The sequence below is a fragment of the Hypomesus nipponensis genome, chromosome 5, assembly GCF_054491055.1.
Source record: "Hypomesus nipponensis isolate SF chromosome 5, ASM5449105v1, whole genome shotgun sequence".
NCBI classification, from domain to species: Eukaryota; Metazoa; Chordata; class Actinopteri; order Osmeriformes; family Osmeridae; genus Hypomesus; species Hypomesus nipponensis.
Window position 1 is genome coordinate 13,985,935 of NC_140365.1, and position 121,896 is coordinate 14,107,830.

Consider the following 121,896-nt stretch of genomic DNA (forward strand, 5'->3'; position numbering starts at 1 on the left):
CCATTTTGAGATTATTGGTTAGAAATGTTGCCAGTCTGTTGCCAGCGGTTGCTACTTTTTTCCAGCAAGTTCCAGTCATTCCAGTGTTGTCCTCTTACCTTCAAATTCGTTCAACCCAGACTCAATTTTCAAATTTTCCTGCAGCTCATCTTTCTGAAATGTTCCCCTTTTTGTTTTGCATTTTTCTTCTTTGTTTCTTTTCTTCTTTGTTGTTCGTTTTCTGCCTTCATCTTGCTCCAGGTCCTTTCAAAAATACATTTCACAGCAGTATCTTCCAAGTGCCAGTACTTGCATTTTTTCCCTCTTTTCTGTACTTTTCTGCCTTCATCTTGCTGCAGGTCCTTTCTAACATACATTTCAGGCCTTTTGAAACTCACTTTCTTCAGCATTTTTCTTCTCTTTTCTGTAGTTTTATGCCTTCGTCCAGCTCCAGCCCCTATTTAAAATACTTTTTGGTCGCTTTGAAGCTTCAGCTTATAACTTTCTGAAAATTTTCACAATTTTCAGCTTTTTTAGCATGGTCAGCTATCCCCATTCCGGTTTTCAGCATTCTCACTGCTGTTTCGCAGGAACAGCCTTTTCTAGTTATTATTTATTTTTGCCCCCCTAAGGCTCAGTCAATATTTGGATTACATAGACAACGCCTGTGTCAAAATGTTCATCTTGGTCTCGATTGCGTTGCTTGTACTTGGATTTACGTTCCGTTGCACAGTTTAGGAGGTTACAACGTTTTTGTGGGGACAAAGGGCCTTTTGTCAATGAAGGGTAACCTGTGCTAGCTACGTCACCACGTCAACACAAGTTAGCAACGACGCATGGATACAACGTGATAGAGACTTTCTAGATCGCAAATTGGAGCTTGGATTACGAGTGAAAAATACCACCCCCCAAAAATCCCAACCATTTGGCTTTGTAGAGGAAGCAACTTCGAGTGGAACTGCAATCTCGCATTTTTGATTTAGGTTGTGACAGTCTTTGAAATTTGAGCGAGTGCAGGTCGCCCGTGAGACCGCCTCGTCTTTTAGGCGGCAGCCATGCTAGAAAGCGTGATAGTAGTATATGTATATATTTTGTAGCTAATTATAGTTCAATTTTACAGGAAAAAAACGAAGAGGGAAATGTTATGACGATATGACTATTGTGAAAACAGCCAGGTGGTGAGATTTTAATATAGATTGCTGTAAAAACGTTGATTTGTTTGCTATGTGAGAGCCTGTCAGCCTCCATTGACGATTGCGGCAGCAACAACAGTGTTGTCAACAGTGTTGACACTCAGTCAACTGTCGATCTGCGTCTGGTGAGTATTTTCTTAATTTTGTACCAATTCTACATCTAAATGGACAGCAGTGTTTTAAAGATATGGCAATTGCGAAGACAGCCAGCGGGTCAGCAGTTTGTTTTTTGTGTAAAACTTGGAATTTGAGTGAGACTGCGTCTTGTTTTGACGTTAGCCACAGAGTCACAGACTCAGCTCGCCCACTGGCAGTGTAGTAGGCTACAGTAGTGGTTCCCAAACTTTTCTGGCTCATGTCACCCCTAAACATATCTCTCTCCATCCCCTGCACCCCTATTTTTTACTTTTTATTGTCAACATCCTTTGTGTCATATTTGTACTTGTCAAATAGGCTATAACTGCTTTTATTATAGGCATTACATTGAGGAAGTGAGGTTGATCAAATTTTTGTTCAAATGAACCACTCTCTTCAATTCAACTAATTTAATATAAATTTTGAATGAATAGTGAACAGAATATTAACAGACAACGTCTGTCCCTGTCACAACTATATCACTGTCTCCCTGAATATCTCATCCCCGGTAACTTGTTCAATGCAACATGTCACTTGTTCAACTTGGCTACATGCTCTTATGGTTCTTCCCTTTGGGACTTTAGTTTTCACTATGTATGCTTCATGTTTTGGCAACCCGCAATGTTTGGGACCATCTCGTTGTTATGATCAGTGACCTATGCACTTTTGTAAAACTCTTTTGGAAGTCGCTTTGGATAAACGCGATTGCATAAATGTAATGTAATGGTAGCATATGGTTGTCCAGTTCTTTGCAAACTAAAAAGTTATCTGTAAATTTGTCCATTGTCCTCATCCACGTATCTCACGTTAGCGATCAGCTGGCAAACGCCACTAGCATCAGTGGAGTGTATTTGAAGCGCAAATTTCCTCCTTAGCCGTAGTTTCTCATACAGTAGGCTATTTCACGTCCTCCGACATCATCAATGCAACATTTGATCGTGTTATCAGAGAGGGGGATTTTTTATTTTGCAGCATTTGGCCCTAGCATTACCTCATCCATTTTTTGCAGGCTGTTAATATGAGCAACTCTGCTAAAGTGTGTGGCTTTTTAGATTTAACAAACAACTCGTCAACTAAAAAAACAAGCCTTTTGTGCCTGCACAATAAAAGCATACGTTCGCTCTGTGTGGTATTCTGTGTTTCAAGTCTTCTAAAATATTCAATGTCTTTGTTCTGGTGTGCGGGGTGCTTTGTCTAAAGGTACCTTGCCAATTTGCTAGGCACCATGGCTGCATTAGCCAACGTCTCCCTGCAGACCAGGCATACTGGTGTGGGGCACGTTACCTGCTGGAGAATCGTTATGTCTCTTTTTTCTCTTTGCTGATTTCGATTCCGATGTCTGTTCCTGTGGAGGTGGATGCATTCTCTTTAAAAACGTATCTATTGCCCCTACCTGCACTACTCCATCTGCTGTCAATACGGAATAACGAACAAAATCAACGAAAGAACTGTTGTTGACGTTAAGCCCTGAATCAACTGTGAACTGTAGCCAATTGTTTTTTGAGCCGCAAATAGCCTAAATTTTTTATTGATATAATATCTAAATGATATAATATAAAATGATTTTTTTTGTTGGTATAAGACATAATGAAGTTTAGCTATAGCTGTGGCATTGAAGACAGTACTGTAGCCCAGGGGTTTTCAAAGTGGGTGCCGCGGCACCCTGGGGTGCCGTGACGCATGCTCAGGGGTGCCGCAGTGACAACGTTGTTACAGTAGCTTGTTTCAAAGGGGGTTCCTTGTTTCAAAGGGTGTTCTTAATTAATTATGCAATATGAGTGGGCTAAATGCTTGAAAATATCACTAGAAGGGAAAACGAACCCACCTGCAACTGAAGCAAGCAAGCACACCCTACAATTTCCCCACAAATTGTACCCTCTCTAGTTATTATACCATCTTCTGCCATGGGAGTCTATGGCAGCCCCAAGAACCGTATTGTCACAAGTTGTGAAATTTGGCACACTTTTTGGGGCCAGTCCCCTCATCAATTTCATGTCTCCATTTCAAACCCTCTAGCGCCATCAATGGGTCAAAGTTGAAGGTGTATTTACACACTTTACTTTTGAACCACATGTCTCATTTTCGAAAATGAGGTATCGTTGTATTCCCTGGATCAAGACGAGTCCAACGCACTCTGACGTCATACCCAGTTATATAGATTCTCCGCCATTTTGAATGTTAAGGAAAAGCATTTTTTCGTATCTCCTCCTACACTTTTTGTCGAATCTTGCCACAGGTGATCTTCAGACCAAGCCTCACAAAAGTCATCGTATGGATTTTAGATTTTCGAAATAGTTTGTCAGTTACAGCCAAATCAAATTGATGTGGCCAAATTGACATGGCCGCTATTTTGATTGAATGAATATGACGTTTTTTCGCTACCCCTCCTATAAAGTTTGTCCAATCTTCACCAAATTTGGCACATATCCTATTCAGACCAAGCCTCACAAAAGAAATCATGTTTATTTGATTTTCTAAACCTTTTGACTGGAACAGCCAATCAAAGTTGTCAACCAGCCACCATAAAATAAGTGAGGTCATATCTCAGCACCTCTTTACTGCATTGACACCAAAGAGGTCCGATGACTCATGCCATTTCACCTCTAGGTGGCGCTGCAATAAGCAAAAATTAGTTTTCACATGGTTTTTGATTTTCAAAACTGTTTTTCCGGTAAAGCTGATCAAAGTCGGCGATGAAGCCGCCAAAACAGGAAGTGAGATCATATCTCAGAAAATATTTGCTGAATTGACGTCAAACTTGGTACAGGTGTTTGGGAGCCTGCTCCAAAGAGGACCACAAAAGGTTGTGTCATTTAACCGCTAGGGGGCAATCCTGTGTCTGACACATGTTAACTTGTGATACCAGATGAATTGATGCGGCTGCCATTTTACGTTTTATAAAAAGTTGTTTCCCTATTCCCATTCAAAATGTATCTAATATTCACCAAATTTGGCACAGATTATCTCCAGACCACAATCACCTTGACATGTCAATATAGGACTGAATTACAGCTGTTTAAACTTGGGCTAAATCTGACAACCGCTTGCCAGTTGAAAAACTGCTTATATTTTTACACAGTAACTGAATACAGTCATTTCCAGCACTGTGAATAGCTCACTAGGATAAATTGGTGTCCTGGCAAGGGCAGTAAGAGGTTCAAAGCCAACGAGCCTGCCTTGTCGTTTTAATGGAATCCGCTTCCGTGGAGTCCATTATCAGCTGATATTGGACACTTCGATGGACACTTCCCGCTTATACCATGGTCACTTGCCAATGATTTTTTTTTTTTACAAATTATGTTTTCAGGCGTTTCGCAAAAGAAATGTCATGTTTAACGTTAAAGGAAGCCAGGTACAACACAGTCACTACCTGTAGTCTAGCTGTATATAGTTATGGTAATCCTCACTTGGGATGGGTATCGAGTAGGGATGGGTATCGAGAACCGGTTCTGTAACGACCCGGTTCCAAATTTCTCAAAACCCGAATATCAATAAGGTCCAAGCTTATCGATACCGCTATCAAGACCAAGTAATATAATGTAACATTGATTTATGTCTCGAGAAACAATTAATGTTATTTAAATCAAATCACTGGTGCACAAACATACAATGTTTGACTAATAAAATGACTAATTCAATTGAAATGCCTGCCAACCGCCTTTAAACTAAACAAAGAAGAATTTAATTGCCTCACGCTCTACTTCGCTTCATTTAGCCTATCATTTTGTCGCTAGCTACGATGGCAGAACGCACGAAACGGTCAAAGGCTTGGCTACATTTTATTAAAGCCAAAGATAAAGACAAAGCAAAGTGCAATATATGTTCTAAAGTAATTTATTGTAAAGGGGGGAAAACAACTGCGATGAAAAAGCACCTGCATCAGATAAAGATAAAATGCAGTACTTCGACTGTGTCCAATTCGCAAAAGTGCAAACTCCAGCTGCCTTTGCAGGACAATCCTCTGGTGAGCGCACCACAACTTCGTAACGAGTCTCCGTTGTTGACAATAAGCCAATTCAGGGCTCAACAGTGCAACTATTTGACTCGTTAAGTTACTGGAACGTCATGTGTTCGATGCATGCAGTAGCAGCTCACGTTTGCGCTTCATCTCTTACTATCAAAGGTAGAGCTAAACTCCTCAAAAGTGATCACAACCACTTGTCACTGTGAAGCAATTTGCTTTTATTGTGTATCGTCGATCAAGTTATGTTCTGTCCCGTCGTTTGAAGCATACATTTTAGCCAATCAATGGTCCGTATTAAGAATCACTTTGCGTCAGGGGCGGGGGCGGGGTTGCCGTGACCAACAAGAGAACAGAATCCTTTGACCGCCATTGTTGTAAGTTTTTACAATTCATATTTCAGCTACAGTATATGTAAATCAGCATCTGAATTAAAATGTGACGAGAAATGGGCAGTGTAGTTGCTAAGAATGTGCTTATTTTATCGATGAAGCGGCTCATTTGTAAATTTGCTCCGACTTTTCGATAACCTAGCTAGCATTGCAGTGCAGCGCCATCTACTGTTCTGGCGGTGAATTGCTTTCAGTACGCAGGTCCGTCGGAGTAGTATAAATTCAACCAATCCGTCCAACTCCGTCTGACACTCCGTGCGTGCGTCTGTCCGTTAACGGAGACTTAAAAAATGTGTGAGTCACACAAAATAGGCAGTGTGGAAGCTGAACTGCATCCAAGAGCCGAAATACAATGCGGTAGAAGCTGAAAGCTGAACTGTTAAACTGTAGTAGTATAAGAAGTAGAATATTCGTTATGGTAGCTGAAATTATAGAAACAGAAATTCTCAGGGATGCAAACAGCGCGCTTTTCGGCGCCTCTTTTGTCATGTCAGTTTGGGTGACTTGCGTGAATCGTGCAGATCCGAAGAGTTTTTTTTTAAGGGGGGGGGGGGGGGTGTCTGATTGTAACAGAACAGTAATTCTGGATTGCCTCCAACAAGTAAATAGGAAATAAGCAAATCACCAGTAGCCTATGCGCGCAATTGTGAACCTCTAGTGTAGGAGCCATCTGTACCTTTGTTGGATTTTCTTTGGAATGAAGGTTAGCCTATGACCCTGTTGGTAGAACTGTGTATTGACACCTGCAAGGATTGATTGGTTTCACCTCACCTGTGTTAATCAGGAGGTGACTACTAGACAAAAGCATTGGGCATTGCGTTTGGTAGAGAGCATGTCATATGGAACGTTGGAACTAAAGAAACGCTAGCAGGCATATGGTTTTTCAATTGCGTCTGTTTGTTTTGTTTGCATCTATCCGTTTTATTTAATCATCAAGTTGTACCATTTACTTTATCATTTTATTTATAATTTGTGACAACACCTAAGTTTAATAAACAACTGAACTATTGGAAACTCCTACGGCGTCATATGGAAGTGACTTATTAGAGGACACTACAACTAGTGTTTCTTCTTTTACTGTCTGCGGTAGGTACTGTACTCAAACGGACTCCGGTCCGGATCTGGACTGCAATACCTAGACGCAATTCATTGGTGCGTGATTTTGTGCTATAGCCTATATTTCTTTCCTACTAGATGTGCTTTATATCTTCCCTGTCCAAACGAAAGCTCCAATCAGGAGCTATAATAACTGTAATCACCATGACAACTCACTCAGTCAACGTTGGCCGCAACCTCTGTGGGTAACGCAGGTTGTGTGTGTCATTCGCAACAACGTAGGCTAATCGATTTGCTAATGGTAGATAGCCTACCTGTGTCTTCCTTAGCAAAAATCATGGCTTGACAAAACCCAGTGAAAAGTTGATTCCGAAAATCACACATTTCAGACAGAATGGACTGAAAAGTACGCATTTGTGTTGCCGGTGGGGAGCACAAAACCGATGTGTTTAATCTGCAATGAGACGGTTGCCGTTGTCAAAAGTGGTAGAGCTAATGTGAAATGACACTATGACACAAAGCATAGACACTTGGACAACAAAATTACCCCCAGAACTCTGGTCTATGGGAGAAAGATGCCCAGGGGCACGGGCACTGTGCCCTCCTAAACCTAAGTCAATTTTGAATGGGAGTCAATGGGAGAGGTAAGGGCCAGAAAAATAAACCATGGTCCGTTCCGGACCCTGGACTGAATGGAAATTTGGTGAGTGGACCTTCTGAGTTTCTAATTGAGTACCCCTGTTTTAGGGGAAACCGAGCTTCCCTTGCAGTCTTAAAGAAATCTCCTACTGTCATGGATTTTATTAGGAAGGTGACCAAGGCATACACAGCTTGTGGCAAGTAGAACAAACTACCTCTCAAAAGTAAGAATCTACAGGCCTTGTCCTCCATTGATCTTGTGGTGAGGGGCCGTTCCCAAGCTGTTACTCAGCTGAAGGAGTTGGGTAGGATCATCGACATTTAGTGCTCTTAGAGGTGGCCAGGAAGAAGAGGAAGAACGAGTAAAACCAGAAGAAGTGCTAGATAATTTACTAAGAGTTTATGTATCGGAATAAAAAATGAAATGTAATATTACAAATTAGTGTCAGTGTATTTTGATCTTCGGAATGTAATTTTACTCTATGTGCATATAGGGGTGGGCAAGGGATGTCAGGGGGTTAGTGGCAATGTAAGTATGGATATTTGCCAGGGGGCGAGGGCTTCAATTACCTCTCTTTTTTTGACCATACATGTGTTTGCATCCCTAAATACTACTCTACCGGCAGTTTCAAAAACGTTTCTTCTGCTTTCTCTGACGAGGTCACCAGATTTGCATTGGTCTCTATGGGGCAAGAGTTGGACTTTGTCTCGCTGGATTCCACAGACAACTGTCTACGACCAACACATAATTAGCTATCTATTGATCAAAAAATGAAGCATGAAGAGTGAAAATTGTTGCAATGCTTGCAAATTAGTAGAAATACTTTTTGAAACAGATTTTGAAGCTCTAAGCCTTTCAGTCAGCACTCTCGGCTCTCCACATACACACCCATGTAAATCTCAGAAACGATTTGATGGAACAGAATCAGTGATATTGAACAAAGTTGAATAGATATCAAAAAGCTGAATTTAAAAAAATAGTTTAGAGTTCTGTTAAAATGTTAAAGTTTAAATGGTGGCTGTAGCTAAAATATTGAGGAAGAAGAAGGATTTGAAAGTTGAAGTTTAAGAGGATTGACAGGATTTGAAAAAGAACTCCATTGGAAAGCTGTGTAAAAAATATATAATGAAAATTGATTTATATCAAACATAAGAGGTAGAAAGCTGAAAAGTCACAGCAATCATAGCCTGAAACTGCTGAATTTTTGATAGTTGAATGGTTTTAATAGCTAAAGATTTGAAGGTGCTGAAGGGTGTCACGAAAGAAATAGAAGAAGTTGAATGAAGATTCAAAGTACAATACATGGAATGCTGAAGCAGTATTCCAACAATAAACCCGTTTGTGCTCTCCCCCCCCCCCCCTGCCCACTAAGAATCGATAAGAGAATCAATAAGGAATCAAATTGATAAGCAGAAATTGACAAGGAATCGGTATTGTTAATATCTTATCTCATCCCTAATCCTCACACAAACTATCAAAATTATTTAAAATTTTCTAAACGGTTTGATCAGTACAGCCAATCAAAATCTGCGGCAAAGCCAGCAAACAGGAAGTTGGGTCGTATCTCAGCAAATCTTTGATGGATTCAAAGCTGCATTTACTCAGAACCCTGTTCTGAGGATGTCTAAAATGTTTTTCCTTCATTTTACCTGCTTAACCGGCTTGGACACCTCATTGCTGCTTGCAGCTATATTTGTTGTTTGTGTCTGCAATCAGAACATCTGAGACAGTTCTCACTGAGTCATACACTCAGCACACTCAATCCTGAAGTCAAGGACTTCAAGTCATAGTTTGTGAACAAAACACATGATAGTTTTTCCATGCATATGTAACAGATCTAAGTATTAGTACACTTTGTCGAATTGATACTGTAATGCTCTATCTATTATGAAGTCACACGCTGTATTGAAGGCTTCTTCAAGAATGAGTGATCTCAAAACTTTGAGCTGTGACACTTCACCTGTCATACATTTCAATGTGTGTTCAATTAGCAGATGCTTATATCCAAAGTGATAACTAGGATTCAAACCAGTTATTTCTTCCATTAAGGGTAGACGCATAATACCGAAATAGCAGAACCAATGCATAATGCTAAACTTGAGCTATACTTATCATTGACAATGATACAAATCTGTATAATTTGACCAACTTTTTCCTTGAGTGAAAAGTGATTTAATTTGACAGTAAACTGCATTTTCTTGGCTACTGCTCCCTCTGCTGGGCAGATCAAGAAGCCTAACCCTGCAACACATTTTTGCTGTCTAAATATTCATACCAAAAGCAATACTCAGAAAGCCATCCATAATAAAATGAAAATGGTTGTGTTATACATTTCTTGGCAAAGAGAGTGTGTACATACACATGTTTAACTACAATAAATGACAAAGTTTACTAATACCACCATAGAAAACCAATGACATTCACAAAAACAAAAGGTTTGCTGGACAGAAACACAGCCCAGTCGAAAAACTATTTTTCATGTGTAATTACGCAGTGAAATGTGATCCCTGACTGAGGAGAGAGAGAGAGAGAGAGAGAGAAAGAGAGAGAGAGAGAGAGAGAGAGAGAGAGAGAGAGACCCGAGTATTAAGTTGGAGTCAATGGCTTCCAGATCTTCCCTGTCTAGACTCGACGTTGCTCTTTCTCCACCCCACCCCCGTTTGCTTTCTTTTTCTAAAATCTCTTTCTCCAATCCACTACAACCACTCACACACAGACAGAAATCCCTTTCCCTCGTAAGTGGGAGGAAGGCAGGCCCAGATGTGGTGGTAATGTCTCTCAATCGCTCTCTCCCTTTCTCTCTTCAGACACCACACGTATCATCTGGGTGAGATGTATCCTTAGTATAGTCAGACCACATATTTAAATTTAAGATTCTTAAATGTTTATTGTATGCACCTTCCTGCCAAAGACAAATTTCTTGTCTGTGCAAACTTTCATGGCAAATAAATCCCTTTCTGATTCTGAGAGGGACGTGTCCCAGGGGCTATGACCAGGTCACCCACACACGCACAAACACACACTCACACCCAAGTACCCATCACTCAACCCAGAAAAGCACAGTAGTACATAAGGATCAGCAACTATCACAGTAATTATGGGTGACACAGCTACTGAGATATGAGTACTACTACTATAATGTCAGCAACATTTGAGCTTAGTTAAGTAAAGCTACAGTTGCAGATCTAAATCCCTGTGGTCTGTTGGGGTGTCCCAAGACTTGCATGACAGCATTCAATACAAAAAACTAAATACATACAACAACTAAGATCTTATTTAGCTCCAGTATCCTACTAAACTATTTGTTATCTTATGTATTTATAATTTTGGAGCTTCAGATTAACAGAGCTCTGCAGTAGTCAATTGACACAAAATTCAAATATTACGCCAGATGGACAAACCACCTCTACAAAAATCTTAATTAATGTGAATATCAGACTGCACTAAGTCATAAAAGCTTCTGGGTAATTTGTCTGTTTCAGGTGTCAATCATCTTATGTGGTTGTTGCTCTGCTGTCTGGAAGCCTCAAGCCACCTTTGGGAGGGTTTCAATCCCTTAACTATTACTCCTCTGTTTGTTTAGAGGGAAGAATATTCTTGCAAGAATGCATTCTTTATGTACATATGGTTGAAGTTATTTCTGTGATTTGACTAAAATGGAACATCCCCATGCTGCTTCATGTTGACGGTCAGAGTAAAGTCAATCCTAGTATAGCTCTGAGAAGGTGTGATGGAAGTTAGCCATTGGATGAGCTTGCTAATTTCATTTTTACACTTGAATACTTATCTCTTTTGTGAATTTTTGTTTTGGAGACTATTTGTAGCAATTTATGTATCCAATTAATAAAGCACTCCTTGAGGTTTATTGTCCCCCAAATGTGTGACATTTGAAATATTAAGGTTTTCTTTAGTCTAGTGTTGTGCAGTTGGTGCCTATGTCTTCTCATATTTAAAATACTGCATACAGTTCTAATCCTTTTGAAATCCAATGAAATTGACTTCTGATGCACATACATCTGGTGTGCAACCATTTACTGTGTTTGGGCCTACAGTAAGTAGGTAGAATAAGTATCCAAAGAGATGTTTGAGGGTGACAGAGTGAAGGAGGAGGAGAAGGCAGAGGCCATCCTTCCCCTTAACCTTCTCCCTTTACAGACTTGGGGGTATCTGTGTGTCTCTTTCATATTCTTCCTTTCTTCCTTCTCTCCCGTTTTCTGGCAGACTGATGGAATGTCTGGGAGGGGATTGGGCCTTAGCTCGTGGTGCAGCATTCTGAGAGAGGAAAAAAGAGGGAAAAAGGGAAAGTTAGAGACTAGACCACAGAAATGTAAACATGTCTGGAGCTAAAATAACTCAGCTTTCATTGAAAACACCCCTCTGTCACAAGCAGACTTATGTGTGCTACACCCTGTCCAAAACTGTCACCAAAAGGGGTCATTGGTCCTGCTGAAGGGGTATTGTTTTGCAAATAAAAACATTTTCTGTATTTTCATGACAGAACTTTAAACCTTAAAAACAGAATGTTCTGTGCTGAAGTGGATATCATTTCCTCATTTATCTGCTTGTGCATTATATTCGGTTATATTTATCCTTGGTCCAGATTTTAACTATTTGATCAACTAATCAATGATTTTCACAAATGTTCACTTTCAAAATCAAACATTCATGATTAGTATCAAATATAATGTAAAATGTAAATACTTATAGTTTAACAGACAATTTGGGGGCTAGTCTTTTGGAAGCAAGGCTATTATTTCAGTTTTGACACTTAAGATTATTTTTCAACATGAAAATGTATCAATTTACCAGAAATCTCCACTCTCCAGTTCAACTTGAGGTTTTTCAATTTCTCAACTTCTCTTTAGTTATTTTCCACACCATAATAATCAATTGTTTGGATCATGTTTTAAGTTAATGTTCACATCAAACGCCTAATCGTCATTTCAAAAGTGTATCGTAAAAACGATATTCCGGTTGTGAATCTGATATGTTCAGGTAGTAAATCTAAAAAACAAATGGCAATACCCAATCCTGAGCAATTTCCCCACCCTGAATGTTGTTGTTTTAATGTGGGGCAGGCAAAACTGAAATAACGTATACTGTTGGGTCATTATTCTTCATGTAGTCATTGTGACATTTCTACTGGTATTGTGAGATCTCTAAACTACATCAATAAAGTGTTTGTATGAAAGCTTCCCAAAAGGATTCTGCAATAGACAAGCTGTCCTACTGTTCTTCTGATAGAATATACAATATGCACATTCAAAGTCACAGCTGCTATGGTAAAAAAAAAAAAAAAAACAGAAAAACAAAAAGAAGAAAAAAGGGACACAAATCACACAGCTATGACCAATGATTCATTATTATCTTCCTACATTTAATTGGGGATTAATCACGGTGTGGCAATATAGGAATAAAGCACTTTGCCGGAAAGGTGAGTGTTTGCTCTTAAATTATTGATGCTACCCCCAAGTTGACAGCTGACCTCAAATAGAACAGAATTTGAAGACATTCACAAGGACTTTAGGAAATCTCTCTCTCACTTTCTCACTTGCTCTCTCGTGTGCGCACATTTAATAGTGGCGTTTTGTATTAGGGGTCTGCGTTCTTGTGAGTTATAGTTTTTAGCAGATGCCACCTGGCGACCGGCGACGTAGGTTACCAAAGCAGTTCACCAGACAAGAAAACGAACGCCTATTTCTTTTTTCCTGCACCTTTCCGACAACTTCGTCCCCACCATTGACGACACAGTATAATACCGAACCGTAAGTCAAATTGTTGTTACAACTTAACTGAACAAAGTTGATGAATGTATATACCGTCGCTTTGTTCACTTAAACTGCATGCAAAAGTTCTTCAGAACTGATCGCTTTAATGTAGGCTATATCTAGTGACAGGATGGCTGGTATGAAGACAAATAACGAGGTAATGTGACGCTATTGCTGGTTCAATGGCTATTTGGAGGTTCTTCTGTGATGGACAGCTGACAGTAGCCTATACTGTATAGGCGCGCATGGATTCTTTGATAAGACACATTTCAAGTATGCCATGGGGGAAAAATAGTCGACGAATCATAAACACGTAGTGTAACAGTTAGTCTAATGTGTTAAAATTAAGATATTTACTTGTAACTATGCAACAGTGATACTATATTTGAGGGATGGAGGTAGGCTACTTGCACAACTTTAGAAGTAGACTACACGATATCAGTACAAGAAATAGTTATAAACATCGATTTGCAGTTACACTCTTTTGTTCATTTAGTTGAGTAATTGAGTTAGTCAGAGACGGACTGGGAGTAAAAATAGGCCCTGGACTTTGATCCAGACCAGCCTACCAGAACCGGTCCCGTATACGCTACCACAGCGAGCGCCCTGCTAATGCATGCAAATTTTGTGCCTGATGTGATGCTTTGGGACTTCCACGCTTAATGCGAGCGCGCAAAGCGCGCGAGCAAATTATTTTGGCTGATTCGAGCGAAAAATTGTTTTTGGAGCTTGATGTAAAACAAACAAACATACCGTTTGTCCAATTGGTAAAACATTGTCCCTTGAAGGTAATTACGTTTACGTTTCTTAACCTGGTTTTCCATCTTTATATTGTCTCTATAGCTACAGTATAACTTTCGATCTGTCAGTGTCACTGTTGTGTGTAAGCGACACTAAGGGCTGCATAGACGTTCATTTGGAATAGACCAACCGGCCTCGGGGAAAGTGGGGCCGGCAAACCGTATTGCTCAATCTTCTTCCCAAAAAATGTTTTGTAGTAAAAAATTATGGGTAAGAGGGCAAAGTGCTTCGGCCCATCTGGAATTCTTCCGATTCTCCCGATGGCCAGTCTGCTACTGGAGTTAGTTTACTTTAACATTTACTTGTTTTGGGCGCATATCCCCACCCATTTCCCACTCAGCCATACATTCCCTCAATGTTCATATAATTAGTTTGATACTACCAAACCTCACACCAGCTAGGTTGTTTTGCTGTAAGAGCCATTTATTGTTAATCAACACTTAACAATTATTTTAACGAAGCTACCATCTTCTCTCTGTTACATCATAGTTATTCTAAATTATAAGCAACATTTTGCTAAACCTTCTATAAGATAGTAGTTCTGTCACTGCAAGCATTGTGAGAATATGGCAACTTTGAGTACATTATACGCCATACCTGCAGTGTAATGGAATGTTTAAATTGATAACATAATAGTCTGAAGATCATAAACTTCAATCATTGTGGACAAAATTAAAACAGTATATTATTTACTGTAGCATGGCAGTGCCATTTTTAGCACTACTAATGTTGACATTTGAGTATCACATTATTCTTCTGGGCTACTATGAGTGTGGCAGTTAAGTGTCGCAGTAGACCTGTAATGTTTGGTAAATAAATAATCACATTGTTTGATTGTAAGTAAACGTTTTAGTTAGTATAAATTGTGGCCACTTTCTATGCCTAAATAAAAATATTTTGAGATTATTTTTGTTTTTACTTTTGACAAATTATGTATTAATTACTGTGCTGTGTCACAATACCTGTCCTTCAATATTTTGCCAATAAACAAGAATGTTTGTGTCATTGGTTTGACTTTGCAGACATAATTAAACAGTTTGCTTCTGTTTGGTAAGCTCATGTCCCTGTGATTTATGTGGCAGGATCATTTTTGTAACATCTGGTTTGCTCCTCTGTCATATCAAAATTTACATCACCATTCCAAAGGCAACATTTGCTGTTGGGTTGCCAGGTCTTTTCCGTATCGAGTGTCACGTTTTCTATATTACATTTTGGCTGAGAAGTTTCCCTGCAGCTCTTTTTCTTTTGTCTGAAAGAAGTGATCTTACAAAGTTCATATAGCATAATCTTTTTTCATTCACACCTACAGTACATTATTTCTAACTTGATACTTAAAGAGTGTGAGTGGTGTTATGTTAACCATATTTATTGTTAAAGGTGTGCATATATCTTTCTACATTCTTAGATAAATGTCTTTGTGCCTGGTAAGGACAGTGAACCACGTACATTTTCAACTTGCCTCCTCACATATAACCCCTAACCACCTGCTATACAATTGTTTTTTAGATACTGTGAACAGCTCTTAAGAAGATGCACTGCATTCCTTAAACATCCTTGTGTATAGAGTTGGATTGAGCCTTCCAGTGCTTATTACAGCAGTGCTCTCTGTTGGTCAGAATGAAGTGCACACACACCAGATTGTATCAGACTCAGCAGAGGAAGGGAACTCAGGAGTTTGATTTGTGAAATGTGGACTGAGTCTGATGGGGTTGAAGTGTTAACCAACCTAGATAACACCTAGACAACACCAGGATAACTTTTGAGAGCTGACTCAGCTGTAGTTTGTATTTGGGAGAGAGGGCGTGTCCTCAGTCAACAAGTCAACTGTGCTACGATCACTTACCAAGTTAGATGGACACACACGGTCAGCCAACATTGAATTTAAAAAGAAGAGCATACATACTTTAATATATGGTTTTATTTGTAATTTACTTAGTTTACGATGAGCCATTTGTTTGAATATAGAAACATGAAAACAGTATTCGTTACACATGTTGTGTTCTCATGCTTTTCACTGACTCTGCCAATGGGACGGACCTATGATACATTTAAAGAAAACATGACAAGTCAGTAGTGTGTGGCATCATGTGTGAATACTCATGGACTATTATGTTTGTGTGTGTGTGTGTGTGAGAGAGTGAGTGAGTGGGGAACACAGACATCACATTGTCACTGCTGTCAGTCCAAAGTGGATCCTCACAGCCAGAGATGCAGTCAAAGGACTGTACTGTGTTTTTTTTTTTTTTGTGAGAACACACACACACACTTGAATCTACAGTAGATGTTTGTGAAGTAAAGCAGCAGCGTCGCAGCCATTACTAAAGTCACTGTGACACATTAGAATGTGAGCGGCTTCCGTATAAAAGTGGAGAAATGTTGCTTTAGACGATCATAAAGACCAGGCCTGGCTGAACCAGCGGTATGGAATGGGCTGGTAAACCCCACACTTGGCCAGCACACATTCAACACTCAGGCCTGGCCGCCTAATTTAAAACATATGTGTGTGGGTAAGCATGAGCATGTGGAGTGTGTGTATATGCGTTTTTATCCGTAACACACATTCATGCCAGCTTTGCAACCCCCAGTAAGTTATATTAAACACACCTATGCCTTTTTAACAATCTTGCCCATCTAGCAAACATCCAGACGAACACGGAGTGACCCCAGCGCCCATCTCTGTTTTGTTTTTTCATAAGCTGCTGTTTCTTCGCCTAGAGACTGCAAATTAAACAATCCTGTAACTTTTCCATTATAGGTAGTAAAACCTAATTTTAGATTTCCTGCCCGGTACTGCGTTGTGGCTGATTGCGTGCATCCCAGAGGGGCCAGAGCTTTACTACAATTGCGGCTTGCTCGAGGAGTTAAGAGGTATCCTTTACAGGTCGCTCCTCGCCCATTAAATCTTTTAAATGGCAGGTAAAGCTGCTAACTGCTGGATCTATAACCGTGGGCTAACTACTCTACGGCCAGTTATCAGTGCTGTCTTTAGGGCAGCTACCAAACGATACTCACACTAAGGACACTAAAAAGTGAGTTTTTTGTTGCTATTGCATTTACATTTATTAATTTAGCAGACGCTTTTATCCAAAGCGACTTCCAAGAGAGAGCTTTACAAAGTGCATAGGTCACTGATAATAACAACAAGATAGCCCCAAAGCATTGCGGGTAGCCAAATCAAGAAGCACAAATTGTGAACAACCAAAAAATAAGTGCCAAAGGGAAGAACCATACGAGCATGTAGTTAAGCAAGTTACAATTAAACAACATGAATCTCTTAGTGCAAGTGCACCTGTAGAAAAGCAAGCAACAGTAAAATAAAAATAAGATGAACTAAGATAGAATATTTTGCAGCAAATACAACAGTTTAAATCAGTTACCACTAACCAACAAGAGCAACAAGTCTCTAAGCAAGAGTCATGAGAAAACTAGCATTGTGTTTAGCAAACCATTCCTAAGTACCGTTGAACTCCCGGAACAAGTGCATCTTGAGCCTTCTCTTGAAGGTGGAGAGACAGTCTGTGTTTCTGATGGAGGTGGGGAGTTGATTCCACCACTGGGGGGCCAGGCAGGAGAAGAGCTTGTGTTGGGACCGGGCAGTCTTGAGCGGTGGGACCACCAGGCGGTTGTCTGAAGAAGACGGTGGCGGGTGGGGGTGTAAATCTGCAGTAGAGACTTGATGTAGTTGGGTGCAGTCCCGTTCACTGCTCAGAAGGTCAGTACCAGAGTCTTGAATCTGATGCGGGCCGTGATGGGTAGCCAGTGGAGGGAGATGAGGAGCGCGGTAACGTGGGAGCATCTGGGTAGATTGTAGACCAGGCGGGCCACTGCGTTCTGAATCCTCTGAAGAGGGCGGATTGCGCATGCTGGGAGACCGGCGAGCAGCGAGTTGCAGTAGTCCAACTTGGAGAGGACCAGTGCTTGGAGCTGGGTGGAGTGCTCAGACAGGTATCTCCTGATCTTCCGGATGTTGTAGAGGGTGAATCCACACGACCGGGAGACTGCAGCAATATGGGCCCTGAGGGAGAGCTTGTCATCCATGGTAACCCCAAGGTTCCTTGCAGAGGATGAAGGGGTCACCGTCGCAGATCCCAGGGTGATTGAGAGGTTGTGGGAGATGGAGGGTTTGGTCGGGATGATGAGAAGTTCTGTTTTGGCGAGGTTCAGCTGGAGGTGGTGCTCGGTCATCCAGGCGGAGATGTCTGCGAGGAAGGCCTCAATCCTAGTTGAGATCCCCGGATCGGTCAGGGGGAACGACAGGTACAGCTGCGTGTCATCAGCGTAGCAGTGCTAGGAGAAGCCATGGGAGGTGATGATTGGTCCAAGTGAGGTGGTGTACAGAGAGAAGAGGAGGGGTCCAAGGACGTAGCCCTGTGGGACACTAGTGGAGAGCTGGCGAGGGTCTGACAGTTTGCCTCCCGAGGAGACTTGGTAGGATTTTCTTGACAGGTAAGATGAGATCCACTGGAGTGCAGTGCCAGTGATGCCCATCTCAGAAAGTCTGTAGAGCAGGATCTGGTGGTTAACCGTATCAAACGCTGCAGAAAGGTCCAGCAGAATGATGAAGGATGACTTCGAAGCCGCTCTGGCAGACTGGAGGGAAGTGGTGACTGAAAGGAGGGCAGTGTCTGTGGTGTGGCCAGTCTTTAAGCCTGATTGGTTGGGGTCAAGCAGGTTGTTCTAAGAGAGAAAGTTAGACAGTTGGTTAGATACAGCACGTTCAATTGTTTTAGAAAACAAGGGTAACAGTGGAGGACGGAGGGTTAAGGGAGGGTTTTTGGAGTAGAGGGGTAACTCTGCAGTAGGCAAAATGTACTCATACAGCTGCTAATAGATTGAAACCATCAGCATTATAAAAAATATGTATATGGCTGTCACTGAGACGATGGCAAGATTAAGAATTAATTAAAGATAAATTCTTAGTCTCCACAAGGGAAAAAAAAGAAAGAAAGGTCAACAAGTCCAGTCAAAGATGTGTCATGTACTTCGCATAAGTAAGTGAGTGCGTGAGCTAGTACATGAGGGAGAGCTACACCTGCAAGTAATCACAATTTCCCCGCCCACACCCTTTTGGACTCACCTCGTTGGCCGGCAGCATCAGTGCATTTACAGTTCAGGTTATCTTGATCCAGATGTGAGTGCTGAAAGGTGGACGTGTTCTATTAGATTCGTTTGGAAACAGAGATATGTGAGCTGCCAATGTATCCCTGCTATTTCATATACCACACAGTACCATGGTCTGGTTTATTCTGTAGGAGGGTTTCAATAGGTCTAAAGATCTAAAGTTGGAGCTTTTTGTGAACTGTTCTGAAGAAATCTACCAATGACTGAGTTATTGCCTAAATGATTGGAATTATCATTAGTTCAACACTCATACTTGATCAATCAGCTGTATATAAATAGTCTTTGGTGCCTGCCAAAGATATGCCCCCCTCCCCTCTCTCACTATTTTGGGGGTTAGAAATACCTTTTGTGTCACAGTCTACTGGTCAGCAATTGTCTTTGATCTATCAAGCATCTAGTATTGTACACACAGGCTATATTACACATACAAATTATATACACCCAACATTAAAATATATATATTTTTTATGTCTTTGCACTGCTTTCTTGACTCTTCATAGGTATGTGTGTCACCCTGTATTATTTCATATAAGGCTTATAAATTATAATAATTAGAGACATGGACAGACTGAGACTATTCGGCTCCATGAGTCCTTTATTTGGCCGGTGTTGTAAGGAAAATCTTGCTTGTGGAGTTTGCTATAATAATAATAATATACTTTATTTATATAGCACATTTCGTACAAGAATTGCAGCTCAAGGTGCTTTACATTAAATCATTAAAAACAATATTATAAGTATTGCTGTCAGTTTAACGGCGTTAACGCAAACCCAAATTAACGGCGTCAATTTTTTTATCGCGCGATTAACTCTTTTTGGCCTAGCAAACTTTGTAGTTTTTTTCACATGCTGTTGCAACAACTACCGACGTTAGAAAAACTACAACACCACACTGGATCTAGCTAGACCGGAAACAAAACAACAGGCACGCCACACACACTTGTTTGGCTTAACGTTACGTTTTGAGTGGATGGCGAGCGTGAGACGCCGAAATGGATGCCAATAAGATTCTGAATGGAAAGTTTACTTTAAAAAAGTTGCCAAATGGTTCCTTTGAAAAGACCAAAGTGATCTGTGTGTTTTGTCGTTGTAAACTGAGCTATCATCGCAGCACGTCCAGTCTGAAAAACCACTTGATGGCCAAGCACACAGCTGATGCGAATTCTCCGCCCCCTCGTCAAAGCCAGACGATTGCAATGTTGTTTAAAAAAAAATATATATTTGCACAAAGCAATCCGAACCACTTTTCCAAAAATAACAAAAAGAAAAAAGAAATCAAGGGACAAAAAGAAATCAAGGGACATTTAGAATAGAAAAAAAATTGCGATTAATCGCGAGTTAACTATGACAGTAATGCGAATAATCACGATTAAATATTTTAATCGTTTGACAGCACTAATTATAAGTACTAAAAGTAATAAAACCCTTCTGAACACAGGCCACACAGTGTTTGCGGTAATCCAGAACACACAAGCCACCGTCTTTGCGATATCTCGATAGTCTTTGTGGTATCTCAAGCCACAGTCTTTGTGGTTTCCCAATATTAAAAAAAAGACAAAATATAATGTAACTAAACAAAACCCAAGCTCAGTCCAGAACCTATGTTGCTCAAGCCTTTTGATTCACTTCATAATCAATTTAGCCCATGTTTCGCTGTTTTTACTGAATTAAAGAGTCCTTTAAGAAAAATGTGGTTGTGGTTTGTTATAGAAAAAAATTGTGGCGATACGTATAATGTGCACTTTTCTCAAGCTTATTTGTCTGAAAATAAATTTGTTTATACAAAGTATACGCCTTATTGCACCATATCTTCAATTGGAAAGTGCGTTAAGTTTATCATCTATTCTAGACAATATTCCTATTTATAGATGACTGTATATAAATACTGTTTTGGTGCCTGCAGAAGATCACCCCCCCACCACCACCCTATTTTGAGACTTTACAGTCTGTATCATTTTGGTAGCTCATGTTGACCAGTAGATAGTTTTTGTTTTTGTTTTTTTGGAATAGGCACATGAATCCTTACATTTATTGGGGTTGTGCTTACAACGTTTTTGTGGCGACAAAGTGCCTTTAGTCGACGAAGGGTAATCTGTGTTAGCTACGTCACCACGTCAACACACGTTAGAAACGACGCATGGATACAACGTGATAGAGACGTTCTAGCACACAAATTGGAGCTCGGATTACGAGTGAAAAATACCACCCCAAAAAATCCCAACCATTGGCTTTGTTGAAAAAGCGATTTCGAGTGGAATTGAAATCTCGGATGTTTGATTTAGGTGTCAAAGTCTTTGTAATTTGAGCGAGTGCGGGTCGCCCGTGAGACCGCCTAGTCTTTTAGTTGGCAGCCATGTTAGAAAGCGTCATAGTAGTATTTTCGTAGCTAATTTTATAGCTCAATTTTACACGAAAAAACAGAAAGAGGGACATTTTATGACGTTATGACTATTGTGAAGACAGCCAGGTGGTGAGATTTTTATGTAGGTTGCTGTAAAAACTTTTGATTTGTTTGATTCGGGAGAGACCGTTCAGCCTCCATTGACGATTGCGGCAGCAACAAGTGTTGACACTCGTCGACAACAGTGTTGTTGATCTGCATCTGATGAGTATTTTCTTAGTTTCGTACCAGGGTCAATTCTACATCCAAATGGAGAGCAGTGTTTTAAAGATATGGCGATTGTGAAGACAGCCAGCGGGTCAGCATATTTTTGTTATTTGTGTAAAACTTGGAATTTGAGTGACACCGCGTCTTGTTTTGACGTTATAGCCTCTGAGTCACAGACTTGGCTTGCCCACTGACAGTGTGTAGTAGTAGGCTACAGTACTGTCTTCAATGCCACAGCTATGGCTAAACTTTATTATGTCTTATTACACGGCGGTTCTTAATACTGTAGAATGCTTCATTCACTTGAATGGGGCTTCCCAACGTTCTGCGGTGAACAATTTTCTGCATATTTGACAGCTGTCAAGGGAAGTGGCCTTTTTGCCTCGGATTCACGTCTTTTGTAGCACTCCGCAAGTAGTCTTAACTTTTTATAGGTAACTTTTTAACGCCAGCGTACTCTGTTGCTTAGCGACGTCAGCTGATTTCAAGCCTAAAGAACGTTCAAAGTCTATGAAGTTCAACGTCTTTGGCGAACTATTTCTCAGCTGATCAACAATACGAATGGTAACAAATACATTGTAAAAAGACACACTGGGTTATTTTTGTTGGCAAGAAGCCGTGTAATAAGCGGGATAATGTATAGAACGCCAGTTATTATTGGGAAAATCAGCCCCACCAGGGCGAACAGCACCCCGACGCGAAGCGAAGGCGTTTTGTTTCGCCCTGAAGGAGCTTGTTTTCCCAATAATGACCGGCGTTCTATACATTATCCATTACAAAAGAAACGTTCTCATTTCCGGCGCTTTCTGTTGCTTTCACATCAGTGAAGTGTGGATAGCAACAGCAGCTAGGTTGCCTCTAGCAAACTGCTTTTTAATTAGCCATGTCCCCCTAAATTAATATCAAACTTATTTACGTTTTGGGGGGCTTTTTGTCAGTTAGCAGATGGTACTATTTGAATCGCGAAACCATCTGAAATACTGCCAGTGACAACGTTACAGAAGCTTATTTCAAAGGGTGTTTCTTGTTTCAAAGGGTGTTCTTAATGAATTATGCAATAGGCTCTGTGCACAATCGTACTGACGAATTTCCGCTGCAGCCAAAATACGGGAAATCAGTTTCCGGTTTACAGGAGACCATCACCTGAGTTTCCAAAATGCTCAGCTTTAGTAGATGTCTTCAAGACCTGCCTCAAATAAGCGTCAGTGATAGGGATGGGACTTAACAGGAGTTTTCATGTTCGATTATTAATTACATTATTGAACAATTAATCGATTATTTGCTAAGGCATGACGTCAACCCCCCCCCCCCCCCCCCCCTCACAGCGCATTATGCCATCAGACGGATTTCAACAGATAGCGATTGCAACGCATCACTGCCTGGCTACTGCATAGACTTTGAAAAATAACATTGGAACATAATTTTGAAAAGAAATATACACGGTTAAATCCATCCTTTCAAATGTCAGGCTTCTCGATACTGGCGGAAACCTAATTATTTGACAATTTAGTTTTAACCTTTAACTACGCTACTTAATGTAAAACTATGAGCGTAGTGACTGGTCATCAGACTGGACACAAATACACAAGAATAATAACAAAACATGTCTTAATGCCATATTAAATCATTGTTTTAAACTAACAGTCGTGGCAACTTATTAGCAAGATGTAGGCTATAGCTACCTTACAGGCTAGTCTACTTTCGTTAGCTCGCTTGTCATCACACGTCCTCCTAGCTAGTGTAGCCTGAATGGTTTGCTGCTGTAGACCTCCGCTGGAATTAATATTTGTTAAATTATATATTAGCGGAGACGTTGAACTATGGTAAGTAAATACAGCGTCACAGTAACTGCAGTATACTTCATCTTTCCTTGAGAAATGGTTCCACATTGCACTTCTCCTAGCCCGCTTCATCTTTGCTTGTCTGCTGTAGGAAGTTGCGCTCGCACAAAATACTGGAAGATGTTGTTTTCATAATGGGCGGCAATACGATAACGATTATTCATTAGGCTTGGATTTTCATTCTAATGAATTTTTAATGACAATTAATCGATCATCGATTATTCATTACCAACCGTAGTCAGTGACGTCCATCGCAACGTAAATGCTTTTTCCACCCTGCTCCAACAAGCAAGCGGGACAAGGGATTCAAACTGTACATATCCAGTTATCTGCACAACTATGAGCGTAAGTAGTGTAGTATAGAAGCTTGTTTTTCTTTATTTGAAACGTTAACTGTCCGTTTTTATGTATTATCATTTCTGTCCCTCTCTATCCCTAATCTTTTTTCTTTGAAACATGATAGCCTAATATAGCCCGATAGCCCGAATTTTGGCTACAGCGGAAGTTCGTCAGTACAATTGTGCACAGAGCCTATATGATTAGGCTAAATGCTTGAAAATATCACAAGATGGGAAAACGGACCCACCTGCAACTGACGCAAGCACACCCTACAATTTCAGAAATTGTACCCTCTCTAGTTGTTTGTGTACCTCGTCTGTCCCTTATGTTTCAGTTTTTTCCTTTCTAATAAAATTAATGTCATTATCTGGTGTAAATCTTGTGTAAAATAAACAGAATCAAGACAGATTTAGATTCCATTTGAGTGGCTTGTTGAATGTGCAACACGTAGGTCTCAGTATCGCTATCTATAAATATATTGGCTTGATGATAAACACGCTTTCAAATAAAAGATGTGGGGCGATAAGAGCGTAAAGGCCTACTTTGTATAAACAAACGTATTTATAGTAAGGCTGTGAAATAATTAACATGTTTAATCAAATTAATCACAGGTTTCTGTGGATTAATCATGACTAATTACATATTACTGATTTTCCGAATTTTTGTCATTAGTGTGCGTCTTCATTTTGCGGTACCTTGATGCTCGAGTCACCCGTTGCCCCTCGCAAAACTTTGGTGAACCCCTCGTCCTCAACAATATCAATCGGTCTATAGCTTTTTGCAATACATTTGGCAACTGTGCTAGTCACCTTTTCACAGACGGACTTAGTGAGGGCCCTACGCTGTTCAGTGAGGGTGGTTTGGCGCATTCTACTTGAACTCCCCTCACCGACCAATGCATGCTTCGCATTGAGGTGGTATAGGTTACTTTAGGCTGGTATTGCTTCAGTGAAACGATAACATTCAGTCATTTAGCATTCAGTCATTTAGCAGACGCTCTTATCCAGAGTGATAACGTCTTCCCGCAGTGTGCATATCACTTTGGTTTTATTGGATGTTGCATCTTAGTTTTTTTGGAACACGAACCTCTCATCCAGAAGCTGCAGATTGGGAGGAATTGTGGGTATATTACGTTAAATGCGTGAAACAAAAATAACAAATTAATCCTGTAATTTAATCATAGCGAGTTATTTTTCACAGCCCTAATATATAGACAAATAAGATTACACTACTACAACAAACAACAACAAAATGTTGTCTTAAGGGACACCAACAAATAATAATAATAATAAAAATTAAGAACAGTAAGAACAGTGAATAGCACAGTAACTCCACAAGCAAGCGAGTCGGCAGCGATGCAGAAACAGTGTGCGTACGTTCACAAGCAGGGGAGTTAGATTTAGTCAGGGAGTTGATTTTTGGCACAACCCGGCCATACTTTATTGTCTCCACTATGTTCGCTTCCTACTGACTTCCTCCTTCAAAATCAAAGTCCCTTTTTTATGCTATTGCCTAACATTACATAACAGCCAACTCAATGACTTAGCTTACTGTCCTTTAGCTCCGTGCAAGAAGCACCATCTTGCGATCATTACGTGTCAGTAACAATGTCTCTGTCTGCCTGTCTGAAGACTCAGGGGTCATTTGACCCCTAACGGTTCTAGTGCTAGATAGATTCCATATTTACCATATGTTTTAAGAACATTTGTAGTAAAGTAATTTAGTGTGTTTTTTATTTCCGGTTTGCGGCTCACCAGAGAGGCTGAATACTATTGTGCGCAACCACCAGAAATATCCAGTGTATATATGTTGGTGGAGTCAAGACAATTATGTTGTTCCAGCTTTTCACGAAACCAGTAGAACTGATAGTTTTCCTTTGTTTGAAACATTCAAACACATTATGAGCATATGTAGTTTAACAACTGTGGAACAGTGGCAATTTCTTTAAGACTGCAAGGGAAGCTCAGCTTCCCCTAACATAAAAAATTGTCAAATATATACGATTGTGTTAAAATTTTAAATGCGTTAGAACACATTCATATCGAAGACGAGTTAGTTTAGAATAAACTACATATATTAGCTGGTCGACTGACTGATTTCCTTCTCATACGTTCCCGTAGTGCCACAGTGCATTTCCCTTTTGAAGGTCAGCTTACATGGACTTCAATGGGGCTGCTTTGAACAGTTTTTTTCAGTGCTTCAAAACTATACGGTCATTGGATAAATGCTGCGATTATGTCCTGCCATGGACGCTCAGCGTCTCTGGAGGTGAATGGAGGACTGGGCTGGCCTGGACGCTGGGCTTCCGCATGATGATTGAAGGGTCTGTCAAAAGACTGCATCTCCTTTTGACCGACAATAATTGTACTATAATAATTGTATTATAAAAAGTAATCAAAGCTATTCAAGCTCAGTCCCATCATGGATTTTGCAACTGTAGTTGAAAAACAAACTGCAGCAACCTATTTCTTTATGGCGAAATGTCTTGCAAATTTTCATAATACATTTCATACAATTATGCACCACATTCCTTGTTTCAGTTTAACCTAATTTCCACATTTCCTCTTTCTAAATAAATATTGTTTTGTTAGATTGTTCGTTTGTTCATTAATTAATTCAGTAAGTTAGGCTAGTGTCGTAGGGGTGAACTAGCCAGTGAAGTAGCCAAGTAGGCTGCTGGTCTTTCAAAGAGGGGAAGCTAATTTTTGGCCTAAATTCTAAAAACGTTCCATTTGCAGCCGCCACTGCTGTGGAAGTATGGAGACAGGGATTCAGACAGAGAAATACAGTTAGACTGGCTGTCAGATATACCCCTGTAGAAAAGATGGAAAGTCTAAAAGATATGCTTAGGATGCTATGAGTGTGGGTAAGTAGGGTTATTGGTCACTTGGCAGCTGTGTAGGTAAAGTAAGAATAAATTATTAGACCATAAGCGGAAATCCCGGGGGGGACAGGGGGGAACACCCCCCCCCCCCATCCTGGGAAAAAGAGCATTTGTCCCCCCCAATAAATTACTGTAAACATAAGGACATTTAAATAATATTAATAATATATGTTAAACATATTAGAATTTAGGCGTGTGTTACAGCAGTAATTTTGGTGTCCCCCTCAGGAATTGCTCTTGAGAAAATGTCATATAATTGCCCCCCCCCCCCAAAAGAAAATTGATAGCAGATCTTTGCCACTGTATTATACATTTACATTACATTTAGTAGACGCTCTTATCCAAAACAACTTACAGTAAGTACAGGGACATTCCCCCAAGGCAAGTAGGGTGAAGTGCATTGCCCACGGACACAACGTCATTTGGCATGGCCAGAAATTGAACCGGCAACCTTCAGATTGTTAGCCCGATTCCCTAATCGCTCAGCCATCTGACCCCACAGAAATAATGATAGAAAATGGAGGTGGGTGTGTCAATAGTAGGGTAGGTCAGTTGGTATGTATAAAGGTTGCTATTGACAGTCAGCAATACAACAAGAAATTTGCCAAAAGATGGAAAGACATACTGTATAATTAACAGAAACACAAATGGCCTGTAAATTCATGTCTGGTATTGGTCACCTGACTGTCATCTCCACTAACACTATGACCATTAAAGCACACAAGTTAACCAATAAAAATTACATTTTGCATAACGCTCTATTTATTTAGCAGAATCTGTCATCTAAAGCAACATACAAACACTGTTGTACATGATAAGTACAGCAAACAATTATGAACCAATAAACACAGTTAACAGTGTTTCAGGGGTTAGTGACAAGGAATGGTCTATGTTTAAATCAGACTCAGTGTAACAATTACATTCTTTGTCACTTCTCCAATATTTGATAAAGAGATAGTGAAATTTGTTGCGGAGTTAGTGGTCCAGAGGGGACTGTGTAGCCTGGATTCCCTGTCTGTTTTTAGATTGTATGTGGATGTCACCACAGAAGCCATCAGGCCGCAGGCATGTGTGAGGATAGCAGTTTAGGCTTCAGAACGACACAATGTCCTCCTTCAGTATGGCTGGAAAGCCAGAGCAGCCAAAGTTATTGGTGCTCATTATACATTTGTTTCTTGTGTTCACTGCATCAGCATGTTCTATTCTAAAGGGGATGATGATTCTACAGCTTGAAAAGCAAACAAGAATAAGAGAAAACAATCTGTTGCAAGATTGCTTCAAGGACTTCCCACATACAAACAAAGTAGCAGAGGAAAATTATCCTAAATTATGTTTGTCGCTTCAGAGCACCATCAGGGCCTTACACTTGTGTTGTGTGGCAAAACACCTCAGGTCTACACAATTGAGGAGTGAGCCAACAACTGAGTGCCTGTGCATGTCTGTCTGCTGCGGGGTGTGTGTGTAAGCCAACCTTTCTTGACAACCATATGTGCCTAATTTGCTGAAAATATACAAAATAGTGTAATTCTTTAAGGACTATTAGAGTACTCTCTGATAAGACCACCCGTTCTATTGCTTTGGGTTGGTTTCTCCCGCTGAGCATGCTGAACTTGAAATTTTACTTTAATAAGGACTGTTAAACTCTTTTTTTCCCAGAAACACAGTTCTCCCAGAAAAAGCCAGGCAGGCAGGCATGCAGGCAGATCTGCAGACAGACAGACTGAATTCTCCAGTAAGTTTTGCTTTAAATCAACATAGGGACATGCTCCAAGATGCTGGTGCCATTTTTGAAAAGTAAGAAATAAATTATTAATTAGATACAGATGACTCCAAATACCAGAGATCTTTGCCACATGGGACAAAATGAATCCAGACCCTTTTCAAATCTTTCGAAGGACATATAAATTATAAATACGGTCGCAAATGGTGTTTTATGTGCATGTGGGTGGGTTAGCAAGACTTGCTAGAGGTCTTTAAATAGGGCTTTAAAATAGCCAAAGATAGTATGAGTGGGAGAAGGGATCAACCTCCTTCTGTTGTTTTCAAGCTAATGTAACATAAAAATGTAGAATTGTGGTCAATATTCTAATGATGGCATTGTTGGGAATATCTCAAGAGGGTGAAGTCATTGTGACCACTTGTTGTCCATGCCCTTTAGCTGAGGTAGTAAATCTAACAAGGTGGTTTGAGGTCATATTTATGGGACCAAAATTATTTGACAAACCAGAGATATGTTTATGCATTTAATTCCATTGTAGGTAGCATCTTGCATAAAATCAATTGAAAAATCCTCCGTTCAGTGAACTGTTTTTCTATCAGACAGACTCAGAGCAAAGCCCTGGGATGGACATGTGAAAGGGCAGCCATAGTGCTGGTGAAGACTGTATTAGAGTCAGAAGAAATAGAACCATTACAAAATAAGTCTGTTACATAACCCACAATTGGTCACTGTATTTTACACATTGATGTGATTTCTAGTGCTAATGTTTTGAATTGGGCTGGGATTTTTCCATTACCAGTTTTCAATGTAATTCTTAATCTTAATCTAAGACACTTAAAAATCCATTACCCTATGATGTCATTTACCACTCTACTCCTTGTCTTGGGATGTCTTTTGCTCTCTGTAAAGTTTTATTTTGGTAAAGTAAACAGTGCATAAAAGTGTCTCATGCTGAAATGGCATGCTGCTGTAGGAGCTGTAGTTCTCTTAAGGCCTGCCACTCACTTCACACCTAGTGTTACATGAGCAAGCGGGTAGGATTTTGGAACAACTAGAAATCCTCCATAAATCCTTCCAGAAACATATAAAAGTTGGCATTCCACTCAGTGAGAGTAGAATGTTTTTTAGGATTCCTCCGTCAGGAGGAACCCTATTGGAATTGTTGGTTTTATTAGGGTTCCTCCAGTAGGAGGGAACCTATTGTTTTTGTTAGTATTCTTCATATTATTATTAGGGTTCCTCCGGTAGGAGGGAACCTATTGTTTTTGTTAGTATTCTTCTTATAAGGGTTCCTCCGGTAGGACATATTGCCTCAATATGTTTGTGTCACTAAATCAAATGTATTTTTGAAGGATTGGTCAAACCTAATATGCTTTAAGGTGACACACCTCTGAAGTACCATGCAAAGTTTCACCTTGATATGTCAAAATATGACTGAATTACAGCTTTATGAACTTGGACCAAATCTGACAATGCATCACAACACTCCGATCATCTGTTTAGCGAGACTGTGTAAACCACTGCAAAACAAGCCAGGTTCACCACAGTAGCTAGCTACTTGTAGTCTCCGCATGGTAGAGATAACGCTAATGGTTATCTCTAATGAAGTAAATTGATTGTTCAGGTGGATCCCTTGTCTGTTGCACAACTTCATTTCAGTAACTTAAGCCAGGACACATCCCCACTGATACTAGGCATGATTTTAAATTCCCTTCCATGACAAGTTATGGCACTCCAAACAACCTTTTAAAAAAACTATAAGTAAGTTATTCTTTACGGCAGCAACCCAGTCATCCCGTTGTCCCATTTTAATAGGAAATATACAAGCAGTTTCTTCTCGATCTTCCACAGTGTACATTTTTATAATATTTTGCGGAGGAACCCGCATCGCTGCTTGCAGCTATATTTAGGGTTCCTCCGTCAGGAGGACCCTTTTGTAATTAGGGTTCCTCCGTAAGGAAGAAACCTATTGTTTTCGTTAGTTTTATTAGGATTAGGGGCCAAGCAGCAGTGAAGCTGCTGTGGCACCTATTGTAATTGTTAGTTTTATTATTATTATTAGGGGCCAAGCAGCAGTGAAGCTGCTGTGGCACCTATTGTAATTGTTAGTTTTATTATTATTATTAGGGGCCAAGCAGCAGCGAAGCTGCTGTGGCACCTATTGTAACTGTTAGTTTTATTATTAGGGGCCAAGCAGCAGCGAAGCTGCTGTGGCACCTATTGTAATTGTTAGTTTTATTATTATTATTAGGGGCCAAGCAGCAGCGAAGCTGCTGTGGCACCTATTGTAACTGTTAGTTTTATTATTATTATTGTTATTATTATTATACTTAGGACTAGGAGTCTATGGCAGCCCATAGAACCGATTGGTGCGAAGTTTTGAAATTTGGCACACTGATTTGGAACGGTCTCCTGATTATCGTCAACAAGTTTCATGTCGATCCCTGAAGCACTATAGCGCCACCAAGGCGTGAAAGTTGGAGGTGCGTTTACACCCACAACTTTTGAACCGTAAGACAGTTTTTCTTAATTGAGGTATCATTGGATTCCTTGGATGCAGACGATTCGATTGAACCCTGTGACGTCATTGTCGTCATGATGGTTTTTACGTCATTTGTATTTTAAGAAATGCCAACTTTTTCGAACTCGTCCTAGGCCGTTGCTCTGATTTTCATGAAAATTGCAACAGATCATCTTCAGACCATGCCGACAAAAAGTTATCAAAAGTTTATCGATAAGTCAAACCGTTCACGAGTAACGCGCCAACGATTTTGACAAGGAGCACGCCAAAGCAGACGTGAGGCCTTGTCTCTGCGACGGTTTACCGTATGGAGACGAAACTTTGATAATGTCATCACGAGCATGTCATCTAATCATCTTCCTACTACAATCACCTTGATATGTCAAAATATGACTGAATTACAGCTGTTTATTCTTGGGTCAAATCTGACAAAGCTCGCCACGGGAGAAACGGCTTCCTTTTTTTAATAAAGTAACCGAACACCGCATTTTCCATCAGTGAGTATAGCTCATTGGGATAAGACGTGCTCCTTTGAAACGCAATGTCATAGGATTGAATCCAGTGACAGTCATCAAGAATATCATGAGACTGGATTATCTGTTTAGCGAAACCAGGTATGCCACAGTAGCTGTCTAGCAGTATAATCATAATGGTAACGATAACGTTTCATTGTCAGGGGATTTATATTTATACTTAGGACTAGGAGTCTATTGCAGCCCATAGAACCGATTGGTGCAAAGTTTTGAAATTTGGCACACTGATTTGGAACGGTCTCCTGATTATCGTCACCAAGTTTCATGTCGATCCCTGAAGCACTATAGCGCCACCAAGGCGTGAAAGTTGGAGGTGCGTTTACGCCCACAACTTTTGAACTGTGAGACCGTTTTTCTTAATTGAGGTATCATTGGATTCCTTGGATGCAGACGATTCAATTGAACCCTGTGACGTCATTGTCGTCATGATGGTTTTTACGTCATTTGTATTTTAAGAAATGCCAACTTTTTCGAACTCCTCCTAGGCCGTTGCTCCGATTTTCATGAAAATCGCAACAGACCATCTTCAGACAATGCCGACAAAAAGTTATCAAATGTTATCGATGAGTCAAACCGTTCACGAGTAACGCGCAAACGATTTAGACAAAGAGCACGCCAAAGCGGACGTAAGGCCTTGTCTCTGACGGTTTACCGTATGGAGTCGAAACTTTGGAAATGTCATCACGAGCATGTCATGTAATCATCTTCCTACCACAATCACCTTGATATGTCAAAATATGACTGAATTACAGCTGTTTATTCTTGGGTCAAATCTGACAAAGCTCGCCATGGGAGAAACGGCTTCCTTTTTTTTATAAAGTAACCAAACACAGCATTTCCCAGCAGCCTGAATAGCTCATTGGGATAAGACGTAGGATCGAATCCAGCCACAGTCGTCTAGCATGTTGTGACACTTGATTATCTGTTTAGCGAAACCAGGTATGCCACAGTAGCTGTCTAGCAGTATAATCATAATGGTAACGATAATGTTTCATTGTCAGGGGATTTATAGTCAAGAAGAAGCTGAGTTATTGTGCTTTGTAGATATAACGCTGCTACATGTAGCCAGTGCATTTTGTCTCAAAATGACATGAATGTTTTATGAAAAGTTTTGCTTTGCAGCTTTAGCTTCTGAATTTCCATATCGAATGATGCTTGGCCCCTTTGATTGCTGCTTGCAGCTATTTTTATTATTATTCTTCTTCTCCTTGCGCCACAATAACTCAACATTGTATTGGTAACTAATTTTCTAATTTGGCACAGTGATACCACATCTGAGTGGGTACCCCCACGCCAACTATGGGCCACATCAAACCATAGGGGGCGCCACAGGAAACGCCCAAAAGTCCGATTTTCAAAGTGATAGCATTTCCACCCCATTGCTCCAATTCTTCTGAAACTTGGTGTATGACTTATTTCTCATGGCAAACAAAAAATCCTCAAGGACCCATAAGGTCCGCCCGATCTATTTTCCTCTACAGTGATAATTTGGGAAAACCTTCAAAATACCTCTTCTCTTGAACCAAATGTCTAATTAACTTGAGATTTTGTACTAATATGTATCATTGACGTATTTAAAAACTTTACGTATAGCAATTGAATAAAATACAAAATGGCTGAAAGGGGTGTATTTATATAAATGTCCACATTGCCTCAATATGTTTGTGTCACTAAATCAAATGTCATTTTGAATTATGGGTTTTCAAACCTATTAGACTTTAAGGTGACACGCCCCTGAAGTACCATAACAATTTCACCTTGATATGTCAAAATATGACTGAATTACAGCTGTTTGAACTTGGACCAAATCTGACAATGCTCACCTTTGGAGAAACAGCTTTTTTTGTACAGTAACTGAACATGCCTATACTCAACACTGAGAATAGCTCAACAAGCTGGAATGGTGACCTGCAAAGTATAAGGTCGTAGGTTCAAATCCAGCCACACTGAGTCTGTCTTAAATTTGAATATATGTTTAGTTAAACAGGATGACATTGTTCTGAAGTACCATTCGCAATTTCACCTTGATATGTCAAAAGATCATTGAATTACAGCTGTTTAACCTTTGTCCTAAAGCTGACCAAAAACGAATTCTTATATCACGCCGTCGGAGCACAGCTATATAATCAGCGTCAGCACCCTTGGGTACCCAGCATGCAGTGCGGCATGTCAAAAAACGCAAAGACTTGTGGAAAATAGTTTGGTTACAAAAGCCGTGCGATGGATTTTAGTTGTTGTGTTCATTCAGTTAGATGTTTGTAATTTTATTGTTGGTTAGTTAATATAATCTTGTTGGTCACCCTGATTGTGTATGTTGTGTAGTTTAATCGGACCAGAGAGTCGGCTGCTATACCCTCACAGGCTATTCTTGCAAGGAACTGAATATGAGCTCTACCCTAGCCCAGTTGCCCACATGACTAATGATCATTAGTTGTGCATTGACTGAGAGTCTGGAAAGAAATCAATTCAAGAAGAGTTTCAATATCCTATGAAAAGTTAATACTCAGCCCTTATTAATTATAATATCTCTGCAGTTGGTGTGTAGCAGAGAGGCTAGAGACTGACTTGTAACCTTATGCTCATGAGTTCAAATCCCCATTCAGCCTGTTGTTGGCCAAACATGAAGTCATTTTGCTCTTTTGTTGTCCAACTCTCGATCTTTTACAGTGTACATGTTATAATATTTTGCGGAGGAACCCGCATCGCTGCTTGCAGCTATATTTATTAGTATTATTGTAATTTATCTCATGAACACATTGGTAAAAAGTTTTGAAATTTGGCATATTGATACAACATGCCACAACTACGGCCCAAACACAGACCGGCCCACATCGGACCATAGGGGGCGCCATAGGCCACGCCCAAATGTCCACTTTTCAGTGATTGCATTTCCAACCCATTGCTCCAATTCTTCTGAAACCTGGTTTGCATGCCTCATTTTTCATGAGGAACAAAAAAGCCTCAAGGACCCATAAGGTCCACCATGATGGATTTTCCTGTACAGTGATAATTTGGGAAAACCTTCAAAATAGATCTCCTCCTACAAAAAAGGTCAAATTGACTTGAGATCTTGTACAGATATGTATCATTGACATATTTAAAAATGTTACTTAAGACAGTTGAATCAAATACAGAATGTCTGAAAGGGGTGTATTTATGTAAATGTACACATTGCCTCAATAAGTTTGTGTCACTAAATCGAATGTAATTTTGAATTATGTTTTTTCAAACCCAATAGGCACCTGTTTGAGCTTGGACCAAATCTGACAATGCTTTCCATTGGAGAACATCTTATTTTACTCTCCAGTTGATGACTGAACGTGGTTAGAGTCCAGATCTGGCAATGGGTCAATTGGCTGAGATGTTGTGCTGATAAACAGAGGGTTGTAGGTTCAAAAACAGTCAGAGGCAATTTTTTGGGACAGAACTGTTTCTAGTGTTCCAGTCAATCCTCCGGTTGTAAAACATAGCAATGAGTGTTTATTTGAGCCCATAACAACACTCAGATCATCTGTTAAGCAAGACTGTGTAAACCACTGCAAAACAAGCCAGGTTTACAACAGTATCTAGCTACTTGGAGTCTACGTATGGTAGTGTCAGATTTACAACCGAATTAGCTCGAATTAAGTAGGTTGATCACCAGACATCTCTCTAAAGTACCATAAACAATTTCACCTTGGTATGTCAAAATATGATTGAATTAGAGCTGTTTAAACATGAAACATGTTTAAAAAAACATGTTTAAACCTGAATCTAACAACGCTTAGCACAGGAGAAACAGCTTTCTTTTTTGTACAGTAACTCAACATGACAACATTCAACACTGAGAATAGCTCAACGAGCTGCAACGGTGACCTGCAAAGTATAACTTCGTAGGTTTGAATCCAGCCACACTGTTTGAGTCTGTCTTAAATTAGAATATTTGTTTAGTTAAACAGGATGACATCGTTCTGAAGTACCATGCGCAATTTCACCTTGATATGTCAAAAGATCATTGAATTACAGCTGTTTAAACTTGGGCCGAATCAAACAATCCGTGCTACAGGAGAAACAGCTTTCTCATGCATACAAAAACTGACCACATATTCTCATCCTTGCGGGTAGCTCAATGGGTTGAAACAGTATCCTACAAAGTGCAAGGTCACAGATTCGAATCCAGACAGTCTTTTGGCCTGTCATAATTTTGATTACATGTTTAGTTAAACAGGCAGACATCCTTCTGAGATACCATGCGCAATTTCATACAATTTCAACTTGAAATGTCAACCGTTTCTTAACCTTTGTCCCAAAGCTGACCAAAAACTAATACTCATATCACGCTGTCAAAGCACAGCTCGATAATCAGCGTCAGCATCCTTGGGAACCCAGCATGCAGTGCGACATGTCAAAAAACACAAAGATTTGTGGAAAATAGTTTGGTTACTAAAGCCGTGCAAGGGATTTCAGTTGTTGTGTTTGTTCAGTTAGATGTTTGTAATGTTATTGTTGGTTAGTTAATAAAATCTTGTTGGTCACCCTGATTTTGCATGTTGTGTACTTTAATGTGACCAGAGAGTCGGCTGCTGTCCTGTCACAGGCTATTCTCGCAAGGAGTTGAATATGAGCTCTGCCCTTGCTCAGTTGCCCACATGACTATTGAGATCAACTCAAGAGTTCCAATATCCTATGGAAAGTTAATTATCAGCCCTTACTAATCATAAAACCTCAGCGGTTGGTGTGTAGCAGAGCCTCTCTAGAGACACTGACTTGTAACCTTATGCTCATGAGTTCAAATCCCCATTCAGCCTATTGTTGTTGGCCAAACATGAAGTAGTTTTGCTCTCTTGTTGTCCAAGTCTCAATCTTCTACAGTGTACATGTTTATAATATTTTTGCCATTTTAGCGGAGGAACCCGCACCGCTGCTTGCAGCTATATTTATAATTTTTCTTCTTCTTGCGCCCCAATATCTCAAAAAGTCCCCAGTCATAAATGTTCTAATTTGGCACATTGATACTACATCCAAGCGGGTACCCCCACACCAAATATAGGCTACATCGGACCATAGGGGTCGCCACAGGCCACGCCCAAAAGTCTGATTTTCAAAGTGATGGCATTTCCACCCCATTGCTCCAATTCTTCTGAAACCTGGTGTGCATGTCTCATTTGTCATGAGGAACAAAAAATCCTCAAGGACCCATTAGGTCCGCCATGATGGATTTTCCTGTACCGTGATCATTTTTGAAAACATTCAAAATTCCTCTTCTCTTGAACCAAAGGTCCAATTGACTTGGAATTTTGTACAGATATGTATCATAGATGTATTTAAAAACGTTACTTAAGGCAATTGAATCAAGTACAAAATGGCTGAAAGGGGTGTATTTTTGTAAATGTCCACATTGCCTCAATATGTTTGTGTCACTAAATCAAATGTCATTTCGAATGATGGTTTTCAAACCTAATAGGCTTTAGGGTGACACCCCCCTGAAGTACCCCGCAAAGTTTCACCTTGTTATGTGAAAATATGACTGAATTACAGCAGTTTGAGCTTGGACCAAATCTGACAATGCCTTATTTTATCATCCAGTTACTGAACATGCCAAAGTCCAAATCTGGTAATGGCACAATTGGATGAGATGTTGTTCTGGTAAACGTAGGGTTGTATGTTCAAAACCAGTCAAAGGCAATATCATTTTTTTGGGGACAAAACGGTTTCTCGATTGCTAACACACCAAAATGGTATGCTTACACATACCATTTTGGTGTGTTAGCAATCGAGAAACTGTAACATACATACTTGACTGTTCTCAGGCATGAATTCCTGCTAGGTACAGTTTTTTACAATCGCTATGACGCCTTTTTCAATACCTTTAACAAGTTTCCTAAACTCTGAACACAGTTAGCACAACATCCGTCTGTGTAGGCTAAACAATTAACACATTTATTGTTGCTTTGACACAAAATGCATAGAGTAAACACAGATTTAAAATGCTTGAACTTCTTTTACACACAAGCTCAACCAAGACCAAAACAATCGATTTTTAGGGATTAATTTACCATTGCTTTCACACTATATGTCAGAACAGATAATATCATGTTCAGAACCTAACTTATTGGCTAAAGTCAAAGTGAACAGCTGTTCATATTGTGAATTGAAACACAGATATATCCCCTGTATTTTATTCTATTGCCACTGAGAAAAAGCTGGTTGAAGTAATGCAAATACTGTAAATCACAGCTGATTCCCAACTAGGAAACACTCAGATGATGAGGTTCTTTCAATCACATGACCATATGGTAGAGACAGTAAAGAGGACCTCTTTGGACTGATCTTGTGTGGAAAAAGAATAATAAAGAGCAACACAAAGAAAGTAAGAATACAGTTACTATGCCTGCACAAAGGAGAGGGAGACAATTACCAGGACAAGGGAGAGGAAGACAAGTACCAGGACAAGGGAGAGGAGTGGGACAAGGGCAAGGGAGAGGAAGACAAGTACCAGGACAAGGGAGAGGAGTGGGGCTAGGGAGAGGAGTTAGAATGTGTGATGGCGCTCAGAGAAGGGCCAGAGCTCGGGTAATACTGTAAATGGAAGCTATATTACATATTTCTTGCAGTAATTTCCTATTGCAAATGAAGCCTTTACTACAACAATTATGTTTCTGTCTTCTGTTTTTCAATACAGTAACCATACAATCTATAAAGCTACTCTGAGATGGGTCATTCATTTTTTGTTCTGAATTTCTGCAGCAAAATAAACAAAATGCATGCATTTACAAAACCCAAGAAAATGTAGAGAGAAACTGCATTGCAAACACAATCTATAATCCATATACTGTGAGACCTGACACATACCTGCATAAATGAATGCAGTTTCTGTAATTCCATCTGATGTTAGTGTTTTTTATGACATTGTGCTATGATTGACTAAGGCCCCGTTTACACGGAAGATAAACGCATATATTTTCATGCAGTTTGGCCTTTCATTTACACGAAAACTGAGGTTTTATCATGGAAAACGATCATTTCTAAAAACTCCGGCCAAAGTGGAGATTTCTGAAAACTCTTTGGATTTGCGTGTGCACTAGCTTAAACAGAGTTTTAGGTCCTCAAACGTCACAGTATGGGACTAAAAAAGCATCACGTCATGTAAGCGTCCTGTATATAGTAATACGTGCGTCCGACTTCATGCAGCGCCGGCGTCGCCTGCAGCCCGGCTGACTTGAAGGAGCCAATGGCTTTCTCAGGTTCAAAGCAACCGGCTATCGGCACTGCCGGTGCTGCATGAAGTCGAACACAACTAGCGTAATGGGGTAAACAACTAGCGTAATTCATCAAACAAATGAACCTCGCTCCTGAAAGGTGAAGGAAGTCGATCGTGTTATTCATAGTTGTTGATTTTGAAAATTCTGATTGGTTTGCATGGCTTTATCCTTCACATTACACTGCCGCATACAGGTTTGGCATAGTTATGATGGTGCTCGGGGGCGTATATGCGGGTTAATGTAAACAGAAACATTTTTGAAAACTTACTTGTGTGTACGACGTTATTTTTGAAAACGGAGGGGAAGAAATATTTGTTTCTGTAAATACCCTGCTATGTGTAAACGTGGCCTAAATGTTCCTGTGAAAAGAGAACGTGTGTTAGTGTTTGGTCGACATGGTGTCATGTTTAGTGTATTTTTGTGTTATGACAATTAGTGTTCTAAATTAGAGTTTGGTTTACAATGTGTGATTTTGAGCATGAAATTAACAGTTTTGCCAATTGTGTGTGGTAGGTGTGTTGGTGCGTTAAGAGTTTAGAAAACTTTTTAAAGGTTTTGAAAAAACTGTCATAGCGATTGTAAAATTGTAAGACATTTGTTAACACAAACACTACAGAAATATTGAAAAGGCTCCTTTGACTTCTTCTAACGATCCAAGCCCTCGAGTACAAAACAACATAGTCTGTGTCTGATGGCAGTCCAGTAACTCCTAAAAGAAGTCCAGACCTCCTCTGTTCCACAAACAGTTCTTCTTTGATACACACTGGTTTTATAGCTTGATTTGATTTTTCAGTGTGTTTTCTCTGATGGCTGCCCTGTCCTTTGTGGGTTTCCTGGAATGTTTTTTTTCTCATGTTTAACTGTAACTATTATGCACATACTGTTTTAATTTTAAAATTAAAATTGATGAATGAATGAAAATTAAGGTGTGTGTGATAATGTTGGTGCTCCTGGTTGGCGTCAGTACTCCACAGGCCATCGACACTACAGGTATAGGAAACAGTAAGTGAGCAGTCACCATGATGAGCCAAAATGATGATACAGTCTCACTGGGGTATGAGATCACCTGGGCTGTCAGTGGATTAAAACTCCCTCTGTGTCAAGAGAAACAATTATAAAACATACATCATTTAAGATAATATAATAATAATTTACTGTCATGTTTTGTAAAGATTGGAGGGTAGCCAGTGTGTTTGTGGCCTATGGTTTCTGTGTAGGCATAGACCATATACCTCCATCTCTTCTACACAGACACACACACAACTCTCCTCTGCCTGCCAGTGACAGCAGTAGTGAAGCAATGACCTGGGATAATCAGAGAGCCACACACAAGTCTAAATAATAAACAAATGTGTCGCTGGCATGTTCCAGCCCAGCCTATGATTAACACACTGGTGTTAATAATTACAGCCAACTTCCATTGGCCACAGGGCTGCTGTCTGTGCTACTGGATGGCTCCCAGATGTGACCAATAGGGACGGAGGAGACAAGATGGCCTATCAATCCTGTCAGTTTTTCTCAATTGCTAAAACACAGAGGGCCCTATCTTGCACCCAGCGCAATTGACTTACTTAACGACGCAAGTGTCATTCCTAGTTTGCACTCGACGTAAAGCTGACTTTTCCCTCCACAGAAGCACGTCAAAATGACTTTGCGCTCCCGTGGGCAGTTCAGCGAAAAAGGAGGCGTGTTCCGGCGCAAACGTTCCCTGGTGCTATTTTGCAGTTTCCGAAAAAAATTCTGCTACTGACCAGGAAAAACGTGGTCTAAAGTCAATGGCGTATTATTCAGATGCTATTTTAAGGGCGCAAGCTTGGTCCGTGCGCACTGCTGGTGAGGCCAGGGTCTTCTTTCATGTAGCTAATTGTGCAGTCTGTTGTCAATACCTTAAACCATGTCACATGGTATAACACAATTTGCAGATCTCACTTATACTTTTCAGCAAAACTCTAAACACATTCTCATTCTCAAAACATATTCTGCACTCTAATGCACATGTCATCCATACTGGTAAACACAAATGGCAACAATCTAATACAGAAAACATGTCATTGACAAAACACAACCACTCAAAATTGATTTCACTTGTTTCAAATGATGTGACACAACCAATATAAGCCAGTTCAGAGAGGAAACACGTTTTTGAAGGTGGGAAAATATTGCTTGTGATGTCGACGAAGTGCTCTGGTCTGACCCAGCCCAAAGACAAGAAGAAGCACATTGATCACATGTTTAGTCCTTTGATAGTGTATATCATTTTGATCACTTTGTTTATTTTTGAGAGCAGTGTTTGATTTTGAGCACAGGTAAATCTGTTTTGAGGCGAAAGTTTCATTTTGCAAGATGATTCAGAGGTTTTGTAAAAAGTGCTGGAAGATGAGGTTTTGTATTTACAGTAGTGCTGTCAGTTTAACGCGTTATTAACGGCGTTAACGCAAACCCAAATTAACGGCGTCAATTATTTTATCGCGCGATTAACGCTCTTTTTGGCCTAGCAAACTTTGTAGTTTTTTTCACATGCTGTTGCAACAACTACCGACGTTAGAAAAACTACAACACCACACCGGATCTAGCTAGACCGGAAACAAAACAACAGGCACGCCAAACACTCGTTTGGCTTGCGAGCTGGCTAAAGAGTAGTAGCAGAGCCCGTTTACGGATATTAGACATTCTCTGGTAGTAGGCTAACGTTACGTTTTGAGTGGATGACGAGCGCGAGATGCCGAAATGGATGCCAATAAGATTCTGAATGGAAAGTTTGCTTTTAAAAAGTTGCCAAATGGTTCTATTGACAAGACCAGTGATCTGTGTGTTTTGTCGTTGTAAACTGAGCTATCATCGCAGCACGTCCAGTCTGAAATACCACTTGATGGCCAAGCACACAGCTGATGCGAATTCTCTGCCCCCTCGTCAAAGCCAGGCGATTGCAATGTTGTTTTCAATAAAAAAAATATTTGCACAAAGCAATCCGAACCACTTTTCTATGTTGATAAGAGCATTAAAATTTGAAAAAAGATTGGGACAAAAAGAAATCAGGGACATTTAGAATAGATAAAAATGTGCGATTAATTGTGATTAATCGCGAGTTAACTATGACATTAATGCGATTGATCGCGATTAAATATTTTAATCGTTTGACAGCACTAATTTACAGTTTTGAGAAAATGGGTGACTGTTTAAATAAATGTATTTTGGCAATCGTAAAAAACTGTAAGCGTAATGTCTGAGTTTGTTTAGGCCCACTCTCATTGGGGCAATTAGCCATGATTTTTGATGTAATGAGAAGGGGGGACATATTCACAAAGGTGTGTGGATCAGGATGTGTTCAGCGTTGATCCTCAAAGGACCAATCGGCACCAGAGTAGGCAAATGTTATGGGGGAGATTGATGGGATAATACCCGTATGTCATGGGATGCCATATGTGTCAATGGCACCAAATTTGAACTCCACGCCACATGAGTGGACATTTTTGTGATTTAAGAGAATGATTATTGAACTGTGTCTAATGCCCCCCCACCTTTCTCCCTCTCTCCTTCACACTGTCTCTCTCCATCCCTCCCAGGGATGTGTAGTGTGTGGCTGTGTTGTCTAGGTGTCTGATGTCTACCGGGGGTCATGATTCAGACTGGAGCAGATCCTGCCGGACCAACCAAAGTAAGTTCCTCACTCTACTCACTTACATTGTCGAACTACACAACTCCAAACCTGCCGAATCTTAATTTATGGAATAATTTCTTGACTTTCAAGAATCATCAAGAATAAAAGATATAGTATAGAGCAGGGCTGCACAATTACAAATCAAAGCGGTCTATTGACTAACATTTTCTCCCCCCAAAAGATCCAAACAATTGGGGGGGGGGGGGGGGGGGGTGCTGGTGTTTCTGATTGGCTGGTAGGTGGCATTTAACTCTGACTGCATAAACTCAACAGAAAACCTGCCTCCATATGCCTGTGCCTCTTCCATAAATGTTATATAGCGGGACAAGTTACCCCTTCTCAGTGTGAGCAATACATGGTGTGGCGTTTGAGATATGAACTGGTTGAAATGCCTGAGTCTTTCCCCCTATTCATAGCCTACCGACAGGGCCGGTTTAAGGCAATGGGCTTCAGGGGCTGCAGCCCTGGGCCGCGCAATCAGGGGGGCCTCAGGTTTCCAGATGTTGTGTGGGTCAACGGCAACACGCATAACATTAGAAACATTGAGTGAAAAAAAAATGATGTGCGAAAATGTCCGGTCAAATGTCCGGTCTTTGGGGCCAAAATCCTGAGATAGGACTGAGCTCTAATAGCTTCGGAGTCCTAAATGGCTGTCAATCAAAAGGAGATGCAGTCTTTCGACAGACCCTCCAATCATCAAGCAGAACCTCAGCGTCCAGGCTAGCCCACTCCTCCATTCACCCCCAGAGATGCTGAGCGTCCGTGGGCAGGACATAATCGCAGCATTTATCCAATGACCGTATAGTTTCGAAGCACTGCAAAAAAACTGTTCAAAGCAGCCCATTGAAGCTGGGCTTCAACAGGAAAATGCATTGTGACGCTACTGGACTGTATGAGAAGGAAATCAGTCAGTGGACCTGCTACGTAGCTGATTCTGGACGAACTCGTCTTCGAGATGAACGTGTTCTTAACGCATTTAAAATGTTAACACAATAGTAAATATTCGACAACGGCGGCGTCACTATTTCAACCAGTGTAGCGCGTTAAGGGCAAGTGTAGGGTTTGGGTTAGGTGGAAAATAATCTAAGGTTCGGCCGAAATCGACTCCCTTTGTACTCCCGGAAAAGGAAAGCTCAGAGGAGGTGAAAGGCTTGGTGACCGGCGAGGAGAAATGCGAGTCCAGTGTGAACAGGCTCGCGCCATTCGTAGCCGATCGTGGTGCTTCGCGGAGCATCGCAGCCAGTGTGTCCCAGACATAAAGGCGCTGCAGAAGCGTTCGGTGTGAACAGGGGGTCACGGTGAATATGATTTGGGGCATCACTCTTGTATATTTAGGCCCTATAGCTAATAAACAGGGCTGCATTTCCCAAAAGCATCGTAAGCCCAAGTTGATCGTAGAATCCATTCCCAAAGACATCGTAGCTAAAGTGTCTCTTGAAAATTCGTAGCTCATAGATTATTAGCCTATTCCTTACGAGCATGTTTGGGAAACGCACGCAGACATCGCAACCTGCAGAGACTAATTCCCCCCCATTCGGAGGCATGATGTACCAGCACCAAACCAGCACCAATCCCCCCCCTTCCCCCCCGGGATGCAATCATGCGCGATATGCACCTGAAATGACCAAAGGACTGTCTCTCGCTCGCTCTAAATACTAAATCCCCGATTTCCGGGAGATTATAAAACATTTGCGGGCTTCAGGGAGCCGCTATTGAAATGCGGGAGACTACCGGAACTTCCGGGAGACTTGGGATATCTGCGCACATAATGAAAATCGATGGTTTCGTTTTTTTCTCGATTGTTGCTACGATCCATCGTTATCGGGGAACACAGCCCAGAGTACTTCCCAGGTGTGCTGAGCAAGCGCAATGTGTTCATTGCAGGGCGTTACTAGACCCTTTTTAACTGGTAAAAAAAAGTTAAACGTTTTTGTGTCAACATTTTACTTTATTCGTCACTGCATTCATTTATCAAGAGTCATCCCAATCAAGGCTTGTTAAATCAACCAGTTGAAAACACAAACTGATGCGTGCCCATGTCCACACGCTCTTCTGTGCTGGCCATAATAGCCATTGCACCGCGCACACAAGTCCAGGTGTCAGCAAGCAAGTCCAAATTGAGGTAGGTTAAGAAAACGTTTTGAAACTAAAGAACATTTGCAAATAATTAGCCAACCGATTTTCTTATTTTGACATAATAACAACTTGAGTCCAATGTATTATATTGCATGAAGCTCAAAAAACAGTATTAGCGCTCTAATTATGGCCAAAAAAATGTGGCTTTTGTGCTACCGCATGCTCGCATAAACAATTAATGTCCTTATCAAAGCTGACATCAAATTGATGTCCAGGAACTGTTGTATATATTGAGTAGGGGGCCTGTGCCCCAGTAAAGCTTGGTTTTACTGCCCCATGTCTAGCAACGCGCCTGGTTAATTGAAAGTAACGGTTGCTTCATCAGTATTTAATTCAACAATTATTTATGAGAAACAGGTCTAGGTCCAGATAGAACCTTCACACAGACCGAGGTGGATCGGTCTCTTGTTATGTCTTATTTATTTTTAATTTATTTCCATTTAAGAAAAACGTAAGTGTGTGAATCCCCCCTCCTAATTGTACACTTGTGTGATTTCATTTGAATCCACCTTGCGCCATTCTGCGTTGTCAAGGTTACCTAACACTTTTTCATCAGTCAGTTGATTGTGAAGAAAGTAACGTTAGTTAACTTGTTGGAGAGAAGGTAGAAGGAGAAATTATACTATTCCTTTAGATGTAAATTCAAATGGTCAATGTAGTTCTTAAAACAATGTTCTAAATGTGCAAATTTTCATGTATAAATATAGAATTGTAGGCAATGCACTTAACAAAAATTTTTTGGGAAAGGGTATTCATTTGGATACCCCTCAATATCTTACATTTACATTTAGCAGACTTACAGTACAAGTGCAGGGACATTCTCCCCAAGGAAAGTAGGTTGAAGTGCCCTGCCCAAGGACACAACGTCATTTTGCACAGCCGGGAATCAAACCAACAACCTTCTGATTAATAGCCTGACTCCCTAACCACTCAGCCATCTGACTCCATGTCTAAACCATGGTTACGCCCTTGCCTGGCATAGAGCCTTAAATAAGACAAACACATATTTCATGTTGGTCGTAGATGGTTGAGTTGAATTTAAACGTTTTTTGTTTGTGTGTGTGTGTGTGTGTGTGTGTGTTTGGCTACAAAAGAGAATGTCCACTACTGCCCCCTGTGTGTTACTGCCAGTGTTGGGGTAGTTATTCAAAAAAAGTAATGGATTACACATTTGAGTTACTTAAAAAAAAAGAAGTAATGCTTTACTTTACTAGATTACTCACTGCTGAAAGTAACTAGTTACACTACTAGTTACATTACTTTTTGATGACTCCATAACATTGCCTGAGATGCACTATAACTTACTTGCCAAATAACAATATATTAACCATAAGCCCAAATCAACTCAAATTCTTATTATAATGACGACATACACAATGTCTCCCTTTTATCCTTTATAATATCACAAAGCTGACAAAAAAGTTGTGAACATCAGCCTAAAAGTTATCAAGCATAACAAGGCTACAGTACTGGCAGTAAGCAAAATGTCTCAAAATAAAATAATGCTTAAAACTTTAAATGGAAACATTTATTTAGAGGGCGATTCCACTGTCGAAACAGGCAGCATTTCCTCTACTATGTATGCTGCTACAAGCCTGTTTGTCTCTGCCTTCAACCTTGGTTGAAAGTCAAGTCGTGGCTGCTTGGCAGGTGTTGGCAACAATGGCATATGGCAACCTTTTATGTGTCACTCAGGATCCGGGGATCTTTAGCTACTAGTCTTGAGTTAGCATGTTGCCATTGAAGATGCTTTGACAGATTAGAGGTTGTGTTCGCGGTGGTGGAGAGGTGTTTTTGGCCAGGGCACAATGTACATTGTACAGTTAAGTTTTTGTCCTTTTGTGCAACTAATACAAAGTAATGTGCATACCTCCATCCTTTAAAATACATCCTAAGTGGCTCTGCCATTCTTGTTTCGCCTCTTGAACACTGGCGCTAAGGTCAAAGTAACGAGTGCTACGCGAACACACACGTACTATAAAGGGAGGTTTGATTTGTTGCTTTTTCTCCTCCCGATATGCAGATCGCAGTAATGCACGTAACGCAATATATTTTTTCATTAGTAACTGTAATGCAATTACTGAAGTTATCAACAGTAATGTGTTACATTACTGCGTTTAAGACAAATTTTATCTGATTACAGTAACACGTTACTTTGTAACACCCCCAACACTGGTCACTGCGGTGAGATTTCTGATGATAAGGGAGTTCTTATTTCTTTCCCTCCCTCCTTCCATCTTCTCTCACACAGCACTGTATTTACTGCTCCTATCTACAGAGTTGGATAAATATTCATATTTCAGACTCTGGGGGTGTTTGTGTGGGTGTGTGTAAACCTCTGCTGTGTGTGTCCAATCCCTCCCTCCCTTTCTCTCTGATCAAAAAATAAATAACCCACAGGTGTATCAGACCAACAAGGGGTGTACTGCGGTCTACAGTAAATATTACCATACAGTGTGTGGGTGTGGGTGTGTGTGCAAGTGTCCACACTGTTGAACAGTGTATGTGTGTTTGGTCACTCTACTGTCTCCTTTTGGGGGTGACTATCTGGGCTGCAGTCCTGGGGACCAGGGCTTGAGAGGATATAGTTCATGTATTGTGTGGTGAATGGACCATGAGCCATAACCTTGGAAATGTCTGTAGTCATAGTTCCACTGGAATGAGGAATTTTGAAGGCGCAACTGCATGTTTTTAGCAATGAGAATGTGTATTTTCTGTCTCCATTCAAGTGGGTACTGCTACATTTCCATATACCTGCATTTTATCTCTAATTTCAACACAACTGTCATTCAATTGCATTTGGGCAGTTCAGTGCACCCTTTTTGCATACAATACCATCTCACCTGCTAATCAAAATAAAGCATCACCATCGCAATATTTGTGCTTACTCAAGTGCAAGCTAGCCGTTCCATACTTTAGGTCAATCATGAATGTAGGTGGATGTCTCATTGGGCGGAGAATGTGTCTGAAAGACTTTGTTTGGAAGAAGAGTTCTGTTATGTATATCTTACATAACGCATTTGACTGCAGATAGACTTTTCTCCCGTGCCTTAATGAGTGACTGGAATGAGACAAGTCGATTTGTTAAATCATCTCCAAGCTGTGTGGATAGACAGTAGTATTTCCGAATCTTTGTTTTTATGTGAATCCTTTTATGAAATTATGTTTGCAGGACTACTGTGATAAACCCTGTAGATTCAGTGTTTCCTCTAGGATTTTTTTTAGCAGTGGGGGCAAGTCTTCCACCCCCCCCCCCCCCGGCTAAAACAAAGTGCTAACCCTAACCCTACATTTCGGAGCAGATTAATGTAATAGTCTAATAGCTAATGTAATATTACACATTTTCGTCCTATTTCCCCTAAAGAAATTAAGTTAGTATACTTAAAGATACCTTACAGTATGTTCTAATTGGCATGAATGCTGCCAATTAATAATTGACGAAACAACTTATTGTAAATGGTCAGTGGCCTATAGGCTATAGCCTATCAATTAAGGTAGGCCACTCGGAAGCATGTACACTGTCTGCTTCATTTCATCTTGATAGGCTAAGCATTCTGTAGCGAATAATAACAATACACTATTAGTAAAACACTATTTATTCATTAAAACTACTTCAGCATAATAATGCACCTGAAATACAAACTTGAGCAAGGGCAGCAATTGCTATCGAATCAACAGACGTGCAATTTTGCTAGCAGTGGAAGAAAACAAACAACAAAAGTCACCAGTTAACTTAATTTAAATCTGCAAGAACTATAGACTATCACAATAACAGGCTTAAATAAACTGACAACATAAGTTATACGACTTACAGTTCTCAATATCTCAATATCTCAATCTCAACTGCGCTGTGAAGCGTGTTGCTATTCTCGACATGCGCTCTAACAATCACGGCTGATAGACGGCCTAAAATTTTGTACAGCCCTATTTCTGATACCATGGAGGCACAAATGTAACCGTAGCGGGCCGCCACTGAAAAATACAAATAGTGGAAACACTGAGATTATCACTTGCCTTTTGTGTAATTCCCCATCTACAAATGTATTACATTAAGACGAGGTTATGTGTTTTAGAGAATGTGTGTGATTTATTCACGGAGCTAAGTATGAGTGTGTGTGTCAATATGAGGATGTTAGTGTGGATGGGGCACTTACCAATTGTCTAAAGGTTTAGAGCAGGATCTCATCTGGGATTGCTCCTGTTTGGTTTGGCTCGAGGCCCAAAGCCATTGAGCAGAAACTGCTGATCCTTGTCTACAGTTCTACTGCACATACAGTACCTACACAAAACACTCTTGAGAACCCTGTCATACGTGACCTAGCCTTGGTTATAACAAGTAACTGCATGTCAATGGCAACTAAAAAGTAACATTTGTGTTACAAAAGCTATGGGGCATCATTTAATACTGGACTGCTATTTTATGTACAGGTCCATGTCTCTCATTTCCTTCTAGTGATTTGTGTTTTTGTTGGCTAGCGGTCATAAACATGTCACTTAAATTGATTCAGAGATTTGTGTTCAGAGACATTTACATTTAATCATTTAGCAGACGTTCTTATCCAGAGCGACTTACAGTAAGTACAAGGACACCCCGAGGCAAGTAGAGTGAAGTGCCTTGCCCAAGGACACAACATAATTGAACCAGCAACCTTCTGATTACTAGCCCAATTCCCCAACCACTCAGCCACGTGACTCCCTTCAGACTCTAGAGACACAGGGTCTCTAGGGTCTTTAATCTCAAGGACCTCAAACTGTCCGACTGAGAATGGCTGAAGATCTACGTACTCGCTGACTGTCAAAAAAAAAAAAATATATATATATATGAAATGTTGAGCGGTAGTAAATATGTAGTCCTGAAAGACTAGTGATCAGGCAACTTACATATGTGCGCTTGCACAACTTCACCGACAGGAGAGTTAGCTGTTGGTTAGCCTTCGAAAATGAAAAACGAAAGGTTGATACAGAATGTAGAGTTTTTAACAAGACATGGACTTCTAAGTATCTGTTTACTGAGGTAAAAGTAAAAGCTCAGTGCATAACATGATTTCAACATAACTTATTACTTTAGTTTTTACTGTTACTTCGATAGTCTTTTCCTAGTTGACCAACATGTAAAATATTTATACAAATATTTACAGAATATCCTTATTCTTCTGATAACCAGTATCAGCTAATCAAAATATACTTTATTGCTTTTTACAATGGGAGAAAATGAATAGTGAGCAGAATTAAGTTCAAGTTATTGTTGATGAAAACAACCCTTCAACACATTTCCAGTTTCTCATGTGGCACCTTGTCAAAATTAATTGTCCACCCCTGAGTTATGGAGCTGGGCCATGGAGCTAACCCATGGAGCTAGGATTTTGATGCTAGGGAGAGTGTGAAAAGCTGGTTTCGCCAAGGCCAAAGGGCAAGAAAGCCAAATTACAGGTGTTGGCCATCTGAAGGGCATGTGACAGCAAGGGGGGACCCGCAATAAGACTTTGAGCAATGAAATGTTAGGGTTCAGTTCAGGAAAGCGCTTTTAAACAGTAGCACTTTCTATTTTGAAATGTTTTATTTTGCTTGCAATGTTTTAGTTTGGCAGCTCAGTGAAGCACCTTAACTATTTTTATTTTTATATACAGTTTAATTGTGCTTCAAATAAAACCAATATTTACCTACACCTTATTCTTGTTTAAGATCATTTACATAATATATATGAATGTATATGGAGCGTGATAAAAAGGTGACCTTGAAATTGTGGCGACGCAAGGAAAATCTTTGGTGCACCTGCATTTTGTGCTGGTGCACCTAAATAAAAAAGTTAGGCGCACCAGTGCAACCAAGGGAAAAGTTAGTCTGGAGCCCTGAAATAGTTATTTAGCACTAGCATTGCTACCTGCATATGCAGAAATGATTTGTTTGTTGTTGTTGATTTTGTGAAGGTTTGAATCATTTTGGATTAATATTTAATATAATACAGTTCTGTGTAACAAATTATTAACAAAGGAATTATTCAAACCCGCCCCAGGGGCGTCATTAGACCCTTTTTACTGGGACACGTGCCCCAGTATAAATCTGCTGTGCCCCAGTAAAAAAAGTTTTGAGTTTTAACAATTTACTTTATTAGTCAGTGCATTCATTTAGATTGATAACCTTGAAAAAAATAAACCCAGTATCCCATTTAACGCTTGTAAAAGTGTTTAACAGAAAACACAAACCGATGCATGCAAAATTCCATGTCAGAGCGCTCTTCTGAGCTTGCCAAATAGCCACTGCAGCACGCACACAGAAGTCCAGGTGTCGGATTCGGCACATAAGTCAGAATTGAAGTAGGCTAAGAAAACATTTCAAAACTAAAGATAGTTTCTAAATGAAAGGCCTACCAATCATCTTATTTTAACTAAAACATAGAAACGATATCACACAAAGCGCTCAAATGAATGTGAAAATGTGAATAGGGCCTGTGCCCCAGTAGAGTTTTATGTCTCCATATAACCCCCCCACCCCCTAACCCTCCCCCCCTGCCACAAATAGCTTTCTAATCTGTGGGAAACACTGATGTGAAAGAAAATGTGATTTATCTGACCAGACCAACTTCTTCCATTGCTCCTTGGTCAAGTTCTGATGCTCACATGCCTGTTGTAGGCGCTTTCAGCAGTGGGCAGGGGTCAGCATGGGCACCCTGACTGGTCTGCGGCTACGCAGCCCCATACGCAACAAACTGTGATGCATTGTGTGTATTGACACCTTTCTATTCGAACCGGCATGGACCTTTTCAGCAATTTGAGCTAAAGTAGCTCTTCTGTTGGATCAGACCACACTGGCCAGCCTTTGCTCCCCACATGCATCAATTAGCCTTGGCCGCCTATGACTCTGTCACCCCTTTTTCTTCCTTGGACCACTTTTGATAGATACTGACTGCTACAGAACGGGAACACCCAAGAGCTGTAGTTTTGGAGATGCTCTGACCCAGTCATCTAGCCTTGTGTATTTTTCCAGCTTCAACTTTGAGGACAAAATGTTTACTTTCATGCCATGTATATCCCACCCCACTGACTGGTGCCATGATCATGAGATTATAAGTATTATTCACTTCACCCATCAGTGGTCACAATGCTATGGCTGATGGTGTATACTGTATAATGAACTCAGCTACATCAAACATCAATATTACTAATACAGCCTTCAATGATCTCTCCTCAATTACCCCTTTATTGAATGGTATCCTAACTCTGAAAGGTAGACTATTTACATTTCTGCATTTAGCAGACGCTTTTATCCAAAGCGACTTCCAAGAGAGAGCTTTACAAAAGAGCATAGGTCACTGATCATAACAACGAGGTAGTCCCAAACATTGCAAGCAGCCAAAACATGAAGCATACATTATGAAAAAAATAAACAAGTGCCAAAGGGAAGACCCATAAGAGCATGCAGTTATACAAGTTACAAATTAAAACAAAATGAACCACAAAAAGTGCAAGACTTTACCTGTAGAAGAACAATCAACAGTAACATTTCGTTATAACTAACCTACAAGAGCAACAAGTCACTCAATAAGAGTCATTGTGATCCTGGAGGAAACTAACATCAGGTCCATCCAAGCATTCCTAAGAGCCATTGTACTCCCGGAACAAGTGTGTCTTGAGCCTTTTCTTGAAGGTGGGGAGACAGTCAGTGTCCCTGATGGAGGTGGGGAGCTGGTTCCACCATTGGGGGTAAGGCAGGAGAAGAGCTTGTGTTGGGACCGGGCAGTCTTGAGCGGTGGGACCACCAGGTGGTTGTCTGAAGAAGACTGTAGGTGACGGGTGGGGGTGTAAATCTGCAGGAGTGACTTGATGTAGTCGGGTGCAGTCCCGTTCACGGCTGGGAAGGTCAGTACCAGGGTCTCGAATCTGATGCGGGCGTTGATGCGTAGCCATTGGAGAGAGATGAGGAGCGGGGTAACATGGGAGTGTCTGGGTAGATTGTAGACCAGGCGGGCCGCTGCGTTCTGGATCCTCTGAAGAGGGCGGGTTGTACATGCTGGGAGACCAGCGAGCAGCGAGTTGCAGTAGTCCAACTTGGAGAGGACCAGTGCTTGGACTAGCAGCTGGATGGAGTGCTCAGACAGGTATCTCCTGATCTTCCGGATGTTGTAGAGGGTGAATCTATACGACCGGGAGACTGCAGCAATATGGGCCCTGAGGGAGAGCTCGTCATCCCTGGTAACCCCAAGGTTCCTGGCAGAGGATGAAGGGGTCACCTTTGCAGATCCCAGGGTGATCGACAGATTGTGGGAGATGGAGGGTTTAGCTGGACTATGTATTTAGGAATGATGCATTTGGAGACCAAGAATATGGGGACCATGTGTTTGAGTGAGGGACCTCTGTCTGCGGTTGAGGTGTATTTTAGGGACTGTGTGTCTTTCTGTGCCTTCTCCACTCGTCCTCTCAGGCCAACAAGAGAAGAAATGGAGCAGGCCAGACGCCTCCTCCCCCGTCCTACTGTTCCAAGAAATCTGGCATCCAGGAATTGTATTTGCTCTGGGATCACACCATAGCAGGGCCGGCCCAAGGCATAAGCCAACTAAGCGGCTGCTTAGGGCCCCCATGGCTACCAAAGGGCCCCCAAGAGTACATGAAATTACAGTTTGATGTACCGTGATTCTTCAATCACACACTGCTCTTGATTAAGCGCTGCACCAAAATGTACATTGTGTAATAAACGCCGCCCCAGAAATACGGTAGGAGTAGCATGTCCTGAAAAACCCAGTAGCAGCATGTCATTTTTATGAACATTCTCTTGTGTTGCACTAGGGGTCCACTGTTTAGCTGCATTACAATGGAAGCTTACGAAAAAAAATAGCCAGAAAACGAATAGCAGTCTAGCCTATCTATTGAATTAACTGGAGAAGCAGGTGCTCTTGCGTTAGAAAGCTAAACTAGTTTAAAGGCTACAGAAGGTAATCTAGGTGTTTTCGCTATCTAGCTGTTCTTGCATTCCATGCAAATCAGCCTTAATAAAAAGCAGAGGAGATAGAGCTGGCTAGTCTAACTAACATTGACATTTGCTCGTTGCTTAATCTGTGATTTAGTAGACCGTACTGTACAAACTATTTAAGAATATTTAATGTAGCGAACTAACACGTTAGCATGCTAGCGCAGCTAGACTATAGAATACCGTATTTCTTCAAATAAACGCTGTCTCAAATAAACGGCGCAACAAAATTATGGGAAAAAATATGTGTAATAGATTTTATATAAGAAATACGGTAATTAAATGATTGGCGATGCCGAGGGGCCCCCAAATAAATTCTGCTTAAGGCCCCATAAAGGCTTGGGCCGGCCCTTTACCATAGCCCCTTTTTCATTCTTTGTTACTCCTTCTCTCCTCCTGTTTTTTTCTCCCTCTTTTTATTAAGTGTATTTTTTCTTCAGACCAAAGACCACCAAGGACAGAAGACGATAGGAGGGAGGGGGTGGGATGGGATGGGGGGGGGGGGGTTAATGTGTGTGAGGTGTGGGGTGGGTGGGCGGGAAACAAACCTAAACTTGCGGTTTGGTCACGTTCGTTCCTATTTCTCTGCACAGCCCTGACATGTGGAGCAAAGCTGGGTTAGATAGTTCAGTCGTTTGTTACCCAGCAGCCTCAGCAGGGCTGAGGCTGGGGCTAGGGCCGAGGCATATTGCCAAGTTGTGACCGTGGCTCTGACACACACTCACATGTGTGCACAGCCCCGGCAGCAGCCTGCCAGGCCAGATGTGCTACTCAGCGTTGCAGCCGGCAAAAGAGACGGGCTCCACGCAACAACACACAGAAGGTAAACTCTGCACCGCTTTAAGTCCATCTCCTCTGATCTGATCTGCCTTATACTCTTCTACAAGCTTGACTCTTCTTCTTTCTTTTATCCATCCCCCTGTTCGCACTCATGCTCTTTATATCTCACCTTCTCTTCTCCTCAGCATGTACGAAGACATTGTTTGTATTCGTCAGTAGTTTGTGTCTGTGCAATTTCTCTTCTGTAAGAACTGAATTTAAGCCCACAGTTGGTTTTATATGTTCCTGTGTCATTGAGAGACTTATCTGTGTCTGTAGGGAGATCACTTCCTGGGCTTTTTTAGGTAGTATGAAATAGCAGGTCTGGAAATAAAAACCACAGTTTAATGATAGATCAAACTCTTGTTTTGTATAATGAAATTACACTGTGAGTAATTTAATATGTGCATGAAACATAGAGTACAATCTCAGTATCTGAATGTGGGACATGTCCTGTATTGTGCTGAGGCAAATACAATACAAACAAAACCAATCCAGTTGTACCACTTCCAAATTATATTTTCTGGTTCTTAGCAACATAGGGAACCCCAAGCCTATGTTAAATGCAGTCCACAGCCAGACTAACAGAGTTATAAAATCAGTAATAAAAGACGTAGTCTAATTTTTTTTGTCAGCAGTAGCCACTACCTGGCTGGCTTGCTAGCAACAGCAGCAGATTCTGCAGCCAGTCAGCAGTGACTGTTTATTTCCACCATCAGGATGACTGATGCAGTCCCACTGAGGGGCTCCAAGTACTCAGCACACTGTGTGCAGTGTCTTAGAGTCCAGGCTTAGTCTCCGCTCAGCTTAAAACATTAAGTGCTCCATTGCTGGCATGGACAGCCAGGGACCAAAGCAGAGGCCCTGTCAGAGAGCCAGCCTGGTTGCAGGTTGCACTCAAAAGCACACTTGTTGCGGTGCACCAAATGACTCTGTTGGAGTGTCTGTATAAGGGACAGCCCTCTAGACTGAGGAGAGATGGGTACCATTGCTGGGAAATTCCACTGGTGAAGTTTGGCTTGGTTGGGGCTGTGTTGACTGGGGTTTTGTTGTGGTTGGAAGATGTTACCCCTTGGCGAGTGTGAGTTGTTTGTGCAGTGGCTGAAGTTAATTTGAGCTGTGGAGCTCTATTATCAATAAGGTGTTTTTATGTTTTTTGCTTAGAATTTTGAGCATACTTTGTAAACGTACTTGAAGCTGTATGTTTTACAGCACCGCTTTACCTAACTGTCACAAATTTGTGCTTCAGTAAAGGGCTTCAAAAATGATACATTTACATTTAGTCATTTAGCGGACGCTCTTATCCAGAGCGAATTACAGTCAGTACAGGGACATTCCCCCCGAGACAAGTAGGTGCCTTGCCCAAGGACACAACGTCATTTGGCACGGAGGGGATTCGATCCCGCAACCTTCAGATTACGAGCCCGATTCCCTCACCGTTGAGCCACCTGACTCCCCACTATACATTTGTACATACGTATTTGTCTAGGGTGTGAAATCCAAATTGTGGTAATGAATCCATTGTAGTTATCAAAAGTTCTGATGAAAATCTATATGCTTATAAGTCAATACTTTTACAGTTTTTCACTATTGTTCACACACAAAAAGCAAACATTTTGCATAATTTTTTAACTTCATGTACCAATTGCTCAACCCAATTTGGCACTACTACACACATCTGCATTAGACTCTGACTTTCCTTGTTTACACACTGATGTCGATTACACATCACCTTGTTGTCAAAACACTACACACAATGGTCAGTTGTTGCACTTGCACACAGTTCTCAAGTAAAGTCTCAAAGCATCAACCTACAACACACAAATATTCAAATCTCTAAACACCAGTGGCGATTTCTTTAAGACTGCAAGGGAAGCTCAGCTTCCCCTAACATTTCCAAATATTCATGGTCAAATATTTACTATTGTGTTAACATTTTAAATGCGTTAGGACACATTCATATCGAAGACGAGTTTGTTCTGAATCAGCTACATATATTATCAGGTCGACAGACTGATTTCCTTCTCATACATTACCATAGCGCCACAGTGTATTTCACTGTTGAAGCTCAGCTTCCATGGACTTCAATGGGGCTGCTTTGAACAGTTTTTTTTCAGTGCTTCGAAACTATACGGTCATTGGATAAATGCTGCGATTATGTCCCGCCCTGGACGCTCAGCGTCTCTGGGGGAGAATGGAGGAGTGGGCTGGCCTGGACACTGGGCTTCCGCATGATGATTGGAGGGTCTGTCGAAAGGCTGCATCTCCTTTTGATTGACAGCGATTTTGTACTATAAAAAGTTGCCGAAGCTATTCAAGCTCAGTCCCATCGCGGATTTCGCAACTGTAGTTGAAAGACAACTGCTGCAATCTATTTCTTTTTATTTTCTTGGCGAAATTACTAGCCAATTTTCATCATACATTTAATACAATTATACACCACGTTGTTTATTTCAGTTTAACCTAATTCCCACATTTCCTTTGAGTTTAATATTTATTTGTTAGATCGTTCATTAATTTATTCATACAGTAGGCTAGGCTAGTGTCGTAGGGAAAAACTAGCCAGTGAAATAGCTAAATAAATGGAAAATGATGTAGGCCGAAAATGAGCTTCCCCTATTTGCAAGACCAGCAGCCGCCACTGCTAAAGACTGAGGTCTGGTGAGCAATTTGCAATCATGACTGGAGCATAAAATGGGCCTTGTGCCTCTGTTTTGTTTGGTGAACAATGGAGAACTTAGAACATATCAACAACCAGAGAAGGAGAGGGGTAAGAGTGACAGGAGGAAGAGGAGGACGAGGAAGAGGATAAGGAAGAGGACAAGGAAGAGGACAAGGAAGAGGAGGGAGAGGATGACAAGGAGGAGGAGGAAGAGGACGACTAGGAGGAAGAGGAGAAGAAGAAGGTGGAGGAAAAAGAAAAAGGAGAACGGTCATTTCTATTGAGATTTGGGCCACCGTGGTTGACCATGTGCTCAACCATGGTTTCAGCATGAGGGAGTGCTGGCCAGAGGGTCCAACCAAATCTCAGCCGCTCCACAGTTGCTGCCATCATTAGAAACTTTAGAATGGAGAACAGGTATGAATTATATTTGCCTTGTGTACTGAAATACTACATATCAATAGAATACAATGTTCTCACTTTATTTGTATTTTGCAGGACTGAAAGAGAACCAGACTGTGGAGGAAGAACATGCACTTTCACAGCTGAACAGGAGACTGACATTGTGAAAATGGTTCGTGAAAACAACACTATCACACTCCCCACAGATACAAACCAGGATCCTTGCTGACCATGCCACATTCAGAAACATCCAGACCGTCAGCCTCTTTACACTGGACCGTGTTCTCCACAGGAATGCCATGCGGATGAAACAAGTGTACAGGGTCCTATTCGACCGGAACACAGACCACATCAAGGAGTTACGGCAAGAGTTTGTGCTTGTAAGTCCCATACATTCAGCACTGACACATGCATGTATTGTACCTGTAATCCAATATCGCTCATTTTCTACAGTGTCTCACTCACTACGTTTACATGATGGTATCAATTCGAATCTAGCTTTATTCGGATAATGCTAATTTTTGGGGCAACTGCTATAACCCTAATAGATATGGCAGTGAATAAACGGAATAATTGGCCGAAAGCATGTCATATCCCAGTACGATACGTGGCGCTGTTTTCATTAAAACTAGTGGTGATACAGCCCTTTCCGCTTGACCTCTTCACCACAACCAACAACAACAACAACATTTCGAGAAAGACGGCAAACGGAGAGAAAAGTGAAGCTACGTCCCTCTACATTTTGTGCATGATGACAATAGGAGTACTGCGAATGCAAACGGCGCTATTGGCGCTATTGGCTTGCGTTGTTTGTTTGTTTGTTTCTGCCGGGCCAGCGACAACTTATCGTCTTTTTCGACTTCCAGGTTACGACCTGGGAGGGAGGGCGATGGGATCTCAAGCATGCGCAAAGACGCAGAGTCCAGTTCATAGTCCAATTCACTGTTTACAAGCATGCAATGTCCGAATTATCAACCGACTCGGATCAAGTTATCTCGGGGTGTCGATCGGGTCGTAGTCAGACCGCAATTATTCGAACAAAGGTGTTTACAAGAAAGGGATGATTCTATTTCAGTCCAAATAAGCCAGTAATTCAAATCCATGTAACCACAGTGACTGTACCACACGTGACTGTACCACACGTGTTGACCCATCTGTGTCCATACTATAACTTACATTATCATGCTGTCTGTTTCAGCGGATCCAGGAGCATGACACAGCTAATGAGCCATATGAATCCAACTTCATTGATAAGGTTGGATTCAACCTGGTGAAGAGGAGGCGCCGGGGCAGAAATGTAATTGGCCAGCGCACCATTGTTGAGGTCCCTGCCGAGCGTGGTGGGAACATCACTTTGTGTGCTGCAATGGGTTGAGCAGGCCCGTTGACAGTTTTGTACTGTTCAGAAATAAAACTTTTTTTTCCGCATATGTGTGCTGTTTTATGTTTGACTATGAAAAAATTTGGCCTACACTGAGACATTTGACAAAAGTTGAAATGGCTCATTCTCCAGAGTCATTGTCATTCATATGGTGTGTTTCATTTCTAGAATTGTGTTTTCAATTTTGCAAATGCTTATTGTGTGTACTGTTATGAATGGTATGTGTGTGTCATTTGAAAATATGGCTGTGTTTACCAAATGAGAACACAAGTTGCATTTTGTGAACAGGTAAGAGATTTGATGGCAAAGAGTTATCTCGCAAAGGGAGTGTCAGGTTTAGCATTTTGTGTGTGAGGTTTTCAGTTTTGTGCATGCAGTTTTGAGAAAGCCTTTAATGTTTTGAGAAATGTGTGTTAACAATTGTGAAAAAACTGTAAAAAGAACATTAACATATTTCAAACACAACTTTATAGACTTCTAAAACATAATCAGCATCATCGTCCTCACAATGTAACCTCAGCCCCCATGTCAGCATTATATGACATAACTCATTTGAAATCAACACACGGACTAAAGTTGACTGCTGACTATGTGCCTGCTTTGTGCAGGCTTAGTATATTTATTTTCTGTGACGTGCAAAGGGAGGAATCCTGTCACTCGCTTTCTCTCTCTCTGTTTTCTCCTGGCCACGGACATTCTTTCTGCCGGTGATTTCCTGTGCCGTGGCTTCGCCCCGCCAGTCTTGTGGCGTGACTCACAGGGAGCTGGCGTGCCAGTGGTCTGGTCGCGGCCAAATCAAATCTATCACAGAGTGGCAAGAGTCTGGGTCCCTGCCCTTGATAATACAGGTAGACTAAATGGGATGGTTGACTGGTGTGTGATGTACTGCTCACATATCTGTAGAAAAGGATATGGAAAAAAAGCCAACTTTTTCAACATGCTGTGGACTCACCCTTAAGAATGCTGTTATCCTTCCTGAGCTTGAAGGTGTCTACATAGGGAAAAAACGGTTTACTGATGCAAGTGATATCCAATGAGTGAGTATCTACTTCCCATAAATTATCTTTTTATGTATTTTGCTCTGACAAATGTCATACCATTTTCTTTCAGGCACATGGAGAATCTAGATGATATAAATTATATAAATAAGAAGATGAACAACTCTAATTCAGGACAAACCTCTTTCAGGTTCACGTTTGGACAAACCCTCACTCCCCTCTCACCCCACCCAATTCCCAGTCCTTCAGCAGAGGAAGGTCATGTGGTTGACCACTTCCTGGCTTGTCCACACATCTAGAGTGAGATTATGCCTTCACTCTGCACATCATTGCTGCCGTGTGTGGCATATAGTTTCAAATCTGGAACCAGCTATTTATGGATGTTTACGTAGTGTGTGTATTTTGAGATTGGTTGTTTGAACAGCATATCAAACCATTATATGTGAGAAGTTTCACATGCCTGGCTGGATATTTTAGACATTCTATTTTGAATAAAAAATGTATGCATATGCATACATGTTGCTTCATAACATTTTTGATCGTGACTTTAGCTCTGTCCTGTTATTTCATCATGTTGATGTAGAGTACCAAGATAGGTCCTCCATCTTTGCAAATGCAAAACACATGAGTGTCCTCCTGGTTGCCAGATATGAGACCAAAAACCTTAACCATCAGCTACCGGCCAGTGTTTTGGCAAGCAACAGACAACCCTTATGACCAAAGGCAAAAAAGTATGTTATTTTTAATATAGCTGTCTAGCCAGGGTGAATCATATGGTGTTTTCTCCTCTCCTTCATTTTCTCCCTTTCTGACATACAGAGACAAGCAAACACACACCACACTGAAACTTTCTGAAACTTTCTCTCCTTTCCACTAACCATCCTCTTTTGTCTCTCTCTCCCTCTCTCTCCATCATCGAAGCCAATACTAGGAGAATGCTAAGTGAGCAGGCTATACAGGGCAGCAGGATACTTTCAGTCTGTTGGGATCTAAGTGATCTTTACAGTTTTTCACCATTGTTAACACACGAAAAGCTAAACTTTGGCACAATTTTCACAACCTTAACGTCATGTACCAATTGCTCGACCCAATTTATCACTACTTTACACTCCCTTATCTGCATTAGACTCTGACTTTCCTTGTTTACACACTGATGTCAAATACACATCACCTTGTTGTCAAAACACTACACACAATGTTCAGTTGTTGCACACACTTCTCAAGTAAAGTCTCAAAGCATCAACCTACAACACCCAACTATTCAAATCTCTAAACACTCAGGTCTGGTGAGCAATTTGCGATCAGGACTGCAGCATAAAAAGGGCCTTGAGCCTCTGTTTTGTTTGGTGAACAAAGGAGAACTTAGAACATATCAACAACCAGAGAAGGAGAGGGGTAACAGTGAGAGGAGGAAGAGGACAAGGAAGAGGATGACGAGGAGGAAGAGGAAGAGGAGAAGCAGCAGGAGGTGGAGGAGAAAGAAGGAGAATGGTGATCTCTAATGAGATTCGGGCCACTGTGGTTGACCATGTGCTCAACTATGGTTTGAGCATGAGGATGGGAGGGGTCCAACCAAATCTCAGCCGCTTCACAGTTGCTGCCATCATTAGAAACTTAATGGAGAATGGAGAACAGGTATGAATTAAATTTGCCTATCGTACTGAAATATTGCATATCAATAAAATACAGTGTGCTCACTGTATTTGTATTTTGCAGGACTGAAAGAGAACCACGACCATGCCACAATCAGAAACATCCAGACCGTTACCCTCTCTACACTGTACCGTGTTCTCCGCAGGAATGCCATGCGGATGAAACAAGTGTACAGGGTCCTATTCGACCGGAACACATCAAGGAGTTACGGCGAGAGTTTGTAAGTCCCATACATTCAGCACTGACACATGCATGTATTGCACCTGTAATGTGTCTCACTGTACCCCACTGTGTTGACACATCTATGTCCATACTATACAGTAACTTGCATTATCATGCTGTCTGTTCCAGCAGATCCAGGATCATGACACAGCTAGTGATCTATATGAATACATGAATACATATTCATTGATGAGGTTGGATTCAACCTGGTGAAGAGGAGGCGCCGAGGCAGAAATGTAATTGGCCAGCGCACCATTGTTGAGGTCCCCGCCGAGCGTGGTGGGAACATCACTTTGTGTGCTGCAATGGGTTGAGCAGGCCCGTTGACAGTACTGTACTGTTCAAAAAATAAAACTTTTTTTGCTGCATATGTGTGCTGTTTTATGTTTGACTATGAAAAGATTTGGCCTACACAGACATTTTACAAAAGTTGAAATGGCTCATTCTCCAGAGTCAGTCATTCATATGGTGTGTTCCATTTTGAGAATTGTTTTCATTTTTGCACTACTGTGTGCTGTGAATGCTTGGTAGTGTGCAGCAAATGCTTTTTGTGTGTACTGTTATGAATGGTATGTGTGTGTCATTTGAAAATATGGCTGTGTACCAAATGAGAACAAGAGTTCCATTTTGTGAACAGGTGAGATATTTGATGGCAAAGAGTCCTCTTGCAAAGGGAGTGTCAGGTTTAGCATTTTGTGTGTGAGGTTTTCAGTTGTGTGTGCAGTTTTGAGAAAGACATTATTGTTTTGAGAAACGTGTGTTAACAATTGTGAAAAACTGTAAATGTCCCCCTTTTACGAATCCAGGCTTCAAAGGCTCTCTGGGTCAGCTGGGGTTCAGTGCTCAGTCAGCTTTTTTCACACTTGTCCCCCTTGGATCCCAGAAGTCTCTGCTGGGCCAAGCTGACTGAGTCATAGCCATTTAGCTTAATGTTACAAGGCTACATTTTTGTTTATTGGAATATGATTAACATTTAGCAATACAGTTTTTCACAATTGCCTCAACACATTTCTTGAAATAATCATCCATTTTCACAAAACTGTAAACAAAAAACCCCATCTTCAAGCACTATTTACAAAACTTCTGAATCCTCTTGTAAAATGAAACTTTCGCCTCAAAACAGTTTTACCTGTGCTCAAAATCAAACATTCGCCTCAAAACAGATTACCTGTGCTCAAAATCAGACACTGCTCTCAAATCATAAACAAAGTGATCAAAATGATATACACTATCAAGCAGTCAGTAAACAATACACCAAAAAAATATTTATCTCAAAACAAATGTAATATTTATCTGTCATTGTCTTTTGTAAACAAAAACATGTTCTATCATAGTAGCTCAAAATTGATCAGAAATTACTACTCTGCTTAGCTCTTTTACTGGAAAGTACTGTAGCAGTACTGTAACCAACATCTCACTACTCGCAACTCACTCTTGTTCTTTGCTGATATGAACCTGGAACCAGTCAAAATCTATTGAGCAGTCAGTACTGTTACTGTAACAAAATGAAAAGCACAATGTTCAGGGCCAAACAATTTGTTTATTGTACAGTATACAGCCTACAATGCACTTTACTACAGAATAAAATACTACAAGGGACCAAAATCACAGGAGTAAACATGATCAATGTGCTTCTTCTTGTCTTTGGGCTGGGTCAGGCCAGAGCACTTCGTCGACATCACAAGTAATATTTTCCCACCTTCAAAAACGTGTTTCCTCTCTGAACTGGCTTATATTGGTTTTTAAACAATCATTTTAAACAAGTAAAATCAATTTTGAGTGGTTGTGTTTTGTCAATGACATGTTTTCTCTATTTGTATTTGATTATTGCCATTTGTGTTTACCAGTATGGATAACATGTGCATTAAAGTACAGAATGTGTTTTGAGAATGAGAATGTGTTTAGAGTTTTGCTTAAAAGTCTAAGTGAGATCTGCAAATTGTGTTTTACCATGTGAATCATCTGAATCAAATGTTCAGTGAACTAAACCAATTTGTCAAATCAGACACTTGGCAAAACTCTAAACACATTCTCATTCACAAAACACATTTTGCACTGTGATGCACTTGTGCTGCAAAATGGTAAACACAGGTGGCAAATAATAAACACAACTACAACACAGTTGTCATCTGTAAAACACAATGACTCTAAATTGTTCACACTTGTTTCTAATGGTGGTTTGGGACAATGTCAGCTTTCACCGTGGTGTCTATATACAATAATAGTTCAACATCAACCAGCATTTTTTACTGTAAATGTTTACCTTCCACCATACAGCCCTTTTCTCAACCCAATTGAAAAAAAATTCTGTCTGTGGCGGTGAAAGGTCTATGACCAAAACCCATATACCAGGGTAAATCTCCTACAGGCAATGGAATTGGCCTGTGGTGACATATGTGTGGAGTGTTTTCAAGGCTGGATCCAGCACACCAGAGGGTTTTTACCCCGTTTTTCTTTGTTCTTTGTTGACAGTACAAAGTTGTGATGGGTACTGTAATATTTTCAAACCAAATCAAATGCACAGTATTTGTATAGCCCTTTTTACAAGCAATGTCACAGAGGGCTTCACATACGCTGATAGAACTTCCACCCAGCCAACCTCAACCCTCAAGTAAGACAGGGAAAAACTAACTAGAGGAGAAAAAAAGAAACCTTGGGAGGAGCAATTCAGTGAGGGATCCCCTCCTCCAGAGTCGGTTGGCAAAACAGAGGTGCAGAACACAGGCTAAATATAGTCATACATCAGGAAAGTGTCAATGGATGTTGAAACACCAAAATCCAGTGTTTTCAAAACCCGAAATCAATTTTCTTTAATGCTACGTAAATGCATTTACTGTGTATACATAAACAAATTTGTCTTTACATGGAACTAGATGGCCTGGATGTTGTTCTCCATTTTTATGTGTTGTGTCTAATGATTGCTCCATGGTGTTTATATATTGATTTGCTGTGTTTATGATCTGAAAGCATTGTTTGATTTTGAGCACAGGTTACATGGTTTAGGGGTGAGTGTTTGATTTTGCCGGAAGAGTCAGAGGTTTTGGAAGTTGAGTTTGAATATTTGGTTTTGTGTTTACAGTTTTGAGAAAATGGTTAACTGTTTCAAGAAATGTGTTTTAGCAATCGTGAAAATCTGTAAGGTATTGACAACAGACTGCACAATTAGCTACATGACTTCAGGCAACTGAGAACTTTGTTCAGCCAATGGGTATGTTTTAGCAATTGAGAAAAACTGTAAGAGAAGTGAATTGCTCTGTTTTTTGATGGATAGAACTGAATTGATTGCCATGGAGACATTTTACATATTCAATGTTGTGTGTGCAAGAAACAAAAGAAGGTAGTTTTTTGTGTTTGTGTCTTTTTTAGCTGAATGATGGTAATTAATAAACGGCTGAACATACCAAAGTTGAAAAAAAGTAAAGACCGGATACAGGCTCTTGGGCTGTCTGGTACTGGAGGCATTAGTTGGTCAACATCAACCGTAATACAATCTTCAAGAATGATCCGTTACGCCACATAGAAGCCTTACTAATGTGAACAACAGCTCAAAAACATGCTTATAAAGCTCCACAATGGGAGTAGTCATGCTGTAGGTATCTTCATAAAAACCTGTGGCCCCTAGGCATCAGAGGAGAAGAATATTCATTTAACTCTCTATCACCATCTCTCCCCCTTATTTTCTCTCCTCTACCTCTTACTGCCTATTTTCTCAGATACACGTATACACACACTCCTGTTCTTGCTCAATCTCTTTCCCTCTCTTTCCCTCTTTCTCTTTGTCTTACTTGTGACCACCTAATCAACCCACAAGGCACCACAGCAAGACCACAGTACACCAAGTCAGATCTGTTCAGACAACAACCACACCCCCCACCAGGGGGTTAGTGGAGACTGCTGACTGCTGAGTTTATGAGCTTGTGCCACAGTAGGCCCACCTGATAATTAGACAATTTCAATAGTTTTGTGGTAGTTACGTCAGATCATCATATTTGTGTGGAGGGACTGCCTAGACTAGGCCTGTTTTGCATTGTATGAAACACGACTGCATCCACTGGTTTGATGACAAACACAAATAATGCTATGTGAATATAAACTCCTCAAAAAAAGTTCGGAAACTTTATCTCCATCGATTATTCCTCCCCTTCAATAATACAAATTGGTATTGTATTTGATATTGTTGGAAAGCCTGATTAGTCCCCTTTATAATGAGGTACAACTTGCAAGGATTGTGTATTCATGGAATGAGCGACACAGCTAACCGCGTGGGTAGCGGCCCAAAATCCCCTGCAATATTCCTCTGTTGGTATTCACTCTCGTTTTGAGTTGCTTGGTGGATTTGATGATTGCACTCTCCCACAGTAATAAGGAAAAAACAACACATATGGGCCCTCATGCTGGTCACCAGCCTGGTCACACACTGCTGTGGGATGGCATCCCATTCCTCAACCAGAATTTGTCACAAGTCAGCCAACATGTTTGCGTTGGTCACTCTGGCACATACAGCATGCCCAAGCTGATCCAGTGAGGAGGAGGTGCCAAGCTGTTGTGGCTGTGTATGGATCTTCCACACGCTACTGAGGTCCCTGACCGTTTAAAATGAATAAAGTGTAAAAATGGCCAGTATGTGTTGTTTTTTCCTTACTGTGGGGGAGTGCAATCATCCAATCCACCAAGCAACTCAAAACCAAGAGTAAATACCAACAGAAGAATATTGCAGGGGATTTTGGCGCAGGCTGGTGCAGTTTTCGCAGCCTGTAGGTGGGATTGTTTACAGTAGATCAGCAGCTAGCATCAGCATCCTTGTGGCCTGTTGCGTCTGTCAACAGACATCAGCATGTGACAACAATGCTACTCACGCTCTTCCTCCATTGTTCAACGGCCAACACACTAAACACAACAGACGACTGTCCATGTGCCTGACATCAAGTGTTAAGTCAAAGACTATCAATCTGGCTTTTGACGTACACAATTCAATAACATAGGTTCCAACAATTAAGGAAACTATCTATTTAAAGCTTAGCCAGACAAAAAAGATGTCAGTGTGTGTGAGTGTGTGTTTGCATGTGTATATCTGTGACAGGAAGTTCCCGGAGGAGGTCGCAGCCCAGCTTCCCAGCCCCCTGCGGACAGAGCACTTTTAGCATGTAGGTTGTGGGACAGGAGGAATGTGATGGGACTTTGGCAGTACATATGGAGGAATGAGTACAGTGGTGCTCTGACATGGTGTGTGTGTTTGTGTGTGTGAGTGTGGACCGCCAAAATCTGGTGTGAGAGGGGAACGGGTTGTATCTTTCTAACTTCCTGCAAGAGACCATAAAGCCGAAAGGCATTTGTGGAGAGCACAACGAAGAGCAAGAGAGAGAGATGGAGAGAGATGGACGACACAGTAAGAGAGGAAGAGCGAGAGAGATAGAGAGATGGAGAGAGATTGACACAGTGACAGAGGAAGAGACAAAATCAAGTACAAAAAAGTAAGAAAGGCTGACTGCTAGAAATTCATCGATACGAGCCAGCACAAGCAAAACGTTATTCCTCTATTTACATGCGGAACATGTAGCCTCTATATGCAATTTTTTTTTTTCCTCTCTCAATATTGTTATCACATCTTGAAACTGGTGTTTGTGTGTGGGAACATACTGGTTCTTGTGTCCAAAAATCTGATTTCAGACTATAAAAAGACATATAGGGGCCATATTTTTTGTTTGACCTAAATCAAATGACCTAGTCCTTACAAAATTAAACTGTTTGCAATTACTACTTCCTCTTTGTAATCTGATGCAACGCAGTTTGTAGTTGCATTTTGAAACCCAACTCAATCCCCTGTTGTTGTCTTCGATTGCAACATCTCAAGCAGTCAGAGGAACCAAATATGATCAACGGTGGGGTGTTCGGTTTTGAACCTGAAGGGGACCTGAAGGTCACGGTGCAGGTGGAGTCCGATCAAAGTGTGTGTGTGTGTGTGCATGTGTGTCCAGTGTTTGTAATCAACAATCTGGGTCCCGGGGTGGTCACAGGGTATGTTTTGACAGAGGGTTGGTGGCAGGATGTACTCTGATTTCCTTTCCTTGACTTTCTCCTTGACTTCACCTCCTTATCTGGGTCATTCAGCTTTGTGGAGCTCTCACCTCTGATCCTCTCTGGGAAGCCCAGCCAGGGTCCCGGACACCTTGGAGGGCTGCTGGCATTCCAGCTCCTCTCCTCTATTCAGGCATTGTTCATTCATTGTGATGGTCAGTGTGTGAGAAAATATTATGTAGGGCGTTTAAGCTTAACTTTCTTGAGCTGGAGGGTGTGTAACCTAGAAAAGGAGTATTGGATGACCACAGGCTATCAACTAAGCAAGTGTGGAAAAAAGTTAACAGTTTTGAAGTGTGAAGCTCTAATGTGTGTAATGTTTTTGTCTACAATACTTAACAATTGTTCAGTATTTTGTGTTCAGTGTTCAGTGCCAAGTCTTACCAGGCAGGCTGGGGCTCCCCTCACTGCTGCCGCCTGTAACTGGTAGCCCTCCTGGGGGCCCAAGGCAGGCAAGCGTGTCAAGTATGGACTGTACCATCACACATCTGCATCCTGTCACCGGTTTTAGTGTACAAGTGTGATACATACACACACACACACCTGCATTAAAATGCACCCTGGTGTGTATGCTTCAGCAAACACATGTTGTTGCACACTTTCATAGAGAAACCCACACACTCCAAAGGTTTTGCAAGTCTATGCTCACACAAAGATAAGATAAGATATACCTTTATTTGTCCCACAATGGGGAAATTTGGGATACACATGCACACACACACACACCCACACAAACACAATTTTGACATTTTGCACCTGTCTCCTGTCTCAATGGAGACCCTACTGTTAGAGTAGTCTTCTTGGTAACCCCCACCCCCACCTCCATCTAAAACTTACCCCCTCCTTAAAATCTTCTAACACACATCATCAAAAATAACAGCATTGTTATTAGCCTTTCTTATCTCCTTGCTCCCAAATATCCTGTTTCTTCGAGTTGCGGCGGCCAGAACCAATAGAAACCTCTTCCTGCTATTGGCTGACTTCACTTCCCAACGTTAGCACAATCTCATCCGCTCCAAACAACGCTTAGTGGAACCTCAACTAGCTTGCTGTTCAGAATTTTTTTTTACTTGAAATTAACTTCACATCAGTGAGTTTTTGCCAGGACTCAAACGTCCTGATCAAAAATGGCCAGCACCATCAAGGTGAGTCAATTTTATTGTGCTTTCACTGATTATTATTTATATTTTGTAAATTTTGAATACATGATTTTGTGCATCGTCTTTAGTTTACTCTGAAACTCAAATGAAGCAGGCTAAGGGAAACACCCTTCTGCCATAGCGGTGACACAAGATTTCCTTTTTCTCCTTTGCAAATTTCCTTTTTCGTATTCGAATTGGTCAGCATAGATTCCCCAAATTTCAGGGTATTGACCGTATCTGGGAGTGAGGTGATTTGAATGGGTTATCTCATCCACAAAACAACAATTGAAAGAGTGACATAAATCATTAATAACTGAAAACATACTTACAAATATAGAAGTTTATATCTAAAAAAAGATTAAAAAATAACACTATCCACTAACTGCAAGTAAGAATGGTTATAGGACAACATAGGTTTTTCCTTCATAGTTCAAATTCTCATACGATATGAAGAAATGCTATATTAATTGTGCATGTATTGTTTTTGTGTAATTATTAATACAAAAATCTAATATTCTCTACAATGCTCTATACTTTACAAGAGCTTTCAAACCAACTTGCAATGCAAATCTTGTGATGAAAGGAGTAGTGTTCCCAGAATAATGGATTGAAGTGGTTTTGCACATTTGTACTCTTAAACTGGTGCAGTAGGTCAGGGATAACCAGTCACCTGGCAACTTAACTGAACATCTCTCTTAAAAAAATTCTCACCATGCCAGTGAGAAACTCTTGTCAGGGTTAACACAGATGTTTTGCAGCCAGTCTGAACTCTTTGTGAACACAAAAGACTATGCCATAATGACAATCAGTTGTCCTACAAATCAATAGATGTAAATACAAAAGTTTGGGAGCAGAAACCAAATGTTTAGAGAGAGAAGCCCACTTCTTTGTGAACCGAGATATTTTGCGTTGAGATATCAGGGAGAAGAGGAGAGTAACCGCTGTTTATATACTTTACCCCTTGAATGTCTTTATATGAAAATGTGGAGACCCTAACTAACCCTCATCTTTAAAACTCTTCTTAGTAGAAATTCTAGCAAAAACAAGATTTGTGACTCTTCTATTCATCGGCATGCAATGCCAGTAAACCTTTGTACCTTTTGAAGAATCTAAGGCTTGCACTACCAAACTATAGGGAAAAAACAGCTTGTTGTCATCTTTTGGAAAGTGCAATAGTGAAGTTCATGTGGAAAGTACTGTCTTGTTCCTCTGTCAGTTGTTCCTCTGGTTAGTTGCACAATGGTTTCACTGGTCTTTAACATTGAGATTAAAACATGTCATAGTCGTCAACGGTCAATTATCAGAAAGTAAGGATTTGGTTTAGTAAGTACTGTCCTGGTTACTACGAAATGTTTGTAATGTGAAGAACATAGTCTGGCCTTTACAGAACTCATGGAAAGTCAGAGAAATGGGAAAGTTGTTCTCCAACAAATGTTTTGGAAAGGTTTTAACTTAGCATGGTCAGGATTTGCACTCTACAAAAGCATGCATAATTAAGTGTAATGGCTCGACTTGTATAAACACTAGGGTCATCCCATGGTATGTGGTTGTGGCTTTTTGTGTGTCAGCTTGTGGCCAGTATTTTTTTATTTCAGAACCTTAAAGCAGGTTGCCATATTTTTACATTAGCCGCTCCAAGTTTTACCCTGAACTAGTTTCACACATCATAGGTGTTCCGTACCACACATGACAGCATAACATACGCTACTGCCAAACCAAGACAATGATTCATTGCTTGCTTGCTGCAGAGACACCCACTTACTATTGTGTCCGATTTCAAAACATTGCATTTGTGTGTGCCGACATAACTGGTATAATGAGTGCTCGTGTAACACAGAGCACTACTTTTTGTTCTGTTTGATAATAATATGAAGCTTGAGGATTAAGGATTTTTTGCTATAGTGAAGAGACATACATCTCTGTCAGTTCCTAGTGTGACATCTATTCATCCTGTCGTCTAACCACCTGGAAAAGAATGAGTTGAATGATTGGTGGAATCAGGGAGGGGGCTGCTAAAACAACATGCAGAATGGATGCCCCCGATGAGCCACAGGCTGCGCCATTGACGTTACTGGGCGGTTTACTACCCAATGTCCTGTCCTTTTATAAATGGATGTGTACTTCCATAGCTCTTGCTTTTTCCTCCTGCCTTTCTTCCCTTTCCATTTTCCTTTCCTCGTACTTAACATCCATTTCTTTCTTTTTGCAATTCGCTCTTTCTCTCACTCTTTAGGACCCACCCCTATTCTCATTTACTCCCTCTCGTCTCTCTTTTTTTGTGCTCTCATCTTGTAGCTTTTCTCTCAACTTTCTTACTTTGTCTTTCTATTTTCTGTCTCTCTCTCCCTCCATTTCCCTTTTGCCTCGCTATTCCATTGGCTCTCTGCAGTTGCAATCCAGAGGCCGATGGACAAGCGCTTCCTTTTGACCTCCCCCTCCATCTCCGATATCCCTCATTATCTGGAACTTTCAATGCAGGAAATGCTGAGAGGGGCTGCTTCCTGTCTTCAGATCCACAGCTCATCAGCATCTCTCCAGTTTGGTAGCCTGCAAATGCTTTGTGTTAATAGCTACACTATCTTTCAATGGCATAGATTTGGAACTGCCAGAGTTGCTGATACTGGATTATGAGTTACACAGAGACACTGTTGCAATCCTGTGGTTTATTGGTGGCCAAGCCGCGAAGCAGCGAAGCCACCTAAATGTTTCTACCTTTTCTTAGTTTTCTTAGGGGTTTCTTAGGGCTTGCCTTCCGTGAGCACAAACCATTGTTATCTCACATATATATTATTATTCTTTTCCCACCCCTAAAAAAACTTGAATATTTGCACTACATAAACAACGTCGGTGTCAAAATGTTGAGTTGCTTGTATTGGGATTTACGTTCCGTTGCACAGTTTAGGAGGTTACAACGTTTTTGTGGCAAAAAGTGCCTTTAGTCAACGAAGGGTACTCTAGGTGCTAGCTACGTCTCCGCGTCAACACAAGTTAAGCAACGACGCATGGATACAACATGATAGAGACGTTCTAACCCTAACCCTATCTTTTGGCGGCAGCCATGCTAGAACGCGTCATAGTAGTATCTGATTTTATAGTTCAATTTTACACTAAAAAAACATGACGATATGACTATTGTGATAACAGCCAGGTGGTGAGATTTTAATATAGGTTGCTGTAAAAACGTTGATTTGTTTGCTACATGAGAGCCTGTCAGCCTCCATTGACGATAGCAGCAGCAACAAGTCAACAGTGTTGACACTCGTACCAGGGTCAATTCTACATCTAAATGGACGGCAGTGTTTTAAAGGTATGGCGATTGCGAAGACAGCCAGAGGGTCTGCATAATTTGTTATTTGTGTAAAACTTGGAATTTGAGTGATACTGCGTCTTGTTTTGACGTGAGCCACAGAGTCACAGACTCTGCTTTCCCACTGGCAGTGTAGTAGGCTACAGTAATGTCTTCAATGCCACAGCTATGGCTAAACTTTATTATGTTTTCTAAAACTGGTTGTTCCCATCCTTGATTGTGATTGGCTATATTGCATTCCATGCCGTTGTAAAATCCAGCATAACCTCACAGGTTGTCCTCATAACATTCTTTTACATTCCATATTACTGCGCATCGAATATTTCAAATTGAAAAAGCCGGTCATGATATCCATCTGGCTGTTGCGTGGCAACGATTTATGTTGGAACTATACTTTGTAGTAGCAGAAGAATTAAGGTTTATTATTAAACAATTTAGTTTCTAAGTAAGGGATAATGTATAGAACGCCGGGAAAATAAGCCCAGACAGGGCGAACAGCACCCTGATCCAAAGCAGAGGGGTGTAGTTTCGCTCTGAAGGGGCTTATTTTCCCGATAATGACTGGCGTTCTATACATTATCCCGCTTATTACACGGCTACTTGCCAATAAAATGACTTAACACAGTGTGTCTTTTTACAATTTATTTGTTACCATTCGTAGTGTTGATCAGCAGAGAAATAGTTCGCCAAAGACGTTGAACTTCATAGACGTTGAACATTCTTTAGGCTTCAAATCAGCTGACGTCGCTAAGCAACGGAGTACGCGGGGGTTGAAAAGTTACCGGACTACTTGCGGAGTGCTACGAAAGACGTGAATCAGAAGAAAAAAGCCACTTTCCTTGACAGCGGTCTGTTATTCATAGCAACGGTCTGTTATCAGAAGATATCAGACCGCAGAACGTCAGACCACCACCGTTGATACTTACCGGGAATATAGCTGAAAACTGGAGAAGATGGCAACAACGTTTCCAGCTGTATATAACCGCTTCAGGTGCCTTGGACAAGGAAGAGACGGTTAAAACAGCCATTCTGCTCCACACTGTCGATGAGGAGGCGCTAGAAGTGTATAACACACTCACCATCATTCCAGAAGGAGATGAAGAAACAATGGAGGAAGTTCTCCAAGCCTTCTTGGACTACTGCAGCCCTCGAAAGAACGTGGTTTTCAAACGCCATCAATTCTGGTCACACGCGATGTCAGCAGGAATATTGGTGGACAGATGCATCACAGAGCTACGCCAGAAGAGTAAAGACTGAGTTTGGCAGAAATGAAGATGACACGATAAGGGATAAATTAATGTTTAGCATAAACGATATTCGTCTGAAGGAGAGACTGTTGTGTGATAATGACCTCACTTTGCGCAGAGCCATGGACACATGCAGATCAGCAGAGCTCGCTAAGTCACAAATACAAGCGATGCAGACGTTACAGGTTGTCCAAGACACCTCAGTAGATGCTTTAAGGAAAGCAACAGGGAAAACGCGCATGGGCAGCTGGAACAAGAGCAAAACAAGCAGCAAGGGGCATGTAACAACAACTATCTGCCATAAATGTGGAAACAAGCATGAGCCCCGTCAATGCCCAGCTTATGGTGCAGTGTGCCACATGTGGTAAGAACAACCATTACTCCAAGGTATGTAGAGCTGGCACTGAGAAAAGAAGCAACTACAAGACAAAGACAATAAATAATTTGGAAAGTGAAGTTGACTCCTTATACATAGGAATGATTGGAAAATATGAAAAGAAAGCAGCTCACCAAGCCAAAGGCGCTACATGGTATGAAACAGCCACAGTCAGAGGCGTAGCAATTAATTTAAGCTGGACACAGGCGCCGATGCAAATGTGCTTCCCATACACGTGGACCGGAAGCTACCGGGTCCCATTCCGCTACGGCCCACACAGACTGTCCTAATTGCATTTGGTGGAACCCGCCTACCCACAGATGGTGTTGCATCTCTAGAATGCAGGACGACCAAACATAAAGCAATGCTGGACTTTCATGTGTCAAGCCGGGCCAACAAGCCGATTCTGGGTGGAGATGCATGTGAGGAGCTGCAGCTGGTGAGAAGAGTTGAGGCACTCACAGCAAGGTCCCCACAACCAGGAAAGGCTCCAGCTAGCAAAGAGGAGATGCTACAGAGGTATGCAGAGGTCTTCACAGGATTGGGGGAGTTCCCCGGTGTTCATCACATACACATTGACCCCAGCGTCACGCCTGTAATTCATGCCTTTAGAAATGTGCCCCTCCCCATCATGGATTCACTGAAAGAGACACTCAAAGACTTACAGAACAGAAAAGTGATAGTACCTGTCAATGAACCAACATAATGGGTGAACAGTCTTGTTGCCACAAAAAAAAGAACGGTGCGCTAAGGGTATGTTTGGATCCTTGCAACCTGAATGAGGCAGTTAAGCGTCAGCACTATTCCATTCCTACACCAGAAGACGTGCGCAGCAGGTTAGCAGGAAAATCCATCTTCTCCATTCTAGATGAGAAGGATGGATACTGGCAGATCAAACTGGATGAGCCATCGTCCAAGCTATGCACCTTCAATAGGCCGTGGGGCCGGTTCCGCTTCCTCAGACGCCCATTCGGGATCAGGTCTGCCAGCGAAGTGTTCCAACAAAAGAACTGTGAGACCTTCGGCGACATCCCAGGTGTGTATGTCATAGCAGATGACATGATCATCGCAGCGTCATCAGAACAGGAACATGATGACATCCTGCACAAAGTGTTAGAGAGAGCAAAAACTACACATGTGAAGTTTAACAAAGACAAAATCCAGTTCAAAATTGACACAGTAAAGTATATGGGACACATCATCACGACAGCTGGACAGAGGCCTGACGACACAAAGATCAAAGCAATCGTCGATATGCCAACCCCAGAAGACAAACAAAGTCTCCAACGTCTGCTGGGAATGACAAAATTCCTGGCACAGTACATACCGAATGAAGCCTCACTCACAGCACCCCTCAGACAGCTGCTTAAGAAGGATGTAGCGTGGCAGTGGTTCCCACATCACAGCTCAGCGCTACAGACACTGAAGTCCACCCTTACACAAGCCCCAGTGCTGAGGTACTACGATCACAAGCAGCCACTGACTCTACAAGCTGATTCCTCTAAAGACGGACTGGGAGCATGTCTGCTGCAGGATGGCCGCCCAGTGTGCTATGCCTCACGAGCGCTCACTGACACAGAAAAGAGGTACGCGCAGATAGAGAAAGAGTTGCTCGCCATAGTGTTTGCTGCTAAGAGATTCCATCAGTATGTCTACGGCAGACCAGTAATTGTGCAGTCTGATCATAAGCCTCTGGAGGTCATTGTGCATAAGCCGCTGAGCAAAGCACCTGCACGGCTGCAAGGAATGCTTCTACAACTGCAAAAGTATGATCTACAAGTAACATACACACCAGGCAAGCACATGTACATTGCCGACACACTCTCACGCGCCACTACATGCAGAGCAGGTGAAAACATTAACCAGAACCCCTGTGATGAGAGAGTTGTGTATGCCTTGGAGGCCACTGATTCCTTGAGCGGAGAAACACTCAGCCAATTGAAAAAGGCAACAGCAGCAGATAGCGTGTTACAAGCTGTATGTGAGAAACACAAGAATGGTTGGCCCACGAAAAAGAAAAGTCTAGACAGGAAACTACACAGCTACTGTTCAGTCAAGAACTATATAAGCATTGAGAATGACATTGTAATGGTCGGAGATAAAATCATCATACCCCAGAGCTTCAGGAGTACGATTTTGGAGAAGCTGCATCTTGCTCACCAAGGAGTGCAGCGCACAAAAGCCAAAAGCAAGAAAACTGGCCTGGCATGGCACAAGACATCGAGGCAATGGTGGAGAAGTGCATGCAGTGCCAGCAGCTACAGCCCAAACACCAGGCTGAGCCACTCATACCACATCCGCTTCCAGAACTGCCATGGATGAAAGTCGGAGCCGACATCTTCAAGTCATATCTTCGTCAACATCTTCGTCAGTCATATCTGTTGTTGGTTGATTACCTGACCAAATATCCTGAAGTGCTTAACCTGTCTGATAAAACAGCCTATACTGTGATCCAGAAGATAAAGTCTGTTTTTGCCAGGCACGGGATACCTAGGGAGATAGTGAGTGACCACGTCCCATTTGCCAGTTATGAGATGAAATCATTTGCAGCTTCGTGGGAATTCAAACTCACACACTCCAGCCCAGGTTTTCCCTCTTCAAATGGAATGGCTGAGAGAGCCATAAAGACTGTAAAACATGCACTGAAGAAGGCAACGCAGACCGGCACTGACCCACATCTAGTGCTGCTGTCACTGAGGAACACACCAGTGACAGGACTGAATGAGTCGCCGTGTTCCAGTGCCGTGCTGACACAGTCAGTCCCACAGCATCTTCACAGTGAAAGACAGAACCTACAGTTCCGCCAAAAGCAACACTATGATCAGCGTGCAAACCCTGCCAGTGTTGACCTCAGGAGACACCGTACACATGCACACGCGGCCTCTGGGAGCCTGCTGTTGTCATCCGACAGCGAGATGAACCACGCTCCTACACTGTACAGACACCGGCAGGTAGGACGCAAAGGAGGAACCGGCGACATCTGAGGAAGATACACCCGAGTTTGTTCATAGACACTGACCGTGATGAACAGTTGGACTCAGAGGTACTACCCTCTCAAGCGCCTGTCTCAGTGGACTCACCACCACAAGACCTGCCACCACACAACCCTCCTCCTGTGACTACGGGAAGTACACCCACATGCTACACAAGGAGCGGCAGAGCGGTTAGACGCCCTGCCAGATTCAATGACTGATTTCGGGAATGTTTTATGTACTCGTTCAAATGTGTTTAGAAAAAAATAGTAAAAAAAAAAAAAAAAAGAGAAAAAAGAATGATTGTTTAACCTGAAATGTTTCAAGAGTGTTGAATGTTCTGAATGCTTAAATGTTTCTACAGAATGCTTAGCAGGAAAGTGGTTTGTTATGTTTAATGAGAGCCATAAGTCTATTGAAAACATGCTTTATTAACCATAGAAGTATGCACGTAGAAAAGACAAGTTTAATGTTGATGCCATAGCGTTAATGGTAAGTAAAGAGTTAACTGTTGAGGTAACCGATACGTATGCCACTTATCAGTCGAAAAAGAGGGATGTGGTATATTGGATCGAGCACTCGGTGCTCTATTGTGTTTGACTGTCACTACTACAGAGTTCGGTGATAGTTGGTTGATGCCGAAGGGCGCGTGATTCGCCCGCCAGTAAAAGATGTCTAACTTGTGCTGCATCCTCGTCTCCGTGCATTTGTATCTAACAGTGATTTAGGTAGCCCACGAATAGTATATATCAATAACAGTAATTATACACAGCATACGCATAAAGTCACAACAGGAAACCCCATTCAAGTGAATGGAGCTTTCTACAGCGTTAAGAACAGCCGTGTAATAACGATCATTATTGATATAATGATGTTATAGGCGTCGACGCCCCGCTCGCCTTCCCACTATGCCCTACACCAGCGTCAACGCCCGGTTTCATTGAAAATGGATTGGAAGCTGACGCTCCGCACTGCTCCCGTCCGCTTTAGCGGACACGCACCGTAACCGTCGCTTGTTTCAAAGGGGGTTCCTTGTTTCAAAGGGTGTTCTTGTTGAATTATGCAATATGAGTAGGCTAAATGCTTGTAATATCACTGACCCACCTGCAACTGAAGCAAGCAAGCATTTCCCCAGAAATGGTACCCTCTCTAGTTACACTTCTTCTGCCATTGGAGTCTATGGCAGCCCCTAGAACCGTACGGTAAAAAGTTGTGAAATTTGGCACACTCATTAAGCATAGTCTCCTCTTTATAGTCACCAAGTTTCATGTCTCCCATTGGAGCACTCTAGCGCCACCAACTTGTCAAAGTTGGACTTGTGTTTAGACACGTAACTTTTGAACCGTATGACCGATTTTCAAAAATGAGGTACCATTGGATTCCCTGGGTCAAGACGTGTTCAACACACCATATGACGTCAATTTCCGGTTATATGGATTTTCTGCCATTTTTTATTTTAAGAAAAAACGTTTTTTCGCTTCTCCCCCTTCAATTTTTGTCAAATCTTCCCCATAATTGGCAGACATCCTTGTCAGAGCAACCCTCACTGAAGATGTCAAAGATTTTTGATTTTCCAAACCGTTTGTTCGGTACAGCCAATCAAAATTGGCAACAAAGCAACCAAACAGGAAGTTGGGTCATATCTCAGTAAATCTTTGAGATATCAACTCCAAACTTGGTGTGGTGACTCGAAACCCTGGTCTGAGGATGTCCACACATTTTGGTGTCATGTGATCACTGGGCGTGGCTGTAGGAAGCAAAAATGTGTTTTGGCCAATAACTATTGATTTGTTTGCTTTTTTTAAGTGATTCCTTTGTCTCATGATATCTTGGGACGTTCTGTGTGTGAATCATAATAATCTGAGATAATAGCTGAATTGATACGGCCGCCATTTTGAATTCATTGAAAAACGTTTTTTATTTACTTCTCCTACAAAGTGTGTCCAATCTGAACCAAATTTGCCAGAGATTATCTTCAGACCAAGCCTCACAAAGGCCATCACATGATTTTTAGATTTTCAGAACCGTTTGCCCAGTACAGCCAATCAAAATGTGCCATTAATCCAGCACACAGGAAGTTGGATCCTAGCTCAGCAAATCTTTGATGGATTCACACCAAACTTGCTGCATATACTCAGAACCCTCTTCTGAGGATTTCTAAAGTGTTTGGGTCATTTGACTGCTTGGCCACCTCATTGCTGATTGCAGCTATATTTCTCTTTAAATTTGCCCCAATTTTGCGTGGTAAACCTTTCTATTCTTAGAAGGCTAGAGCGCAGTGTGAAAGTATCTCCTTTGTGGAAAAATCTTCTAGGAAATGTAAATATGGTATGTATAATGTATATATCAGTATATATGGACATTTCCTTGAACTAAGATTTTGAAAGGATTGAAAATGCTATATTGAAGGATTTTGAAAAAAATAACCACAAACATGTTTGGCAGGATCGTCCAGAAGAATATAACTCTGGTTGTTGTTAAATGTGATTTACACAGCATTAAATTAGTTGAATTTAACAGTGCACCATATCACTTTTCCACTATAAAAGCTCAATATTTACAGTGGCAATTTCCAATAAGTGTCTCATGGTGGCCAAGGGTTTTTATTTGAGCCAGCTGCCCTCTGGTCAATAGTTCATTTTCCTTCCCAGAAGGCTATTGTGCTGTCTGCAGTGTCAGTTAGCTCTTCGCTAAAACACAGAGGGCCTCATGTACGTACATTTACCAATGTAACGTTATTAGCGCCATGGCCAACACGCAGAAAGCGCACTCGTGATACTTAATCTTATTTTTATTTTTACTGCTGTTGCTTTTTCTACAGGTACACTTGCACTTAGAGATTCATGTTGTTTAAATTGTAACTTGCTAAACTACATGCTGTTATGGTTCTTCCCTTTGGCACTTATTTTTTGGTTGTTCTGTTGGGAAAATTGAAGATGTAACACATTTATCCTGTATAAGAATGATTCTGTGTTCAGCATTCCTTGTGTGTAGAGAGAGGCCTACCCCCAAATCTGAACTTTGGGGAACACGAGGCATATATAAACAAGGTGACCTGAGCTGACCACTCTCTCTTACTGGAGAGGCCATAAAAGATGTCTGGCCTTATCTGTGTTGGGTGAATCATGTGGTCAAGCTTACAGGGGTCAAAAGGCACACACACTCAAACACGCACGCACACACGCCTGCGCCAGGTCTATACAAGGAGCCAATGAAGAAGAGCAATGGAACATTTGCATGCCTTTGTCTTAACCAATGACTGTTAAGAGCGGTTCTGCTTAAATAGCTAGCTAGCACAACATGCTAGCGGACAAACTTGTAGCACAATGGCGTGTGATGTTTTTGTCTCCTTGTGGGCCGGCCGCAAGCAATAAAGCTTTCTTAAACTTGTTCACCGACTGACTGTGCAATGCTTGATAGATCACAATGTGTGCTTCTTGTTTTGGCTACCCGCAATGCTTGGGGCTTTCTTGTTGTTATTATCAGTGATGTATGCACTTTGTAAAGCTCTATCTTGGAAGTCGCTTTGGATAAAAGCGTCTGCTAAATGAATAACTGTAAATGTAAACTTCAGTTTATGTTGTATTTATGAAACCTGCAGGTAATCGGGTAATCAGCGCCTTTCTCCGCCCACTATACCGTACATTGCAAGCATTTAAACGCACAATTGAATGGGCCTCCTTCTCTCTATCATGGATCAGCCACCAAAGTCAAAACAACGATGACTGTTTGAAATAATCCGGATACCAATATTTGTAATGTAGCGAGGAGTTTAACGCGTAATGATTTTGTGTTCATTCAACTCAAAAAGTGTGATCCTTGTGGCCAAAATCCTTTGGCCTATGTCTTCGTCTTGCTCGGGTTACGGCTGCCATTTCACCAGGAGGCATATGCGCATCTTGGTTTACGCCTGCTTTTAACAGGCGGAGAATTTTCACCGCAAAATAGAGGTGCGCTTTCACAGGCGGTTTTTGTACATACCGCGGAATACATAATTAGGCGCACTTTGCGCATCCCCTTCCATCTCTTTATGGGAAACTCCCACTTTCCCCTGACCCTCCCGTGAATGCATATGCATGACACAAAAAAGCGCAATTTGCCATTTTCAGTTCCCGCGACAGGCAGTCTGCGCTTTTACCTCAGTGCGGCATGTTTGTACATACCTCGCCATGCTTTTACGTGCAAATTGCTTAAGAAATACACCTGAAGTTGGCGTAAAAGCATTAGTACATGAGGCCCAGAGTGTTAACTTTGACTCAGGACCTCCCTTCATGTGTGTTCTTCACAGGGGCGGATTGGGGGGAAAAAGTGGCGAGGGACATTGCTGTCAGACCGGCCCACTCACTCAATACAAGGCCCACTCAGAACACGGCGTGTTGCCCACTCAATGCATCGCACGTATTGACCAGTCATTGGCCTACTTGGAAAAATACCCATACACTTAACATTATTTTGGATGATTGCAAAGAAATTACATCATATATGTTTCATTTCTTACGTGAACATCCGAAGTCTGTAAGAACACGTTTCAGAAGACAATTCACCTCGCGAGGAGGAGTATAAAACTCAGTCAGCAATTGTAGACTACTTAATGTCTTCGAGCAATTTATACGTGTTCTAGCTGTGTAATATGGAAAATAGATGGAGGTGATGGCGATGTCAGAGGGAAGCCCGGTTGGTGATGGATGTGGGCCAGTATTTTGGACCATCCCATCCTTATGCAAAGAAAATATATTCACTAATATATGACTTAAAATGTATTGTATATGTTAATTTCTATTACATATTCTATACATTATATATGGAAATACATGGGATAATATATTGATACAAAATATATTATACACTATAATATATATTAATGTAATATATTGCTATGTATTGCAATACATTGCAGAATATAAAAATTAATACCGCTTTGAATATATAATTTGAATGAATATATAACATGAATATATAATATGTGGTTATATATCCCACAATATATGCAATTATTTATTTCTAAATAACCACCATAATGTATGCCGCTGTATATGGGAAAATGTATGGATAATATATTTAAAGATATAGCATCACATGTATGCTTCATATATGGTAGAATATGTAAAATGATATGGAAAGATATACACTAAATATATGTACATATATATTGTACAATGTATGTGTACATATGAGAACATGCACATATAATCTATGCACATATATGGTGATATATACATTTAGTCATTTAGCAGACAATCTTATCCAGAGCGACTTACAGTAAGTTACAGTAAGTACAGGGACATTCCCTGAGGCAAGTAGGGTGAAGTGCCTTGACCAAGGACACAGCATCATCGAACCAGCAATTTTCTGATTAATAGCCTGATTCCCTAACCGCTCAGTCATCTAGAAGGTATCCTGATAATACACCGGCAGTATTTCAAATGGAATCGCGATTCAAACAGTACTATCTGCTAACTGAAAATATGCCCCCTAAAACATAAATAAGATTCACATTTATTTAGGTGGAGATGGCTAATTCAAAAGAAGTTTGCTGGAAGCGATCATTGTAAGTATATACTGTATTTCCAATATCTTTCCATATAATTTTAAGTATATTGTTATATACATTAAATATATTCCACAATATATTTTTCTTACGTATGGGAAACCCCGTCCGGAATTCTCCCGGTATTCCCGATGGCCAGTCCGCACCTGGTTCTCTATGTCTTATCCTCCCAAGGAATGGGTGTCAAGTTGAACTCTGCCTTGCTCCTCTCTCCATAATTCTGTTTGGTTTTTTTGGCAGGGACGCCAAAGGTTGTGAAACAATCTTTCACTTTTCCTCAGCAAAGAATAATGGGCCGTAGAGGAATTCTCAGTTCTGGGCAATGTTGTTGACTTGGCCAGACCTTTCTTGTTGTACCAACTAGTTTATTTAAAACCATACATTATTATTTTTGCTTCTTTTTTATCATGGTGTTGATGGAATATGTTAATCTCTTCACAAAAGGAACGTGGCATGTTGTCTCGAATCTAAGGTTTTGTTTTGGGCTTATTTTATATTCAATTCATGATTTTCCCCAACATTTTCCATAAAGATTATCACCTAGCCACAATAGGCTACATTGGATACACATAATAGATTCCAAGCAATTCCCAACAATGGTTTTAATCAACACCACTATCAATGATCTACATAGCGTTTTCTATAGGATCAAAGTTCAGGAAGTGTGAAGCTGTCTGGCCTTCCATTAGCCGTGAGTGGATATGTTTTTCTTTTGTTTGGGCTGGACAAACAAAAGCTGCATGTGCTCCTTGTTTCACTAGGATCATCAGGGATTTGATCTGGTCTCTTTTCTCCTCTGTCTTCATCCATCCCTCTTGAGCTTCCTCTTTGGTGTTTTTGGATCTAAACATATCAGTTTTTCTCGTATCGCGTTCCCTCCCTTTCATATTCCCTCTGTCAGGTGAGGGTAATGTGGTTTGCAGCTGAGACATGTAGCAGGGAGGACCAGGACCCCACCACATTAATCTGGTTTCCCACACCGTTTCCTTTTCCTCCTAACTGATTTGAGGTCAAGCTCTTGACCTGCCTCCAGATCAGGGCGGTTCACTACGCTTCAGAGGCACTCCTACTACTTAAAAATGTGTGTGTTTGTATGTGTGTGTTTGTGTCTGTCGCAGAGGGAAAGAGAGAGAGGAACAAGGAGAGAGTGGCTTTGAGAGACAACCATGGTGTGAGGTGCTTTAAAAAGGCAAGGCCACATCCTTTTTTCTAGAGAGACAGAAATAGAGAGACAGAGAGAGAGAGAGAGAGAGAGAGGGACATGAGAGGGATTTGAGAAGCGGCAGGGCAGTTGAAGAACTGTAAGATATCCAGTTTTAGCTTGGTTGTGTTTGACAAGTTTGTGACCTGAACTGTCTGCTTCACAACACTAAACAATACTGGGAACAAATCTGTTTGTTGTGAGGTTTGTGGGGAAAGGTGTGCATGCGTCATAGACAGTAGTGTTGTTCCTTCAGAGTTGAATTCCAGAAAGGACTTTCAACTCCTCCTGAGCTTAAAAAAAATGCAATTTCTTTCTAAGTATTCAGCCGCATGTTTTTACCATATGAGATGGTGATCTTTCTTAGAATCCGTGCAATCTCGCGCTGTGTGTATGAGAAGTCAGACCTTTAGAACAGTGTGGTTTTAAAGAGGATATCCACAGATGAGATAACCCCCTTATCAGCATGGTTGTGGTCTCTGCTGTGGTCTTCTTACATCAGACTTAACAACCTCTTGACCATATTTAAGTAAAAATATATGGTTGACTCCAAGCATTCAAATCTAAAGCAATACAATGCGTATTTACATAAAAATGTATTTACTGTAACTTTTTTTTACTAGTTATTCTTTATTCTACTATACATACACATAATGTTAAAAAACATAAAATTATTAAAACTATTGCAAAAACGATGTCAGTATGCATTTGGCAACAGAGTAAGAATAAGGGGACCCCTCAATGTCAGACCATGGATATATAAACCTGAAAAAGGTTCCTCCCTGACTGGTAGGCGGCAAAGTCAGCCTTGAGATGCCAGGATATATCTATTGTCTTGTGGGGAAGAAAGCCTGCAGGATTAACTGAATGCCTTTGCTTCTTAAAGTGGTTCCCCTGGGTTAGCATATGGTAGCTAATTTAGCAAGTTTTTGTTGTGTTTGCCAGTTGACATTTAGTGTTTGCTCAGAGTTGTGGCTTTCTGATGGATATTTACACCGATAATAACATACAGTACATGAATGGTAGAGGAAAGAAAAAAAGAGTTGTATGGCATTTCTCTAAAAGTAACAGTATTGGATGTCCCACAATGTACTACTAATCATGACATTCAGCAGCTATATTATGAAACGTGAGAACTGTTACTGCCAGACTACAGTTATCTGTCTATAATGAGTTTGTAGGTGAGCCTTCTAAGTAATTTTATATGCTCCCAAATAACAATAGCTGTTTTCAGAAAGCGCAAGCATCTCAAATCACATGTTTTTCTAAACCCCTACTTATTAATTCAACTTTTTAGATGTATGTTACTATTCAAAACTTGTATTCTTCCAGTTCTGTAGCAATATAATTAAATACATCCAGCTACAGAAAAACTCTACAGTCTCTTGAGATCGTATATTGAAAAATCGTATATTGCTGGGGACACATTTCACAACAAGCATTGTATCAAAGTATGTGACAGACTGGACTTTACACTCTTTTAGAAGAGATTTGTTTATATCTTCATATTTTGTTGTTTAAATGTACTGTATTAACCTTATCGCAGTTGATTGCAAGCATCTATAGGAGATTATCAGGGTGTCAGTAGATTTGCTAACCAGCATTTTCCCCCCACTTTGGACAGGAAGCATTGTCGGTGGTGAGTGAAGACCAGTCACTGTTTGAGTGTGCTTACGGAACTTCCCAGCATCCCAAGACGGAGATGACGGCGTCTTCGGTCAGCGATTATGGCCAGGCAGCCAAGATGAGCCCTCGGGTAAACCAGCAGGACTGGCTGTCCCAGCCCCCTGCTCGTGTCACCATCAAGATGGAATGCAACAGTGGCCAACTCAACGGAAATAGGTGAGGGGGTGGACAAACTAGTGCAATCGTCATTAGCAGTAACAGTTGTTTCTTGTCCTATGATCTTATTTGTTTTTGTGTCTTAACACATCTCTTGTTTTATTATCAGAGAATAGTAATGAGGCTTTTTGGTTACGACAACACTAAAGGCCGATATATGCTTCTGCGTGTTTCGAAAAACGGACACATGGAAACGTCCTCGTCTCCGTGGAACGCCCTCTACGAGCTCTCCGTCAGCCTTCGGAGAGCTTGACATGCACCTCCTGAAATTTCTAACTATCCGTCGTAGCTACGGAGACCCCTTGGTTGTGATTGGTCAGTATTAGGAACCGCTTGCGTCAGGGGCGGGGTTGCCGTGATAGCAGGACAAACAGAATCCTTTGACCGCCATTGCTTTTACAATTCTAATTTCAGCTAAACAGTACATGTAAATCAGCATCTGAATGAAAATGTGACGAGAAATGGGCAGTGTTGTTGCTGAAAATGTGTGTATTTTATTGATGAAACGGCTAATTTGTAAATTTGCTCTGACTTCTCGGTAACCTAGGTAAATAAACACTCGACGACGTCTAAACAAAAAACCATTGCGCCACTTACTCTTCTGCCGGTGAATTATTTCAGCACCCACAGCCTTTAGACAGCCTTTAGACAGGCTATGGCCAACATTACAGTAGCCGCAACTCTACACATGTCCGATTATTTTCTTCTTAAAAATCTTGATTTTATTTGGGGACAATGACATGGCTCGATAGCTGGCTAGCCTTGTGGTAAAAAATACTGTCAAATTATAATCACTGCTTGGTGAATGTCAACTTTGATGTGGCATGGCTGGTTAGCTTGCTAATCTTCTTGTCAAACATCCTGTAAAATTATATTTACCGTTTGTCAACCGTACACAATGTTATTGCCTCTGAATCCTGCTAGCATAACGTTAGCTTTCGGGCTAATAGCTCAGCCAAGGGAAAGCCGATGTTGGTTCTATGAGCTGAGCAGACTATAAAATATCAGAGTTCGCTAACGTTTAAAAACTTTAAATTTATTTTGCAAAACGCCTGAAAACATAAATTAATGTGGCGTAAACCGTCCACCGTCCGAGTCAGGGCCGGCGTTTGCTATAGGCGAACTAGGCTGCCGCCTAGGGCGCCTTGAATAGGGGGGCGCCAAATACTGAAGTGCATCCATTAATTAGTCGTCCCGCACCACCAGCAGAGGGCGCCGAGGCTGGGTGGAGGTGAGTCTATCCGATTTACGCTCCCGGGGGGGGGGGGGGGGACATTTTGCATAGGGTGGCGAAGGTACTTCCGCGAGCTATCCCGATCAAGTGATATTGGACACCTCGTCGGGCATTATCCCTTACTTACTGGAGAAGGCTTGCTAGTAAACGGAGGGTGTGTTCCAGGGAGGTCAGAGAGCAGCAGCCAGGGTGCTGCAGCCCAGGGTCTACTGCTGGGCTTGTGTGCTGCAGGCGGGCGGCATGCTGGCCACGGTTTCCTGTCCATTGTCTGGCATTTCTATGAATGCTCCTTCAAAACAGGTCTGTCCACTGCAGGCTGCGATGCAAAACCAACAGTGTAAACATTTTCTAAAAAACACTGCAGACAGGGTGGATGGGTTTAGCACAGTTAAGGGTGGGGGGGCATGTGGTTTTAGACCCCAAGGCCGCTCATCACTCGTCAGTGACACAGCCTGGGACAGCGGAGTGCCTACATTGCTAAATCAAGTCAGGGCCTGACTAGAGGAGAGGAGGGAGCAGAGGGGCCTGACTAGAGGAGAGGAGGGAGCAGAGGGGCCTGACTAGAGGAGAGAAGGGAGCAGAGGGGCCTGACTAGAGGAGAGGAGGGAGCAGAGGGGCCTGACTAGAGGAGAGAAGGGAGCAGAGGGGCCTGACTAGAGGAGAGGAGGGAGCAGAGGGGCCTGACTAGAGGCGAGGAGGGAGCAGAGGAGCCTGACTAGAGGAGGGAGCAGAGGGGCCTGACTAGAGGCGAGGAGGGAGCAGAGGGGCCTGACTAGAGGAGAGGAGGGAGCAGAGGGGCCTGACTAGAGGAGAGAAGGGAGCAGAGGGGCCTGACTAGAGGAGAGGAGGGAGCAGAGGGGCCTGACTAGAGGAGAGGAGGGAGCAGAGGGGCCTGACTAGAGGAGGGAGCAGAGGGGCCTGACTAGAGGAGAGGAGGGAGCAGAGGGGCCTGACTAGAGGAGAGAAGGGAGCAGAGGGGCCTGACTAGAGGAGAGGAGGGAGCAGAGGGGCCTGACTAGAGGAGAGGAGGGAGCAGAGGGGCCTGACTAGAGGAGGGAGCAGAGGGGCCTGACTAGAGGCGAGGAGGGAGCAGAGGGGCCTGACTAGAGGAGAGGAGGGAGCAGAGGGGCCTGACTAGAGGCGAGGAGGGAGCAGAGGGGCCTGACTAGAGGAGAGGAGGGAGCAGAGGGGCCTGACTAGAGGAGGGAGCAGAGGGGCCTGACTAGAGGAGAGGAGGGAGCAGAGGGGCCTGACTAGAGGAGAGGAGGGAGCAGAGGGGCCTGACTAGAGGAGAGGAGGGAGCAGAGGGGCCTGACTAGAGGAGGGAGCAGAGGGGCCTGACTAGAGGCGAGGAGGGAGCAGAGGGGCCTGACTAGAGGAGAGGAGGGAGCAGAGGGGCCTGACTAGAGGAGGGAGCAGAGGGGCCTGACTAGAGGAGAGGAGGGAGCAGAGGGGCCTGACTAGAGGAGAGGAGGGAGCAGAGGGGCCTGACTAGAGGAGAGGAGGGAGCAGAGGGGCCTGACTAGAGGAGAGGAGGAAGCAGAGGGGCCTGACTAGAGGAGAGGAGGGAGCAGAGGGGCCTGACTAGAGGAGAGGAGGGAGCAGAGGGGCCTGACTAGAGGAGGGAGCAGAGGGGCCTGACTAGAGGAGAGGAGGGAGCAGAGGGGCCTGACTAGAGGAGGGAGCAGAGGGGCCTGACTAGAGGCGAGGAGGGAGCAGAGGGGCTTGACTAGAGGAGGGAGCAGAGGGGCCTGACTAGAGGAGAGGAGGGAGCAGAGGGGCCTGACTAGAGGAGGGAGCAGAGGGGCCTGACTAGAGGCGAGGAGGGAGCAGAGGGGCCTGACTAGAGGAGAGGAGGGAGCAGAGGGGCCTGACTAGAGGAGGGAGCAGAGGGGCCTGACGAGAGGAGAGGAGGGAGCAGAGGGGCCTGACTAGAGGAGAGGAGGGAGCAGAGGGGCCTGACTAGAGGAGAGGAGGGAGCAGAGGGGCCTGACTAGAGGAGAGGAGGGAGCAGAGGGGCCTGACTAGAGGAGAGGAGGGAGCAGAGGGGCCTGACTAGAGGAGGGAGCAGAGGGGCCTGACTAGAGGAGAGGAGGGAGCAGAGGGGCCTGACTAGAGGCGAGGAGGGAAAAGAGGGGCCTGAATAGAGGAGAGAAGGGAGCAGAGGGGGGGAAACGATGGGAAAGTTTGTCTGACTGCTGACTGAGACCCCCGCCACCACATACAACACTCAGCCAATGGCTAGCTGCTGCTGTTGGAATCCCCTGACTCAAAACATCTGTACTTCTGCCACCCCCCCCCCCAGCCCCCAAGTCTCATCGCACAGGTCATATTAATGACACGTCTCGCACACTCTCCAAAGGCCCCACCACCACACCAGCCCTCCAGCACACCAGCAGCGTCCTCCACACACACACTCCCCTTCTTCTATCTTTGCAGCAGGCCTCTCTCGACAGTCACCCAGGGAGAGGGTCTAATTTATCTGGCAGTGAGACACTGGGAAAGATTGTTCCAATTAGTGACGAGTCAGGGAGCAAGAGAAAGATTTACAAGGGAGATCAACACTCAGACAGTACTGCTGCTCCTGCTTAGTCCCTCCCCCCTCAGCCCACCCCCTAGTTCTCCCCCTTTCTCTGGAGCTACTATAGGATGGCCATTGCACTGCCAAATAGAAATACAGTATGCGAGGTTCGAGGACAGAGAGTGATCTGAGGGCTGCAGGTGTTTTGATGCACAGGGCATATGTGTTTGTATGTACATGTGTGTACGTGTGTGTATGTGTACTATAGGGGGTTAAATATTAGCCAAACAACCAAAACTATTCCCCTACAGTTTAAAGGAAGAGGGAAACTTTACAGTACACTTGCATTAACCAAATGATGCCAATACCAATGGAAATACAGTTATTTGACTACGGGTTCAATCAGAACAAGAAAATGATCAAAGTAAAGTTAAATGAAATAGATATTTAATAACATTGCAAATGAATGAAATCAATTACAAGGCAAACAGTACTAAGTGAAGGTTTAAACGCTCACATACTCTACCTTGATTATTGTAAATCAGAGAGAAAGAGTAAGAGGTGAGCAAGGAGTAGAAGACAGAGCTGAGGAGAAGCCGTCAGGAGATTAAGAATCAGACCACATCTTGACCCTTACTTATTGTCATATGACTAGCAATGCTACAGTAAGTTACACAATGAGGTGTGAGACCCATCAAGCAGAGACTCCGTCCTGCAACTCCAGATTTTAGCATATGAGAGGTGGGGGCAGGGTGACACCCAGCCTTACAGTACAATGTATGGTGGATGTTCAGCCTGCATACAGTAGATCTGTCACTGTGTGGACTGTGTGTATAATATCTGGGGAACCCGAATTCAACCCAAATTTTTCTCTCGGAAATCAATCCGCCAACTTTCCAGAATAGATCTTCCTCCAGATCAGGTTAAATGCCCCAGCTTTCTTTCTCCTCTTGTGGAGTTATGGTTTAAGGTCTTGAAACAGGAGGTATATGAAGGGAAGGGGCGTGATGGAATGTATGCAGTATGTTGATGTGAGGGCAAGGTTGGGTCCTGGGGTGTTGAACTCTCATTATCTGGATATAATGGGCGAGCAGAGGGTGTGGATCCCTGCCCAGAAACCACAGTGTGATCCACTGCAGACCCAAACTCACAGCCAGACCTTACATGATTCACTGCGTTTCCATGATGGTATCAATTCGAATCTAGCTTTATTCGCTTTATGCAATTTTTTGGGCGAACTGCTATTATCCTAATATATATGGCAGTGAATGAACCAAATCATTGGCCGAAAGCATGTCATATCCCAGTAAGATACGTGGCGCTGTTTTCATTACAACTAGTGGTGATACAGCCCTTTCCGCTTGACCTCTTCACCACTACCAACAACAACAACATCAACATTTTGAGAAAGACGGCGAACGGAGAGCAAGGTGAAGCTACGTCCATCTACATTTCTTGCATGATGACAGTAGGAGTACTGCGAATGCAAACGGCGCGATTGGTGTATTGGCTCGCGTTGTTTGTTTGTTTCTACTGGGCAGGCTCCCGGCAGCGACAACTTATCGTCTCTTCCAACTTCCAGGTCACGACCTGGGAGGGAGGGGGGAGGGTGGTGGGATCTCAAGCATGCGCAAAGACGCATAGTCCAGTTAATAGCCCAATTCACCGTTTACAAGCATGCAATGTCCGAATTATCAACCGACTCGGACCGAGTTATCTCGGTGTCAATCGGATCGTAGTCGGACCTCAATCATTTGAACGAAGGTGTTTACAAGAAAGGGATAATTCTATTTCAGTCCAAATAAGCCAGTAATCGAATCCATGTAACCACGGTGAGTGGTAGGCAAGGTTGTAATAGGACGTGGGCCATAGAGCCTTGGTTTATGGCAGATTAATTATCCTCAGCCAAGGCTGGAGAACAATGAACAATGTTAGCTTGGAGTCACAGGCTGAGGCAACGTCTGCCTGCTCTCCCAAATTGTTTACTTTTTCTCTCTTTCTCTCTCTGTCCCTGTTCAATGGTCTGTCACACAAATTGTCTTTATGTCCTTTAATGCCTCCATTATTTCTTTGTCTCTTCGTTGGTTTCGTAGGCTGTTTTCTTCTTGGTCTCACTGAGACTTGTATGCTTCAGTTTGCAACAGCTTGACCACAGCACAGACACAGCTGTAAACAAACACACACACACACTACTTTTCTTCTCAGATGTTTCCACACAGTTATTGACATCCAAAGGAAAACACTTTAAAACACTCAAGTCAAATTTTTCCCGAACAAACAACATGAATCCTGTCAGTGTAACAGTTCAATATTTGTTTGCGGTTAGGTATTGGCCAAAATTAGCATCACATGCTCCTTTGAGTGTGAACTCAACACATTTCTCAATAATAGATAACATCCACAGATTTGTGATATGTTTTTAAAAAGGAACATATGGCGACATGGCTAGTTTCCAAACTCGAACGTATAACAGATACTTTGAAATGAGTGCTTGGATAGCTGCAACAGTATGATCTTCTGCCCAAACTGTTAACCTCAATCAAGCATAGATTGATCACAGAAAGGCATTCTGGTCCTTTCCCTCTCCATTTGGTAAATATATAAAACCAAACCCTTGAGAATAAACATTTCATTTAAAAATTGTTCAATAGTACTGGCATGTTAAGTTGTTTTATATCATTTTTGTATTCATTTTATCCTGAAAAAGGTTGGTTTTCAATATGGCCAAAAGATAAGTGAGGGGCTTACCTTAAAATTAGTAAAGAGTATAACCTTCTTCCTGTACATAATTTATGTTTTGGCCTAGTTTGGCATCAAGGCATCTTTTGCAATAACTTGAAACTTTACTCTCATGCACAATAGTTTGATTGCACTTCAATTCTAGCTCAAATTGGCAAAAGTTGGAGCATTCCGTGGGATTTTTAACATGTATGTAATCTCTGACCCTTAACTCAACCTTAACACCCTGTTCTAATACCCTAATTGATTACGGATGGAATCTTTAGTCACAAGTCTCATTTGATGAGAGAAAATGTCACTGCTTAACATTCAGCAAAAAGTCAATTTTGAACAACCAAACCTTTCCTCAGGTTGGCTTTCAGGTGATTAGGTTTATTTTGACAACTTGTGCCCCAGTGATGGGTGTCTGCTGTTTCTGAGGCCCAGTTGCTAACAGTTACAGACATGTGTAAGGGAGACACCCTTTGGGAGTTCCCATTTCAGCCAAGTTGAAAAAAACGTAGGTAAAAAGGTAGTCCATACTGAAGCAATGTTATCAGTTCTTTCCAACAAATAAGGTATCAAGGTTTCATTTTAAAATTCCAATCTGGAACCCATATCCTGCTGGTTTTCTAAATTCTGCTGTAGAAAACAAGGCGACCACAAAAAATGTGTTATTATAGCCCAGTTTGGGTCTTTGTTGTCCCTCATTACCTCAAATGTACTGTTCAAACACAACATTTTTAATAATCAAAATTGGCCAAAGAATAACATTTCTTTTAAGTATGTTTTTGAAGTCTGAAGCCTGTCCTCAAGTCACACGGCTGTCCTGCTTGTGACCATGGCAAGGCCTCTCTCTATCTAGGGCCGGTTGAGGCCAACAGTTGGTTGACACATGACAAACTTTGATCACATTAAACAGTCTCTAAATTGTTCTTATCATAGCTGTGGCAGGTTGATATGAATTCATGTGACATTCCAGCTGTAATCCATCCCATCTGGTGACTGCAACCCTCAGGGAAGTTCTAGCCATTCAAACAGGAGCCTGGGGCCTTACAGGTCCTCCTCCACTTCCTCCTTTTGATTTTGGCAAAAATATGCACTTTTTATGTGGCTTGAGGAAAGCTGCGGGGCAGTGGTTTCAGCTGCAGCTGGGATATACTAAATAATGAGAGGTCTGGATGATAAGAGAAGAACAATCCGAGACGACTTTGTTTCGGGTGTTTTGGCGAGACGGGTCTCAGAATTATGATTACATGGTCTAAGCAACTAGAAACTGGAGACACATGCTAGGATTATGAGAGATTATTGGGGTCAGCCTTTCTGGTGATAAGTCCATGTTGAAAGGTTTACCTTCCAACCATGGTGTAATGAAGCCTGTTTTTCTGAGAGGCCCCAGTGACCAGACCATGGTGCAAATTTTACAATGACAATGGGGGGGGGGGGGGGGGGGTTCAATTTTTTCTCCAGGGCGTAAAGGATACTTCGTACAGCGTAGGCACATGCTTCAGTGAACTGAAGTCTCCCAATCCCTAAAGTATTTTGCTGGTTTAACGTATTGTCTGCAGTCTGTGGATGATAATGAATCGAATCCATTCCACAAGCTAATGGGGCCCGTACCACACAACAACTGTTGTAGTCAGGGGTCACCAACAAAGTATCGTGAAGCAAAACTGGCAGCAAGTCAGACCCACACACACAATAGCAGATCATAATTTACGCTCAAACACAGACCCACACAATGCTGTACCAGAACAAAAGACACTATCAACATTACAGGTAACAATTTATAAATTTTCCAACCCCCCCCGACCTGTTGTTTTTACCTGTTTTTGTGGGGTCCAAGTCTTAATTAGTCATTCAAACCCGGCCCGTGGGTCAGCCTATCATTGAATTCTGCAAACCAAGTCAAAGTTTAAAATAATATTTTTGATTGTACTTGTGAGTGTGATAAAGAACATATACAGGTTATCTGTTGCAGAACCCTCCAAAGTAAAATTATTTTTGTGGTGTTTAATGAACTGATGATCTCATTGTGATCTATTGAACTTGTTTCGTTGCATCACTAAGCTATACAATTGATTCTAACACTGTTTGAATGTATGTTTGTGTATGTGTGTGACAGGACCTCTCCGGACAGCTGCGGAGGGGGGAAGGTGGCAAAGCTGGCCAGTGGAGGAGGTGGGGCAGAGAGCACAACCCCTGTGAGCTACGGCAGCTACATGGAGGACAAACACATTGCTCCTCCAAACATGACCACCAACGAGCGTAGGGTCATTGTTCCCGCAGGTAAAACAACACTTAAAGCAACCATGTCACATAGGGAAAGCATCGTTACAGAGTTTTGCAGTAATTTAGACGTGACAAGATGTGTAATACAAGTACAATACAAGTGTAATATACCCTCCCTCCCTAATAGGCAAGACATTTTGGTCTATTCTACTCTGTTGTAGCCTCGTCTAGTTCGGTCCAGTAAGTGAGTCGCATTCTGACAAGAAGAGTGTTTCTCCATTCTCATATGTCAAGAGGAGGGACGACTTCCTCTAATCTGCAGAACAGAAGCCCCCAGCGTTAGTTGCCGAGTGCACTGTTCCTAGTCTAGACCATTTCCTAGGAGGATAAAAGGAGCAGGGGGAGAAAGAATTTGTCTGCCAAAGGCAGAAAGGTATTCTTATCAGCTCCCATTTAGATGAACACACCTACATTCTGGCGCCTTTTTTGGGAAGAAAACAATGTTCGCCAAAGTTAGTCAGCCAATAAGAAAGCCTTGTACTCTCCTTGTTTTCAAAGTAAATAGATTTGAATATTTTTTACACAGTTTAATATATTGTCTTTATTATTACAAGACTAATATACTTACAGTATTATACATTACTATTGAGGTTGATATTTGAGTTTGAGTAGAATCATTTTGTCCCATCTTGATCCTTGACTCCACCGCAAGATGGAACAATAATGCTGAATAGAGTCACCTATATTTTTTTTGTTGAATTTTCCCACAGTGACTGTTAGCATCAACTATGTAGCATGTTCACAGTGTCCACTCTCAACGAAACTGGGCTTCAGCTGCTGTTTCTCTGGCGTAGCGCAACTTCCTATTCAACTGAAGCTGACAAGGACGATAACGAAGCATGTTAAGAACATCCTGTTTTTGCTGTTCACTTAGGGCAGGACAATAGACGCATGCTGCTCCACAGAATGGAATGGGAGGTCGCCGTCAAACTGTATCTTTGCTCAACGTACGGGAAATGCACAAGACATTCCTGATATGTTAGTTTTCAGGGGGAGTGGTATTTCACTTTAGTGATTTGGCATGTAATCTGCCCAGCTGCCCACCAAGGCTGGCTTTTCCATAACGTGCGGGGTCAATTCCCTGTCTCACTGATGAATTCCCTGCTTTTAAAGTCACTGTTATACAACCCACCCTACATACTGTCCCAAAGTTACAGTACCGTCCGGGACTCTTGTTTCACCAAATAAATAAAATCTCCCTGCCTCAAAATGAGAGAAAAAATTGGAAGGAGGGAAACATATTCAACATGGTCTACTTGCAGACCCCTCTCAGTTTTTTTCTTATCAAAATTAACTTCACCTTATCAAACTCTTATCAACAAGAGCCTTGTTGAAGCATATTTCTGGTCTGATCCTAGCCCTTTATTGTTTCTTTCCTTTCTAAATCCTGTCCGCATTAAGACACAATCACTACCTGAAGCAACATCTAGAACATTGTTTGGACGGTTAAGTCTTCTGATATTGCATCATGATCTGAGGACACATGGAACGGCAGTGGTCCTCCTTCTGCACTATCCCTGCTATCCCTCGCTCGTGCCCCCATGTAGCAAAACAACTCTCCCAGTTAGCGGTACCCTCGAGTCTCTGAGCCTGTGGAAGTGCTCCAGTTGAGCCTGGCCAGATGCCATCAGCCATGGGGAATCACCAGGGGCTTGTAGTCTCCTCTAGCCCCTGCACAAAACAGCTCAAGTTACAACAGTCACACACTGCTGCTGCTAAATATGGCAGGGAGGTTGGGGGAAGATGAGGGGAGGGGGCAAACGACTGTGGTTTGTTTTTGTGACCGTCAGCCATATTTGGATCCTGCTAAGGTTGTTACAGTAAGTGTGTGAGCGAGGTGAGGGGGGAGGGGCAATCTTGTGGGTTCTTATGTGTGGAAGACTAGGTGAGACAGCAATTGTCTGATCTTATGGAGATATTAAAGTAATGCACTCAGAACACCATTTCAGCCAAGTCAGAGAATCCTGCCCACATATTTCTGAAGGAGAGATAATGACCACCTTTGACAAGTTTCTGAGCGTGCCTCTTGAGTGCGACTATTAACCTTCCCTTTAGTCTTTACCATCATTCGCCTCCAATATAGCGAGATTGAGGGTGTTCCCGCTATATATATATATATTAGTGCTGTCAGTTTAACGCGTTATTAACGGCGTTAACGCAAACCCAAATTAACGGCGTCAATTTTCTTATCGCGCGATTAACGCTATTTTTGGCCTTGCAGACTTTGTAGTTTTTTTCACATGCTGTTGCAACAATTACCGACTTTAGAAAAACTACAACACCACACCGGATCTAGCTAGACCGGAAACAAAACAACAGGCGCGCCACAAACACAGCCGGCTAAAGAGAAACAAACACTTGTTTGGCTTGCGAGCCGGCTAAAGAGTAGTAGCAGAGCCCGTTTACGGATATTAGACATTCTCTTGCAGTAGGCTAACGTTACGTTTTGAGTGGATGGCGAGTGCGAGATGCCGAAATGGATGCCAATAAGATTCTGAATGGAGAGTTTACTTTTAAAAAGTTGCCAAATGGTTCCATTGACAAGACCAGTGATCTGTGTGTTTTGTCGTTGTAAACTGAGCTATCATCGCAGCACGTCCAGTCTGAAATACCACTTGATGGCCAAGCACACAGCTGATGCGAATTCTCCGCCCCCTCGTCAAAGCCAGGCGATTGCTATGTTGTTTTCAATAAAAAAAATATTGGCACGAAGCAATCCGAACCACTTTTCCATGTTGATAAGAGCATTAAAATTTGAAAAAAACAATGTGACAAAAAGAAATCAAGGGACATTGAGAATAGATTAAAATGTGCGATTAATTGTGATTAATCGCGAGTTAACTATGACATTAATGCGATTAATCGCGATTAAATATTTTAATCGTTTGACAGCACTAATATATATATATACTACCAGGGTCAGAGTGGGACACATTTTCAGCCCGGGAGTGTAATGGCCAAAACCAGCCCATCCCCACCAGGAACATATGAACCTAGGACCTAGTCAAGGTTTTGATGTGAGCTGAAATCGGAACTTCACATTAATGCGAGCGTGCATTAATTGTTATATTTTCCGTAAATTACAACCCAAATTTTTACCTGAAAGATTCGGGAGCTCTGAGAAAACATATTTTTCCCACCCTTGGAGGAACCTAGATTTATGAAGTGACAGATCTTTCTTTTTTTTAACATGGCTTTTTCAGTTCCTCCTGGCATCTTTTTCCCATCCATTTTATTATTTTTTAATCAGCTTATCCTTGCTAACTCCTTCCACAACAATAAATGATAGTTTAGGGTTGTCTCCGTGAAAACAACCTTGGTACACGCACTTGTGTTTGAGAAAGAGAGCAAGCGCAAAAACTGTACTTTTTAATGCACGGTCTGATCATGCGCTTATTTAAATTAAAACCTAGTTTTTATTAGCTTAGGCTACTTATCGGTCACACAGTAGGCTAACTTAACACAAATAGTCTTATTTGGTGTGTGAAAAACCAAAGAGAAAGCAGGCGATCTGCTGGCCCAATTTATGAGCGGGCAGAGGGCCCCCCGGGAATTGTTTAGTACTCCGGGCCTGATTACTAAAACAAAATGAGCAATATTTTAGGGGGTGCTATCGGGGTGCTTTAGTCTTTCTTGGGGGTGCGTTCCGGACATTCTTTGAAGACACACATTCACATTCACCCCCCCCCCCCGCCCCGCCTTCAGACCCTACTCTGTGGTCCACGGAGCATGTGCGCCAGTGGCTTGAGTGGGCAGTGAAGGAGTACGGCCTGCTGGATGTGGACACCGCTCTCTTCCACAACGTGGATGGCAAGGAGCTCTGCAAGATGAGCAAGGAGGACTTCCAGAGGCTCACGCTCAGCTACAACGCTGACATCCTGCTATCCCACCTGCACTACCTCAGAGAGAGTGAGTTCCTCCACTCCCGCCCCCCTCCCCACCTCCTGCCTCTCCTCTCCGTCCACTCTCTGTCCCCTCCCTGCTCTTCCTCTCCTTACCTGTGCCTCCATCTCAACCTCCACTGGCCTGTGGAATTATGGGCATTTGAGGAGGAAGGGACCACTAGGGCATACTAGAAGGCTGTGACAAGTTAATATTATAAAACATTTTATATTATTTTTAAATGAACAAAAAAGCTGGTGATATTCAAATATTTTACCTTCAATTGTGTGCTGAAGAATAGCATTTGAATTAGGTGCTGGGCTTTGACCAATGCCAATACACAGGGTTTCTTAACTGCATCGGAGTTGCCTCACCCTGCCTCAAGGTAACTTATTGTACTGTTTCTGTAGCTTGTGAAAATAAGAGTAAAGGTTAGATTTTACAGCCTTCCAGTAGCAAGCCTGTGCAGTCCTGTTCACAGTCTCTGCATCACATCAAGCTCTCCCTGACATTTTTTTTTTTTTGGGGGGGGGGGGGTTCTACAGCACACTGTTGTGCTGCAGAACGAAGGGTCCCTGACGTCACCTCCCACTGCCTGCTTGCTGCTTTGGCTGTACAACTCTATGCTTCTTACTTGCGCTCCTTGGCCAATCCTATGTAGCTCTTTGCACAAACACACACACACTCATGCTGCATAGAGGATCAGATCAGGCTCAAGTTTATGTCAATACACAGCTAATGGTGGACACCTAAGAAAAATCACAACACATATTGGCAGATGGGTATAGAACACTTCTCTGGTTATAATCAGAAAATGGCTGTCAGACCAGATTTTGGAGAGGATTTTGATCATCTCTGATATATTCTTTGTAATGTCTTCCAATACAGAGGAGTCCAAGATCCACTTGCTCTCACTGAGACGAGGCCTCCAACAAACCCTTCCTCCCCCCATAATGACTCCTCATGTTTGTTTTATATCAGTGTTGGTTTGGGTAGCGATCACGCCACTCCAGATGTGCTGGAGAGGTGACTGATGGGTATTGCTGGCAGGCAGACAAAGAAAGAGAAGCAGCAAGCAAGCATGCACACAGACAGACAGACAGGCAGGGAGGTAGGTCTTCAGGCAGGTCAACAGACATGCAGGGAGGCAGTTTGACAGGGAGACAGGCAAACTTAGAACCAGAAAACCAGACGGACAGACAGCCATTAACTGGGCTCTAGGCAGATGTATTGTGGAGTAAAATTGTCTTCTGAACTTCTTCTGTCACTATATTTACATCTGATATGATCAGTACTGTAGATTACAATAAAATGAATTGCCTGTATGTTTACTAGGACACTTATATGGTGACATTTTGTTGTTTAAAATACATATTAGAAACCATAAGTGATTTTACAGGAGTTAACAGAGATGTACAAAACATAAACATAAAACATAAAAACAAATCACAGCCTGAGAAGAAAAGGACTTTCTTTGGCTTTAAGCTCCTCTCAAATGAAAAAGACACCAGGGATGAGGGGTAAAGGGAAGAATGACCTTACAAGCTTTCCTTTCACCCCGTCCCTTCCTCTCTTCTCCTTTGTTCTTGGCAGAAGCTCCTGCTTCTTCTCCTGATATGTACACACGTTTGCCGAATTCATCCTGGAGGAGGAAAAATTGTGAAAAGCAATGGATTCTCACGGACGTATGTGGGCACAAGTGACTAACTATTTATTTGGGCAGGCCGTGCAATTGTCTGTTCCTCCCAGTCTGGCGACGTGTGCCGAACTCACACAAAAGTTTCTCCATCTCTCTCTCTAGCAACCCCCCTCTCTTCCCTTCACTACATATTTTAGCTTGAAAAATCTTTCATTCAGCTTTTGTCTCCGATGCCATATTCCTCTCCTTCTCTTATCTCACTCCTCATCCACTCGCTTTTCCAGTCAGTTTCCTTGTTGCTAGCCTGTTTGACATTGCTGCTTTCAGGACAGCTTCTCCATAGTGCATCCCTCTCCTGGGTTCTCACAGTAAGAGCCATTCCCGCTCATAATGCCCATCGCTCCTCTTTCCACACATCAAAGGATGGTTTTATTTATTTATTTGGGGGGAGTTGGTCTCTTCTTTTTTCAAAAAAAAGAATGTTTTATTTCTCAGCTCCACTTCCTCACTTGACTTCCGATGATGTTGACAAAGCCTTACAAAACTCGCCACGGTTAATGCATGCTCGCAACACAGGTAAGGAGACCCCCTTTCCTCCACCTTCTCTTCCTCTTCCACTCCTTCCCTACATCTGGCTTGGCCTCCGCCACTACACGTCTTACCGTGGCACCCACTGTAGGACATATACTGGCCATCTATTCAGTTCATTCTTCACATTGTATACAGTACATGCAGCATACTGCTTTTCTGTTCAAAACAACACGGTGATCAAAGTTGTTGCTATGCTACGTTATTAGTGTGAGCCTTTACGACTCTCTTCTCCCTGGGTCTTTTGTCTTTTGTGATGTGTATCCATGTGATGGGACCACAGAGTGGTCTTTTAGAGACAGAGATAAATGCACGTGCTTCAGTATAACATAATCCATAATGCTGTAATTACCTGTGCACCTCACACACTGGGATATTATGTAATATTAGCCCCAACCTCGCGGATATACTATTCGCCCATACAATTAAAATGTCAGCATTGGAGCAATGTATCATGAGATGTGTCATGAAGGTTTAATCATAATTGAAATTATTTATTAATAAACACTCTCGTTCACTCTCGGTAGGAGGGGCGAGTTTCATCTTCCCCAACGCTCCAGTTTATCCCACTGACTCCCCCAGAGTGCCTGTCAGGGCAGGTGGGTCTTTCAAACTAATGTTACACACAAAATACAGGACAAATATGGTGTTTTGTTACTTGTTTAGACATATCATATATTAACTGTACATATGGATATGTATCTAGGAATATACGTTTTGTGCATTTGTACATAATTGTCTATATCTGTCTACAAGTGTTCTAGAGATACCATCTCTTGTGTGTATCTCAACATGTCAGATTCTATATTAAAATAAAGCTACTGTTTTCTGTGTTGAGGTGTTGAGGTTGCGTGTATAGTGGGAGGTCTTTGGCAATCCAGCACCCTTGCCTCAGACCAATGTGGTGAACCACAGTCATGCTCTCCTCCCTCTGTGTGTTTTTATACCGCCCTCTAGGGGGCATGGTGGGTAACTGCAAGGCAGGCAACAGGTTGGAGAGCCAGCTATATCCCTCAGAGCGTCATGGACGTCCATATGGACATCCTCGCTAGGGGGAGTTTGGCTGCCTGATCTTTGCATGGATGGACGGACGAACGGCGATGCTGTTCAGAGTGCCGTCCCTGATTAGCAGGGACGTCCGTCGCTAGGGGGAGCATAGATCATGGATGGCGATGCTGTTTAGAGTGCTGTTCCTGATTAGCAGGGACGTCCGTTGCTAGGGGGAGCATAGATTATGGACGGCGATGCTGTTCAGAGTGCCGTCCCTGATTAGCAGGGACGGCGCTAGCACTTGAATGGTTGGACGGCCATGTCTAGCAGGCTGTTGAGCAAAACCAGAACTGTCGAAGGCTACCATAGCATGTAGCTAGCTACAGCAACATTGGATGACTCAATAACTTTTGTCACGTTAGTTTGTATGAATTGCATTTAAGTGTAGGCTATATATTTAAGCCTTTATTTTTTAAATACAAAAGTAGGCCAGTCAACAATAAAATCTCATGACAATACAGATTTGAAAAACAACCATCATATATTTAGGGTTAGCCTAGATAAAGGCTACATACAGGGGCGGACTGGCCATCGGGGACACCGAGAGAATCCCCGGTGGGCCGACGGGGTTGGGGTGGTCCAAAATACTGGCCTACTTCCATTTCACAGTCAGCATCTCATATTATTTCACATGTCACAGCTTGAATACGTATAAATTGCTCCAAGACCTTTTGTAGTCTGTAATCACTGACTGAGGTTTATACTGCTCCAAACGATCTGTATTCACACTCATGGTGCCGATTTTTCCAAAATGTTCTGACGTGTCTTCTGAAATCTGTTCTTACGGACTTCGGAAGTTTAACGTAAGAAATTAAACATATATGATGTAATTTCTTTGTAATCATCCAAAATATTGCTAAGTGTATGGGTATTTTTCCAAGTAGGCCAATGACTGGTTGATACGTGCGATGCATTGAGTGGGCCGCGCGCCGTTTACTGAGTGGGCCGGTCTGACAGTATAACTCCCGGGCCACTTTTTCCCCCCAGGCCGTCCTTGGCTACATAGATTTGAATTATTTAGTGAATTGTTAATAAAGACGTATTTAAAGATGTACATTGCCTTTTCAGTCTTTTCATCAGTTTAAAGTGTTTAATGGGTGGATTTGGAGCCTTCAATCAGTCACTCCAATTTTGCGCACGAACCACTTCGTAGCGGAGACAAATACAAAACACAAGACGATGCGATGCCAAGTGACAGTGGCAGTTTTATTTACTTAAGTAAAGTGAGGCCCTCAACATCTCTGCTGTCGGCCATCCGTCCATGCAAAAAAGGGCCTATAAAGTTTTGTTTCTGCTATTGTAGAGTTGAAATATACAGTGTTCGTTTGTTAGTTATAATCAGTGTTGTGCCTGAACGCATTAATTGAACAAAAGTTCATGAACTTGTTCATAATTTTGGTGAACGCAAACTGAACGTACTGTATTACTGCCTGATGTACGATACTGTGAACGCATTCATTCTGGTGTCTGTGAATGGCACGTTCACTTTTTTAAATTTAGTTCAATAAGGTGCCAGGTTTCTAGAGACTTCCAGGCAAAAAACACACCGTTAACTGTCCTGTATCCAGGGTTGCCCAAACACTCAATCGCTGCGTGTGCTTTCTTCTACTGTCTATGCCTGGCAATTGTGAGAGTGCCGAAGTTGCGTAGAGGCCGAGAGGGGTATTGCAGACAGAACCAATGAGGGAAGGCTGTCCCTTCAATACAAATGTTGGATAAGGATTAAAAATTGGATATGAAGATTAAATTTGACACAGTTTCAGCATTAAACTAATAAAATAATAGCTGTCTCTGATTCTATATGGGCTATTCAAAATTATAGCTCGCAACATATTGGAGCTGTGAACTTAGTTCAAAATTTTGAATTATGAACTATGAACTGAACTAGTTCATTTTAAAATTTGGAAACTATGAACTGAACTAGTTCAGAAAAGTGAACTTTCCCAACACTGGTTAAAGACCAATTTTTATTTGTAAACATTCGGGATTGTGCGCAAAGTGGTGGCAGAAAACCGGGAAAGGATAGCATTTATAACGGCAAAAGGACCACACGGATAATACAAACAGTTAGATTTTTTAAAATCCAAAACAGTTGAGGTGGACAGCCTTTAAGAGAGAAAGTGATTCCCCATTTATCTCTCGCATCAGAATTTTGATTTGGGTCACGAAAGTCTTGAAATTTGAGTGAGAATGTTGCCCGGTACAGGCAGCATACTGTAGTCGAGCGGCAACCATGTCACAAAGTTCATAATTTTACAGTTTACAGTCAATTCTACATCTAAAGTCGAGCAGGGCAGCTTCTAGAGATATGGGAATTCTGCTTTTGGCCAGCTGGTCCGATTTATTTTTCTGATTTAAACTGGAAATCTGAGTGAGACTGCATCCCCGTTACACTGTTTTGACGTTAGCCGCAGTCAGACTCGTTGCTCACTGGCAGTGTGCACAATGTTGTATTTCACTCCATTCTACACCAGAAATGTCAGGTAGGACTGACTTTGGTAGATACGAGCCTTCGGAAGATAGCCAGCATATTGGATTTTTTTTACCGAGCCTGTTTCATTCGTCATTTGCCTGAGAAAGCGAGCTCCGTTAGCCAGGCTAGTTTTGCCCGATCACTTGGTCAGGCTATTTAAAGGTATTGGCGTCAAAATACTTTTGTGCATTGACAACACATGTACTTGTCCAAAGGACAACTGCCTTAAAAAGTTAATGTCAAGCCCTGTAATCCAGTGGACAGAGATATATGATGACCTGATCGACACTCCAAGTGTATTATACCCAGGAGAAGTTCGTCTTTTACAACCAACACGTGCAGTTGAGCCAACTTGACAGTCGTGTGACGTATGGTGAAAATCGGTCTATAATCAGAGCCTGTTAAAGGAGAGCCTTGCCACTCCCTATTAAGCCCCATAGTACCGAATTGTGTTGCAGTTCCAGAGTTCCACTGGGAGTGATCGTGTCGAGTGCAAAATGAATGGGACTCTATGGAGATAATTTGCTAAATTGGTCTCTTTCGCCTGTCGTTGAAAAATCTCTGATTTGATTGTAGTTTTTGCATGTTCAACATGGATTACAGGTCAATAGTTGAATGGAATACTTATATCCTTTCGATTTCTTACAGGGTATGTCGTTGTTGCCCATAACACGCTAGCATTCTGCTAACAAATGCTGATTGGTTAGTGAAGGACTGACTACGACCAGAGATCCCGCTTGATGGCATCCGAAGCAGAACCAGAATGTCAGAGCATTAGCAACAACATTAGCAAGCCAAAACTCTTTCTAGCATGTGTATTGACTGGGAGAGCCTAACTTGTGACTTGTGTTGTCGATGCCTCGAGAGAAAAGTGGAAGTAACCAGAGCTTGCCGTCAAGCAGTAGCTCTGGTCATACGATGTGTATGACGTCAATGACATTTTCAAAGGCTTTTTAGAACAGAAAGGCAACTTTTTTTTAAATCTAACAACCAGCGGTGTGTATTTTTTTTGCCTCCCCTTTCGAATTCAGAATTCAAATTGCTAGACAGAAAATTATATCCTGAGGGAAGTGGATTTTTAGGGGTATAGCTCCATAGACCTCCATTCATTCTGCACTCGACCGTTGGTGCCCTCATATGGAACTTGAGTGGAACTGCAACCAGTTCAGAACACGGAAGTTTCTCAAGAGTGGCAGTTCTCCCCATAGATATATATATAATCACTAGATGTCTCGTCCGCGTTGCCGGACAACGGAATCGAACATCCCCACATGGCGGTCATCTTGCTACAGTCAACTCGCTCACCCATAACATTGTGTTGATGCTACATGTACTTTGTAAATGACCATAACTTGCTAAATTTTCAACCGATTTTTCAACGGTTGAAACTGCATACTTCTATTATATATTTTTTTTAATAACAAAATTATTAAGTAAGTATGCGGTGGCATAACGACATCTCTGACATTGATAACAAACCAAACCGTTTAAAAATCGGTTGACAATTGAGCAAGTTATGGTCATTTAAAAAGTACATGTAGCATCAACACAATGTTATGGGTGAGCGATTTGTCTGTAGCAAGATGGCCGCCACGTGCAGACGTTCTAGACACCGCCGTAAGACATCTACATTTTATATAACAATGTGCAGATGGTGCTACAAGACTAAATGCATATTTTCAAAACTATACTTGTCGCATAGCATGGTATTGCAATGTTTAGATTTGTCTCTGCTCTAGTGGTTTGTGCGCAAAATTGGAGCGACTGACTGGCGGCTCCAAATCCACCCATAAAATAGACAACATATATGTAGCCTATATCTAGGCAAACCTTAACAATAATATATAGTTTTTCAAGTCTATATTGTCATGAGATGTTATTGTTGATTGGCCTACTTTTGTAGCCTATGTAAAACAATAAATAAAGGCGTTAATATATAGCCTAAACTTTCCATACAAAATAACGTGACAGCAGTTATTGAGTCATCCAAAGTTGCTGTGTCTAGCTACATGCTATGGTAGCCTTCGACAGTTCTGGTTAAGCTCAACAGCCTGCTAAACATGGCCGCCCTTCTCAACCATTCACGTGCATGCGTCATCCATGCAATAGTACCCCCTACTCTGTCCATGCTAATCAGGGACGGCACTCTGAACAGCATCGCCGTCGATCGCCGTCCATAATTCTCAGCCAGTCAAGTGCTAGTGCCGTCCATGCTAATCAGGCACTCTGAACAGCATTGCCATCCATGATCTATGCTCCCCCTAGCAACGGACGTCTCTGCTAATCAGGGACGGCACTCTGATCAGGCAGCTAAACTCCCCCTAACGAGGGGGACGCTCTCATGACGCTCTGAGGGGTTTAACCCCTACTGGTTGCAAGTCATCATGAATGAACATTAAGGGCCCTATTTTAACGATCTGAAACGCAAGTATCAAATGTGAAGCGCAAGTAACTTTGTGGGCGGGACACCGGCGCTGTTGCTATTATACCGGCAGGATAAATGACTTTGCGCCTGGTGCAAATCTAAAATGGGTTGGTCTCACATATTGTCTTCAGTTGAATCCCGGTGTAAAGGGATTTCCAAATCATTTACAGTTTTTTACAGTCGCTAGGACACATTTTTCAATACTTAAGTTACTTATTCAAAACTCTTCACACAGTTCTCCAAACCAACTTTCAGCTCGGCACAGCAGTTAATTTCACATTCAAAATGCACTAAAACTACCAAATCACCTCATACATGTCTCAAATCAACTCATTCTTCCATAACTCTAGCAAAGGTTGACAGCCAACAAACATACTTTGTCACCCACAAAACAATGACCTAAAAATCACTAACAACAGGTAGCATTATACAAAGTTTTCTTATGTAAAACAAGGACACCTCTCTACCGTTTAGAATTAAAGCAATATATGTTACTGGAATGAATCAGACATGATGCAGTATGCTTCAATATGTTGTATATCTTTCTTTTTTTTCTCACTCATTCCATAATACAAGAATTTGTATACACACTGATACAGATACAATAGGAATGGTACTGTAATCATCTGCATTTAGCCATAGGTTCTCATCCACATCACATCTTATGTCATCTAGGGCAATACACCTAGGAAAGAATCTTCTGGCATGCCTGATCCATCCCTGGCAATGTCCAGGCATTCAGCATTCATTGCGTCCAGGAGGGAGATTTGATCATGTGGATGGTGGTCATACAGTAAACTTTCCACCTCCATGAGGAAAATAATTATTCTATGGGGTTGAGGAATGGTGAGTAAGGTGGGAAGAAAAGTGACACCATTCTGGGATGGGCTGCAAACCACTCGGTGACTGCACGGGAGTGATGAAATGCCACACTGTCCCATACAAATGTTGGCTGATTTCTTCTCTCTGCATCCCTTTCCTCACCTAGCACAACCCTTCCATAAAGATCATTTTATAGCATTTTGTTTTTTGATTTGAAATATATTTCATTACAATATTACTGTAGAAATTTAGCAAATTTCTGTCTCATTCAGTTTTGGATTATGTTATTGTTCTGAACTGAAGTTTAACAGTTTTGAAAACAGTATGTTAGCATGTGCAAATTGGCCTGTAGGTACATAGAGTTTTGGCAGTTGTTGTGTCAAAGTGAGAAAATAATTAATGTAATTTGAAAGATGTAGTCATTGAATGCATTTTGTGCCAAAACAATGATAAATGGTCCAAAGTTTAGCCCACATGTACTTCTGTTGTGCTCACTGTGTTAAGAGTTTTGAAAATGGGACTTAAGTATTGAGAAATGTGTCCTAGCGACTGTAAAAAACTGTAATTCCAAATGCATTTTGAGTTTAGTGTACACAATAGGGGTGGGCGATATGGCCGAAATCTTCTATCACGGTATGAGTAATTGTATATCACGGTTACGGTATATATCACGGTATAGTAATTGTTCTGTAAATTCTATTAAGAAATGGTACAAAATAACCATACCGTACTTCATCATCACACTCGATTATTTATTACAAACAAAATCAACTGCCTCATGAGACAACACTTTAGTTAAAAACAAATGACTCAAAAAAGTTACGAGTAGCGTTCCGATTGGCTGATGCGCAGTCATGCCATCCGCGTGGTTACCTACCGACAGCTCAATACGGATCCGTAATGCCCTCCGACGAAAAAAGCGAAAGCGAAGAAGAAGAGTTTTACTATCCATATAACTTTGGTTTTGGCGTATCAACCTCGTTAAAGCTCGGTCGATACGTTAAAGCCTCAGTTTGATGTTTCCCGGCATGACCTCACTCTCAGTTAGTAAGTAGTTAGCCTTCACCAGTCATCCTAGATCAAGAATGCTAGCAACGCCACCAGTGTAATTTTACAACAATAATTTTACAGCATGAGACATAAATCTTGAACAACAAATCGAATTGGTTACCTGCAGAATGGGTCATCAAATATATAATTAATTAGCATCGGCATGAATGTGGTCCGCTTAGACAAAGTACACTCCACATCGAAAATTCCGTCAGACCAACGCAAATGTGCTTCAGGTCAAACAAAAATAGCTAATCAAATAAAAGTTAAACTACAATTCTAAATATTGCAAGAATGTGATTTATATGATGGCTTATATACAATACAACAACCAGACATTTAATTGACACGTGTAATACAAAAATATAGTATAAAACTATACCGCGGTTGAAACGGTATAGCCAAATCTCTCCCGGTAGACACATTTCTACCGTCGCACGGTATATACCGTCATACCGCCCAGCCCTAGTACACAACAAACCAACTATTTAGCTAGCTAACTTTAACTCACTTCGACCACTGCTGTTGGTCGCCTTGATACACTGTATGTCAAATCGATTACATAAAGATGTGTTTTATGGAGGAAAAAAATACCATAATTAATATGCCTGTTTATTATATGGCAATGACAGTATGAGCATTCTGATAGGCTAATGGGTAGTCATGCCAGCCGCGTATTGACCTCATCGCCAGTCCGTGGTCTGATACGGATTATTATTATATGGCAACGACGGTACGAGCTTTCTGATGCGTATTGCCCTCCTCAGCGGTCAATACGGCTCCGTACTACCCTCTGACGTCATCTTCAAAATGAGTGACGAGTCAGCTGCTGAGTTTACTATCCAGATGATGCTGAAAAGATTTGTCAGAGAAAGTGAGGATGAAGACTAGACTTTTAATCACTTTTGTCGTTATTTTGTGTTGAAATTAAAGCCATTTTAGCAGAACCATGTTGTCCGCTTTCTATCAAAAGTAATGAGTTGCTAGGCAACACATGAAACAGCGTGAGAAGACTTTAGAGCTAGCTACAATTAGCCTAGAGGTACCATTTATTTTCGTTTACAAAATGAAAAGAAGCTAAAAATGCCATATAATAAAGTACTTACTAACCCCGACCGTTCGGTCATGCCGGGAAATATCAAACGTCGGCTTTGCCGTATCAACCTCGCTATCGCTCAGTCGACACATTCCAGCCTCAGTTTGATATTTCCCGGCATGACCTCACTCTCGGTTAGTAAGTAGTTATTATTGCCCTCCTTTGAAGTAATCTTCAAAATGAGCGATTTTGAGGAGTCAGCTGAGTTTTACTATCCAGATGACAAGTATGCTGTCCTTGACCTCTTGACAGGACTAGACAGCTAGCTAACACTTTACTTGAGCATAAAAATTAAAGACGAGTGTTGCTTTTGTTGCGTTTACTCCTTTAAACTTTGCCGTTGTTTATGCAAGGTTAATTATTGTAAAACTGGAACAGAAACAAAGAGATACATAAATACCACGTAAAACAGTGTGGCAGGAAGGTAGCATGACACCTCGCGCTAGCATAGTTTTACGCTGTGGCTACACCAAGTACGGAAATTTTGCCTTGCGGACGCGGTGTGGACTTATCAGAGTTCTAATACATTGTAAGCAATCAGCGTGGCTACACCAGACGCGGACACGGAAATGTCCGTACGGAAAATGTATAAATAGACTGGCTTCTATTTTTATTATTTTCCGCAAGGTTTGCGTGGCCGTTTTTACATACAATCTGTTCATCTTAAATGTAAATCTTTGACGCGTCCAGTGTAGCCGGCTAAATAAAACATCCGCTCCGTCAACGTTCTATTTCCGCACGGCAAAATGTCCGTACTTGGTGTAACCGTAGCGTAACTGCTATTTTCTAGCTACGAATTCTCATGACAGGCTTAAGACATAACTTTAATTTACTTTTGGAATTGTCTAAATAGCATGTTTACAACCACACAAAATAAACAACAACAGACAGACAGACAAAAACATTCCTTAGCTCACGCGTGGAATAAGGCTCTTCAAAGAGAAATTCAGCTTAATAAACTAACGTGTTCTTCGTGGTACGTCAACTCAACCAAAGTGAAGCAAGCCTGCGCACCTTCCCTAGTGTGAACTATCTGCTAGGTGGCAGTATTTAGGCATTACTTACAGAAGGCAGAACACTCCCCGCTTGGTATAATAACATTATGCCACTACAAATCACTTCAACACAAATTATTCAGAGTTCTGTTTGCACACAACATACATTTCTCTTAGTACTCTGAGAGAAGAACGACTATCTCTGAGATAGGCCTCAAAAACACTTTAACAGTTTGTTCTTTTGCTATTTTGACCTCCGCCTTCCGGACCCTCTTGTCCCCGCTTGGCAGAGTGTTGACAACAACTCCGACAGGCCAGTTGTTTCTGTGGGCCTGGTTGTCCTTAAGCAGGACGACGTCGCCGATCTTATGTGTCGCCCCTGATGCACCACCTGCTCGTAGTAGAATCTCACCAGGAAAGTGGCAATGTGGTGGGAGCGTGGGATAACCACAGGGTATTTCTCTTCTCCTGACAAGTCAGGTGCAGATGAGATAAGACCTCCGACCCGCAGCAGGCCGTCTTCATCGGTCACAGGATTGAGCTTCTTGAATGGGCTTTGCTTGGGAAGCGTCTTACCCTCTTTTAAGCAGTTTGTCTGTAAAGGCCTGATGCTGAACACTACGAAGGATCAGACACTTTGCCAGAGACAGTCTTTGAAACGGCCCCAGCCTTTGCAATCTGAGCTGGCTGGATTTCCCTTGAAAGATGCTGCAACGTGGATGAGTCGGGCTGTAGCATTGCAGAGGTTTCTCCAGCTTGAGAATCTTTCGAATCGTTGTGAGCCCAGCTGAGCGTCCGAGGCCCTGGTAGCCAGAGTGGTGACCTCAGGACGGATCTCGGCGTCCGCGTGGGGCTCCAGCAGCGTGAAGGTGTAGGGCTGTAGCTGTGCTGCAGGCATGTGTCTTGTGGCGTGGTCCGGAGGATTCTGGTCCGTGGGTACGTATGACCACTGGTCCGGGTGAGTGGATCGTCTGATGCGAGCCACCCTGTTGGACACATACACATAGAATCTTCTAGAGGAGTTGTCCAAGTCGTTGTCTTCATACCAGAAGTATCGTAGGTAGTCTCTATGATCACTTCTGACCACAAAGCAGTAAAACTTTTGCTGCACATCTGCTGTCACAGCGACAGGCTCTTTGCGGAAGCATAGTAGCACTCCCAACAGCGTTTTGTTGAAGTCTGGGCCGCTGAGGAGTACATCATTTAAGGAGACACCTTGACATCCAGCACTTGAGTCGAGTACTACTCTTATTTGACCTGGTTTCTTCGGGTGGTAAACACCAAATGTGGGCAGGTACCAGTGTTATTTACCTGCCTCCAGTGGCGGTGCACGCTCGGCTTGGTCGTTGTCCAGCATTTTCTGCATGAACTCTGTGTAGTGGTTTTTCATGTCCGGCTTTTTCTCGTGTTCTCCTTAGTGAACCGAGACGCTTGACTGCTTGTTCCCGGTTGCTTGGGAGAAGTTGCAGTGGTGACCGGAACGGCAGCGGTGCTACCCAGCTGTGGCCGTCATCCTGGTAGACCTCTCTGTCCATGATGGTCAAGAACGCTTTGTCATTTATTGACGGAGGCAGTTTGTTGTCGTCCCTGGAGCTCTCGAACACAGAGAGGCAGAGGCTGTCTTTGCTCGCTGCCTGACCTGTGTCTTCCTCACAGGGGAGTGACAGAGAGGTTTGTTGCTGCAGTGTGTTGCTATAGTTCTCCTTCACCTGGATGTTATTTGGACAGGGATGGAGAAAAGATGTTTGTCCCTTTTGCAGCACATTGGCTTTGTACACGTTAACTTTGGCTGGTTTGTGGGCTGTCCCCAGGCAGGCGTCACCCACAATGACCCAGCCCATGTCAAGCCATTGTGCATAGGGAGCGTTGTGTGGCCAGTTGATTTGTTTACGCACCTTGTGCACTCTGAGTATGTCTCTTCCTAGGAGCACGAGGATGGGTGCATTTGGGTCCACAGCTGGAATCCTGTGCGCCACTGGCTGTAGGTGGGGGTAGTGCTTTGCGACGTCTGGGGACGGAATTTCAGATCTGTCATCCGGCACCATGTCACACTCGATTAGCACGGGGAGGGGTAGTTGTAGATTCCCATCCATAGATTTAAGCATGAAGTTGTTGACACGCCTGCCGGAGGTCTCTGTTGTCCCCGCACAGGTCTTCAGAGGCTGAAGATGTTGAAGAACTCTGTCTTCGCGAGTGACTTGTTGCTCTGTTCATCCAGCACTGCATACATCATGACAGCTTTGTCTTTTCTCCCAGCAGGTTTTAATCAGGCAGATTTTGGCACATGAGCGTGGGCTGTCTGTATTTCCACAAATCTCTGTGCACTTGGAAGTGACTGTGGGCATGTCTTCATCCGGCTCCCCACTTTCCCCCTTCCCTGTGACGGCACTGTTGTTGAAGACAGGAGGGCTTGGGTGCATAGCCGTGATGTGTCTCTTGCTGTTGCACTCTGCACATTTGGTTGGAACTTTGCAGTCTTTTGCCATGTGCTGAGTTCACCCACAGCACTTGAAGCAGATGCAGTTGTCTCTGAGGTATGCCCCACGTTCTTCAATGGGCTTGGATCTGATGTCCTACACCTTTTGAGAGTACACCTCACGGTCTGGGTCGCCTGTCCTCTCCTCTGCAGAGCTGGTGTCACTGTAGCTGGACTCAGGTGAGACCTCTGTCTTGTGCACACTTACTGGGGCTTTGTAGCCGTATTTCACAGGCACTCTCTGCTTTTGGTGACGTGTGGCTAATGGAGGTGGCGAAGGCGAAGCTTGGGTCGTTCCGCACTTTAGTCTGTCGCCGGATAAAATGTGAGAAGATGGAGAATGGAGGGAAGGCTACGCCGTGTTCCTCTTTGAACCTGGATCTGGTCGATATCCATCTCTCTAGCAGGCTGTAGGGTAGCTTCTCTGCAATTGGGTTCACCCCGCGAGCTGTATCCAGAAAGGCAAGTCCTGGTAGGTATCCTTCTTCCTTGGCGCACTCCAGTTCTAGGAGGATATCACCGAGCTCTGAATTTTGCGTTGTCTTTGGTATTTAGCTTTTGGAAATCCTCGATCTTTTTGAGCAGTGCATCTTCCACGGCTTCTGGTGTCCCGTAGCATTCCTCCACACGTTGCCACACCATGTGGAGGCCTGCGGTGGGATTGAGGATGTGCACTGAGCGGATTCTCTGTGCCTGTTCTGCTGAGAGTGCACCGAGCCACTTCACCAGTAGATCCAGTTCTTCCCTGGATGTCAGATTCAGGTCCTGGGCGGCGCTGAGGAAGGAGGCTTTCCATGACCAGATATGTTCAGGGCGATCGTCAAACTGTAGCAGGTCTGAACTCACCATTTCTCGCCGCATTAAGTACTTGGCGAGGTCTTGTGTAGGCTGTGGCTCAGAGGAGGGCCCCCTGTGCATACTGGGAGACAGCTTAGGCATGGGAAGGAATCCCTCGTGTGGACTGGGAGATGGTTCTTCTTTCTTCAACTTGGCTATGAATGGCGTTAGGCTATGATGAGCAGCTGGTTCAGCAAGTCTATGTGCAGCTGTCTGTAAGAGTGCAGCGGTACCCATTTTAGCAGAACCGTGTTGTCCGCTTTCTATCAAAAGTAATTGATTGCTAGGCAACACCTGAAACACACCGTGAGAGGACTTTAGAGTTAAAAATGCCATATAATAAAGAACTTCGGTCGAGGTTAGTATATTACGTTTGTATATTAAGAATATGAACGACTTACTAATATTAACTACTTACTAACCGGCCAGGAACAGTTCACAGCCGAGGAGACCAACGTTCTCGTCAGGGCCGTAAAAGATAGAGAAGTGACATTGTATGGGAAAGGCAGAGCAGTTTTCTCATTGCACTAAGTTGCCCACTCATGCTGCTCATTCAAATTCTTCTCGCATAATTAACGCCGACTTCCATACAAAGTCGGCGTCTTTTTTAGCCTCAAATTTAACTGTGCCACGTGACACCTCCAAAGCACGCGTCTAAATAAACTCGTGCTTTTTGGCTTACCAACTAAGTTTGCGCATTTGCCTCTTACATTTAGGAATGTTGGTAGTGAAACCAAATTGCGCACAATACTGAGGCAGCTCCAAACCAGACAGCATTGCAATTGTGACCACCAACTTAATCCTAATAGCTAACTAGCTAACCAACATGTATTTGATAGTAGCTCGCACGAGCATCCTAAGATCTACTTTACTAGCATATTAGATGTTACATGATGTTGTCGTAATTTCCCATCGGAGATTCAAGCAAGCAGACTTTATTTTTGGAAAACCAGACGCTGATTGAGCCAAACCAGGCGTACATTTTGTGTGGTTTGCTAGACACGTCTCAAAAAGCACGCGATTATTTAGAAGCGTGCTTTGAAGGTGTCACGTGGCACAGTTCAATTTGAGGTGAAAAAGACGTTGACTTTGTATGGAAGTCGGCGCAATGGACGCCGTCTTTGCATGCAAAGTCGGCGTTAATAACGCGTGGTTGACACACGGGGGAGTCTTAATACTTGCCCACTAGGCCTTCCACAACCAGGGAACGTTTGCGCCGGTACACGCCTCCTTTTTTCGCCGAACCGCCCCCTGCAGCGCAAGGTCATTCCCTGATTTACCGACGTGCGTCTGTGGAGGGAAAAGTCTGCTTTGTGTCGAGTGCAAACTAGTAATGATTCTTGCGCCTTTGAAAAAGTCAATTGCGCTGGGTGCAAGATAGGGCCCTAACTGTGTTTGTAACTTTACAGATTTGACATATGAAGCAGCCAGAAGGTCTGGATGGCCTCCACAAGCTGTGCCTTCTACCAAAGGTTTGTCTTTAGATATTCATTTAAACATCAGTAGTTATAGCATATATACTGCAAATATATTCTTTAATGTATATATTTACATTTATGCATTTAGCAGACGCTTTTATCCAAAGCGACTTCCAAGAGAGAGCTTTACAAAAGTGCATAGGTCACCGATCATAACATCGAGATAGCCCCAAACATTGCGGGTATATATACATTTATATTCATATATAGGCAATTAACTGTGAAGGAAATGTTTCAAAATGCAAGTGGGTGCAGGAGGTTCTGAAAAACCGACACAATTAAATGTAAACAAAACCTTGAGGGAGGAATCAACTAACAGGAAATTGTATAACCCAAGATAAGAAGGAATTTCAGCGCTCTATACACATGGAAACTTGCCCTCAAGGAAACACTGTTAATATTTTGGGAACTTTATCCTTCAAGGTTCCCAGCCATCCCCTGCCATTGTGACCAAAACAGAGGAACAGAGGCCACAGCTAGGTAAGGTGCTTTTCTGTAAAAAAAAAAAACGACTAAAAACAAGGAAAACCTTCGTTATTTTGTAATGCATGCTTTTCCATTTCTCAGATCCCTATCAGATTCTGGGACCGACAAGTAGCAGGCTGGCTAACCCAGGTGAGTTGATGTGTTGACAGTCAAAGTCAGTCCAAAATTGCTAAAGGGGAACTCCAAATCAATGTTCTCATCAATTAATATAAACAATGAATTCTAGATTTTGTTATCTCACTATTTTGACTGTCTATCTCTAGCATGTCACATGTAGAAACATTTGATATTTATGCATATAAATTGAATGTACAAATATATTGTGGATATTAACATCACATTTAGGAAATGTGTTCAGTATTTGGCATTCTGCATCAGTCCATAGTATTGGCTGTTTAGACTTCCTGTCTCTCCTTCAGGCTCTGGTCAGATCCAGCTGTGGCAGTTCCTGCTGGAGCTTCTGTCAGACTGCGCGAACTCCAGCTGCATCACCTGGGAGGGCACCAATGGGGAGTTCAAGATGACCGACCCAGACGAGGTGGCGAGGCGCTGGGGCGAGCGCAAGAGCAAGCCCAACATGAACTACGACAAGCTGAGCCGCGCGCTGCGCTACTACTACGACAAAAACATCATGACCAAGGTGCACGGCAAACGCTACGCATACAAGTTCGACTTCCACGGCATCGCCCAGGCTCTGCAGCCCCACCCCCCGGAATCTTCCATGTACAAGTACCCTTCTGATCTGTCCTACATAAGCACCTACCACACCCACCAGCAGAAAGTCAACTTTGTCACACCCCATCCTCAGGCACTCCCAGTCTCCTCTTCCAGCTTCTTTGCCACCCCCAACCCTTACTGGAACTCCCCCACAGGTGGTATCTACCCCAACACAAGGCACCCAGCGGCACACATGCCCTCCCATCTGGGAACCTACTATTAGACCTACCAGAGGGGAGGCATTCAGGGTGCCACATTAGTGGTGAACCTGAATAAATAAACTGGATGAAAACAAGGCAGAGATGGGGCTTAATCCGTCCTTATCAAAGGGGAAATTATCAACAAAGAAGAATGATGGAAAGTGGGATAAATGCTGTAATACTAGGACATGAGCTGAAGAGGAAGACTAAAGTTTTTTTAAGGAATAAGAGAAGGGATAAGAGAATGTACATAAATAACGATATAAGTCGATGATAAAAATCGATGACCAGGGGTATAGAATACTTAAACGAACAGGCATTATGGGAAGTATGGGACATATGGGAAAGGAAGATTAGCAAAGATAAGTAGACATTCAAGGTAGTTGTAAGTGGACAACATTACAAAATCAAGTTATTTTAAAATAAAGAGCGATACATATATAAAAACATACAATAGCTGCATGAATAGTTACTTTTACATATGTTTAAACTATTAGACCACCTTATTTAAAGAAGTAAACATATCAAAGACTGTAATGATAAAGGGAGATGAGAGAAGGTGAGAAAAGGATCATGGGCGTTTGTGATACTTTGCGTGCACAGATTGATAAAGGATGGGTAGCTGTTGAAAAACTGTGAACAAAGCACGTACAGGAACCACCTTTGGTAAATCAGTGCAAGATGGGCATGTTGCATGGCACTATACAGTATATAGTATACACAGGTTTAATCTCTATGGTTGGGACTCACAGGACAATATGAGATCAAAGGCGTGAGGGCAACGAGTACCAGAATGACAGTGAATATCAGAATGAATGGCTGACTAGCGACACTTAATATGTGAAAATATTATTATTCCTTTGTATATAAACTGCCATGGATTATCAGTATTATGATGCATACAGTATGTCATTCTTGGATGTAAAGGGAAGTTATATTACTTGACTGTTATTCTTAGAGTTTGCCTTGAAAACATTCCATCAGTGTTGTATTTGGGGAAATTGAAGACTAGAAAAAAAACTGGAATATGCAGGATTCGTATGAAATTGTGTATGACCTCAACCCTTTTAGGGGGAATTGTTTTTTTTTTTTTGACCAGTGCCTTACCACAGAAACTCTCAATTCTAAATAGATTTTACAAAAAGTGCAAATGATTTTTTTTTTCTTCCTGAGTCGCGAACGCTGTGCGTTTGTTAGATTGAAGTATTAAAGTCAGTGTTTTATTTCTTTTTATATTATAAATATATAACTTATGCATTTATACACTACGAGTTGATCTCAGACAGCCTAAGAGACACAATGTTTTTTCTAGAAATACAGATGAAAAAGCCATTGAAGTGGACCAAAAGTAGGCAATAAGAAATTCAAAAACATTCTTGCCTTTCAGCATTAAGCTTTGTATACAGTTTACATACATAAACAATATTTACTTATATACAACTGATTGTGTTGGCCAGGCAAGATATGGCAGATCAGTTGGGTAGAACACCTTTAAGCTGACAAATCTTGTAAAAACATTTAAACTGAACTGAAATACTGAGATTTATGATGTAAAGAAAATATAAAAATGATATACTTTGATACATTTTTCTACTGTGTCATTTCTAATAAAGTATTTTCAACCAACATACTGTCCCTTTTATGTATATTTCAAAGGTCACAGGGGAGGTGGTGTTCTATCCTGCATGACAAGAAAAGTTGCCAGGTGCCATTGTTTAAACCCAATACAGTAACTGCGTGCCAACAGTGATAATCCTCACTGGCCCATCAGCTGATTGTTGCCACAACAACAACGAGGAAGAGAGCCATGTGACCTCAAAGTTCTATATGTGGGTTGTGTCTATAAAGATTATGAAACATGTCATTTTAAAGACAATGGTTTATTAAAAATAAAACATATCAGATCCATTATCTTAAAAACATGATTCATTCTACACCCACCTGCCTTTTACAGTCAAACAAAATAAATGCAACTATCCAAATGATCTGTTACAATTTTACTATACATCTATTTTCCTGTAATCATATAGGATTTATAACGATCATTTGTTGTAATACAGTAACAATTATGAATTAATTCAATTACAATTGGAATCCAGCACCTGAAACCCAGTTCTGGTTTTGCTCTTCTTTGCCTTCTTTTGTTTGGCTTCCAGACTGTACTTTCACTCTGCAGATGAATATCTTCTTTTACTCAGAAATTTTACACCGACAACTGATGAAACAACAACAAAAATACACACATTCATTTTGAGATTGAATTGAGAACAGACTAGCTATTGTATAACAGTCTAATTTAGTCCAGTGTGCCCCTATCTATTCTTTCTTATACTCTTCCTCAAGCTTCAGTTTCTCCGTTTTATTGCAAGTAATGATAATTGCAGGGTCGGTGCTCCCCTGCACCTTGTCAAAGTAGTTAAAGTCGGCAACATATCGTCCACCGGCTGTGCTGAAAAGCACTGGCTTGAACTCGTAACCCCACAGAATCTCCTGAGGAATGTACGAGGTGCGGCTCTGACATGTGGCGGCCGTGGACTCCATGGTTGCGTTGAGGGTCACCAGCAGCTCAAAGTCACGCGTTTTCAGGTTCTCGGCAGTCAAGCCCTTCAGAGGGCTGCTTTCATCCAACACGTGATAGAAGGTGAGCGGCAGGATAAGGAAGGGGCAGTCTCCGCTGGAGTCCATGTAGAAGTCTACGCTGGTCTGGTGTATCAACGTCTTCTCGCCCTCTTCGGTAATGTTGGGGCTCAGCAGTTTGCCTGTCAGCTGGCACTGAATCAGCAGGCTCTTTCTCATGTTGGCCACCCGCACCATCAGACATGTCTTCCCCTCATGACGGCACACCACTGCCCACTTGCTGAATTTTATGGTTTCCGCCCGCTTCTTTGGGCGTGCCAGCTTGGCCAGGAAGGCGCCCGTCACAAAGATCTCCGCCAGGCCAGTGATGACCAGCTGTGCCACCAGGGTGAAAATGGCGAGCGGGCACTCTTCAGAAATGTAGCGGAAGCCGTAGCCAATGGTGGTCTGAGATTCCAGTGAGAAGAGAAAGGCACCGGTCAAAGTCTCCACGTTCATGACACAAGGAGTGTGATTGGAGGGCAGCTCAGAGTTAAAATCGCCATTGCCCATGCCAATGAAGAAGAAGATGACGCCGAAGATGAACCAGGTCATGACAAAGGTGGAGGCGAAAAGAGTGAGTTTATAGCGCCATTTCATGTCTACTACTGTGGTCCAGATATCGTGAAGATAAAGTTTGACCATGCCCTCCACATTGTCAATGCGCACATTGTTATGGCCGTCTTTGGACACAATCCTTCGGAGAACCTCTGTCTTCTTGATAGTCATATTTGGTTGGTTGGTAATTGGACCTTCTGTCTTATTCTATCAGGATTATAGACAACAACAAAAACAGCGCACATTGGGTCAATACACTTATCATAACAACTTGTCCGTGATTAGAACATTATTATAAACATTAATAAAATGTAAACATACAAAACAAGTTTTCCTTCTTAGAACAAAATGGGGGACGGACAAGGTCAAGATCTGTCTCTCAAAACATGACACAGCAACTTCAGCAACAGAACAAGCTCAAGAACATTTTATTTTCCTTATTGCTTTTCAAAGTTAATAAGCATATTTTGCAGTTATAAATTAACCCAGCTCCACTAACACACTTGGAAAATAACAATTTGGTCTCAGAAAAGTTCTTAAAAGTACAACCAATATTGTACTTTGGAATGTAAAACATACTCACATTTAGTGTTGTTTCTCAGTTGCTACCCAGGTGTGGGTTCACTTGTCCCTAAACAGGGAATGAGTAAGGTGAAACTACTTAATAACACCCCTCCTAGAAAATTTCACAATGTCCTTCTCCTGTCTATTGTCCCTGCCTATGCGCATTGAACTTTAGCATGATCATATTTAAGACACAGAAAGGCAGAGAGAGTGAGAGCAGAGGAACAAAGGAGAGAACTGCCTGCACAGGTAATAGTTCAGCTTTTGTTGTGGACAAACTCCACCTATCTGTTCCATCTGACGGGGCTTTGAGAAACGTTCACTCTTTCTGTTTTCTCACTTGTTCATCTATTTGTTTTGAAGTTCCTTTTACAGTTGTGGCTTTATACATGCCTGCATTTACTTTCTCCGCCACAAACTACTATTGGTAGTATGCTGTTGTGGGAGTGTTCTGAAGGTGTGAACTTAGCTAAATCATGTTATAAGGTAGTTTGATGTAACAAACGTCTCTTTTTTAGAGAAAAATTTGCTTAGCAGATACTGTAAAAATAATCTTCATGGCTAGTCTTGTAAACATAGCAAAATATCAATGCAAATCTTAAATCAACATCTGTTACACAACTGCGAAACCACATACTTAATCAACAAAAGGTTTTAGCAAAATATCATTATTATTTGTAAAGACCACTTACTTTCCAGCACTTCTCTACACTAAGTGACCTTGGGTTGTGTTACAAGATGTGAGGATAAGACCTTCCTGCGTTTGTCATTAACCCAGCCAGGGGCAAGGGTGCCAAGAGGAAATGGACAGCCAACACAGGCAGCTTGATAATCTCTTAACTGTCTGTCTCTCTTTGTGAACACTTTCTCCTTCTCTGCATCTTTGTTTAGCCTGCTGACTTGTTAATCACATTCATTGTCTTCCCATTTAATACTTGTTTTCCAAATAGATCCAGTATCTGCAGGGACGGACTGGGAGTAAAAATAGGCGCTGGACTTTGATCCAGACCGGCCCACCAGAACCGGTCCCGTATACGCCACCACAGCCAGCGCCCTTCTAATGAATGCAAATTATGTGCCTGATGTGATGCTAGTTAGGGACTTCCACGCTTAATGCGAGCGCGCATAGCCAATTCGTTTGGCTGATTTGAGCGAAAAATAGTTTTTGGAGCTCTATGTAAAACACACAAACATAGCCGATTTTTCAATTGATAAAACATTGTCAAGTGAAGGTAATTACGTTTACGTTTCATAAGGCCCTTGCACACTGAGTCCGAAATTCGTATCCGATATGTTCGCACGTAAAAAAAAAAAAACGACCTCACTTTAACTTTCGGATCGGGTTCGATTTTCTGCGTTTTTCGCATTCGTAGCCAGCATTTTGATAGATAATAGCTTGTTGCTAATGTCATTCATTCATTCATTCGTTGTCAAAAGTGATAACGTCGTCCCAACCAGGGTGTATTCATTCAGTTGCTAGTATAGGCCTACTTGTAGCCTACTTTTAGCCAAATAGAATACATGCAGTGCCCTGGTCACCTAAAATGACTGCAATAAACTACATAACAATATATCTGTTAAGTTATAATATATGACATTAGATCAGTGGTTCTCAAACTTGTCCTCAGGGACCCCCTGTCCTGCATGTTTTAGATGTTTCCCTGCTCCAACACACCTGATTCAAATAAAAGGGTCGTTATCTAGCTCTGTAGAAGCCTGGTAACGAACGTGCATTTGAATCAGGTGTGTTGGAGCAGCGAAACATCTAAACAAGCAGGACAGGGGGTCCCTGAGGACAGGGTTGAGAACCACTGCATTAGATAATCAAACTGATCCACTGACAT

General features: G+C 42.0%; 2 protein-coding genes and 2 long non-coding RNA genes across 7 annotated transcripts; 3 read left to right on the plus strand and 1 right to left on the minus strand.

Annotated features, from left to right (window-relative positions):
* Positions 1-12,981: 12,981 nt before the first annotated feature.
* erg (ETS transcription factor ERG) lies at positions 12,982-117,940 on the plus strand. Of its 3 annotated transcripts, none has more exons than XM_084698218.1 (11): positions 12,982-13,121; positions 42,297-42,388; positions 85,118-85,335; positions 93,934-94,097; positions 97,806-98,009; positions 100,117-100,197; positions 100,737-100,808; positions 114,843-114,905; positions 115,335-115,391; positions 115,479-115,526; positions 115,817-117,940. In XM_084698218.1, exons 2-11 carry the CDS (start codon positions 42,350-42,352, stop codon positions 116,335-116,337), a joined length of 1,467 nt encoding a protein of 488 aa, XP_084554344.1. In that variant the 5' UTR covers positions 12,982-13,121; positions 42,297-42,349; the 3' UTR covers positions 116,338-117,940. The 3 variants fall into 3 exon arrangements, with proteins under 3 accessions (XP_084554344.1, XP_084554345.1, XP_084554346.1); XM_084698219.1 differs by having other exon boundaries at positions 12,988-13,121; positions 42,307-42,388; XM_084698220.1 differs by lacking the exons at positions 12,982-13,121; positions 42,297-42,388 and adding an exon at positions 68,676-68,845.
* Positions 56,721-58,792, plus strand: LOC146288794 (uncharacterized). The gene is made up of 4 exons (XR_014755171.1): positions 56,721-57,386; positions 57,468-57,543; positions 57,664-57,751; positions 58,570-58,792. It is a non-coding gene; the product is annotated as an uncharacterized LOC146288794 (long non-coding RNA).
* On the plus strand, positions 60,871-61,864 carry LOC146288795 (uncharacterized). The gene is made up of 3 exons (XR_014755097.1): positions 60,871-61,385; positions 61,467-61,623; positions 61,758-61,864. It is a non-coding gene; the product is annotated as an uncharacterized LOC146288795 (long non-coding RNA).
* A 217-nt stretch (positions 117,941-118,157) lies between the features above and the next one.
* On the minus strand, positions 118,158-120,933 carry kcnj15 (potassium inwardly rectifying channel subfamily J member 15). 2 transcript variants are annotated; one of them, XM_084698222.1, is made up of 2 exons: positions 120,917-120,933; positions 118,158-119,627 (listed from the first exon to the last, which is right to left on the minus strand). In XM_084698222.1, exons 1-2 carry the CDS (start codon positions 120,931-120,933, stop codon positions 118,631-118,633), a joined length of 1,014 nt encoding a protein of 337 aa, XP_084554348.1. In that variant the 3' UTR covers positions 118,158-118,630. The 2 variants fall into 2 exon arrangements, with proteins under 2 accessions (XP_084554348.1, XP_084554347.1); XM_084698221.1 differs by lacking the exon at positions 120,917-120,933 and having other exon boundaries at positions 118,158-119,689.
* Positions 120,934-121,896: the final 963 nt, after the last annotated feature.

Excerpts from the sequence above, each read along its gene's own strand:
- erg (XM_084698218.1), top strand. The coding sequence starts at position 42,350 with ATGATTCAGACTGGAGCAGATCCTGCCGGACCAACCAAA. Across the intron at positions 94,098-97,805 it reads TAGGGTCATTGTTCCCGCAG|ACCCTACTCTGTGGTCCACG; the intron begins GTAAAACAACAC and ends CCCCGCCTTCAG. Across the intron at positions 115,392-115,478 it reads GGAACAGAGGCCACAGCTAG|ATCCCTATCAGATTCTGGGA; the intron begins GTAAGGTGCTTT and ends TCCATTTCTCAG.
- kcnj15 (XM_084698221.1), bottom strand. The coding sequence starts at position 119,659 with ATGACTATCAAGAAGACAGAGGTTCTCCGAAGGATTGTGTCCAAAGAC.